Source organism: Calypte anna, chromosome 9 (genome assembly GCF_003957555.1).
Source record: "Calypte anna isolate BGI_N300 chromosome 9, bCalAnn1_v1.p, whole genome shotgun sequence".
NCBI lineage: Eukaryota > Metazoa > Chordata > Aves > Apodiformes > Trochilidae > Calypte > Calypte anna.
Window position 1 is genome coordinate 25,537,534 of NC_044255.1, and position 140,279 is coordinate 25,677,812.

Below are 140,279 nucleotides of genomic sequence, written 5' to 3' on the forward strand. Positions count from 1 at the left end.
TTTGGGGTTTTTTTCCTTTTTTTTAAGCTGTGAAATTTTATTGTGTTTACTAGTGTGACTAGAGCTAGGTAACTATTAATCTGCTCTATAAAAAACTTGCTTGCTTCTGTTTCTCCTTCAGATTTGAAGTCAGCTACCATGCAGTTTTTAGGCCCAGAGGGAAATTTACTAGAACACCATTTATTTCAGAGATATATCATGTGGATTTAGTGGTTTGTTTTGTTTTTCTAAAGGCATGGAAGTCATCCAGTTTGAATGCAAAAGACTGGGTTGTTCTATAAAAACACAAGAGCTTCAACCTCAGGGTTTGTTACAAAACTTTTTTTCCAATCAGCAAAATAAAATTCTAATCTTTTTCACATATGCCTTTCCTCTTAAAGCGATAATGTAGCATGTCTTACAATAGTTTAGGTACCTAGACTTGATTCGTTAAACTTTTATTTTAAAACTGGTCAGAGTTGACTCACCTTGAGTAAATTGGTTATCACTTGTGTTAATATTTAATGCTACGGTACCAGGCTGTACCCTGTTACTTTCAGAGCACTCCCATATTGTTTTGAGAGATAACGCCTCTTCTGCCTTAATACCAGGTATCTGGGACAGGGCATGCTGTGTGGCCTCAAAGGCCCAGTGCTCCTGTTGCATTTGTCTTATATAAAGTCTGTGGTAGATCCTAACAGTGCGAACATTTAGATTCTGAGACCCTGATTCTGGTCTTGCTCGTGGTGATTACAAAAAAGTTAGAAATAAATTAGTTCAGGAAAAAACCCAAACAAAACCAAAACCAAATCATTCTAGTTAGTTATTTGTATCTCATTGTGAAAAAATATGCTGACTCTTGAAGCTAGCCTGCGGTGGAAGATTATTGGAGCCCTTACATTTCATATTTAACTTTTTCTCATGCCTGCCTGTTCAGCTGTCATTTCCCTACCTCTCCTCCTGTCACCAGTGCCCAGGACAGCTGCGGCTCCACACTCAGCAGAACACATCAGGATCTTTGTGCAGGGGTGAGCCATTGGTAAGTACACACCAAGGCGCCTCTGTGCTGTGAAAACAGGGACCTGAGAAAAACACCACAGTAGTTTATAGACTTCCATCCTCTTTGGCAGTTAGCTAAGCTCCTTCAGTCTCTCCCCCTTCTCCCTTTGTTATGTTTTTCTGGTTTTTTAAATCCCAGCACCAGACTAGCTTTCATCCACAGTAGTTCTCCCATGTAGTCCAAGGAAGACCACAGGAATGCCAGGACCACTGCTGGGGAAGTAGCAGAAATACATAGCTACAAGTAGAAAATGGGACTGAATCTCCAGCAACTGTTTGTTGTCCAGTGAGTTTAAGTCAGCTGTTAAATTGCACCTTGAGACTGTGAAGCTACCATTTTGAGATACTGGGCCTCTCCATGAGGTAACATTAGTTGGTGGTCAGTAACATTGAAGGTTTATGCATGGCTATTTTAATTAAAGTAACTTTTTCCAATCATACTCAGTCTTCGTGAGTTTCAGATAAAACAAAGCATTGTTGGCTGCAGCTTCTTCTACACAGGAGGCCTAAATCGGGCCTTGTTAAGAAGATGCTTTGTCAGGAGGATGTTGCTGACCTTGATGAAATTCATCTCCTTTACGAATGTGAATGGGAGCTGGGTAGACATGGGAAGGTTGCTGTGCACCTCTGCAGCCCAGAGGCTCCCTCAAGTGCTCCCAGTTCTTGCTTACAAGAGAAATCCCTGGGCACCTTTAGCCAAATCGTTCCACTGCTGTTCTGCAGGTGGGAGTAAAACGCCAGTGCCGATGCTGGGGAGATGTGTTGTTCCCCAGGTGCTCTCTCTGCTGTCCCAGGTGTCCCTGCCTGCTGCACGGTGGGCACAAGGCAGCAATCCATGAGCAGGCCATGTTGCCTTCACTGCACAGCTGCTAGGCCATCATGGAGAAAATAAGGCCAAGGCAGGCCTGTGTTCATGCCAGGGTAAAGGCTGGGGTGTGGTGGTCAGACAGTGTGGTGGCTGCCTACCCTGGAAATGGGTCTTCCCAAAGCGTTGTCCGATGTTTCCTGCCCTGTGAAAGGAAAGCCTCAAGCCATGGATCAGATGGGTCATGCCTGGGCTTGGGTTCCACAGACAGGTTTGCTCATGGCTAAAATATGTATCAGCATTAAGTTTAATAACATTTGCATGAGATTTGGGTTAGCAGCAGGATAGTGCTTTCAGAAATGGCAAAAACTTGCTGTGATGGAATCTCCTGCCTTGGTTTGGCTAAAGTAGTCTTCCAGTTTTCATTCTTTTTGAGATATCTGTGTTTCTGTTTTCCCTCCTGGACTACTAACAGTCTGGGGCAATTTTTAGGATTTACATGTGTGGTACTAAGGGTTTGTTTTAATGTTTTCATGTTCCCTGCGTGTGAATTGATTTTATTGTTGTTTGGTTGTTCACTTGTTGGTAGATAATCCGTACATCTCTTAGAGCATCTTAGAATGACTATATTCAACTTTAACCAGATCTCTTCTTTTCTTTGAGGAGGGTAATTAAAATATTTTTTTAAATTGTGATTGTATTTCAAAGTTTCAGTAAACATCATAGCTCAGTTGTATCAAAGGAAGTTCTTTTATATCATCACCAGAATGTGTCATAATACCACACCAACTTGTGCTTAATGGACCTGACATGGGATTCTCCTTGGCTCCTCTGTCTGATTTCTAGATGACCTCATGCAGGTGATTCAGCTGCTGTCACGCCCTTGCCTTTTGGGTAAAAGTATTATATACTCTTGTAACATAATTATTTGTAATAACTTGAAGCTACATGACCTGCCATACTAAGTGTCATCTTATTACAGCAAAGTCTTTATATCCATATTCATCTTTGTATTCTGATGGGTTTACTGACTTACCAGCCTCTTTGATCTGAGTGTAGGGCTCACCCTATAAATTTGACCCTATAAATTCAACAGCATTGAAATGTGCTAAGCCCTGTCGTTTTTGTATGTGCATGGGATACAGCTGCCATTTCTCCAGCACTGGAGAGCTCTGGTTGCATAGCTGGCTTTCTCAGAGCCACACTTGTGCTCTCAGGTAGAGCTAGGTGCTTGCAGACACAGCATATCTGCACTTTGACAACACTTTTGGGTTTAAATGGCACACTTTTCTTATTTTTTTGTCTGTCTTTAAATGGAAGTCACTGATGTTCATTCTTTTTCGTCAGGGTTTTAAGAAACCATTTCTCTTCACAGACTGTCACAAACTAGTGTAAACATTAAAACTCCCCACCTTTCTCTGATATAGACTGCATTCCTTCTTTATAACCCTGTACAGTTTAAGGATAATGCTGTCAAACTTGGATTTAGTCACCTGTGATTTCTCTTTAGGCAACAGGGTAAGTGACCTAAATTTCAAGGTGTTGAATATGCCAATACCCTAATTGAAATTTTGGGGGTTTGGTATATAAGCTGCAACCTGTTTTTACTGAAGGCAGCAACTGGAGCAGTTACACATTTTTTCAAGACACACTTTTGGCCCTCATGCAGAAATCCTTCCCTTGTCCCCGCTACCTCTGCAGTTATATGTTAGTAACTTCTTGGTATGTAATCTGGCTCTGTATTCCTTCATCATTTCTGTGCAGGGACTGTGCTGTGCTGTTCATGTGAGCATTCCACTCCCTTCTGAGAACTCTGCTGCTTTCACCTGATCGTAAAGACCCACCTTTAAGGTTAAAGCTAAGGGAGAAGTTACATGAGCTCATAAGAGGAAGCCCTACTGCTCTTCAGGGGCAAGCTCAGGTGATGACTTTCTGTCTGAAGCTTTAACTTGCCAGATGATATTGCATATCTGCCCAGACTTCTGCATTGTGGAGGCCACAGAACTCACTGAGGGATTCTTGTGATTGTTCAGTCGTGTTATGCTGACAGCAGTCACTAAGAATGCACTAGGGCTTGGTTTCTAGAATCAAATTATGTGAAATCTGCTGCCAGTATTGATGGTCTGTACTCAGTGGTTATTTTCTTCCTGTTCTGCTTGAAAAAGAGATCTTTTTAATACAGCTGATAGACTGTAGAAATGTTACTTCCTTAATGATGGTACACTTTGGTTATACCTGTAATGATGTGGAGACATTTTAAGACCTGTTGTTAGTCTTTGAAAAGTAAAAGATATGGGACAATTAAGACAAAGAATTTTTAAAAGTAATCTTTATTTTCTTGGCTGTCCCAATCATTATGCCTGACAACATGCATTTCTCTCACATGTACAGCAATCACTACAAAGTAGTGACAGTAATGAAAAAACCCCAAAAGATTAGACAATAATATGTTAAATTCTTTAGTTCTGCATAATGTCTTAGGGCATATGACACAAAGGGTTTGCTCCTAAGTTATTTTTCCATCTGTCTGCTTGTACTCAAAAGATACAGATATGCTTATATGTATCCGTATACCCTGTCAATATTATGCAAAAAAAAAGCAAAGTAGCATTTTTAATTTCTTGCTGATTAGGTACTTGAGCATTGCCCAGTTATGCTTCCTATTCCTCACACTTCAGAAAACTTTGTAGTTCTGTTTTATACTGAGACAATAAAATGATTGTTGGGTTGCAAAATGTGGGAAAATAGGGAAGATTCATATTCTTGGAATACGACTACTATTCTCAGCAGGTAGTCCAGCACGCTCTGCACACCCTGCTTAACACAGTATCTTCTACCATAATGCTGCTTACTCCAAGAGCTAGAATTCCTTCTGATCCAGAGCTTAGAAGAAAAAAAATTCAGTCATTCATTCAGTGGCACACCCATTGCCTATTGAGAAATATTTTTAGAAAGAAGCACAAGTCCACAGCATGGCTCTCAGAAACTGTTTTGAAATACCTGGCTACATGCACACTCATGCCTGTAGACTTTACTTAAGGAAACTTTTTAAGTACATCAGCGGGAATTGCGTCCAAGTTGAGCAACAGACAGACTCAGGGCTAATGGGCTATCTATTGAGCTGGCAAATTTCCTATTTTCAAAGCAGGAAAGTCTATGTCCTGAGTAATACTGAAACCAAAACATTCAGGTACGTAGCAGCTTTGGGAGCAGACATAAAACTTACGGAAATTTTTGTAGAGTTAGCAAGATAGTTCAGGTTATCTCAGTGCTAAGAGAAATGTTTGTGTTAGTGCTGCTGGGACGCTGGACCTGTGGAAGGAATTCTTCCCACAGGGATGGATTTTGCAGTAGCTGGTGGCTGCAAAGCTGGCTGCTGGAATGTACTGGCCTGGAGGAGGAGGAGTGGGTCATGCCTTGATCCTCTCAAAGGGAACTGGGATTTCTTCCCTTTGCAGAATCCTGTGGAAAATCCATGTGCAGAGGCACATTTTAAAAGTGGAGCAAACACCACTGCTTTCGGAGCACAGCCCCAGAAGAAGTTGGGCTGCCCAGTTCTTAACAACGGGTCATTAAAATGCCTCCCCAAGACGAGGAAAGTCGCAGGCCTGAGGACATTTTAAACCATGTCTCTTACTCCATGTGAAACATCCTATCAGCAGGCTGGGAGTGCAGCCTCCTGTCTGACGTGCAACGCTGAGTAACAAAGGGTTCAAAAGACAGGAGGCTGACAGTAGAGCAGCAGCTACCCCAGGCAGCTGTGTCCTGGTGACCAGGACTAGGTAACAGTTGTCTGACAAGCATATTGAGCAGGACTGACATGGCATCTTGCTTCTGCTAAGACCTGCAGTGTAAGCATTTTTTCTTTGACAGGTAGTTCACAGATCCTGTGCCAAAGACAAAAGTGGGCTTTTCATTAATTTTAAGTCTTTTTCACAAACGTTTTGACTGGCATATTTCTGCTTCTTACAGGTTTGGAGCATTTTTGCTTTGGGGAATACTAGGCAAAACCAAAGACCACTATCTTATCCTGAATGTAAAAAGTATTAAGTAACCTTTAGGTGATTATGAAAAATGTGTATCTGTAACTAATCTGCAGTTAAGATTATTCTGTGTGTAGACTCGAGATTTCCCCCCATAATAATCATAGTATGAGCACTTTCTTACACTGGATTGGACTGCAGATTGGGTTATAGCTGCAGAGCATTGTTCTGATTTATAATGCTTATATCTTATTCTACAAAATTGGTTTGGAGAAGTGTGGAAAGCCACTACTTTGCTGTTGGGAGTTGTGTTTATGTTATGAAGAAATACCTTCCCTCTATGATGCTTTTAGTATAGATTTCTAATAATGCTCTTTTTGTTGTTGCTTGAAACATGGGAGAAAAGCTTTGTGTGAATGTTTGGGAAATGTGTCCGAGTGGAGAAGAATCACAGCTGTAACCCTAGACACTCTGTAGTATTCTAATGATAAAAGTATGCCTTTGGAGAGGCATATGTTTGTTTTTCAGGTCTGGCCAACTCTGAAAGTATGGTTTAGGCACAGAAGAATTAATCTGTAAAAATTTTTATTTATAGTTCAAGAAAAGTATTCACTGAGGCCTGGTCAGAAGACCTGACTTCAAGTAAACTGTACAATGAATAGTTTGCTACTACTAAATAAAATGTGATTTTTATTGGAGAGGTTCTTAGTATGAAACTATTATCATTTTTATGTTGAAAGTATTATGTTTTGCAAGCTGCAATGCAAACTTCAAAGAAAAAATCTTCAATATGATTTAGCCGATATTATAAACAACTTTATACCATGTCAGAATTCCTCAGTGCTAACTACTGCACAATGGTGTGAACAATGTGATTAAATGAATACCTTAACTTCTATGAATGATGCCTCTATACACAGAGCTCTTTATGAGGCAGTAACACTGGACATTGTAAAATGTGTGGTCAAACTAATGCAATGGTACTTGTGTTGTTGCTGCTCTCTGACATGGGTCACAGTACAGCTGACTCTCTGCACGTGCAGGCTGAGGATGTGAAACTCAGCTCCACTGATGCATTCTCAATCTGTGCTTACTCCAACAAAGCTCTGATACTTAGAAAAAAAGCCTGTCCACATCCAATGCTAAGGAGCATTCTCAAGTAATTAGCTTTAAAAAGGATTTTTTCTTCTCTTGTGTTTAGGGATTAGGCATGAAAGTATACTCTGTAGGATGAGGAGGATCTCTGTTACTGTAGGTTTTCATCTGCCTCTGTACATATGGTCATAACACTTCCCTCAGAATTATATGAAGTATGCTTTTTAAATAATTTGGCTCAAAAATGTTGTTTTGGGTTTTTTTAATAATATTAGTCCTTGTATACTTGTACTAAAAAATGAAAGACTGTAGAAAAAGGACACATAATTGATTAAGTACAGTAAAGACTTATCAGAAACAATTGGTCTGAGGATTTTAAATAAACTAAATATAAAAATGGAAGAGGTGCACTGATGTCTGAATTTTAAGTGAAATGCTTTAAGATTTTGAATTTTAAAGATAACTACATAAAGACTACATGATATACTCCTGAGAAAAACACTAAAAATTTGCTTGGATGGTCAGGGAAAAAAAAAATGAGAAAAAATTAGCTGAAACTTTACATCTTGGTTGCTGTGATGAGAGGACCATAGGGATGCAGTGGCACACCCCAGATTTATTAAGCTGTGGTGTATTTGTAAGTGTCCGTGCCTCTTGACAGCTGGTTTCTTCAGTATTGGCTTCCCCTAGGTCAGGGCCAGGAGAGAACCTGCCTGCAGTTGCAGATGACTTCATCTCTCCTGAGAGCTCTGATGCTTTCTTTGGCCAGAGCTCAGGGTTGGTGGCAGTACAGAAAGTGGAAGGTGAACCCAGGAGCAGGGAAGCTGTGCAGCAGAACTCTGCAAGCAGGCCCTGAGAGCCAGCTTCAGCACTCTCCTTTCTTCTGAATGATTTTGTTTCATTAGTGTGTTTAAAGGGCAGAAATTAAACACTGGAGGCCAATGGGGTTTGCAGTCTGGTCAAATTCAGTGAGGTCTGTGCTTAGCAAGGTCTTGTAGCTGGAAGTCACCTTAGTATTTGTGTGACAGCGGCCTTGCTGACTGAGGATGAAGAAAGTCCTGTGAGCACAGTGATTACTTATGCAGGGATAGACATTCCCATGCCTGTAAGTACCAGGCTGTGTCAGTCTGTTTTTATGTACTTTAAGATAGGCGTGTTTACTTTATTTATTGGCAGGAATGGGGTTGAACTTAACCAAATATTAGTTATAAAGTTGAAATGCCTTATTGATATAGACATTACTTAGCTGTAAGAGGACTTTGACTCCATCCATACTTTGTATGATAACATCTATCATCTCAAAGCATACATCTGAAGCCTTGTGTGTCATGTTTGTTTCAAATTATGGTTTATACTAGCAATTTGGAGTTACTCTCTGTAAATTTTCTCCAGTTCTGTACTAGTGTAAGGAGTCCAGACTAATCTGTCCTTTTGGTTTAATTAAGCAAGTATAGATTAGGATTGTATTTTGTTGTTTGCCTGTATCAATATATCCTCTGATTCCAGCAGGACAATTCACAAGAGAGGTGTAGTGGTTTATTTTTAACAGAGCCAGATTTTTTGTGTGTGCTAAACCTGATTATTTCCTGCATTTGAAAGCAGTACAAAATCTCGTTCTGCTGAGGTGGATCCTCAAGGTAATGCCTGCTCTCTCATCTGGCGCAACTGCGTGGGCGTTGGCACAGGAATGGTTCCAGACAGCTGAGGATTTACACTGCAAGTGAGAAAACATTTCCTAACATATCTTGTTCTAGTATGTGTTAAGACTCCTTGAGAAGCTGTAAGAGTCCAAACTGTACTCTTCTTACAGGATAGAATAGTTAAGTTTCAGATATTTTGAATACATATTTTCTTTTCTTGTTAAGTTCTGTCTGACTAAAGGAACTCATTTTTGTTTTACACAAAGCAGCCTTTGTGCAGCAGGGGAGCAGAGGTGGAGTTCCAGATACTTTTGCCTGTGTTCTCATTCTGCATAGCAGATGTGAGATTCCAGGAGAGGACTGATTGACATGGGTGTTGGCTGAGTCCAGGAGGTGAGGTTGTCACACACCTCCACTGGCTGCAGCCTGTGTCCTCAGCAGGTCAGCCTTCGTCTGTGCAGAACTAGGTAAATGCAGTGTTGTTGCCGCCACGTTTGGGGTGCTGTGGACATACTTGGGCCTTATTTTTAAGGCAAGGAAAGACAGAAATGCCTTCTATGACTTCTAAGATAATTAAAAGATGATTAGAAGTCTTCAAATATAATTAATAGTAGGTTGTGTTTATTTTTTGTTTGTGTTGTTGCTTTTTTTTTAATAATCTGAAATTCAGCAAAAATAACTGCATTTAAATATCATATGCAGCAGAAATTTAATCAGTGTAGGTTTGGCATAGACAGCAAAATACTTGTGAAAGCAAAGTGCACATACAGAGCTCTAAGAACTGTGCTCTCTCAAACGGAAATTGGAGGAGGAAAGTCCTTTATAGTGATCAGTGCATGTTTTTGTTCACTTTGATTATTGCTGTGGAACGTGATAGTGATAAAAAGAAAGTTTAAGTGAGAGGAATGAGAGCAAAACGAGCCAGAGCTGTCTAAGAAACTGTATTCCTTCCTCAGTTAGACTGCCAGATGGAGTCTGTAACCACTCCTGTCACTGTTTTTGTGCTCCCTTTGGCTTGTGTCATGTCTTTTTCAGTTTAGCGTGTCCATTGTTAGTCCTTGCTGATGGAAGATGGGAACTAACGCAGGCTTGAAAACAGTTTAAAAAAATACATAGCCAAAGCAGATATGGGGAAGAGTTGGATTAAGCTTAGTTTGCTTTTTGTACATCTGTTTTATTCACTACAGTAATCCTCTTCCTGTTTCCTTCTCTTTGTGATGCTCTTTAAGTGCTGCAGCACCACCTTTATTCTTCTACAGTCCTTGTTGTGTCATACATAAATACATACCTTCCCTAAGAATGTGGAGATGTGTTTTTATATGTGATAGAGGCGCAATAATAGGGCAATACAGGACATGTAAGCAAATTTTTGCCTCTTCAGCCCATTACCAGTTATGGACAAGCTCTAGACTTTTCTAGCATCAAGGTATCTGCATTCAACTTCTACATAGAAAAGTAATTGGGCATTTGAAGTTGAATTTAAAAGAATTACCACAAAGGCAGCTTATGTGCAAACAGCAGTGTTCCTCTGAAGTGTCAGAAAATGTTTAGTGAGATTTGTTGCATTGTATGCACTCTGCCCAACTGTAGACCTTTGCTTATTCTTTCTAAAGGTTCTACTAAAAATATTAAAAGTTTGGGCTTAATCCTCAGCAAGCCTTAGCTGAAGCCTGGCTTCACTTGAACTCTTCCAAGAGAGGTATATTCTTAATTAAATGCTTGAAAAATAAACTGGTAAACCAGGAGTTTCAGATATACTGGCAGGACTACGTAACCAGCAGTTCCCAGAACTTTGTAGCAGAGAAGTTGTGGTGCTGTCCTGACATACCTGCGTGCAGTTCTCAGGCCTATTGGTAAAAGAGTATTTTGATTGCTTATCACATATTCTGAAATAAAAGACATTTGCTGTGAGGTGGTATTGAAACTCATTCTGCTTGTGATATCTTTTTATATTCATTGCACATTAATCATGAGCTGGATTAATCAACAATCCACTTAAAAAGTCTCCATATGAAGAACTGCTGAATAACTTTGTAATTGTAATGGTTCCACAGGGCAAATTTTGATTTTCCTTCAGCCTTTTGTATATCCCTGGGTAGCACTCAATTAATAAGCCCTTTGACTTCAGCTTAGGGCAGAATGTAATTGATCAAGATTCTAGGAGTCAGTGGAGAGTGATAGAAGAAAAACCCTGAGGTGTTTTGCCTGACGGGCAAGTGCTCTTGTGGCTGCAGTTTCCTCACAGTTAGTGCCTGTGGATTTGGAGGAAAGTGTGATCCAGCTCAGCTCCGATACCTGGCAAGGGCTGAGTGGGGTCTCTTTGTTTGTTTGGGGTTTTTTTTCTCACCTTTAGAGGAAACTTCCAGTGTTTGTATTTGTTTACTTCATGCTCGTGAAGGGCAAAAGCAGTACTACTTGTCTGCTGTGAGGATCTGTAAAAAGAGAAAGCTGATTTACTTCTGTTATTAACTTACCATGTGGTAGTGCTCTTCCTGAAAGAACTCTCTTTTGGAACTAGCACCTGAACAAATTCCATTCCTACTGAAGCTTTCAGGATTTTACTCAGGGGGTATGCACAGTTCTTACTGCAGAGCGCCTGACTCAAGCCATCAGCAGCTGCACTCAGCGTTGTCCTCTTACACAGAAGGCAAATGGTGTCTGCTGCTTGAAGATGGTAATTCCTGAGCTGTTGAACAAGTCTTGAGAGCCAGAGGCCCGTGAGTGCGCATCTGTGCTCATAGCCTGATTATCACTAGAGGGAGCTGGTGGAAATTTTCCAAGCACTTACAGTTAGTCCTGTGGGTGGGATCTGATCCCTAAGGAGATGGCTGTGCAAGGGAATACTGCTCTGGAATGAATGTGTGCAATCCTGCAGCATTAACTTCCATGTTTTGGTGCACTGATGACATGGATGCTTTTAGCTGTAATTATAGTTCAAAGGAACATAAAACTCCTAATTCAGGAACTTAGTCTTTCCCCATCCTCCAAACCCAATTGCAGTTCATTAGAATGGCACCATACATGACGTAGAAGGATCTGGTGTATGGAGCAGCCACGGTGAAGTGCTGTATGTAGTACAGGCACTATATAGAACATACATCTTCAGTATGTGTACACAGAGTACAGTCTCAGTTGTATTGTTCCTGTATGTTTTCTTAAAAAAAACCCCTAAGAATTAATTGAAACATAATCAGCATCAAGTGCTATTTTCTTACACTTTCGTCTACTAAATGTTGCTCAGATTAAAAGGGATCTTCTGTAGTCTGACCTAGTAATAGTAATTTTAAATTTTTTTGTTCTTCTGGGTTTTTTTAAACAACATTTGGCTATTAAAAACTTATGGTACATTTGTATATAGTTTTTGAAGTCTTGATGGCCCAGTGGAGGAACATGACCATGAAATAGTTGGCTATACGATTAGCAGTTGTCTTAAGCACCAGCTGGTAGCAAAAACTCTGTGCACTGACTGTATATTGTTAAATGAATGTCAGAGTTCCAGTTTTAATGACAGCAAAGATTTGTGGAACGGTGGGACCATGGTTTAGGAAGCCATCTTGTGGCTAGGTCTGATGTGCTCTTTTGATTGTGATGTATGTGGTCCAGTTACTACTAAAGCTGAAAGATGTGCAAGCAAATACAGCTTGTTGCATCATCAGTCACGATAACAGAAAAGACAAATTAGTTTTAAACACTGAATTTCCCATTTTACTGCTGTGGAATTAATGCATAGACTGTTCCTAGCCCAGCAGTAGTTATGAGATCAGCAAGATTAACTTTTAAAGTTTTTAACTGGCATGAACTTACTAATGGCTGGTTCCAGAGACAAGACTACATGAACAGTGCATGAAGTGTATGCTAATGACACAAAATGGGCAATGAAATTTGTTGCTCTTCGTTTTTTTTTTCTTTTCTTTTTTCAAGCCTAGAGACCTAAAATATATGATACGATAGAGGTAATCTTTTTTGCCAGTTGAGAGGTAGAGTAGAAAACTACTCATGGGATCACTATATGAGAAACACAATGCTTTATGATTTACTTTTGCACCACAAGAGCCAAAGACATAATTATGATATTTTTTTGTTCCATGTTCTCTGAAGTGTCAGAGTTGGGTGTCTTACTGGATGTTTGCTTTATGGAGATTGCTACAAGGAAGGGGAGTCATAAAAGTGCCACACTTGAAGCCTGAAATCAGTCCGTTCATCATGCTGTGCTATGCAGACATGCATATGCTAAGGTATTCACAAAATTCTGGTGCACACAGCCATTGCATACACACAGTACTGAACAAAGTATGCTTACAGTACAGTGATGATAATGCTTCATGCTTGTTTGACTGTTGCAAGAATGTCACAGTTTTAGAGATTGACTAGAAATGTAGAATGCAAACCTGTGTATAAATACTGCAGTCCAAAAGAAACAAGCTTCTGTTTGTCATTTTGCATGGCCAAAGCTTCACTCACAGGCAATGGCAGAAATAGAATTTGTCTTATGCCCTACTTCTATCATAATAACATTGTTGCAAGAATTAATAAATGCAGGCAGCATCATAGGGTTTATATGTCACCAGAAAACAGTTTTTTGAAGTGGTTTATTTGATTGTGGAATGATGTTAAAGTAGAATTGCAAGTCTAGGGTCAGTAATAGTTGTTCTTAAGTAAGGTTTATGGGCTCTTCTTCATAGAAAGGAATTTCTATACACTCATTTAGTGGTAGCTCTGCCCTGATTTTAAGCTTTTGAGTCTCACAGCTGGTTGGTTAAGTGTCAAAACTACTTTTGTTGCATCATGGCTGACTCCTTAGGTCAGCATTGTTACACCCTTATGCTCCGTGGGCTTGATAATGTATGGAATAGTATTTAAACATAGAAGTTCTTGATAATGCAAAATTTTATTTCAGATCAAGTGTTTGGAAGCCAATTATACAGGTTATAAATAGAACAGATTTTAAATTACTTCCCAGTGGCCATATGTATGGTGTGTGATTTAGGGAGGGAGGGTGTTGGGTGGTATTTTGGGGGGGTGGAGTGTTTTTTTTTTGTGTGTTTTTTTTTTATCATAACACAATAAAGGGAGTTTTCAGTTGAGCACCCATCTCCTACTGCAGAGGAAACTTGCAGGATGGCGTTTATGCTCATGTTAGTCATCAGAGATGAAGTGCACAATAATGGTAAGCCTGTGTTTCCACAATTGGAGGATATTTCTCATAATGAAGGAAGTCTCCAAGGTCAACAGCTACAATACCCGGAGAAGTTACATCACAAAACTACATTTGCACAGGACTACTCTTTTTTTTTTTTTTTTTTTTAAATTCCTCCCCTTTTTCTTTTTGCAGGCTCTCTCAGCCTAAATGTTGCTCACTTCACTTGGAGGAGTGCCATGGATTTTATTTGGACTTCTATTTACAGTTAATTAGCTGTTAAAAAAGCCAATATGCACACCCCGAACAAAAAAACCTGAATGAGTGTTTTCCCCTAAATAATTGAAGAAGCCTTATTATATTCTGCTAACATCCTGTGCATTTCCAACCTTATTTTGTCTAGCTACTGTTTTTACAATGAAAATTGCATTGTATTATGTTGATGACACCAGCAAACCTGGCCTGGGACAGTGTATTTCCTAGTTATCTTCTGTCTTGGGGTAGTAGTGGGTATGGCAGCTCACAGCTCTGGGTTGATCTGTATTCCGGTGGAGAAGGAAGCTTTTGAGTATTTTAGCAAAATTTGCATGAGGGAAAGAGAGAAGGCTAGATTTTAATTTTTCCTGGTCACTCTGTCTCCATTTACTTTGCATATTAATGTTACTGGTAAATGTAACACAGTTTGGAAACAGTTGACATAATACATTTCTCTGGGCGTTTTCTTTTTTGTGTTTCTGTACATGAAATTTCAGTACAAAACCTGTATTTTATAATCTTCTTTTTGAAGTAGTCTTTTCAACAGTGCTTGCTTAGTTTACCTTTAACAAATCCCTGTTAATTCAGCCTGTCTTATAATGGCACGAACACGGGCACCCCTTAGAAGCCTACCTGTCCATTTTATTTGTTTTGCAACTCTGGATGAGGAGGCTCTTATTTCACCAACAGGATAGCAAAGTGAGAGGTTGTTCTACATACTCCTCATTGCTGTAGATCTTACTCTACTTATACCCAAAACTGTGACTCAGTACTGTTGGAGCCAGCTGAGTCTTTCCCTGGCTTCAGGTTGTTCTGAATGAGTCTATAAACATAAAAGTCAAATCTTCTAACAAAGAAAACAAAACCTTCTTCCTTCAGCTCCTAACAGATCTTGTGTTGTGGTTTAAGCCTGTTGCTCATGCCTAATCATGTTGACTGGTGATTTTTCCAAGCAGTATATATTAATTAGAGGGAAATTACATAGTATTCAGTATTTCCTTGATGCATTTGGTTTGTCAACAATGGTTGCATTTTAAAAGTGGTTCTGCCATCCCTGTTTCCTCACTCTACAATTGGGAATGGTAGTTATGAAGAGGTGTAAACGTCATCCAGGTAGCCAGGTAACACGGACTACTTAAGGAGGGGAGAATAAAGACCGAGCTTCTTTTAGGTGTGGACAGGTATGAGAGAGGTTGGATTGGACTACTGAAAGAAGGACTTGCAAAATTGAGGACATGTGTTTTGGAAGGTGTGCTAGATGTGTTGGTTATAAGTTGCTCATCCTTGCCTTGCTCAGCATCGTGGCCAACATTTTACTTTATTTCCCCAATGGTGAAACAAGATATGCTTCAGAGCATCATCTCGGCAGATATGTGGAGTGTCTTCATGGCATTCTAGGTGGAGGCTTTTTGGTAAGTAATGAGCCAGTCACTTCTACAAGCTTATTTTGGAGATGTGTGGGATGACTTTCTTTACCAGTTACATTATGTTTTTGTTCAAATATCTTATCATTAGAAACCTCTGGACTTACATCAAAAGAAATTAGCTATGTAACCCCATAGATATTATTAATTAGTATCAGTTCTCTTATTTTTAAAGTTGTGCCACTTTACAGGATAGAAAATCATAGGGTCTAGGTTGCAGAATCCAAATGCAATGCTGGAACCAGGCCTCTTAGCAGGTGATAAGTTCATGTAAAGTGTTAAATCTTACTTTTTTTTCCTTCTTTTTTTTTTTCTTTTCTTTTCTTTCTTTTTTTTTTTTCTTTTTTTTTTTTTTTTGGGGGGGGGTTGTTGGTTTTGTTTTTAATATTGTTGACCTCTTCTCCTTTTAATTGTCCCTAGATAACTTACATTTAGCTACAATTCCTTATTTGCTGTTACCTGAGATGCTGGCTGTTACTTCTCTGCCTTAGCTCTTTATTCAGGGGAATCAGATGGCAGCCATCAAAGCTCTGCATTTGAGTAACAGCAAAGGGTGAAGAGTTGTGTTCATTATAGGGCATTGTTAATCTGAAGCTATTATTTTCTACCTTTTCTATTTTGTGGACCACATTGTAACTTGTTTAAGTTCTTTGACTTGAGACACCCTTTTCCATTTGCTTTTAAACGTCCTCTTAGAAATAGGCTACAGTTCTCAAGGTGTCTGGCAAATCGCAGGTTGAAAATGATAGCGTGATCTTGTGAGGTGCTTACAGCTGTGTTATAGCCCCATTGGAACCTAGACTGAGATTTGCAAAGTCTGGGCTTTACGAATAGAAGAATACAAGTGAAATCAATGGAACTACTGCTGGAACGCACTCATACAACCTCTTCTGGACCTGCAGCATTGGGACTCTGCAATAGGTTTGAGTAAGGGCTGAAAAATGTATGAGTGTTCAACTAAATAGTTTTTATTTTATTGCCTTGTTAAGTAAGCCTGTGCAGTTTTCTATGCACTTTGCCTCTTTCTTTATGGGTTTCTGAGGTACTCCTGGGTGTAGAGTCTATGTAAGTGCTGTTATTAAGCCTTGTTAGTGCTGGGAGGATACTCTGTTTAATCAACTCTGCCGTTTCTTGGTTTTATGCTAAAAGCTCTGGAGGATGGATGATTTATGTTTCTTACAGATATATTCTGCTTTGTTACTTTGCATTTCTGTTGCTGGAAACTGGTTGTGAAAAACATGAAAAAGCTAGCTGTCTGTAATGAGATGTTTTCCTGAATTGGGCAAAATAGTCCTAGACCAGTCAAACTGGTTTGTCACACAGGTGGTGATGACTACTCTTCAGCAACTAGTATGTTAGTACTCGTTTGTTTATTTTCACAAATAATTATGAGACATTACCTTGTAGTACTCATTTGGCAGAAAGTGAATGCATCTTTTTGCAAAGCATTTTATTTGCAGGACACAAAACTATTTAAAGTTGAGTACTTTGATTTGTAGTGGTAACACTGCAGGCTCTGTCATCGGCCTCTTTATGCATTTAAGTGCTGTGTATACACAAAACAGAAATAGAAATATGCTTACCCTGGTAAACTGAATAATCTACACAGGCTGCCCCCCCACTCTCCTGCCAGTAAGCGATATAAATGAATGAAGTGTGAGGACTGTGTTTTATCTGCCTTGTCTGTGCAGGAAAATGTATCAGCGTATTTTGTTTGGTCTGTACCTAGGTACTGATTCCAGCTGTGGTACTCATTGGGCGTCACAAAGACAACTGCTGTGGGTGCTTTGGCTGTGAGGGCTGTGGGAAGGGCTGCGTGGTAAGTGAGCCTTGGTGCTCCAGTCCCAAGTAAACCCAAAGACAAGGTGATGGCTGTGTAGAAAATTCATCTCTATGTTTGCTATGCAGATGTTTTCCTCAGTTCTGGCTGCCTTTGTTGGGATCCTTGGTTCTGGCTACTGTATAGTCATTTCAGCACTGGCCTTGTCTCATGGACCATACTGTTTTACTCGCCGAGAAAGAAACTGGATCTATCCTTTCACTGAATCCTCTGGAGGGTAAGTGGTCTGTTCGTGGGGTTGTTGTATCTTCTCCCATGTACATGTGGGTTTTATTCTAGTACCTTTTAACAATGTCATGTAACCATATACCTAGATCCAATTATAAGTTTACAGTTCTCATTCACCAAGAACTGAACAAATGTGTCAGTTACCTACTCTGATAGTTTAAAACCAAAGCAAGAAAATTTCTGCATGCTACAGAAAGAGCCCTGAAACATATATATATGTAGTAATTGTGTATCACATACTGTTCATGCCCATGAACACCTCTAACATAAAGTTTTAGGACTTTGAGGGATTTACAAATGATAGTGGTCATTAAGAAAATTGTTTTATCATTTGTGTTAGAATCTGTTCTATGAAGCTTGCTTCTGAAGTTGCTTCATGTAAGTGTGAACTGACATAATGCCTTCATTAGTGACAATGGCACAGAACTTTTGTAAATGAAACTAGAAAAGGTTCATAAGAATCTTTGTTCACTGCAGGGTGGGGAGGGCCAGAAGCTGTTAATTATTCCTAATTAGAGCCTATGTAGCTGGTTTGTGTGCTGCTCCCCATTAGTCCTCAGCAATTCTGTAGGTTGGAAAGGACTTGGTTTGGATCGTGGCATGCTTTTACAGTGTCTGTATGGTTGGCAACAGTTGCTGTCTTTGGAATAAAGTTGCTGTCTTTTGGAATAAAGTCCTGAAAAGCTCTGTGACTGTTTTGAGATATAGCATTGATCTTTCAGCTTTTTTGAACTTGTTTCTTGCTTTAATCAGTAATTGAAGATTCTGTCTTTATAGCTTGTATTTTTTGAAAAGAAATAAAGACTTAACAAAAAAACATTGCTGATAGTTTGACATGTTCTTAAACAAAGCAAACTTTGCATGGAATAAACCACAGCATTTTCTTTTCCCACTTTGAGGGGAATTATCCTCAATGCAGATACAGGCCAAGTGTAATTTGGTTCTAGTGCATGATAAGCATCCCCCTCCATCACAATGTTAAAATATTCTTCTCATTGGTATGTACAGGTACTTGTTTGAGTATAACAAGTGGGCTGCATGTCAAGAGCCTCACAACATTGTGCAGTGGAATGTCACCCTCTTTTCCATCCTCCTTGTCCTGGGAGGAATAGAGTTCATTCTGTGCTTCATACAGATGATCCGTGGCATTCTTGGCGGACTGTGTGGGTTGTGCAGCAGTCACGAGGAGGTAAGCCCTTTCTAGTTATAACCATGCTTCTCAGACGAACATGAATCACTACTGGGACTTATGCTGCTGTGGAGTCTTACTCTGCAGCTGTTTTTTAGGCATTCTTAAGCAACAATGTAAAGTGTACAACTTTTTTATGGCCCTGTCGTGGTTGGCATTTTCACATAGTGTTTGCCCACATTCTTTCAGCTGATTCCTCAGCTGTCACAGTGAAATTAGTCTGTGTAGGAGCCAGAGGGCTTCTTTTTCCCCCTGTAGCACGTGGTGATCAGGACTATACAGGATATATAACTGAAATACGAATCTCCTGGTGATGGTGGTCTTTCCCATAGACCAGATCTTTTTTGCAGAGTGTGGTGGAGTTCTGTGCTAGGCTGCTTGTTCTAGCTGTAGCCTTGTATTTTGCTCACAGCAAAAATAGTGAAAATATGCCATGTGTGATGAAAACTGCAGCATCCTGGCCTTGCTTAGTAAATGTAGGATAAGAGAAGGAATCTAATCACACATAGCTGACAAAACCTGCAGACAGATCTGAAGGATTTTTTGAAGGTGTTTTTTTTTTTTGCATGAGGAGGAGGGGGAATTCCCTTTAAGTTCCTGAATTTCCTCTGGAGTCTTGTTAAACAGTATAAGCATGTTGTTAAGATCAGTATCATAGTGATATAGTGTTGGAATTGCAGTCGCTTAAGGTATGAAACTGATACGGTTTTTATCACACACATATTACGACTAAGAATGTATTTCACATTTTAAATTGACATAGTTGAATGTCAACTGCAGTGTAAAAGAGCCCTGGCTATGGTTGTCTAAATGTTGTCAGGTTAATTTTAGCATTTATAGTTGGATACATTATTACCATTCTTCCCTTTAATATGTGTTCCTTTCTTTTTGTTCCCCCCACAGACATACGTTTGCTAGAAACCTGACGATGGATTGACATTGGTGCATGTGTGTAGTGTATTGAGTATTCTCTGGGGTTTTTTTTTGTATTCCATGCATACTAAAATGCACATTGTTGTCAAACTGTGCTGTTACCATTAATCTAACTGACTTGGGGCCAGCCTTTGTTGTTGAAGTCATACATGGGTTTTCCACTAACATGCCTGTATCTGAAGGCAAAACGTATCCTGAATTTCTTTGGTTCATTTCATCTTAGTACAGGCAATTGCCTGAACATATGTCACTAAAGAGGCTTCTTCCCCCCCTTTGTACTGACATAACAGCTCTCTACTTCATGCTGCTTTCCCAATAAAGTTGCACTTTCATTCTGATCTTGGAATGAAAACGAACCAAATCCAGTCTGGCCTAGAATACTCACTTGGACCAAAACCAAAGCAGCATTAAGTGTGGATAATCATGGGCAGACACATGCACCTCACGTCTTCAGGATTTTTTCTGAACATCCGTATTTCACAAATAAAGATTTATACTAATACCCAGTAGGTGACACTGATTCTTTCCCTGCCCATGCTGAAACACTGCTTTCACAAAGAGCAGGCATGAGGACATGGATATGAAGCAGTTGGGTTATAGCCTCCAGCAGACTCTGTCAGAGTGGGAGCTGCTTCACGCTGTGGTGTAGATCACTTAGCTGAGCCAGACAATCGAACATCAGCAAGGGTATGATAGTTCAGTGGTAGCTCTGTCACAGAGGCAACTGTCACATATGTGGAGTTTTAGTCCTAGATCTGGGCTGACAGTTCATTGCTGATGCCTCTCCAAGCATCCAGAGCAGGTTCCCACACAGCTGAGCCCAGCTCTGTGTCCTTTCTACTGCTCTCCTGAGGAGGATTTACTCCTGACTGCTTATCCAGAGTCTTGAAACCAAGCAATATGTGAACCTGGGTTCTGGGTTTTTTGCATCACTCAGCAGACCCCCAGGCATAGCACTGTTCAGAAAATACAGTGCAAATTCAAGTCAGTAGTGAGAGATTAATATGAAATATTTCACTTCACCAGTAAGCAGCCTGAAGGAAATACCGTAAAATCCTGTGAAAGAACCTCTGGAGCGTAGCTTGCAACATATCCCAATCAAAGTTTTATCACAAGTTAAAGTAAACCTGAATGATAAACTGCCAGCAACCTTGCTGGCAAAGTTATCAGTATGCTACTGGCAGTGGCATTTTTCAAGTGAAAACCAAAATGTGACTTGCCATTTATTTCAGAGAAATGAGGCCAATTACCATTATTGCTCAGTTTTGGGATGTAGTAATTTTTGTATTTCAAATAGGCAAGTTAGTTTCAATTAAATGTGTGGTGAGCAGAGGAGGAAAAGAAAGTCTCAATAGAATAGGGTGTAACTTCCATGCAAGTTAAAGATTTTTGCCTTTATGCATAATCACTTGTTTTTCTGGTACAAACAACTAACTAACTAACTGAAACAACTTTAGAAATTCCAATGGACAGAATAATTAGGCTGGAGTTTGGAATTAGAACTATTTCAGATCCATGCAGCAGTAGTACACAGCATTACTGCTCACTGTTCATGCGGTCATATAAAAACAGGCCAGTTGAATTCCTTTGTTTCCTGATGCATAAGACATTATTTGGGGAGTTTTATCAGTTAAGTTGTGGAGAAGTGGTTGTTTTTATATTAAATTCATTTCAGTTAGCAGAGAAGTCACTCATCCAACTAAATGTGGCTTTTTGGTAATGGCCTCAGCACCAACTCATGGATATTAACAGCAACAGGAAAACAGTTCTTGCAACACTTGGTTAAATGTTTGAGAAACAGGTTTCCAGGTTTGCCTAATACTTAATATAAAATATTTGCTTCCTGCTCCAGCAGTATTGCATGACAGCAAAAAAAAAACCCAAACCAAAACAACCCCCATATTGACTTGGTATTTGCAGAGCTCCGTTTAAGTACAGAATAAGCTGTGATACAGACTGCTGTACTGCAGAATGAATGCTGTTCCTGGTGTTGTTTTCCAAGTCAGTTTCTTCTAATCAGAATAGATCACTATGGGAAGTAGCAGCAAATTTTATTATAAACTAAGCTGCTTGCTGATAATTTTGGCTTTTGCTTTTAGAAAAAAAGATTTCGGCTAATTACATGATCTCTGAGTTCTGTAATAAAAGATCAGACCTTGCAATGTGATGCTCCAGCTTTTAATTCATCTGTTTTCTCTCATCAGTAAGGCACAGTGTTGATGGCATGAGTTTCCTATGAACTTGCAAAGGGGCATATATTTAAATTAGAGGGAATCTTGAAAAGTGTCTGTACTGATTAGGGAGTAAAACAGGAAATGGAGTGAAGTCTGAGGGCTTAAAAATAGTCATCTACAAAAAGAAAGGAGGAGGAGAGCAGAGGGGAGTCACAGCAGAGAATGGGTAGAAAAATGGTATAACTGCGTAAGTGCCACCATGCCCATTTCCTTGTGTGATCTCATTCAAAGTAATAGGAAGGAGTTGGCTACAACATGCAACCCAAACAGCTTTTATGAGATCACGATAGAAGCCTCATATGTGCAGGGCCCAAAACATCCCATGAGGAAACAGCAGGAAAATAAGCCATGACATAATGGTTTCTAAAATCAGACTTCTTGCTTTTGATAGAGAACCATTTTGTTGCTGTTGTTCTCTGACCATGGCTTTCCTATTGAATACACCCAAAGCTCTTTCTTGATTATTTTTCTGATGACTCATAGGTCATGGAAAGAAGGCTTGGGTTGTGCTGTGAGCACTCAAACAGCTGTCTCTGTGTTACAGGGATGGATGTTTAGTTGCTTAGGGTTTAGTGAGTGATGACACATAAAAATGGGGAAAATGTCTGGCTTTGGCTTTGCACAGTGCAGAACCACAAGCATTTGAAAAAACAGGCAGACCTTTTGTTTTGTACAAGAAGTCATGTGTACTTAGGTCAGATCTGTGGCTGCGCATACTCAGTTGAAAGCAGAGTTAAACAACCGGAGAAATAGCAGGATTTAATTTATGAAACAATTCAGCTCCATAATCCCATGGAAAAGAGCAGTTAATGAAAGTGTGGTAGTAAGTCTGCCTGGCAGTTTCTAACCAGTGTTATTTGATGTTCTGTGCTCTCTGCAGGGTGGCTGAGACTCAGCGTTAGGTTTTTGTGAGGTTGCCCCAGGTCAGTAGTAAGAGTTTGTTCACCCTTAGGGCCGTATCTGCCAAGCTCTGGCTTTAATTCTCTGCAGTGTGAGGCAATGTGTGGCCCTCTGTACAGAGTCTAGACATATTTGTCATTTGGCAGCCCCCTCCCTCACGGAAGGTAAAAAAAGCGTTGAGCTGCAGTAAGGCTGAGCACCCTGCCTCATGGCACAGTGAGTGCATTGGAGTCTGTGTTCTCGGGAGGAGTGCGTTTCTAAGTGGTCACTAGGAAATGAGATTTTTGAAGTTCCTTCCTGAGTCTGACTTCTAGACATACTTCATTTGGAAGATCACAAAGGAGGATCTTTTAGAAGGGAAACTGCTACTTAAAGGCACATGCTTAGCAAGGACAATGAGTTTAGGTGGATAATGATCTATTGTTCTGCTAGCTGTTCTGCTCTTGACTGAATCACACCCCACTCCCCTCATTTCTGGTGAATATTAAATTACTAGATCAAACTGAGGAGGTCCACACACTTTTCATATTTAAAAAGAGACAAGACTTGTAAAGAACAAAACTCGTCAAGTTCTTGAGACATGGCTTTAGAGTCGTGGGGAAGCTGTTTGAGTTGTCTGCTAATACCTCTTGCACTTTGGAGTATTGTTGTTAACATCCTATTGTACTTCCCTAATGGGAAAGCTTCACATGCTGCCAGTTACCAGCTTCCCAACTACGTGTGGTATTTCGAAGGGATTTGTTTCTCAGGTGTCATGGTAAGTGTTGTTTCTATGGATTTTTAATGAATGGCATTCTGCTGCAAATAATACTGGGTTGGTGTGCGGCAACACAATTGTGCTAATTGTGCTTTTAAAGACAATATAGGTTACTTTGGCAGAAACTGCAGGCAGAAAAACTATTGAACTGAAAAATGCAAATATACTGAGTTACATGCTGTATATACTATTTGAGTTCATGTAAGTGATTTTGCAGGGTTGGTTATGGGTTTTTTTCTTTTGGCTTTTTGTTCATATTTAACTTAAGCTTGTATTGTAGAAGCAGAGCATTATATTGATTTAATCCTCTATGGAAGCTGAATTAGAGCTCTTAGCAAAACAAAATGAAACCTAAAAATGGTTCTCATAACTGTTCAGATGTTTTTAAGAGCTGTATGCAGCCCAGTGTTTAGGGAGAAGGTACAATTCAGAGTGCATTGAGTGCTACTGTTGTTAGGCTAAATACTGAAGATTGTCCACTGTGACTGGCACAGTAGGATTTTCTCCATTACATTTGTAACATGCTCATTTGCAGTAATAAGCTAAAACAGAGCTGCCCACTGCTCATACTGTTCGCTGTGTGAATCAAGAACTGGATCCTCAGGGGCAGAATGCAGTTATGCACACAATCAGTATTTTAAAAGGTTTCATCTGCCTAAGTAAGGTGTTTTTACGAAGGTGCTGAACTGGGAGAGTTATTAAACATTCTTTTCAGATTGTGTATTCTTTCTAAAGCAGAAAACCCTAATCTTTTCTTGTGAAGTAAAAAATTATCAGGCAGAGAATTTGAACAGAAAAGCATAGCTGAAAATTGTGAAGAAGTTAGATGACATTCATATTTTGAAATATTTTTAGCTTTAAGATCATTACCAATTCATTAAACATGTATATATTATCCTGTTGCAGGCAGGACAGCAGAGAGGGTAGTGCTGTGACTCAGGAACATGCCCTTTTCATATTTTCCCTTCAGAACCTCTCTGTGCCTCTCTGAGTGGAAGTCTGTGGCTCCTGGAGTCCATATCTCATTTATTGAAAAATTCTTCTATCAGTTTTAAATGATTCAACAATCTGAGGAAATAGGGAGGTTACTTGACAGAGAACGGAAGTGAAAGTCTGGGTGAATCTTATGTAAAGCTCGTACCACTGACTTTTTAAGCAGAACTGTATTTGTAAGGAAGGTGATAACCCTAATCTGTAACTGTGTCAGCAAGAAGCTGTTGAACCGATGTGATTGTATCAATAAAACATCCTTTCCTGCATTGGTATTGATGTGATGATGTGATTCAGCTTCACTGGTATTGTGTGGCCGTGCTGGACAATGCTTTTCTGTGACAGGAGACGCTGTACTCTTGTCCTTCAATTACAAGGAACAAGTACAGTGGCAGAGAGCATAATAAACATAATCCAGTTCCATGGTGGGCTTTGAGTAGTTCTGGTTTCTACTGAGCAGCTTTAAATCTCAGCAGACAAAACAGATGCGGTCCCTACCTCCTAGAAGTGGACTTCAGCTTAATATCTACAGCCATTTCACTGACCTTATAATGTCCCCTTATAGATCCTTCTGTTGGCAGTAATTCTGATCATACTGGAGTGGAATGTGTTCTACCGGTGCTGCCAGAGTGAGAGCTGTAACAAAACCTACCGGGTGAGTCCGTGTTTTATTTTTGCTCATCTCTTTAGCATTTGTTCTGAGCCTTCCTGTTCCTGTGTTTCCAGCACATCCTTCTGCACTCTCAGCTGCTGTTTCTGCTTTCTTTCAAGGAGAAGGATTCTGTATTGGATTGAGAGGTCACAAAGTGTAGCTCCTTCATTCTGATGCAGGATGAAAAAACAAACAAACAAACAAACAACCACCAAAAATCCTTGTAAAACTAAATAAGAACATAGAAGGCCTGAGAGTTTCATTTAAGTGCCCCAACTAATTAGCTTTATCCACTTGCTTGTATTATTTGGAAATAAATTTTTTCAAGTAATAACTCAATATACACTATCTCTGGAATGCAAATGCATTTAACAGGTGGTTGTGTTCCTTTTGCATTTTGCTAAACACATCTGCAAAAAATAAAAGGTTAAAAAAAAATAATGCCCCAAAAATATTTAACTAATAGCTGTGAAACTGTCTAAACTTGGACTTAATCTTTATATATTACGTGTATGCTTACTGTTCTATACCAAGTATTTTTCTTTCTGAATTTTAAAGATTACACACTCAAATGTGAAATTCACCCCGAAGGAAGTAGCTAGCTCAGCTGAATGACTGTATTTGCTGTGGATACTGTCCCCACACTCATCTTTTCCTCTGTTTACTTCAGAGTTTTATTTCAATAGTGCTAGCCCTGCTTGGAGTTGCGTTCTCTGGATACAGCTGCATCATTTTTACTTTGGGGTTGATCCAAGGCCCCTTCTGCAATTCATCGAATGGATGGGATTACATCTTTAAAGACACTGCTGGATGGTAAGAATCATCAGTCTAACTCTTCTGGAAGAAACTGTTCATCAAAGCAATAGACAGACAAATGCTTTCAGAGTTTTACACAAAATAATCTTGAACACAATACTTAATATAAGTTTTTTCACCTTCTTGAATGAGCACCAGAAACCTCAAAGAAAGATATTTGCCTCCTTGTAAAGAAAGGTTAAATTTCAAGGAGCTTTGTACTGATCAGACATGGAGGTCCATCTAGCTAAGTGTTCTTTATCTGGTGGTGGTCATAGTTACATGTGCAGTACAGGACATAGATTGAGTGTAGATGGATACTTTGTCAGAGTAGTCTCTAGAGTTGCTCAAGTTTTTGGTTAAAGTTTATACATAACATTTTTATACTTAATAATTCAGTAGGTTTCTCTTTAACTTCTAGGGATCAGTGAACTCTGTGGTTTGATCACTGGTAGGTTTTGCATATAGCTGCTGTATCTCATAAAACACCTGAGCAAGACAAAATGTTGCCTGCATCCCAGCCTCCTAGAAGCATGGGACAGATCTGTAACCTGAGGCTACTTTTGCAAGACTTTGTGTTCTCCCTTTAAAGGATATTTTATAAGACTTGAATATTTCAAGTCATATAATGCCAACCTCTTCCAGCTGCACTTGAATGCACTGAGGATTAAATTTGTCAGAGGTTCTTTCAGCATCCAACAGAAATAGTTCCTCAACTATAGCCTCCTCTGACTTGTCAACTTTATTTTAAAACACTGGAGAGCATCCTGCAATCTCTGCTCTCTATTACCAGCATTACCATCCTAGTTGGAAATACAAAAAAGAGAGCTTGAGTTCAAATTAAAGGGCTAGATGCTGAAAAATACACTCCAGCTTTGGCTCAAAGCATTTCACTTATGAATGTTTAGGAAAAAAGCAACTGCCACTGAGAAAGTGAGTCTGACAAAGAATCTTGCAATTACCCTCCAGGATATAGCCTGTTCATAACTATTTCACAGTTAAAAGGAGACAGCTGGCAACGTCAGTTTGTGCACATTAAGAGCCTCAAGGATGTACAGTATGGTCCTAGAGCAGCTGGAAACTGCAGTGACACTGACCTCAGCTCTGCCATTTGGGCTACATGCACTGATTAGATTGATAGCACTGACCTGTTCCTGTTCTGCATGGTACAGATGTCAGCTGGACTTAACCTATAGCTGAAATTAAATCAATAAAAGGCAAATGCCCATTTTAAACTTGGCTGTGATTAGAAAAAATGGCAGTTGGTTTCCAATACTTGGGTGTCTAACAGGGAAACTAATGAAACATGTATTTGAGGAAAATAAGTCTCTTCTCATCTAAGTTTGACAAACTGACAAGCTGAGTTATGCTGGTGTAATGAAAGACTGGAGTCTGGCTCCTAACCTTGTAACATATGTAAAAGAATGTATAATTAAATTGAATTGCACCTACTGCATTTTATTTACTTCACATTGCTATTTCTATAACAGGTACCTCACAGATTATTCTTCTTGGTCTCGGTGCACTGAACCTGCAAACATTGTGGAGTGGAACATCATTTTACTCTCAATTCTGATAGCTCTTAGTGGACTGCAGTTCATCATCTGTTTCCTCAAAGTGGCTGCTGAGCTGAAACGGACACTTTGTGGGACCTACTCTGTTTTTGTCCAGGTAACATAATATCAAAGGTAATTTCTTTAGCATCCCCAACCAGTTTAGCTTCAGGAATTCCTCTCAGATGAGGACTTACCCTTTGGTTTATGTATTCTCTCTCCTACTGTGTTTTTATTACCAGAGGATATGTACTGGTAATAAAACCATTGTGTTTGGTTCATCCACTAATTCCATGTGGAATGCAGGGCTTGGTGACTGCTCACTCTGACCTTTAAGGCTAGGATTGAGAACAAAAAAATGGGAATTCAGCACCAATGCTGAGTCTGTTACTCCTCTGTCAGCAGAGGCTTCTGAGCACCTTTCTTCAAGCATTAGATTTCAAGCCATTCTTAGCAATGTGTGGGTCTCACAGCAAACAGAAGATGCAAGAGGCAATATGTGATCTAGGCATCAGTTCTTACTATCTTTTGAGTGGGTTATTTAAACAATATCTGACAGGGCTCTGCATTGGGAAGAAGAATTAGTTGGAACTCCAGAGCTCAGGTGACTGGTGCTGGTGTGAAGTGCTGTGGTTTAGTGGCACTGGCATTTCCCCAGCTTTGGAAGTAGGGTGAAATTAGACATGCATGTCCCTCCCTATCTGCACTAGGACCAAGGAGCCCTCAGGGGTTTATGTCATCAGCAGTCTCAGTGGTGACGGCATGTTCAAGAAAGATTTCTAATTAGGAGAAGCTCAACCCCCAAAAGCATGCATGCACCCCACACATACACACAGAAATATATGTACACCCATGCGCACTCACAGCATAGGGTTAGTTCTGTCAGGTAGGTGGGAATTGTGAGTGCAGTTTGTTGGGTTTTTATTTTTAAAGAGGGCAATTATTTCCTTCCTTTTTTATTTACAGGCCAGGATTCTCTGAAAATGGCAATGAAATTTTCACTGCTTCTCCCTCACCTCCTAGAGGAAGAGAGAAATGGCTTCTCCAACATTGATGATGGTAGATTTGGGTGCTGCAAGTCAAACGAAACCCGGTCTTAAATCTTGACCTCTCAAGCCTCTCTATTTTGGATGAAGTTATTTGAACTATTTGACATCTACATTTTTCTATTTGTTTTCTCACGTGTTCAGTTGTCCCTGGCAGTGACTCTTCAGTATTTTACCATCCAGCTTTTTCTGACAATAAGGAGGTTTGAATACTATGGAACTGCTTTTGTATTCACATTTTTTTTTGTTTTTTTAAATAAACTGCTCTAAAACTGCTATAGAACTGCTTTTATATTCCCTTGTCCTGTTTTTGTCCCTTCTCTTTGTTTAGAACATAGAAATATTTCTTGTTACAAAAGAACCTGATTCAAAGCCCAGTGTGTCAGGAGGGGTTATTCCCTTGAGAACTAGTGCCCTGGATGGTGCCCTAATTTTTAAATTAATGTATTTTACTTACAGCCCATGACAGTCATGAGAGGCAGCACCCTGTCCTGCTCATTTTATTTTGGAAGTTCTTAAATGCAGGAAGCATTTACTGTAAAGTCTGTTAAGCCTTCCTGAGTAAGGCTTTTAGAGAGGCATCCAGGCCTGATTGAAAGATTAGATACACAGCTCTGAAGTCAGGCATGCTAGTTAGTATACATGAATAGCTGCACTGAGTTTCTTTTTTTTATATTATGAGACACACTTTATTTATCAAGTAGTATGTGACTTGAGGGGATATGTTTGGGAAGCTTGTAAGCACCCAGTGCTAGCTTATAAATACTCAACTAGCTTCCTGTACCTTTCTGCAATGGAAGGCTGATGTTCTTGGCAATAATAATCTGACAAAATAGAATTATGTGTTTTAAATCAGCAACTGCAAAGTATGTTTAATTTCTCAAATAATTATTATTTCATTCCCAGAATTCAAGGATTCACAATAAAGTGGACATATGGCTCCTTGGCAATTGTATGGGCAGCATTTGGATGTATTCAGCACTGGTTTTGAGGGAGTCAATACCCAGAGGAAAGTGAAATATGTACTTCAGACCTGCAGTAAGGCACATATCACTATTTCATCTAATAATAAACAGTTAGAACTGCAACAGTGTAGTAAGTGGAGGCTATGGGTAAGATATTTAGAAAGATTTTTGAAAAAATAGAGTATATCGGTCAATTAATTCTGTTTAGAGATGGTATTGAGATCTCTAGTCTTTATATTCCTTTCTCAGATTGTTTTGAAAAGCTGATTTCTTACTGTAGGATTGTATTTGAAGAATACACTTCAAGTTCTAATTGCTTAATTTCTATTAAGTTGCAATAAGTAATAAAGAAATTAATGATGTTTAAAAATGGGGATAGTCTTTTGGAAGATGGTTCAAGGTGGCGTGGATGTTCAGAGGTGCATGATGAAAATGCATTAGTACAAAATGCATCTGTACTATTTGCAACTGCTCATTTTTTTTTCCCTAGTGTTAAATGTATATCATTTTGTATATATACTTAAGTGATAATACCACATTCTTTTGTATTTGTGGATATTGTTTGCAGAAAGAAGGAAGAGAAAAAAATCTTAACAATCAATCAGTACTCCTACCAAACATAGTGGAAAATCTTGCTGATTTCATGCATGCCAGACATGGATCTGTTTATTTGAAAATGCTAGAAATATTTGAAAAAAGGTTTTGGTTATTTGGATGAAAAAGTATATGTGTGGGGCAGACATTCTGAGCAGAAAACACCTGGAACTGCTAAATATCCCTAAAGTGAATGGTGGCATTTCACTGAGACCAAACAGGGTATTCTATTCAGAGTCTAGCTTGACCATGGGGAAAATACAGGCTAATCTTTAGGCAAACAAGGTCTTTCAGCATAGATTTTGCTATGCTGGATGAGAGCAATGAGATACCTTAAAGTTACACCTGGAAGTCTTGACCCTTTATCTTGCTTAGAGGAGTCAACAGATTAAGGCAAAGAAATGCTTATGTTTTTACAGTAACTGTGGAGATTTCAGGGCTACTGTTTCTGTGATTTTTTTTTTTCTTCTTAAGCCTGATGAAAATATGAACAAAAATAAGCCAAGTAGTCCACATATATATGAAAAAGTGCTAGCTCCAAGTATTAAGGAATGACTTCGAATTTAAGCAGGAGGTAAATATTTTCTCATTTTTACCTCAGTTAATCTATGGAATGGGGCATTTGAAACCTCTACTAGGTGATCTTTCTGCTGAACCATTGACCTTCTAATTTCTAGCATGTGATGCCAACCTGGGAAGCTCCAGAATTTCATCATAGATTTGGTCAGATTTCAAAAACTTGGTTTTGGCAACAGCTACTTAGGTGGAAGTAGAAGTCTCCAGTTAATGCAGATGTGTAGAAGGTTCCAAGAGGTGAGGTTATAAACTTCACTATTCTGACAGTGTCTGAAATTTTTTATAAGAATAGTGATTAAAATTAGTAATTTATCTGTATACAACAGTCCTAGTAAATAAGGTTTAGATTTGTATGTCATTAAAGGAAGTCTGTCATACTTTAGTTATGTTCTGAATCTTAGTCTTCTATGCAGAATAATGGTAGTATTTCTGACGACTAAGAAAATAGCTTCAAAGAGGATTGAGTTTATTACAAATATTTTAAAGTTGCTATACAATGAAAACTGTAATTTAGAATGTGTCACCCTGTCAATGCTCAGAGAAGATGTTTTTAAGAATTTCCAAGTCACTGAAGGTTCATATTTTTAATATAAATCTTTACAATTTGCAATTTTGCAGTTTCAGACATAGCCGTGATGTAATGGATGCATGCTTGAAAAAAACAAACCACAATTGGAAATTTTAATTAGGTGGTTTTTCAATGTCCCATGTTTAAGATCCAATTTTGTAATTATTTTTTCAGTGGGACTAACAGATACAAAATGTTTACAGAACTTGAATATTGCAAAAGTATAGCCTTTTGCACTGAGTAGTACCTTTAGGTAATTGTAGCAATTAAGATTATCTGGAGCTTTGTACATCTGTTATGCTTTTAATCACTGAAGAATGTGGTTTATCCTGTGTGGTGAGAGACCAGGAGGAAGATAACACAGGGAGGTCATTTTGCGGAATTTCTGAGCCTCATTTCCATTTGGGAGATAGTGAAACTGCTTGGAAATGAGATGCCAAAATCCTTTCCTCCGTCCACCCTGAAGGTCCTGGTCCTTTTCTTCTCTAGCCAGGTATGCCACACATTGTGCTGAATTTACAATTCCAAGGGAGCTGCGGTGGGTTTTTGGTGCTGATGCAGTCTCTGCTCTGGTACTAGTGACCTCCATCCTCCCTTCCCTGTCTGTGTCAGTTGAGTGGCTGCTGGCAAAGGAGGGTAAGCAGCAATCTGTGTGGAGTGAGGATGGGGAAAGGAAGCCGGCAGCAGAATGTGTGGACCAACGGGTCCAGCCCTGCATCCCACTCCATCACCCCAAGGAATGCCTGTCATGTACAGCTTCTCACAGCACACTGAAACAGTTGTGTTCTTGTGCTGCTCATGATAGAGCATTGTTTTCTCAGTAGTATACGAGCTATAGAGAGAATGATGAAAATAGTGAAGAAAATGTAATTAAGGTTACGTCTGTAATCCTTTTAAATCTGCAGTAGTTTTGATGCTACAGGACTTGCAGTATAACAGTCTAAATGGTAATTTCTGTGATTGTAGGTTGGCAGAAAAACTGAAACCAAAAAAATTTCTTTGATAATTATCTGAAATTACAAGCTTACCAGAATCCTTTGTTTACTCTTGACACACAGAGGCATTGTGCAACATTTTATTGTATTCACCAAAGCAAACAGGAGGGGGGGGGGAAGTAGGGAGGGGGAGGTGGGAGAGACAAGAACATATAAAGGGATATTGCATGTGCCTGTCCTGTGGTTTTGTTTCACATTTTCCACAAGGTTCATGATTACAAAATGAAGCTATTCTTACTGAATTGCTTGCTGGTTTCTTGCTGCTGCCAAGCTGGAGCAGAGAGGAGAGAGTACTACATTGGCATTGTAGAGACAATGTGGAACTATGCACCCGGCAATACCAGTGTCATATCTGGGCAACTTCTTGAAGAAGAAGCGTAAGTAAAACAGTTTACACTGGTTGAGTTTGATTTTAGAGCACTCTCTGCTAACAGCACTAGGGCCAGACTGAAAACCTGCTGGAGGAAGTGAAATGAAACATGTTGGTGTCAGTGGATTTTCTGCCAGATGTGTGTAAGGGAATTTTGATCTTTTTCTGGGCTTGGTTGAGAATACATTCCAGTGCTCTGCTAATCAAAATCATTGGAATATGTAGGTTTCTTGCGAATTTGTTGCAATTAAATGTTTACTAAGTAGAGACTAGAAGAAAACCCTGAATGCCTTAATGATGTTCAATTTTGATGCTGGTGCTGAAGAGATGACTTTTGCTGTTATGTTTTTAAACACAGCAGTTTGACAAATGTAAAACATTCCTATTTGGCACAGATTTTCTGTTCAGCTGTGTTGTATGCAGTGGTCCTCCTATCCTGCTTGTCACAGGGTGAGGAGGGTCCTGTGCAGAGTGAGATCAGTGAGTAGGGTGAGGATAAATATGGTGAGGAGAAGGGGAGCACCCTGAAGTCATGACTAATTAATAAAGAAAACTCAGATATAAAAGGCTTCAGAGAAAATCATTCCTTCTGTTTTTTTTCCAGTGCCTTTAAAATGAAGGAGGACTATATTAGAATAAAAACAATAAGACAGAAAATCAGAAATTAGAAAAATCTTGAAAAATAGGTTCTCAGTCTGTAGGTGAGGAATTAGATTTCCTATGGTTTGTTTTCTCTGGTGACAGCCAACACTATCTCAGCTAAAATCTTCCACTTCATCAGACATAAGACAAAGCAGTCAACTTTTAAATTCTTTTTTAACTTATAAACTGAGTGATGTGTAAGACACTGCCAGTGATTCAGCGGTAATTCTTATAAATAGTGGAAGCAGGGTATCTTGTCTGAAAACTACAAAGCAGTTATAATACAACAAGTCACTACCATTCACTGCCCTTTCACTGCTTTGCTCTGTTGTGTCAACTTGCAGCATGATAAATTAATTCCAGTTTTTCAATGGTTGCATGCCAGCTATGGAACTGGTCCCTTTTATTGCATTTTTTATGTTTAGCTTCTCTGATGCTGCTTCTGCTGAACCCTTCACCTGTGAGGCTGTGCTTGTGCAGAGGTTGGCATTTACAGAGTCAGGGAAGAGCAGGGGCAGGGGAGAGTGTGCTGTACCTGCTGGAAGGAATATTTTACAATTAAGTGGTAACTTTAAACAGTCCAAGAAGAGCCATAACATAACATGTAGCTTCATGAACTCAGACTTCCACTAAGTAAGCCTTAGCAACTAAGTTTATGCTCTTCAAGTTTCATGGAGCTGTGAACTGGCATTTTAATTACACTTCAGATCTGTGCTTGCCAAGGTACAAACAATTCCTTCCCCACAGTCACCAACAATGCTCACCCTGTGGGAAATACTGTGCATTTTGGGGCAGTTTTAACTTGCTTTCCAGTACAGTTTGCTGGGAAGACAAACCTGAGTTGCCTTGGTTTGTCCTCAGGTAAGATGAGGAATTGGGAGGCTGCTGAGCTTCAGGCAGTCTTGCCCTGTCTCCCAGGATTGCCTCAGCCTCAAGCAAGTTTATTTCTACAGCTTGTGTCCCTGAAATGTGCAGCGGAATGTGCAGGAGGGTTTGTTGCTAAAGAGACTGGAGTTTGGGCTAACCAGCACTGCTGGGTAGAGCAACCAGGACTGGCAGTTTCTCTCACCATTGTAGTTGGGGAATTTAAGCACTTTTTCCACACAGCTGGCTCTTCTCAGAGACTAAAAATAGTTACCGAAAGGTACCTGACCCTCGGCATGGGCAAAGGTTGGCTCCAAGGCCGTTGACAGTTTGTCAGATGCATGTTGACCCTCTCGCCTGCATCTGATGGTGCTTGTGCAGCATTTTCACATTAGTCTGGAGAAGAGGAGGTTCTCATCGCTCTCTACAACTCCCTGAAAGGAGGTTGGAGCCAGGGGCAGTCGGTCTCTTCTCCCAGGCCGGTATCAGTAGGACAAGTGTGCATGGGCTTAAGCTCTGCCAGGGGAGGTTTAGGTTGGATATTAGGAAGAAATTCTTTCCAGAGAGGGTGATCAGGCATTGAAATGGGCTGCCAGGAGGTGTGGAACCTCTGTCGCTGGAGGTTTTTAAAAAAGAGACTGAATGTGGCACTCGGCACCATGGTCTGGGAACCACAGTGGTCAAGGGTTTGGACTTGATGATCTCAGAGGTTCTTTCCAACCCGGATGATTCAAAATTCAAATTAAAATTCTAATCCATGGTGGATACAGAGCTCAGAGGTCTTGGTACCACATGTAGGATGTGTCATCTCCCATCAGTCTTGTTTTACCTTGTGGGTTAGGGTTTCCTCACTAACTGAGCTCTCTTTTTAAATCTATGTGTTTCATTAGTTGAGAGGAGCAATGGTTGAGTAGTAAAGGCACTTAGTGATTGAGGAGGTCATTGTGAGTTCCCTGCTCTCATCTAACCTGTTTGTGTATTTTGGGCCGAATCAATTATAATGAGACTTTATTAGGGTAGATCATATAAAGCTCTGGGGCTGCAATTCTTCTTTATCTATGACTGGTGGGCAAGATGCAGGCTGGTCTCATTCCATCACTCTGCATGCCCCTCTTCTCACATGCACACACTGATGTTCGCAGCACTTGCACTTTTGCCAATGTCCAGACACCTACATGTATTTTACAGCTGAAAATCCGGTCTGTATTGCACTGGAGCAGGGACTATGCAGTAAACATAATAGCGTGATGGTGGAAATTATTATTTTTAAACAGACCATGGAAATTCAAGTATGCAAGTGCAGACGTTTGAGCAATAAGAAATATTATTTGCTGTTGTCCACATGGTCTCAAATTTTGCCCAATATTGTGTCAAATACCCTTATCTTCAGTATACAAAGTAGGTAGAAAACCAGTCAAGTGCATAATATTTAATCTCTGTATGGGTGCCTAACTCTTCAAGACGAGCTGTATTTGTCCCTGAACACACCTTTAGTTGTACAAAGCAACAGGGAGACCTGATCTTTATTTGAGACCCTTCTAAATAACACTAATCAAATATAAAATGAGTACCCGACACTACATGCATGTTTATTTTCTTTACAGTCAGGCTGAAGTCTTTCTCAGAAGAGGACCACATAGGATAGGAAGCACTTACAAGAAGGCTGTCTACACTCAGTACACCAATCATTTATATGATGTGAAAATTGACAAACCTTCCTGGCTAGGTTTCTTGGGCCCTATCATTAAGGGAGAAGTTGGAGATTCCATTATTATTCACTTGAAAAACTTTGCTTCCAGAAGCTACACGCTGCATCCACATGGTGTAACATACACAAAGGAAAATGAAGGTAAGGTTGAGTCCATTCGCTGCCAGAATTTAGCAAAAGTTAATCATGCCTCTGAGTATAAGCGGTATTCTCTCATCAAGGAGAAGACTTGTAAACTAAATAAAGATTTTAAATGGGGCGAAATCGATTTAGAGCAATATTTGTGATAATTTTTCAAGACCAAAATACAAAGCCAAAATGGTATTCCCAAAGAAGACATTTTAGATCAGCATTTCACCTGACATAAGAGTATTTAAATTTCACCTGAACTAATGATATAAAGGTATATGAGATGCAGGTATTAAGATACGTAAGAGAAAAGTTGATGCTTTTGTGAAGATCGTTAACAGTGATAGCTTAAAGTTTCAAATTCCTAACACTAAATTTGTATATATTCTATGTAAGATACACAAGAATTTCTTAAAATGGAGAAACATCTACTGTTTAGTAATAAATTAATTAGATAAAAGTCTGATGCAGTTTAAGATGCATTGTAGGGGTGCTATTGAGATTAGTGATGATTTGCCCTTACAATAGTTGGTCTTGCCACACTTGGGTGATGGCAGGTTCTGCACCAGACAGCACCAGAATGTGGCTGTCGAGTGCTCTTTTAGTGGGCCTTAAAAACTGTGTGAATTTTTGAAAATATGATGTTGTCTCAAAAGTAGTCTTCAAAAATTCTTCATTAGAAGATTTTGTGATGTACCAGCTTAACTTCTAATATTTCATAAAGTTTTTCTTTATAAATAATATGTGGCTGATACAGATGCATTCTCTGAGAGCATGTACTTTTTGGAGCAGTGCTTGATTTATTTTTTTGCTGTTTCTCCCATCAGAAAAGTTTCCAACATTAACAAATGTTTTAAAGATATTTGAATTATCTTCTTAGCAGAGGTGTTAGCTCGCCTAATAAATTAAGAACTACATTTAATGTGCCATTAATGGAAGTGCTCACTTGGAATTCAAAGGCATATCAAGAGACTCCTTAAAAGAAGTACAGGTACCCTCCTGGTTTTTTTTAACCTGTATTCAGTTGTCTGGTCTGTATTACTGCAGCATGTAAGCACAACAGATGTTATCCTGATACCATATTGTGAATGTGTACTGTTAATGGTAGCTGTGTGGCATTTTTCAGGTGCTTTTTATCCTGACAACACTAAAGATTTGCAAAAAAGAGATGATGCTGTGGAGCCAGGAGGCCAGTACACTTACACATGGGATGTGACAGAAGATCAAGGTCCAGCTGAGGCAGATGCAGACTGCATAACCAGGGCTTACCACTCCCACATCGATGCTCCAAGAGATGTTGCCTCAGGACTTGTTGGGCCTTTGATAATTTGCAGGAAAGGTAAGCCATAAATAAGTAAGTAAATGCATGTGCAAGGTGACTTGCAATGGTTGTTGATAAATATCAGTGAAATAATTTACTTAGAATACTTTACTTGTAATTTACTTCTCCTTAGGAAAGGAGAAGATTACAGCTAATGGTGAAATGGAAGCTTTTTGCCTTCTTAGTTGGCTGCCTTTCAGTAGTATAGGAAGTAGTTTGATTTTATATGTGACAGCCAATATAATTTGCAGAATATTTTGTCCACAAATCCATGACTGAGAGGTGAGTGTGCTGGTCATGCAGAAGGATGTGTAAATTCTGATATGAGAAACAGATTTACTGTAATCTTATCTTATGCAGTATTTATTCTTAGTCAAGTTATTTTATAGTATATGTCAAAACTGATTGTTTTCTGAGTGTATCTGTAAGTTTATGTATACACTCATACTCAAGAAAAGTGGTGAAATATGAAGTAAACAAGGACCAGCCCACTTAAAGCTGAAGAAAAGATGTCAGTTGCCAAAGACTTTGAATTTACTGCTTTCTTTTTCAGGTACAATGAATACAAGCAGCAATAAACACTTTGATGCTGAATTTATCCTTATGTTTTCTGTGATGGATGAAAATCTCAGTTGGTATTTAGAGGAAAATATCAGGACATACTGTTCTGAGCCTTCCAAAGTTGACAAAGATGACAACGACTTCCAGGAAAGCAATAAAATGCACTGTGAGAAAACTTTGTATTAATGTTGCTTCTCATTGATATGGTGATACAATATTTTTATGTGTTGTCTCTTTTAAGATAAACCATAGATAATTTTTTTTTTAAGCAGGGCTTTTTCTTGGGGGATTAAAAATGGTTATTTTAAATAATAATTTTTAAAAGTAATTAAAACTGGTGGCAAGTATTGTATAATCAGACCTTTGGAGCTGTGATATAAAATTCTCAGGGCCAGAACTTCTTTGTTCGTATAGTCTAAACAGAGTTGTGTCACTCTGTTCTGTTTCTTAGTCCTGAACTCTATCCTGTAATATTACAGTACAGAAAAACAGTTTTTACCATTAGTGTCAGCAGAGAAAGGTATCTGTGGCTCTAGCATGGATTCCTGAGTCCATGCCATTCCTGAGTCCAGCAGGAACTGCTGGTTGTGCAAGTGAAGTGTGTGTGTACTGTCTCACTTTCAGAGGTGTGGGGTTTCCTTTTGAGCCTTTCTAATTTCAAGAATAGAGCAATGATTGTATGACACTTGCTTCTGACGAAGAGATCCTAAGTCTGTGAAACTAACTTCAGTAAATCACGTTTCTTTTAGCAATCAATGGGTACATGTATGGATACCTCCCAAACCTGACAATGTGTGTGGAAGATAAGGTAAAATGGCATCTCTTTGGTATGGGAAACGAAGCTGATATCCATTCAGCCTACTTTCATGGGCAGACCTTAGTAGAAAGGCATCATCGAGTTGACACCATCAACCTCTTCCCAGCTACATTTATTGATGCTGTCATGATACCAAGGAGTCCTGGGGAATGGCTGCTCAGCTGCCAGGTGAATGACCACATCGAAGGTATGAATTAAATTCCAGTGATTGTATATTTTTTAGCTTGAGAAAGCATTTTGGTGAGTCTCTTTACCAGCACTGACTTGATTATATGCCCGATGATATTCTCCTCTAGGTAACAAAACTCTCATAGAAGCTGAAACGTATAGAAGTGTATTAGATGGGCTTGAGCGTGTAGCTGTGGAAGTTAGGGAAATTCCTGTCTGTAAAGGAAATTGTTATCAGTTGGCAGCAATTGACACAGTGCATTTTTGCAGGCCTCAACTGTAGACAAACAATAGCTTGGATCTTTCTGAGGGTACTTCATTACAATTTTCTGTTTGTTAACAAAAATGTTGGGGCTCATGCCACATTTGGGCAAGGGGCGCAGGACAGACTAACTTGCCTGCTGACAAAGACATGTTCTGGCAAATGCATTGGCTAAAAAGCAGAGAGGATCTGCATTTCTCTCCCCTGTATCTTCCTGTATTTCCATTGTTGCTAGCTATATGATACATAGCAGCTAATGCCACACTTTTTCATGATCTATGTCCCTATACGTGAATTAGAGAAGTAATTTTCCACAAAAGTGGAAGGTAATACAGAATTCAAAATCATTCTCCAGGATATGAAAGTTCTGATATAAAAAGGAGTACATTTAACTTCCAGATTTACAGTATTTTGAAATAGCTATCACACTGAACAGCATCTTGGTGTGGTTGGAGCATCCTAGGCAATACTTAAATCCTACAGATTGGGCTAATTCGTAGCTTCTCCTTAGTTTCCTATACCTCCTCATTTTGTTTTTCCAGGTGGTATGCAGGCCCTTTTTAAAGTACAAGATTGTAGGAAATCTGCAACAGAACACAATGAGAGTACAAAGATAAGACAGTATTTCATTGCCGCAGAAGAGATAATCTGGAATTATGGCCCATCTGCAATTAACCATTTTACAGGACAGGAATTAATCTCTGACAGGTAAATGCTTCTAATTAAAGAAGTTTTACTTTCCAAGCAGAATTAATACAAACATGCTGAATAAGGTAGGACATGGTAGGACTGACTTTTAAGCAGAATTTCTCATTAGCCCTGCTTCTACTTAAATATGAATGCCAGGATAAATATCAGACTAGATTAGGTCTGTTGTTTTCCTTGCATTCTTATTAAAAATTTTGCTGTAGTGTTAGTAATTTCACTGTGATGAAGAAAAATTGTAATGTCATATGTAGTCAGTGACCTCTGATGATTCAAGGTGGTTGATTATTCTGAGTTAGAGAGCAAAGACAGGAATTCAGTGTCATCTCATCAGCTGAAAAATGAGCATGTACTCAGCCAGTACATGGCTTGCACAAGGTAGGTTTGCCCTTTGGTCTGTGTTTACATATTTAAGACCTAGATCAGTTCATTGCATACGTTGATTCCTCAGAATTTTCATCTGTGAGTTAAAGAATATTTACCTGCTCCACAAAGGACAAGGCACAGTTCATTGTTTAAGTAGTTCTTCTAAAGCTCTGAAAGGTCACTTATTGAAAAGCCTAGACTAAATCTTCTCACTTTCTATTTAGATGTTACATATTCTTAGTGTTTTTATCTACTGTTGTGGAACTATTTCTAACTTTTAATAGAAAGTAAGTTTAGTAAAAAGTTTAGTAAAAGTAAACTTTAGGTTATTAAATGCTGACTGGAAATCATTGTTGGTGAATCTCTAAGCATACTGACTTTGTAAGGGCAACACAACAGAGAGTCTTTTTCTTAAAGACAAGTTAGTGAGGAATGGTGGATTCCTGCAGTCTTATATGGGACTGTGTATAAGTGTGTGTGTATAGAGCACTGAAAGGGAGACCCAAAAGACAAATTCAGCACGTCATACTTCAGAAAACAGCACTGAAGTCCTGACTGCCTTTGAAAAGCTGAATGTTACAATTTGAGCTGTTAGCATCTATTGCATTTTCTTTTAAATAGTGAATCTCACGTATTTTTTGAGCAAAATGAAGCAAGAATTGGTGGTTCTTATAAAAAAGCCATTTACAAAGAATACACAGACGGATCTTTCACTGAACATAAAAAAAGGCCCACAGAGGAAGAGCACCTTGGACTATTAGGTAAGATATCTAAAATTATTTCATGTCAAAGATATACAACAGTCTACTGTCACTTCCACTAGCTGGTCAACAGTGCCACTCTACCTCCAAGGTAGGGGTCCCCAGCTCTCTCTGAATCCTGCTGATGCTGGTGCCCAGGGCTTCCTCCAAAAGCCACCCCAGGGTGTAAGAAAGCTCTAGAAGGCAATGCTTTGGCAGTCCCCAACTTGCCTGTGGAAATATGCCACAGACGTCTCCAGAGGTCAGGCTCTGAATTACGAGGCCAGGCAGGTCCAGCCCTATCTGTAACCTGGCTGCTTCTGTCATGGCTCTGGACTGAATTTGAGGTTGGCATTGTTGGTCCCTCTCCAAAGTGAGGAACTGTACTGCATGTCAGTGGGCCTCCATGAGGAGCTGGGAATAGAGCAGGCCAATTGCTGCTGGGCTGCTGTGTGATTCAGGTCAGCCTGAGCCACGAGGGCACAGGGGCATCTTCCTGTGCAACAGGAGAAGCAGCCAGCCATTGATTGCTGCAAGCTCCTGGTGATCTGTACATTGCCTGATAGGACTTAGAAATTAATTAGACCATGTGCTCTTTTTTAGGGCCTGTTATCAAGGCTGAAGTGGGTGAGACCATCAGGGTGACCTTCCGAAACAATGCCAGCCGCCCGTTCAGCATCCATCCCCATGGCGTCAGCTACCTCAAGAGCGAGGAGGGGGCCTGGTACGGCACTGCCAGAGGTGGGACCACAGGTGGGGACCCCATGCCCCAGGGAACATGCTGTCCTACACCTTCATCCTCTAATAGAGATAAAATCAGCAATGTTCATGAGGTAATTCCTGATGCTGTTTTCTGTGATAGGTTCTGGATCTGCAGCCTCTCACGTGAGTCCTGGTGCTACCTTTACATACGAGTGGAATGTGCCGGGAAGTGTGGGCCCTACAGACCAAGATCCAGACTGCTTAACCTGGCTTTATTATTCAGCTGTGGATGCAGTCAGAGACACAAGTTCTGGCCTTGTGGGTCCTCTCTTGGTGTGCAGGAAAGGAGCTCTGCTTTCCTCTGGGAAACAGGTCAGTCAAAATATAGAAAAATGGAAGCATTTGTATTCACTGTAGCTTAATCTGCTTTGTCTTCCTAAATTGTAGCCTCAGAGCCTGCCACAGTAAGGACCACTCAGCACCACCCCCATTCCACATCACAGTCTCACCCATATGCTGAGGGCAAAACATAAAATTAAGAAAGTGAGTTTAGTGTTCTTTTTTCTTTTAGGAAAAAACCAGAAAATAAATCTCTGTCCAGATAAGCCAGACACTGTGTTGTGAAAACACACTGCAAAGAGCAAACACCGGCATTCAAGTCTCAGCTGAGTCTGACTAGAAATATTGTAGACACTTTAAAGATCAAAACACACGTTAATTTCCAGAGGTGGTTCCTGATGGTAGGAAGAGCATTAGCAACACATACATAGTCAACAGATACAGCAACTAGAGAGCTTTGAGATTACTGGAATGAAATATCAGTGTCCTACTTTGTCAATTACACTCATAAATTATGTGCATACAGTTTTCTTCCCTGACACTTGTTGTTCACTCATTTCTGTTTTGCTTCATGCTATTTCCTTTCAACAGAAAAATGTGAACATGGAGTTTTTTCTACTTGCCACGGTATTTGATGAGAATCTGAGCTGGTACTTGGATGACAATATTTTGATGTTTGCACTAAATCCTAATGAAATTGACAAAGATGATGAGGACTTCCAGGAATCAAACAAAATGCACTGTAAGAAAGTTACTAGTCAGACAAATATTCATTTCTACAATAAGCTTTTTACTTTCGTAATCTCATGTTGGGGACTGGGGAACTGTGTAGTAGCAGAGACCTTTCGTTCCTCCCCATTGGAAACTAAACCTTGTTGGAATGTAATTCAATTTGAGTTCAATGTGGTAGTTGAAAATACGGAGACAGCTGTTCAAAGCCTTGCATGGTAATCAAGCAGTTAGTTCTGTTGGGTATTGGCTGAAGCAGACAGAAGGAGAACTTAGGTCTGTAGCCCATGTGCAACCCCTATGAATGAAACCAGGCAGGAAGAGAACAACAACTTCTGCCCTACAGATGGTGCAGCTGAAGGAGGATTTTCCCAGAATGACAGACTGTGTGAGCTTGGCAGGGTCCTCAGGGGTCCCATCTGGTCCAACACCCCTGCTCAGGCAGGGTCACTCACCTGGTTACCTAGGACCATGTCCAGGTGGCTTCTAAATACCTCCAACAAGGACAGAGACTCCACCTCCTCCCTGGGCAACCTGTGCCAGTCTTCAGTCACCCTCACAATGAGAATTGTTTCCTGATGGAACAATCAGGAAAGGGAACCTCCAGTGTGTGAATTTGTGCCCATTGCCTCTGGTCCTGTCACTGGGCATCACTGGGAAGGACCTGGCTCCATCTTCTTGATGTCCTCCCTGCAAGTATTTATAATATGATCCTCCTGAGGCTTCTCATTTGCAGGCTGAGCAGCCCCAGCTCAGCTCTCTCAGCCTTTCCTCACAGGAGGAGATGTTTTCTTGTCCCTTCATCATCATTGTGGCCCTGGCCCTTTGGGCTCTCCCCAGTCTGAGCAGAGTGGAGGGATCTCCTCCCTCAACCTGCTGGCCATGCTCTGCCTTAGGCAGGCCAGGACACCATGCACCTCTTTGACTCGAGGGCACATTGCTCGCTCTTGTTCCACTTGGTGTTTACCAGGACCTCCAGGTCTTTTGCTGCCAAGCTGCTTTGCAGCTCAGTTTGTCTGAAGCATTTCTCCACTGGCAGCTGCAGTCTGACCTTCATAATCTGACCTGCTGGCAACCCTCCTCCAAATACAACCTTAGATAGCACTAGGGCACACTGTTGGCTCATTCTGTGTCCTGGCTGAGTCTGGAGACCTTTATTAACACTGTAGCCCCCTTAAAGTGAAGGTCTTTTGTTCCAGAGCAGAGTCTTATACTGATTGCATTCTGGTACAGTAGAATTGTCTTCAAGTTTTGTGGGAAAGAATGCTTTTATCTTCAATAGGCAGCCCTGCAAATAGATCCTAATCTTTAAACATGTTTGCTTGTGCTCTTTCTTACATTTTGCCCTTGGGGGCATTGCCATTACTTACAGACCCTTGATACTGAGCATTCAGTGGTAGCTGTGAAGCATAGGCTTTGAAAGTTTTGCACAGGAGTAGATAGAAAGGATTAGGTCTTGCAGGGTGTAAATCATGATGCTTTATGCATCCTGCATACTTGGCAGGTATATAGCAATGGGAGTTCCAGTCAGTCAAGTCAGCACTTCAGCCAGGGAAAAAGAGAAGAGTTAAAATTTTTTTCAAACCATGTTTATTAAAAGTTGTTTTCCTTGAATTGATTCTCTGTCTTCACCAATGTAAGAAAGTATTTTATTCATTATTGATATTTCTGTCATTGTAAGACATCACATTATATATGAAGTGTGTATTATTTAATCTGTATTGTAGAATTAAGTAATGTGTCAATCATAGTGTGTTTTGCTTCCTCAAACCTTCTACAGCCATTAATGGTTATATGTATGGAAATCAGCCTGGTCTTGAGATGTGTAAAGGAGATGTGGTTTCCTGGCATTTGATGGGCTTGGGGTCAGAAGTCGATGTCCATGGGATATACTTTTCAGAAAACACGTTCATGACTAAAGGAACAAGAAGAGATACAGCGAATCTGTTTCCACATACATTTCTTACAGTTATTATGAAGCCTGATTCTGAAGGTAAATGTCTTAAAATCCTGTTATTATTTTAGAAACTGTTTACCTTTAATATCTTATGCTTAGCTTCAAGCTTTAAGCAGATGATCTTTTGATCTTTTGGGTGCCACAGCTGTGTACAGCTGTGTTTAATGGGCAGCAAACTTGTGTTCACAAGACATAAGCTCTTAATGCTAAAGCCTTGATTTTTCTAGTTGCTATGTATGAATTTTATTACAAGTAGCCATACCACACCAAGAATTTGCATCTTATATGAGCAGTAGCTTTCTGCAAACCCTATTGACCACAGGTAATACAATTTCAAGGCTTACTCAAAACAGACTTTTGTCCTCAAATGTCGGTCTTGTTACAACCCCTAGGAATTTTTGAAGTGTCCTGCCTGACAACAGATCACTACACAGGGGGCATGAAACAGAATTACAAAGTGAAACAATGCCATTGGTGGAATGTAGATCTATCTATGAGTTTGCATGAGAAGACTTATTATATTGCTGCAGTGGAAGTTGAATGGGACTATTCTCCTAACAGGACTTGGGAATTTGAGAGGCATCAATACCACATGGAAAGGTACCTTGAAATATGCACAAGGAAAAAAATGCGAAAGAGCAAAGGAGCAACTAATTTCTCCATTAAACCTTTTCCTTCTGTAGGCATTTCTAGACGTGTTTTCTTTACATACTTATTTTTAGGGCTCAATAGAATTTGTGATCCTTCCCCACTGATGTTGCCATGTAACTGTAAGCCAGGCAGTGTCATGTTCATAAAGTGGTTCAGCACAAATCTTCTGTGGGGCTTCTACAGATTTTTGTGAATCCCGGATACAGGATTTATTATTTACTGTTGTTGGTAGTCCTTGATGTGCAATGCTGAAAATGTTCATTAAGTTGTAGATACAATGACTACTTTGTCTTGATATTGAGTAACTTACAATATACAACATGTCTTTGTCTCATGTTTACTTGTACTCTGAGTAAGGTTATTTTTCACTCCTCTCTATTTCATCAGCTTACCCAAGTTAAGTTCAAGGCTGAATCCATTAACTGTGAAGCTTTGTCACCTTGGTGTTTTATTTCCAGTATTTGAATCTCAGTGAAAGGGAAGTGGTTGGCTCAAAAATTAATACGAGTTAGCAGAAGAGGCTAAACAATAAACTAATTAATTTCTATGTGTTCCATCTGTATAACATCATATGAGGTTAAAGTAGATAAAGTAGATAATAACTGCCTATAATTTTTATCAACAATTGTATTTTCTTCTTTTTCCTGAGCTTGATAGCACATTTTCTTGCTCTGCATACCACAGCAGAGCAAGTTGAACTCTCATAGTTCTAAGAACAAGTAATATGGACTATGCTGCCATCAGACTTTTTCTTCCCCACTGTCTGCAGCTCTCATGATCTTAGCTGAGAACCAGTCTCTCACTTTTTATTTCAGCAAGGCACTTGAGCTTCACAAGTTTTTGGCTTCTTCTTAGATCCACAGAAGTCACTGAGTGCTGTTTTGCAAGTCGGATGAGTTCTTGTAATTTGAAATATCACCTAGGAAAAGCACTCAGCATTCTCTCAAATACTATATAGACTTGGTATATTTATAGTGGGTTTTTAACCTTCCAAGTTAAGATAAACCTTCCAGCTTAAGAAGAATGTCTTCATGTTGTAGATACCAGTGAGACCTGTGTTTTGTTTAATGGGTAATTGACATACCTGCAAAAGATGTTTTAAAATTAATGAAAAAATGTACAGCATATTTTAATTTCTTTTTCTTTTCAGCCCTGGCAATCCATTTTTAAATAAAGAAGACAAATTCATTGGCTCAAAATACCAGAAGGTAGTGTATCGTGAGTACACTGACCAGACATTCAGCACTCCCAAAAACAGAGCAGAGGAGCATCAACACCTGGAAATTCAAGGTAAAGTAATTTTGAAGTTCAGCATTGAAATTGGGAAGAAGGCAGTGAAACAAAATGAGAAGATACTATTGAAATAACACTCAATATTGTTCTACCATCACCAAGTACCTAAAATTACATGGCATTGCTACTTCTATTATGGTGCTTTCCTGGCAAGATTTCATGGGTTGTTTTGCAAGAAAAGAAAAACCCCTCTGGTTTGCTGCCTGATCAAAAGTCAGTGTTTTCAAAGGCAACATAAAACTGGGCAGCAACATCCCAACTGATTAAAATAAACACGAGGTGTTTGGGGCTTTTGAAACTTCAGCATCTACATAGGTAGCTAACTCCAGCTACTCAATTTGATGTATCATAGTGATGACATTATCCACATACAGTTTATGTGAATTACAACCCAATGTTACTATGTATTTGAACAAAGCAAACTTTGTTCTGACCTTTTGTAAAACCAAATTAATGTTTCTTTTAAATCCAACAGGGCCACTGCTTATGTCAAATATTGGAGATAAAATTGTAATAGTTTTTAAGAACTTGGCATCAAGACCTTATTCTATACATGCCCATGGAGTGAAAACAGACAGTTCCATTGTTGCTGTAACTAACCCAGGTATCAAAGCATCCTTGTTTGCTTCTGGAAGGTAACATCAGGCCATCTAGTAAGGTTTAGCAAGGTTTTAATGTAAGATAGAAGGATATACTTCATTTTAGTTTATTTGTTTCTACCTCAGGTTCTTGATGCTGCTTATGATAAATCTTTCTACAATTAAAACAGCTCTCCAAATTATTGCTATGAATTCTAGCCCTTGACAGATCAGTAATTTTTTGACAAAGGCTGCACCTTTCATGAAAGCAAACAGATTTGGCTACATAGGGAGCACGTAGTTTATGCGAGCTATTATTTTTGAGGTTTCTCTGTGATCTTTACAAAGGATAAAATTGTTTTTATTAAGTATGATAAACTGCACAGTGGAGTTGCATAAAAACCAAAACAAAATAAAACAAACCCAAAACATTGGCAAGAAGGATCAGGGATCTGGAGGAAGGACATAATAATAAGCTCATCAGTGCAGTAATTGGGAAGAGGGAATTCAGGACAAATACAAGCTGTAAATGGAGATAAGATCTGTTTCAGGATGACCTATTACAGGTCAGCACATGGAAAACTTCTAAAACTTATCAATACTTACTTAATTCAGGTGAAACAAAAATCTATATCTGGAAAATCCCAGAGAGATCTAGTTCTGGGGGAGGAGATCCAGATTGTATTGCATGGGCGTATCATTCAACGGTGGACATCATTAAGGTAGATTATCAGTATCATTTTAAATGTGTTTTTTTAATTATTGCAACACAGATATAATCACAGGAAAAGGGAGATGAGTTTGAAACTGTTTTGTTTTGTTTTGTTTTCTGGTCAAGTCATTCCCCCCAGTAATGTGCCTTTGAATTCAACTTTGGAGCTGCCATGTTTGTACAAGCACCCATTAACTTAATGTGACTAATAATTTTTAAGTGGAAATGAATGTATCAAAATCCTAGAACCTGAAGAAAGGAAAGGAAAGGAAAGGAAAGGAAAGGAAAGGAAAGGAAAGGAAAGGAAAGGAAAGGAAAGGAAAGGAAAGGAAAGGAAAGGAAAGGAAAGGAAAGGAAAGGAAAGGAAAGAGGAAAGGAAAGGAAAGGAAAGGAAAGGAAAGGAAAGGAAAGGAAAGGAAAGGAAAGGAAAGGAAAGGAAAGGAAAGGAAAGGAAAGGAAAGGAAAGGAAAGAGGAAAGGAAAGGAAAGGAAAGGAAAGGAAAGGAAAGGAAAGGAAAGGAAAGGAAAGGAAAGGAAAGGAAAGGAAAGGAAAGGAAAGGAAAGGAAAGGAAAGGAAAGGAAAGGGAAAGGAGAAAGCAAAGAGTTAAAACAGAACAAATATTTATTTCCAGGAAGAGATGAAAAAGAGGCAGTTACTCTTCACAGTCCATTGAACTTGATCCATGGGTGCTGAGTAACAGTGGTGAAATAACCCTGTTTGTGAGACACTGGCTACCTTTATTTCCAGATACTGACAGCTGTAAAAATAATAAGAGGCAGCATGTAATGCCTGGCATTAAAAATGCTCCTGCTTAGTCTCATTGGGTAATTCTATGATTTTTCATTTGTCATTTCAGGACACTTACAGTGGATTAATAGGCACACTTGTTGTGTGTCGTAGACATTATTTGCCATCATTTCATGCTAAAAAGAAGATTCAATTTGCTCTTCTCTTTATGGTTTTTGATGAAAATGAGTCATGGTACTTGGATGAAAACATTAAAACCTATTCTACCAACCCACACCTTGTTGACAAAGAGAATGAGGAATTCCTAGAAAGTAATAAAATGCACGGTATGTTTCCCAGTTTATTTGATGTAGCTCTATACAATTCTGCATTTGGGAGTGCTGCCTATAAGTTTGACTTTCTCATCCCCTGTGAATTTCCAGTTCCATGGCAAAAGGCCTGAAAAAATTCATTAAATCTACTTGAAAACACTGTTAATGCCACTGAATGACCTTTTTTAAAAAAATAAAACAAACCTATGGAAAAAATGCTCCTATGTTGAAATGTTGCGGAGAGAAAGAGTAAAATCTAAATTTGAAATATTTTTTATCGGTGAACAACTGTTCTGTATCAGTTGGAAAGGCAACCTGCATCCTAAAACCATGTCCTGTAGAAGCATACACAAACACTGCAGGAAACCCTGATCTTTAAGAACTGCAGTGTTGGTGTGTTGTGAAGAACTGCTAACTATGTCTTATTTTCTAGTTGAATCTGAAATACAATCAGAACCATTCATGATAAGCAGTTCAACTGTTTTGCTTGTATATAGCTCTCAAATACACCATATTGCTGACTAGCACTGGCTTTCAAATCTTGTATTCTGTTGAAGTTTAGAGACCAACAATACATGAAATCTTGTATGTTTTCTCTGTCTTGTTCTTTCCCTCATTTTAGCCATCAATGGCAAGGTGTTTGGAAATTTACATGGTCTGACTATGCATGTTGGAGATAATGTAAGCTGGTACTTGGTGGGAATGGGCAATGAAATAGACATTCACACAGCACACTTCCATGGACACAGCTTTGATTATAAGGTAACAGGTCCTTAACACCAATTTCTTGCTATGTTAAGAATGAGAGGTAGATCAGATACCAAGGACTCTAATGTCTGGTGAAAAGTCAAAGATTACTATATTAAGCAAGACTTGTAATTTGAAATTTGTACACCCCAAACCTGTATTTGATCAACCTACAAAAGCCAGAGAATATCTGCCAGTAGCATTTGCTGATTGGTAACCTCCCAAGTTGCTTTGATCAAGGTAGCTGTTAATCTTTATGGCTGTGGTAACATAAGAGCTGTGGCTTTCCTTCGTTTCCACATAGTTCCTAGCTCATCAATCTTTGAAGTGTGAAGCAGATGTACAAAGTGATGCTTCTGTAGAAATGATGTATTTCACTTCACTCAACTGTGATTAAAAATTTTGATGAAAATATCCTAAAAGATAGCTTTAATTACTGCCATCTGGTAATGCCATGTGTTTAACCATTTTTTCCCTTTGTCCTAAAGCAAACAGGGGTTTACCGGGCAGATGTCTTTGATCTGTTCCCTGGGACATTTCAGACTGTGGAAATGACCCCACAGAACCCAGGAACCTGGCTACTGCACTGTCATGTTACTGACCACGTCCATGCTGGCATGGAAGCAACCTACACAGTGCTCCCGAGGGAAGGTAGGAGCATAATGAGGCTCACAGGCAGACCAGTGCACTCAGAACCAGTTCAGCCTTTGGCAGTATTTCACGGCTTAATATTGTCTGGAGGCCAGCCACCCAATCATACTTTCCTCAGCTCTGCTGCTCAGAAAAAAGGAGCTGAAGGACTAGATACTACCTGACTTCAGCTGTCCATAAATGAAATTTAAGTGAAAAAATTATTTAAATTCTTATTTAAAACGAATTCTTTGTGAGACTGTTTTCTGTACTCCTAACAGTTACAGTACCAAAATACTAAAATAATGTTTTCTTTCTAAAGGACATGTTGTAGTTTTACAGACACTATTACCTCACTTCAGCAATATTACCTGTGAAAATACTTGTATCTTGAAGTATTCTAAAAACTCGTTTCTACAAAGTTAATACAGTTTTAAAAGCAAATGTTTCATGTACTCAGAAGACACAGGTAGTGTGTGCTGTGGTTAACTGACAGAAAGGGACCAGCAGGAGCACTTCAAAGTATGTGCAGCTGCGCATATATATAGATATACAACTGTATAAGGTATCTATACTAAAAACACAGAGCAGAATGCTAAGCATGATACAGTTATATTTTATAAACCATTCTAATTTACAGACTACATTATGCCAAACTTGCACATATAATTAAAAAAGGTGACTTAAGGCTACATGGAAGGAGATGTAGAAAGACTAACTTGTAGAACCAGAATGTTGGATTTTTCATTATCAGCCATCTAAAGTGCATTAAAATATACCCTTCTAAAGCTGTTTTTAAATCTAACTCACAATGTCTAGAAGGTACTGGGATCCGCTGGTCTCATTTTGGAAGCTTTTGTCCATATTCTTTTGATGAAATGTGAGTAATAAACGTTATTTTCCCCCTCACAGACACACCATCTTTGTTCCCAAGATTATTCAATCAGTTCAAGTGTAAAGGTAAAGCAGACACACAAGAATGATGAAAACATTTTACCAAAGTCTGCCTTCACTGAAGCATTTCTTGGGAATTATTATATCCTGGATAGCTGATCTTCACATGTCTTTTGGAAGATTTTATTTTGCGGTCCACAGCTAACAAAAGGGACTGAATGGATGCAACAGCTTATAAATACCTTTTTCTCTAAATAAAAATACTATCCTGCAAACTAAACATTCTAGGTGATGGCTAATGCATGGTATTTTACTGCTGAGGAACGTGGAAGAGACAAATGAAATGTACTTTACTTTTTTTTTTTTTTACATTTGCAAAGAACCTTGAGTAACCGCAAAGTTTGTTGTCACATTCTACTAGCCAGTTATGTTAGTATTTATTATTTGGAAAATAGGAATTTGATTATCAGTTTACCCATAGGTTCACACTTAAAATATAGATGCTATTGGATAATTGAACAGGTAACAAAATAGTTCTATTATTCCTGCTGAATTATTTATAAAGATCTAGTAACATCTTTCAAAATGGTAAATTTATGTTATGCAATGGCTGAAGGATCACACTTGCACAGGATGTTTTTGTTTTGCTGTTATGCAGAAAACTCTGATGAAATTCAGACAGTGAAGGGCAAACTTTGAGGACGGTGATACCCAAGAGCTTCCATCAGTGGCATCTTTGTGCTGTTAATTAGGTAATGCAGGCAACTTAAGCATTCCTTGACAGGTGGAAGCAGCACTATTAGTGCACAACTGACGCAGGTCACAAACGAAGGCAGTTAGAGCAGGTATCATTGAGCCACCCAGTTGGGTTTTAACAGCCCAACTGCAGGTATGTTAGACCTGTGTCAAAGAACAGGGAAGGATGCATGGGACAGGTAAAGCAAAACATTTGGGCTTTACAAAGACCAGAACAAAGGAATTTGCTTGTCTGCAGAACATCTAAATCCCTTTGACCCTTTTTTTAATGTAGATTCTACTGAAACTAGCATTATCTCTATTAATAAATTAGATCATTGACTTCGGCTGTATCAGGAATGCTACAAAGGTAAGATTTTTTCCGTTTTTTTTTTTTTTTTAAATCTATTTTGTTTCCAATGTGGATGCTCTCTTCTGACCTACTTTTACATATGTGTGAAGTAACATTACACCTTCAGTGAAAATGGATTTCATAGAGTCAGTATCAGCTAATTAGGCCTTTAGAAGGTTATGGGGATCATGGAGTTTGTTGTTTTATTTGTGGTAGATGCTCAATAAACCCAAACAGCATTTATAAGGACGGCATAAACATTGTGACAATTTATTATGACTGAAATCCAGCTGAAGGAACAGAAGGATGTTTTCAGCCCCCCCCCCCCCCCGCCAAAAAAAAGACAAGCATCAGTACATAAATGCACAAGTACCAAAAACCTTAGAAGAAATAAGAGTTTTCAGCTGGATCTGTGACCTAGTGATACTTCAAATACTTGTCTGATGACTGAGTACAACAGGAGAAGAAAGAAAAGAAAAATGGCAAGCAAGATGTAATTCATATATTCCACTCCTCTTGGGAACACGTTCGTTTCTCTTTGATTTATGGCCTTTTTTGTGAGTTGCTAAATGAAACCACTTCAGTGTTACACAGCCATGGATGTGTAGCTAGGATGACAGAGCAGCTGACTAATTTTGCCAGTGGACTTCAAGGGAATGTGTATGTTGCAAAACAAAATAATTCACCTGAAAGAGTAAGGCACTTACTTTTACTCATACAGGTAAGATATGAGCCTGAGCTTCAACTCTTCCCTAGTTGAGTAATCCAAAGTAACACAGAATTAAGACTCACCCCCTACTTTACTTTCAGTGACCACCGCACGTCCAACTGTAATGTATTTTCTAGATGCTTTGGTCGTAAATTCACCCTCATTGAGAAAGATCCATGATCCCACTTAGCAGCTGAATAATTATGTTTCTATCAGTCAGCTCTACCTGGCAGGAATTCTGGTTTGCTGGTGTTTGTAAAGGTAAAACAGTATTACCTTTAAAACAAATGCTTTGCCTCACACAATAGCTGTCCCTCAACAGCTGTCATAAGGTTTCAACAGAGAATTAAGGTGATTTATGAGAGGGGAGTCCCTCAATAGCTTAGAAGTAGTTCTATTTCTTTAATTCACTTTTTTGTCCCAGTATATTCTTTGTATTTGGGTGCATAAGACTTCTGTTGTTTTAGGTCAGCAGCTTCCTCTGGCTGCAGTGGAGAAGATATGGCAGGAAGAAAGCTGCAGTTCCATCTTCTGGTAGAAGACTGAGAAAATCCCTTAGTTCCAGTTCCATTGCAACAACTGATAAAGTTTCTGCTCAGAGAAGGTGAGAAAACCTTTTTTTTAGGCTTTTTTGTTTTAGAACAAAGAACAAAACAACATTAACAATGTAATTACTAACTGAAGTAATCAAATTATCTAAGTACTGCAACTGGAATGAAATTTGAGACACACTCACTTAGGAGAAAATATAACTACAGGAAATCTCAAAAGCAAACTAAAATCATGTCTTATGAAGAATCCTATAATAGTGACCAGAAAGCCTGCTGAGTTATATTAGCTAGCACTATAGAAAAATGTCCTCTATTTTTTTTTTAAATTATCACATCAGTAGTCCATAGCCTGAACAGCATTTAGAACATCAGATGACATAAAAAAGCTTATGAAGTAAATTTGCATTCAATTGATTTACCTTTCAGTGATGAAATAAGAACAGGACAATCATTTCCAGTAAGTCTGGTTCTCTTGCAAAGCTCAGGAAGCAGCTTGTTCCACCACACAGGCTAATTCACAAAAACCCACAAAAGTTAAGTTAATGTGTGTACACATACAGGTTGGTTACAATGAACTCGGTAATTAGTCTGCATAATGCTTTGGAATGCAGCGGTTTTGTCCATGCTGTATTTTCACTTTTCGTTGTCTTTTTATGCTCTACAATTTTTACACAGTGCCCCCTAGTGCCTCTAGGGATAAATGTTCATAAGAGAAAAATCACACCAAGGCTGATGCAGTCAGTAAAGTGAAGTGTTTCCCTCTAAACAGGTCCATGCAAAGTGGTGAATAGCCTTACTAAAAGAACACTGCTCTGTCTCATGACCTAGTCTATGTCCAACAGCTGTAGTAGTGCAGTAAGTTTTGTGTATAATTTTGATGATAATGGAGAGAGGAAGGATCTTCCTTCTATTTTAAATTTGTTTCTTTCACCTGTGTTCAGATTTAGTAGTGCAGCCTTATATTCAACTCTATAATTAATGGGAAACAAAGACAGAAACTATTTTCAGATCTGAATAAAAAGAACAGATCTGGTTTTGAACAGAACTCTAGTACATCCATCTGGTACAGCCAGCACAATTGTATACACTGAACTGAATAGCTATAATGGGCGATGGAAATGAACTCCTGTAACCCTGAAACACTGGAATAAAATTAGTTCCAAAATTAAAACTATAAAGGTGCCTGAGAGGAAAATGGGACATAAAGACCATAAACTTTCTACTAGTGCATCTGTACCATTCTGATGTTTTGAGATCTGAAGATGTCACTAGGAGATAAGAACATTTTTAAGTGTGATTTATTTGAAGGACCATTATCTCTTATCAGCTAACTTATCAGTAAAATTTGACATTATACAACACTGTCAATTTAAAGCACTTATTAGTGAGGATCTACCTAGTTTTTAATTTATACTGGAAAATGAAAATACTACTCTCCCTTTCCTGAGGCACTCTGACATGTGAAAAGACTATGCTATAAATTTACCAGAATGAATACAGAAAGTCACAGAAGAAACTCAGGATCCCAGTCAGTATCCCCCTCAGATTAGTGGGGACTGAGTTATGGAATTTAAATACCAAGGAAGAGACTCAAAGCAAGCTAAGCAGTTGATTTTGTCTGAAAGCTGGGCTATTTGATCCATCCAGAGCCTGTACATCTGGCCACAGCAGTATTTTAGTTAGGAAAAAAACCAACAAAACCAAACCAAAGATACAGAACAACTTTAAAGAAAGTAGCTCACCCGACTGTCACCTTTCAGCTCGTGCTGAGCATACTGTACAGCTGCATCGGGACACCTTTGGAGCAGCTGGTCAATGGCTTCCTCATGCTTGCCTAGACTGGTACTGCAGAGAACATGGATGGTGAGGCCGATGTTGCCAGCCTCACTCAGAGGCTCCAGGACAGGCAGAGCTGAAGCTATATTGATTGAATGACTACATAAAAGAGACTGAAGACAAGAAGAAAACATATTGTTTGGGTTTAAGACAAAGTAGCAAAAAAATCATAACCACAACCTTAGAACAGGAACCCTTACTTATCCAAATAATTTTTAAAATAGTATTTCCTTTAATAAGGATTACTGAAAATTGAGAAAGCAAGTCTGGAGTAGACTGCAAATGTAAATCTCATTGTTACTGACACAGCTCTTTAGTATTATTTCTTTCATCATTTCAGTGGGGTTTGTTAGTTCAACATGGATAGCCTGGGGGGGAAGAAGGGGAGTCTGCTAAAGGAAGTCGTTCATGCATACATGAACATGTGTAGAATCAATCTAAGCTGTAAAAAGTAAATTCAAGGGTTTCATACCTGTAGTTTTGAGATATCTTCATGGTAATCTTCATCTGATGGAGAGCCTGCTGACATTATTGAAGTTACCCATGGGAAAATCAACCCAAAATGATTACAGGAGTTTATCTATACAAGAGAATCAAGTTGCAATAAAAGAAACATTTCTGTTAGTGACATTTTTCATGTGAAACCCACCACAAGCAAAGAAAATTCTACTCACAAATACCATGATCTAGCATGGCAGCTAGTCCTGGGTCATACAGTTTAGCAACAAAAAAACTGGAAACTTCTATTTAATTCTGTATTTCAGACACCCCATTCAGAAGCCTTTAAAATTCTGAATTTAAAGAATTCAGAATTTTAAATTGCACATTTTTTTCGTTGAGTCAGCTTTGTACAATTGCAAACACTCCACCTGACAAACTCCCATTGTTTCATTTCAGCCCTTTTTCCTGTCCAGAGACAGCAATACCTATTTTATAACTGCACACTACCTTACTTGCTTTCTGTTTTGCTTCTTCTAGGAGCTGTCCAGAATTAAAATACTACAGATAGCATTTAGATAGATTTTGGAGGGACATGCAGTAATAAAATTCCCTCTGAGCATTATGCTTACCAGATCTTCTGTTGTTTTCAATGGCTTAGTCTCAGGATGTTGTTTCTTTGATATTCTCCAAACATACTGAGAAGTAATCCTCAATAAAAGCTCCTGAAGAATTTCTTCCTGAGAGCACACTACAAGAAGAGCTTCCCAGAAATCTACCAAGAGCTGAGGAATATTGTTTTCACTGTTACTACACAACATCTAAGAACAAAACATTAGAAGGCAGCAAGTTAGCACACAATCTCATAATTATTAGCAGAAATGACAAGAGAAAGGAGAAACAGTTTTTCAGTTTTACTAGAAGCAGAATTTTGCTTCCTTTCTTGGTCTTGATGTATTTCTAATTCTTATGATTATACATAATGCTGTGCTAGGCAAAGTTAAAAAGTTCATGCAATTATTTTAAGGTAAGCTATTCTAAACAACATTATTGATTTCATCTTCAAGATTTGCTCCACAGCCAGAGAGGCCGGTACGCTGTCAGCAAGTATCTACACACTGCTGATTTGGAGGATTTTATAAATGCCAACAGCCAAGCACATGTCTTCAAAAGAAGAATCTAAAGCCATGGTAAGAGATGCTGTGTAGCTCAGTTGGGTATAATGGTGTGTGTGTGTATGTGTGTGTGTTGTGGACCCACAAGGATCATGCAAGAAGAACTTTTACTTGGTATCCAACTGGCTTTAAACACCCCTTGTTCAAATTAGAGTTTCATGATTTCTTATTTCTGATACTGGTCTTTCAAAGTAACAGATATAAGAAGGGAACATACCTATGTTGAAACATACATAGTTTTAATTCAATATTATTTACTGTAGAGAAAAGAATACAGGTTTGTCAATTCCCATTCTAAACAAAGAAAATTTCAGGGACACCAGAAAAACTATTCAGTTTATCTTTCTTCTCATGAACTGCAGAGACCCACCCTTCTTTCAGAAATTTATATAGAACATCAGAACATTCGATACCTTTGTATTCAAGTCTGATTCTTTAGAAGTATATTTCAATCCTAATGATTTCTTCATATGAAGCTTATGGAAGTGATTTATCTAAATGCTGTTAAATTTCAGTAGCCTTAGAAAGCCTGATTACTATAAAACCACTGAAAGAGCCCTGAGATCAGGGCATTTTCCATTCAAACGACAGAGTCAAAACAAAGAGCTTAATGGGGTTTTTTTTTCCTTGACTTAGGCAGTGTTTCTTCCTAGTTTCTGACTCTGTAGGCATCTATCATGACTGTAATACATCCAACCCTCATGTCCCTCTTTCTGAAGAACTGCTGAATCATGAGTGGTAGAGCAACCAAGGCTGCCTTGCTTACTTGTAACAACATCACTGCAAGAAAAACAGAAGCAAAAAGTTATCACAGGCCAACCTTGAAAAAGGTATCTGCTTCTTCCAGTTCAATTTTGCTGTTCTCATGTAAAGCCACAATGGCAGCCACCAGTAAACCAGGCTGGGTCTCCTTCAGATGAACAGCAAACTCCGTTGGAATAACAACCCCTTCCTTATGCTGTCTCAAGAGTTTTGGTTGCCCAATAAAGCCACAAGTCAGAGCTGCCTACATAGTCAGATACAAATCAGGTAAAGAATTTAAATCACACATTATCATTCAATTCAGCCTACATAATATTTCCTCAGGCAATGAAGTTCAGGAAGATGAGATGAGATATGAGATGAGATGAGATGAGATGAGATGAGATGAGATGAGATGAGATGAGATGAGATGATGAAGGGAAAACGGGAAGGAAAGAAATCCTTTCTACAATTGATTGAAGGGCTCTTTAGAGACCAAGATCTGAATCACGTGCCAGAGCAGACTCCTCAGCGATAAGCCATCTGCCTGAACACTAAAGGAGCATGCTGTTGAAATCTGGAGTTACTGTGTACATCAGAAAGATAGATTTATAGATTTCCGTATGAAACCCAAGACACTCAATGTGCATGGTGTTGTGAAAAATAACTAGCAGAAATTTCAATAGACTTCTTTGCTAAATTTCAGTAGACTTCTTTGCTAAAGTATGTTTTTTATTTTGAAAATATCACTGAAACAATGATCAAGGGCTGTGCTGTGTGCAACAGTAAGTTGTTTCTGCATATCTAAATGCTTTGGAAGGTACACATGACAGGATATTATGTCCACTTTAAAGACACTGGGCAAATGATGTCTAAAAAATTAAATCAATTACACAAGAAATGTTAAAGCAGATGGAGGAGGAACATTCAGATTTCATCCCACTATGCACACAAACAATCTTTCCTTTCTTTGTTCTTCTCAAAGTGTTATTTTTAATACTTTGCTACAAAAAACTTTTTAAAGGTGAGGTGCTATGTAACATTTATTAATAGGTCAGATTAAAAAGAAAATACACATCAAAAAACAAAACCCAAACTTCAGACACCTTATTTTCTAAATAATATCCATGCAGTTTGCTCACAACAGAGCAATTTCACTTGATCATGTTGCAAGTGTGATGGGAAACTGTATAAAGAAACTTTGTGTGCACCATGCATATTTTGCTTCAGGATTAATTTTATAATGGCTGTTTGCACACAGATGGTGTTTTCGTGGGCCTATCACATATTAATTACAGGTATAATTACAGGGGTGTAAAAGTGCTACTATACAATCCTGCCATATTGGTGAAGAGCACTGGCTATGCAGAGCGTGTTACACTCCAGTAAACAGCATTTAATTTATCAAGAATTAATTAAGCTTCAAAACTTATGCTTATCTGGTTACGCTTTGCCAAGATAACATTGCCCTACCTGCAGGGTAAACAGTTCAGTCCCAGCATGTGCCAGCTCTCAATTCTACTGTTACTGCAGACCCTCAGGGGAGCCTATACAGCACAGCAGGAGGAAGAGGACTGCAAGTTCCTTTTAATGTAAAATACAACTACAAGCCAAACCTACTGACTTGAGCTTTACCAAGCGTAATTCATGCTTTCAGTACACTTTACCTCCTTATAAGAGTCCATCTCATGTTCGTACATGATCAGGTCTCCCATTTTCAGAGCCATGAAAGCTGTAGCAAGTGTTAGGACCACTGATGGCATCATCTTCTCTACTTTCTGAAGATACTCCACAGCCGTTGATGGACAAACGTTCCTCATGCAGGGACTGCAGAGGATGTGAGGCAGCTGCTCAGGGTCAGCAAGGTAGAATATTCGGAGAACTTGATTTGCTGATTCCTATGAAAATAAAAGCCATTTGACATTTAAGATTTTTCCAGATATACAGTCTTTTGTATCATATGAAAGTATTGCAGGATTTCTTAATTTTTGTTTGTTTGTTTGTTTTTTTAAACAGACAAGTACAGCTCAGCTATCAAAACACAGTGCCTTTTCTTCCTCTTTCCTCCCTACTGGTAAAAGGATTCCTAACTGATAGTGATTCAACCCATATTCTGGGGTAATAGAAGAACATCCACTACAGTGAATTGGCTTTAGTAACCTGTACAGTTTGGCAGTGTTCAAAGAACCAGGTTTTTTTATTACAGAAATAGGAGATGAAAGAAATTTGAGGCAGAGCTTTTCTAAAACAGAAGTTTTTTCGTGCAAAATTTGGAACCAGTCCTTAGGAACATGCATCATGATAGCCAAACCCACAATATGTTATCTGAAAGCAGCCTAAGGCATCACAGATGCTGCTTGCTATTTTGTCAACAAAAACTGTGTGAAAAAGAACTCTAAGCAGCTCAGCATTTTCAAAGGCTATTTAATTAAAAACTGGTACATAGTTCTTAAAATCAGAACGAAACCAATAATTTAAGAAAAAAACAAACACCTTGTTTCTACCTTGCTTAATTCTTCATTTAATTCTTCATTAAGAGAGTGAGTCAAGTAAAATAGAAATCCTTTCTCGTATGTCTGTATTTCATCACCCTCTGAAGCTAGTCTCTTTAAAACTTCAGTCATGGATAAACCTGACATTCTGTAGTATGGCAAAGCAAGGTGGTAATCCTTTGTGTCAAACCTGAGGGCAAAAGAGAGTATAAGGAGAGTATAAAGAGTAGAAGGAATAAGTCAAAAGAACACCAGCAGCACTTCTGTGATCAGTGTTTGCAGGAACTAAAATAACATATCCCAGATACAGACACACCAGTATCTACAAATATACAGCTCCTGTTCAATGCAGTGTTGTATTCTCTGTTCAGATGCAATGAAGCCAACCAGATACTGAAGAGATTACTAGATTAAGCTGCTTTCATAGAAGGTAAAGCTTTATATTGTATATGAAATATTAATGTGAAACAGCAAAGACTGATGGACTGATTAGATCCTAATTTCTAGTACTGAAACAAGAGCTCACCTACATCATTCTGACATCTGCAACATACCTGCTGTAGCAGTCTCCTAAAAGGGCACAACTTTCTCTGAATGCTCTTAGAATTTCTTCTTTCTCATCTGCTTTAAGGAAACTAGGGTCCATTATAGCTGCTCTGAGGAGTAAGTGAGCCTCACTTAGAAGATGGATGCAACTCTCTGTTTTCACATTTTCGTAAGTTCTACTGTAATCTACCTAAAAAAGGCACAGGACATACTTAGACTGATGGCAAAAATTAAGAATATACAGGAACAATTTTAATGAGGGCAGCAGTCATTTGAAATACAATTATGGACTATTAATGAGAAATACTTTATGTTGCATTCAGCAATGACCTGCATCACAGTTTAATCAACAGTACTTATTTTTAGTCACCAAATAACAAAAGCAGAAGTTGGGAAATACCATTTCTCTATAAAGCTGAATAGTTGAAACAGTGTTTATAATATATAAATTCCAACCAGGCTCTGATTCAGAATTTGTTCTTGATTTGATGCTGTCAGCCTTTCTGGAACTAGAGAAAGGTAAAGAGCTGTCAGTGCCAAATAAATATTTTGCAGCAAAACCCACACTCATTTAATCATTTAAATGCATAGATAGGTATTATATACAAATACAAAAAAAAAAATTATAAATATGGAGGCTAGCAGATGCTGATAGCTCAGTTATGAATTTAATTCATAACAGGCATGTTTATAAACCAGGAACACCATCAAAACTATCTACTACATCTTCTCCTGGGCTTAACACTAGCTAGTATCCAACTGACTTCAATAAATGTGATTTCTGAATAGCTGTCTTATGAACAGCCTTCAGAAAAGAATAGAAATAGCAGTCCTCACAGATATAGCTAAGTGACTAAGAAGTCACAAATGCCTCCGGCTGCATACACGTGACAAGAATATTTTGGGCCAAACTCCAATCCTTCATGTATTACTACAGGGATGCTCATAACTCTTCTTGGAAAATGCCCTTAACCAAATCTTAGCCTGTAGCTTTGGTAATCCTACATATTTTTGTTTCTCAATAGAAATATTTTTCTTCGCAGTAGCAGGTACAGTCTTAGCAATATTTTAACATTACTTATGAAAGTTAACTTTTTTACCGTCTTGAGTAACTCATTTTGTTGATTTTAAGCTTTTGTGACCCTCTCCTGATTTCTTCCATGTCATTCAATATAGAAAATTTGAAAAAATTAAGTGCTTGGTTTATCTTTTTATGCACTAACTAGGGAATTACTAAATTTTTTCAACAGAGGCAATGCTTTGCAACTCCATCCAACATCTAGAAATTCAGAAGTGTACAGAGCTATAAATACCAGCTCCCTAAAAGACGCAAATCCTTACAGCATCCTTCTCGAAGGCTTTCTTCTTTCAGTAATGTCTTCTGTGTCTGCCTTAGTCAGAAGAATTATATGGTTTTTGAAATGACAGATAACTCTTGGTCCTATAAAAAGTTGCATTCTTAACGCGCAGACACTTAATGCGACAGGCGGACAAGCCTGTAAAGGAAAGTGATTATTTTGTAATTTCCTTTACTATTTACTTTGAGCCTTTAAAAGAAAATTTTAAAAAAAAAATTGAAAAAATGTAACTGTGCAACGATCTAACAGTAGAAACATTCACTGGCTTTCCTAACTGAATGTGAGGAAGCTGCGTGCTACATTACCTTCACAGTTGTGTCAATATAGGGATCCTCATCACGAGCTGCTGCTGCACTGCACCGCACTGTGAAACACTGCAGCTTCTCACTAGAGGGAAAGAGAAACCACATTGATGAAAAAAAAAAAAAGAGAAGAAAAAATGCAGCAGCATAGAGAAACTATAATAATACTTTATCAGCAAAATAATAAATGTAGTACCTCGTAATGACATGCAGGAATTGTGGAGTGAGAACTGCCTGTTCTGACTTCTCTGAATATTGATAAGTAGAAATCAGCTCTATTAGCTTCCCAACAGAGTAGAGATATCCAACATGAGGTAAAGAGAAAAAGCAAAAGAGACTCAGTAGTTCTGTCTCGTTTTCAATTTCCTCATGGGCTGTCACGGAATTTCCTAGATGTAATGATAAGAAAGGCATTTTATGTATCTCATCAATCAGAAGCTGGCAATTCCTTTGCAACTCTGGTGTCTAAAAGATACTATCAAACCTGCCCAGGTTGCAGATTGGTTTTGTTAGTAGCCAATGAAGAATTACATGAAGATCAGTGCACATGTCAAAAATCTGCATGTCATGTTATCTCACTTGGAAGCATTTTTAACAAAAGTGTGGCTGTACTGCTGACTGAAGGGATTCTACCGATGTAGCAGCACCTGAGAGCCCTGGCAGATTCATCACAACAAAGTGATTATGGATTGAAATACCAGCCTGATCTTTGTCAACTACTTGTGAGCTGCACTGCACAAAATGCAGGTCTTTACTTAAAGGAACAAAAGGCTGGGAATGACATGATTTATTTCTAAAGCCACTTTGGCAGGGAAATGCTGTTTTCATCTTGCAGAGCCTCTTGTCAAAGACTGTATGTCACCAGAGAATGTAGGAGAGCTGAAGTTGAGTGGGAAGTAACTGATTCTTAGGTCAGCTGCAACTAAAGTGAGGCCTTCCTAAGACAAAAACCACAGACCGCCAGTGAGCATAACATACAGCACTAATTTTTTATCATGGATCTGCTGGGGCTTGAGTTATTAGAGAACCCCTAAAACCTGCATTCATCCCTTGCAGTTTTAATTAAATTCCATCAGAAAGGTAACCTGTATGTTAATGATTATTAAGGTTATTACTTCGATTTCCACTACTGACCAGTAAGAGGCAGCCTAGTATCTTGAGGATAATTTTATTAATGCAGTGTAAAGAGACATTGTTTTGTGATACAAAACTAATCAGTAGAGAACTGATAAAGGCTCATTTAGTCTTCTTCTTTTGGTGTTGTGAATTGATATTTTACTTCAAGGTGTAAGCAGAACTTGGAGAAACTTAAACACTTTTGTTAGTAGAAGTTCAGTGTAAATTGTTGGAAAAGAAAGACCTTAATTTAAAAATTAATCATACAAATATAGTGTACAAAACAGAATATAGAAAGAAGCTCCACCCTTTCTCGGGTCTTCCGTGGTACAGGCCATAATGCAGCCATGCATATTCATATACCTGTCTGGTATACAGGAAGCAGCTGAAGAGAGTGCAACTTGGTCTCTTCACAAAACCCAAAAGGGGACTGGTCCGGTGTAAAACGCCTGGAGAATAAAAAACCAAAACAAGAATATGGGACCTCAGTGAGAAATTCTCATTAGCTAGTTTGGACAAGTAAACAGTGCCAACAGGCACAGCTGATGTCTTAATACTCAACAGCAATGTGCTTTACTAATGTCATTAGCATGTGGCACAGCTAGAGACAGCTACCTTGAGTTCTCACAACCAGAAATGCTCTTTGCTTGTCTAAGAGATGTGCGTCAAAGCCTGGGGTCAGTGGAAGACATACTGCAATTTACTTGAGTATCAGTTTAAATCCCCCCTTTTAATTCAACTGAGCTATATGTAACATGGTGCCATTTCCAACCTGACTCTTCTTTCTTATTATGTTTTATCCCTTTTTCTAGTTTGCTAAACTGTGACATTGATTCTTCCTCAGCTTTGGATAAAAGTTTAATGGCTTTGATAAAAAAATGTGTTAATTTATTAGTGCTTAAGTTATTTGCAAGATTCCCTTTGCTAGATGAAGGAGAAAAGGCAAAATAGTTTTAGAGGTACTCAATTAAGTGTCACTCCAGCTGGAGCTGATGCAAGGTGCAGAAAAATGAACAGAACATAGTGCCTGATTATGGTCACACAGACAGGACTGCTGATCAGTCTCCTGTGTAATCTCTTAAAGCAGGTTTCTTTTCTTTTGTGCCAGAATTTGACACAAGCTGCTTCAGAATAAGCCATGTAAAACTTGGTTTTGCTGGTTCAACATAAGCGTGTGAAAACTGGCGGTGGTAAGACACCAGAACAGGCTCACTGGAGGTGGTGGATGCTCACAAACTGTCTCTGTTTAAAAAGCATTTGGACACTGCCCTGGATAACATGCTTTAACATTGTGTCAGTCCTGAAGTGGTCAGGCAGTTGGACAAGACGATTGCTGCAATTCTCATCCAACTCAATATTCTGCTCTACTGAAAAACAAGTTTTCTTTGGTATCACATTATTTCCTCAGTGCAAGAAAACCCAACCAGAAAACCTTACAGAAGCCCCCAAAGTCAAAATACCATTATTTTACTTTCAACAAGACATGAGCCACAACTTACTTGGTTTCTTGTAGTAAGTTAACTTGTAGTAAATTAATTCTTGTATTATCTTTAAAGGGGAAAACACATCATACCTGAAAAGCAGATAGCGCACTTGGAAGCGCTTTGTATCTTCTGTAGGTAACTCTGTGGATTCCAGTGTGATGGGTATCTCACATAGCTTACTTTCTTCCCCAAGCAGTTCCAATGGCTTCTGACATATAACAAACTCATCTACTTCAAGCTGCAAACTCTGTGTTAATGGGTCTTTGTCTGTCCCACCTTAACAGTGAAAATGCTATATTAATTATTCAAACAGTTCCACTTAACTGAAAGAAAATTATATGACATAGTATCAATTAAACATTCCAGTTACAGCTACTCAGCTAACATTGCCTTACTCATACCATGAGGTTTTGAAAACAGCTATGCTAGATGAGAACAATCCTTCATTTCAGGCTCAACGGTCTGTATATCTGTGAGTCAAAATTTCTGAAAGAGCAGGGAAACTTAACTATAAGGCAAGTCCAAGGCAACCTGTGCTGCAGATGGCTGTCAAAAATGTTTTAATTTGATTTGCGAGTTTTAAGAAGGAAAAGGCAGCTAAGACAGAAAGCTGTGTTACCTTAAACTTATTTTCAAGTTCTGTAAAGCAAATCCTAACAGCACTGAGAAAGTAATTTGAACTTTTCTGTTTAGCTTTTATTAATAAAAAAAACTAAGGGGAGGATGCCATTACCTGAGTCAAGATCCATCTTCACCCACTGAAGGACATTCCAGTTCATACTATCCCTGACAAATCTTCTTTTAATTTTTAAATTAGTTTTAATAGATATTTAATATCTACATTATAATTATCTAATAATATAATTAATATTATATTAATATTAGATGTTATATAATTAATTAGATATTATATGATTAATTAGATATTATATAATTAATATCTAATTATAATTTAATTAGATACAGTTTCCATTTATAAAAAAAGCATCTTTCTCTGTTTTAAGTTTCTTTGATCATAAATGGCTCTCCTAAGGTTTGTTGGTGTTCACCTGATGCTTTTGAAAAGGTGGGAATTAATTACATGTGGATTGATTTCTTGTAATATATGGGAATGAAATTTACTGAGTAAATCTGTTTCTGGGATTTCTACGATTCGAAGACAAACCCCTGGATAAGGCAAAGGACTGAAAAAGAGGAGTTTGCTGACACTTTGTTTATGCAGGTTTGAGCCTACTAAGTTAGAAAAATGAATAAAAGAGACAGTTATTAGTGCAGTGACATTGATGGAATAATGTTTCTGAACACAGCACACTGAACTACTTCCGCCTTGATTTGGCCCATGGTGGCACCCCTAAACAGGGACCTAATTCTGTGTCGAAAGAGGCTGCACTGTTTTGAAGGCATCTGCAGAATGATGGGAGCATTTGTTTTGTTACCTTGTACCTGCAGGAAGGGGATGGACTATGTGATCTCTAGAGGTCCCTTCCAACTTGATGATTCTGTGACTTCATACACTACACTATTTAGCTGATAGTCCTAAGATTATATGGAAGTATTTTATGAAAGGAAAAAAACCTTATTTGAGCCTATTTTGAGAGTAAAAGGAATAAGCAGACTCTTGGAAATGAATACAAAAATTATTTCTGTACTTACCTCTGTCCACAGGCTTTTCTAGTGCACTAATTCCATGTGTACATTGCTCAGTCCTGTCTGCACTTTGCTGGACCAGTTCCAGTTTCAAGATCAGAACATCCAGCTCTGTCGTTATGGCTATATGTTTGGAACAAAATGCAACTTCAGCAGGAATGAGGTTATCAATATGTAAAATTAAGGAGCGTTCAAAGTCTAACACAGTCAAATTCTGGTTTATGACCAAGTATTTCAAACAGAACATGACTAGTTTATTTTTGCAGCCAACAAGAAGATCTCCAGTTACAGGACAACATGAAATGCATAGCGGTGGATCTGAAAGTGGCATTTCCACAATCGACATCTGCTCTTTTAAGGTTTCACTGTATGACTCTTCCATCTTGTGACCAACCATCCGAACACAGACACGGGAACTCCCAGCAGACATGCATCTCCAGTTCATATACGCTCTTAGGAAAGTTGCTTTGCTTTTTTCTTCAATTGTCACCAGATAGTCTCCTTAAAAGAAAGCAATAGTACCGAGTTACTATTAACGTACAGATGACAGAATTTATGATTTGTTTACCTGCAATCTTAAAACTCAACCCTTACATAATTTAAAAAAAATAAGTTTTTGAGCTCCACTATGCAAGTTCCTTGGCTGGGTGGAACACACTTTTCATACCATTCTAAATAAACAAATAAATACATTCGGAAAAAAAAAAAAAAAAAAGAATTACAGATTTAGGTCCAGACTAACTATTAGGTGAATCCACTCTGTGAGCTGTGATTACAAACAGGGTGGCTTCCCCCCTGAACCTCTATTAACGGGAAATATTCTATTCTCTGCAGAACAGTGAAACTCACAGATGCTCGATCACCTGTGGGATCACCTGGAGGGACCAGGTGTTCTGAAATAAAGAGCGAGCAAGGGCAGGAGCACAGACTGTAGCCGGGGCGGAGAAAGACGGCAAACGGGCCGAGTGCTGACCACGCACGGCTCGGACCGGAGCGGGCCGGGTCAGGCCAGGCCAGGCCGCGACTCGTGGACCGACGGGAAGATACCGCGGTGCCCTCCTCCCGCCGAGATCCCTCCCAGGGGCCCGCAGTCCTCCCCCCGCTCCAGCTTCCCGCGGCCCGGCGGCACTGACCTGCCCGGCTGTGCGCCATGCGCAACACGGGGCCCAGCGTGGCGAAGGAGCCCAGGGGCTCGCAACGGCCCTGGTCCCGCACGGCGAATACCTCAACCCGGCAGCTGGCCGCCGTGCCGGCCACGAAGAGCACGTCGCGGCCGCAGCAGAAGTGCGCCGGTTCCTGCTTGCAGGGCACCACTCGCTGCGACCCGAATGGGTGCAGGTTGTACAGCTGTACCATGGCCCCCGGAACCCCCGCTTCGGCACCGCACGGCGCCACCGGAGGCCGAAGGGGCTGCGCTGGGTGACAGAGGACACGGACACCTCAGCTCCCGAGGCGGGCCGGGACTCGGGATGCGTCGGTACGGGCCCCGCTGGTTCGCCCCGCCCGGACTCGTGTCGCACGGAGCTGTCGCTGTTACGTCGGTGTGGGTGACGTCAGCGCCGCCTTAGCGGTTCCCGCCGGATCGCCGCAGCCCCGCGGGGGCCCTGAGGTAACTGAGTGCGAACGCGGCGCTGGACTGCGCGCGCACCGCGTAAAGCGCGACAGGAAACCTTTGACTGCCGGTGTCTTGGGCACGGAGGCCTATTTCTTCCTCGTGTTTTTATATATGTAGAGAAAGAAAAAAACCAACCAAAACCTATACAACGCCAAAATAAAAACCTTAAGTTTTTTCTGCTTTTCAAGATGCGGGGCTAAAAATATTTACAATAGTGATGCAGTTTTTACCCGAGAGCTCAGTAACTAAACTATGAGCAGCCATCTAAAAAGTAATGTTCATTTGAACGTAGTTAACAATTTTACTAGGCCAATACAGAAATGTAAAAAGTGACAATGCTCTTTTAAAGCAGGTATTGGATTTTTAATTTTTTTTCCTGATCTACTTTTATCTGAATAGAGTGCAGGGGGGATGTGCTGGCTAGAAAAATTATCTCTGCATGTCATCTCATTTTAAAAAAAAAAAAAAGTAACCTGGTAGTGCTACTTGTTCAAAAGCATATCCAAACCAGTTGGGTACCTTGCCTGAATACAGCATTAGTTAACTTTGTAGATGTTAATGTAAGCCTTCTGTGAAACCAGCCTTACTAGTAAAGTATCTTTAGGAAAGATTAGGTTCTTCTGAATTTAACTGTGCTGTTACTGCTAAAGCCAACCCAAAGCAGACTTCCGCTTCTGAGAAACCAATCACAGGGAGTATGTCTCAGAACATGTTGGGATCACAGGAAAGTTCAAGCAATTTCAATTTCCTGATTTCTTCTGTAATTTGCACGACTGGATGCTGCTGAAATGTGTGATCTCAAATCATTCTGAATATACACATAAATAGTTAAGAAGAAAACCACAGAAGATAGATATAACCTTTAAAACTTTATTTTAAAACAACCAAACAAGTGAACAAGGTTCTGCAATTCTAATTTTTTCTTCAATAAATTTTTCAGACTTTAGTTTTCTAAATATTCATCTCCTTCTTCAGCCTCTGCTTCCACTGAATCTACACCAACTTCTTCATAATCTTTCTCAAGGGCAGCCAGATCTTCCCGGGCTTCAGAAAATTCTCCTTCCTCCATTCCTTCCCCAACATACCAATGCACAAAGGCACGCTTAGCATACATGAGGTCAAATTTGTGGTCGAGGCGAGCCCAGGCTTCAGCAATAGCAGTTGTATTACTCAGCATACACACAGCTCGCTGCACTTTAGCAAGATCACCACCTGGCACCACGGTTGGAGGCTGGTAGTTAATGCCCACCTTCAAGAAAACAAATGAAAACTTTCCTTAAGAATGCTAAGAGTTAAAGACTTGTTCCATTAAGAATTCAAAATCACCACGGTTATGAACAAATAAAACAGCTTAAAAGCTATTTTGAACTTCATCAAAATATCTGACAGGGACATTACAGAATTAGTTACCTCTGAATACTACAAAATTCCTAGCAATTCAAACATCAAACACTTAAAAAGCTGCTTAAGTACCTTGAATCCAGTTGGGCACCAATCCACAAACTGAATGGTTCGCTTAGTCTTGATGGTAGCAATCGCTGCATTGACATCTTTGGGAACAACATCCCCTCTGTATAACATACAGCAGGCCATGTATTTGCCATGGCGAGGGTCGCATTTTACCATCTGGTTGGCTGGCTCAAAGCAAGCATTAGTAATTTCAGCCACAGATAACTGCTCATGGTAAGCTTTCTCAGCAGAGATGACAGGGGCATATGTCACCAGGGGGAAATGGATTCGTGGGTATGGAACAAGGTTAGTTTGAAATTCAGTCAGATCTACATTGAGGGCTCCATCAAACCGCAGTGAAGCTGTGATGGAGGAAACAATTTGCCCAATCAATCGGTTTAAATTGGTGTAAGTAGGACGCTCAATGTCAAGGTTACGACGACATATGTCGTAAATGGCTTCATTATCTACCATGAAGGCACAGTCTGAGTGCTCCAGTGTTGTGTGCGTGGTTAGAATTGAGTTATAAGGTTCCACTACAGCAGTGGAAACTTGAGGTGCTGGATAAATTGCAAACTCCAGTTTAGATTTTTTGCCATAGTCAACAGAGAGCCTTTCCATGAGCAGAGATGCAAACCCTGAACCAGTGCCTCCTCCAAAACTATGAAAGATAAGGAAACCTTGCAGCCCTGTGCACAGATCAGCCTAAAATTGGGAGAGAGGGGGGAAGGGAGGAAAAAAAAGTTATTGATGAGATTAGAGAAAGCAGTTATACAATTATCATTCAAAAGCATTCCTTGCTTAAGCTTGTTAGTTGAAATTTAAAAAACTAGCATTCTTGAAAGCTGGTTTTCTTTTTTTCTTGCATGTGTTTTACTCAAAAGTGCCAGTGCCTTTGTGTGATTTTCTCCAAACAGGAGTAGTTTAATATTTAAGACACTTTACTGTCTTTGCAATTTTTTACTTCAAGGAAGAGCAGCTGTATACCACCTTGACAAGTTACTATAAATTACAGCTTGAAAATGTGTTTATGTTCTCATTCTGGCTTTCAGCTAGTATCAATCAGATGTTGAAAGAAAGTCTGTCTTTTTATTTTTGTATTTTTAAATAGGCAATCACTATTTCACTATAAATTGTATCCTGCACATCATCCTACACATTTTTCACAAAGCAATGTCAATATGTCAAAAAAACCCACCAACAATCGGGTAAGTAATTAAAATTGTTAAGCATTCAATCAAAATCTGAGACTCAGGGTACTAGAAGTATGTTGCATCACACATAATTGCATCAATCAAAATAAAAATAACATAGTATAACAAGTTTTTTTATACTTAAGGTTTTTATAATACATTTCTGAGGTAGCCTTAAAATACTTTTAAATAATGGTATTTCAGAGCATTAAAAAAAAAAGCTTTAATGAATGAATTTTTATTTCACCTGAGGGGGACAAAGAAAAAAGTTTTCTTTGTAGAAAGTTTTCTTTTGTTTTAAACAATCAACAATGCACAAAATTCTTCGAGAAGAAACCTAACAACCCACCATTATAGACAGCTACAGAGCTGTATCAATTATTTTAATACACTGACTTGAAGTGTGAATTCTTACCAGTTTGCGAGTGCGGTCTAGGACCAGATCAATGATCTCTTTTCCAATGGTATAGTGGCCTCTGGCATAATTATTGGCTGCATCTTCTTTCCCAGTCATGAGCTGTTCAGGATGGAATAACTGCCTATATGTGCCTGTACGTACTTCGTCTACAAAGAACCAAAACACCACAACATGGATTAGATCTCTGCAGTTCTGTGTGCTGCCCAGTGACTACACACCAAGTCTATGTCAAGAGTAGACAGCATCCCTGATCATATGCTGAATGTGTGCTAGATGAAGTTGGCACTTCAGCCCCTTTGTTCCGGGGACAGTACCAGGCACTCACAAAACACTATTCGTACCTGAAAGTGTGCATGAGGTCACTCAGAAAACCACATTACAGGTAGAGACACGATTGTTACCTGTAGAGCATTGTTTCATTCCTCTCAAGTAGCAATAACCTTAAATATCAAAAGGTCATGCAGACACACATCTTTTAAAATCTGTTGTGTTCTGACAAAGGAAAAAAGATGGTAGGGAATCTGCAGGGGATCTCTGTTTTTACAGTTAAGATCTTTAATGTTGGGTACGTACCAACTACAGTTGGCTCTAGGTCCACAAACACTGCTCTGGGAACATGTTTACCAGCTCCTGTCTCACTGAAGAAAGTGTTAAATGAATCGTCTCCACCTCCAGCAGTTTTATCACTAGGCATCTGACCATCAGGCTGTATCCCATGTTCAAGGCAATACAGTTCCCAACATGCATTGCCAATCTGAACACCAGCCTGACCAACGTGGACGGATATGCACTCACGCTGAAAATTAAAAGCAGAATAATGACATACGGAACTACTTGTTTTCTAGATTATATTCTCACAGTATTTAGCTGTCTGGGGGTTGTATCCTTCCATGATCTTTCTCTGCTGTATTCCCTGGTTGCTCCTGAATGACTATTTAACTGCTCAGGTTGTCTGCTGACAAGACTGTACTTGATGTACTTGACCTAGGCTGACTTCGAGAATATCGGAACATCTTAGAGACAATATAGTATCTGTGAATGCATAGGGTGAATCTGTGAATCTCACATAAGGTGAGATTCACCACCCCTTACCATGCTGCACATTTATCTTTAATATTCTGCCTAGTCTCTTTTTAATCTTTCTTTAGTTTTGGAAGGCTTCTTTATAGAATATGCAAAAAATTCCTTTATTTGTTGCTATATCAGGCACCGGATCGTTGTTGCTAGAGTCTTTCCGTCACAGGACCCCTTGGAACGTTTTCGACTCTTTAAGCGGAGAGACCTCCAGGCCCTGGCCGTTCAGGGCTGGGCCCCGCTCAGGGATCAGCTCCGACGGTTCCCGCGCGCGCCGCCTCTCGCGCCCAGGCGCACGCTGTATGTCAGCGGGAGGCGGCGCGCGCTCGCCGGCCGGGCTTTCCCGCCCTCTCGGCCCCGAACCGGCGGCCGCGGCGTATCTGCTCAACCCAGCCGCCATCATCTCTCACACCAATGTCTCCCCTTCTCCCTGACCCTTCTGCGTTACTGCTACCCCGGCGGCATCAGACAGAGGCTGCCCGCAAGTCCTGCAGCAGCACACGCACTCATAAGCTCCCCATGCTGCCGCAGCAGAAGCACTCGCTAGATCACCCCTCCCTCTCTTCCTGCCTCCCCCCCATCCTCCAGAGCCGCGAGGTCCCCGCTGCCCACCATGATGCCCAGCTAGCTGCGGAGCTCTGGCCGCGCCCCCGCTGTCGCCTCCACCGCCGACCGAACAACCGCACCAACCGCCACCTAACACCCTCGAGACCCGCCACCCGCGCGTCGCCTCCTCATTGGCTGTTAGCGGTGGTCAACGCAGACCTCTGATTAGCCGACAGCACCCACGTGGGACGACCGTTGGCACGTGTTATCCGGGAGCGCGCGAACACGGCTGTCTCCGCAGGGGGCGAGGCTGGTGCGGCTCGCGGGGCCCCTCAGGGGCTGCGGCTGCGGCTGCCCGGGATGCGGCGGGGCCGACCTGCCTGGGGCCTCTCAGCCGCCCGGGGGCTGCTCGGGGCCAGCGGCTGGTGGGCGGCAGGGCCGGGAAGCGCCGGCCTGGCTGTGGGCTGCGTTTAAAGCCGCGACAAGGCTGCAGCCTGCCCGGGGTCCCCGCTCGAGATCCCTCGGAGCGGTGCAGCCGTTCTGTGGGTGAACTCCACGTCCGCAGTTGGAGAAGACGCGCTCACTGGCTTTCTGGAGTAGCAGCCACGCCACAGGTTCTCTTTTTCCTCCTTTCTTTTGTTTCTCCCAGAATTTACTTTTTCTTCCGTAGTAAGCACATTGCTGTAGCACTGTCCGAGTAGCATTCCCGCATGAGGGCTTTCTCCAGCTCGTGTGTGAGGTTACTGGAGACCTGATTGTTCCAATAAAGGCAGCAAATGCGCTATGTTACATTAAATATTATATATTAAAATACATTAAATACACTACTAGCAGCGGAGAAGATTATTTTTCTGTAGTACTACACCTTCCCTAACAGGCCAACAGAAATACCACAAAAATAAACCCAGCTAATTTTAATGTAATGTATTTTAATCGAGATTGGACGGGGGGGCAACACAATCAAGTAGTCCCTCAGTCTGCTAGCCGCATTGCTCAAGAGTTAGGAAGCAAATGACAATCAGTCCAGTTTGCAGAAGAGCTTCTGTTCGGAAGTTACTGAAAATTAACTCAGTCACTTTTGGGTTTGGTGAATGTGCAAGTCCTTATGGGAGAATGTTTTTTTTTCTCTCCAAAAAAAAGCGTAATAGTTTCCTAGAATCCTGATGGATTGTAGTTTTTCTTGTTAAATATCTAGCTCTGATTTTAGAAGCTATAATAGACGTTTCATTTTGATTCTGGTAGAAGTTTCATTTGGTATGCGACTTGCAAATTTGTACCAACCAAACCAGGTACACAAGCAGATTTTAAACATCTTGAACCACTGAATCTGTGAGATTATGTGAGTAATGTAGTGAGAAACAGGGTCTTGCCTAGGAAAGCTACACTTCTGCTTGAAAGATCTTAAATTAAAGATGGTTTCTAAAAAATGAAGTCTTAAAACTTCCTAGGACCGTGGCAGTATCTGTATAAATCTAAGAAGTAAATTGTGTATTCACATAGAAGAAAATTCTGTCAAAAATCAGTGTAACACTGCATTTTCTTTTACTGCCTTAATGTCTAACAAAGTTAGTCTTGCAAAGGTATTATAAGCCAAATAATTTATACATCAGATACATTAGATGTTAATGATGGGACAGTTTTTGCTGATGTTAATCTTTAAAAGTTGTTCACAAAGTTTTAAGGATAGAAAATTGGAAAAGCTGGGATTTGGCTTCTTTTTGTTGTGGTTCTTTTTTTTATATATATATATATTAACCTGCACCTTTACATAAAACAATGTAATTTTATTTCACCTAGCATCTAGGTTTATCTGAGATGACTGCTTCACTAATCCCTTTTTGTCAAAACATTTATTTCAGTGCATAGCAGTGGCTGCCTCAGTGACTCAGAGTAGAAGTATTTATTACGTTATTTCATGGAATGGAACAGAACCCTGGAACAGTGGCTTCAAGTACAGTTTTAGCAAGGGAAGCTCTTAAAACTTGTATATTTTTTTTTTTAACAATAAACCATTAAAAAATTTGGTTTCCCCATCTGTTGTGCATTACAGTAAGTACCTATATGACTGAAATTACAGCTCATTCCGCTACAATTTTGGGGAGGAAAACCTCAGAGTGGTTTCACCTGAGTAACAGGAAGCTCTTTCTCCGCAGGCTGCCCCGCAGCGGTACAGGCGCTGTTACCACCACTGACCATGGCAGGAGCTGGGGAGCTCGCAGTGATGGTGACACCGTTATCCACAACGTGCAGTTTCTGCACTGGGTAATAATGTACCGTGTATTTTTATTCTGTTCAGTCTGTTAGGGATACTCCCTTCTCAATCGGATTGCTACTACAAGATCCGTTTTCAGAGAGCCCCGCTCTGCAGTCTCTTTCCTTTCCCAGCTCCTCAGCACGCTTTTGTCCGGAACTTCCTCCCCTTTGCGCACGTTCCCTGCTCCTGCCGAGGGGTTGTGCGGACACTCCGCATGAAGTGCCGCAAGGGCCGGTGGACCGGATCGGACCGCTCTGAGCGGCGCCACCGGAAGTCTGCGGCGTGGGGGCGGGCTCTTCCCGCCGTGTCCTCATTCGCCAGTGCCAGCCCCGCCTCTGCCTCGACGGGGGTTGGTGGGCGCGAGCACGGAACTGTGGCGGGCAGAGGGGTGCGGGTCTCGTCGCTATGTCGCGGAGGTTTCGCAAGTGAGACGGGGCGGCGGCGGGCGCCCGGCATTTCTGGCCTTCCCCTTCCTTCTCTTCCTCCCCTGCTCTCGCCTCCCCTACCGTGTACTCGGCCTCTTCGCGCCGCTTTCTGCGAGCTGCTGCCGGGAGTGGCGGCGGCGGGGCCAGTTGCGGTGGCTGCTGGAGGAACGCTGAGCTTCCGCCGCCCTGCCCGCGTCGAGGCCTTCATGTGGGTCCTCCGCCTCGGCCGGGCTCCTGGGGAGGTCCCCGTAGGGCAGGGGCCAAATGGCTGTTGGCGACCCCCGGGCTGGCCTCCCCGCTGCTGGCCCCCAGCAAAGCCTGCTGCTTTTTTTTCTGTCAGAGTGGAAAGCCTATTATTTAGGAGCTTTAAATAGCGTTTGCGAAAGTCTGCTATGCCAAACTCGGAATAACTAGTTCATGGAAAGTAGTTACTTTAATTTGCAGTGCTATTAAATTATTCCATCAAGGCAGGAGGGTGGTTTGGGTTTATACCAAAGGTCGTGATTATCATGCATCAGTATGGTATTTTATTTTGGATTGGTATTTTATTTTTATGTACGACTTGGTTGAAAGGATTGTTAGTATATCACTTTGCTGAAATATGCACTGAAGGCACGGCCAGAGATATTTTCATCTCCCGTGTGCAGCAACATGAGTTAGGCCTGCATCTTTTCACCATGAGGGGAACCTAGCTGATGGAAGTTTGTGTTAAGAGATGGGTAGTGTAGTTAGCTGGGCTAGGTTGGAGCAGCTGATTATCTCTAACGTCATTAAAAGGCATTAATTATACCTATCAGGTGTGAAGGTAAGCTTAATAAATATTTGTGGAGCCGTTGTTTTAACATTTCTACATTTGTGGATATAGGAATGAGGTTACTGCCCAGAGCTGGTCAGTTTCAAAAAGATTTTTTTAGCCTTTTTTCTTAGATAGGAAATCTGATGATAGGAGAATACGTGGAAATTTTGCAGTGACAGGTATAATTAGAGATGTAACTAAATCTGGAGAATTCTTAATATAGTTGACAAACATAACCCATGAGGGGGAAAGGTAGGGCAGAATGCTCAGATACCATATTTCAGTCAGTCAGGTTGTAGCTGCCTTAAACAGTTTTATTTGGGATTTAAAAAGTGGCAAAGTTTTCTCCAAATACAGAATATTTTTTTAACGTTTTTAGGGAAATATTACCTGAATCAAGCTGTAAAACTGGGCTTTATAGGTAGTGCTGTGTAAAGGGGTAAAATTGATTACAGGGAAATAATAATTCTACTATTACTGTTGGTACTACTAAAGACATTATTTAGTATTTCACACTTTATTTTTCTGCAGAGGTTCTACAAGAGGATGCTCTCAATATAACATCTGCAGAGGAGAGAAAAACTATGCCTGTTTTTCCTCCTCTCACTTTGACTCCTATCTTGAGTTGGAAGACCTCTCTGTAGGTGACACTTCTGGAGCAGAGGAGGACACAGATTCAGCTATTTTATATGGAACTTTGCGAGGAAGTGTTGTTGGATTACGATACTACACAGGGATTGTAAGTGTGTGATAAAACATAAAGCAGAAGAACAATTGTTATCAGCTTCAGAAAAAATACATTTAATGTCAAAAATTCCCAGAATTTTTGCCAAGTATAATTTTAAGACATTTTTTCCTAACTTGTCTTCAACATTCTTCTCCAGAATTGCTGAATCTAAAACTTTAATTCAAAATTTGATTGAGGTAGCAAGTTTTGAAATCTGGTTTTGTTATTTAGTATTTCTGCTCACCCATGAGACAAATGAACGTGAATGTAAACATTAAATTAGATAGATCTTTGAACTGTTTACAGGGACAAAAAGATTTATTCCTTTACAAAATGTGCTAGCAGTTGAAGTTGAAGTTTCTTGCTCTTAAGAATGCTTTTGAAATTGTTGGCACCTGAAAACTAGCTCTTCTGTAATGCTTTTGGTATTTTGATAGGTAAGTTGTTTGAACAGAACGCTTTATTGAATTAATATTTAAGCTTCACAGTACTTAAGCAAATGTATATTAGGTATTTCTGCAAATAAATTGCAATTTAATTAATGTGTTCTGGCATTTGTTTGTTTTGCTTTGTTAGGTTAATAACAATGAAATGGTTGCACTTCAGAGGGAGCCCAGTAATCCTTATGATAAAAATGCAGTGAAAGTAAATAATGTTAATGGAGATCAGGTAGGCCATATAAAAAAAGAGCTAGCAGCAGCATTGGCAGGCATTATGGACAACAATCTAGCATCAGTTGAAGGGTAAGTGTGAAGATTTTGCTTTTGGTTCCATGAATGTAAGTAATGGAGACTTTTTTTTTCCCCCCTCGCTACAGTAGGAAATTGTGAAAGCTATTTGCAAGCGTTCTCTTTAAATAGAAACAATAGCTCTTAGTAATATGATTAGATCTCCATGTTTTCATATTCTTGGGTTGAACTACTTGCATACAGATTATTATTTCCCTCATATATTAAAATGAAGACTAGTGACAGCAAATTCCTTAGGCATTGTTGTGGAACTCTTAAGTTAATGGAATGTGGTGGTTTGTATAAAAGGTTCATGCAGTATGAGTACCAACACCTGTCTGGAACATTCTGTGTTTTGATGAAAATAAGCACGTCGTGAAGTACCTCTTGCTGAAGAAGGTTTATTAAAAAAAAACAACAATAAAAATATTATTGCTGTGGTGTGTTATGTTTTAGTTTTTTCCTGCTTTTTTTCAGAGTTGTCCCTCATGGAGCAAAAAATGCCTTTACCATGCCTTTACAAATGAGTTTTTGGGGAAGAGAAGAAAACAAGGAAGCAGTGCTAGATCAGCTTAAAAAGCATGGATTTAAACTGGCTCCTCCTCTGAAAGGTAAGTTGTGAAGTTTTGTGTTTTTATCCTTTTTAAAATATTCAGATTGAGCTTGCCATTTGTTTGAAGAAATGTTTAATGGCTTACTCCTTGTCATGGTCTTGCCATTCACAAAATTTTTTTTTTTTTTTTTTCCAATCTAAGTTGAGGAATAATGCAGAGCCCATAGCTATTAATTTTAAACTTAATAGGAAGTATACTGCTGTGTCCTGTCTCTGTTACGTGCCAGCCACTGGAGAGGCATTTGAGCAACCTAGAAATACATGTATTCCATAAGTTCCTTAACTGTCCGTAGTGATTCCCTCCAGACTTAAAAAAATTTTTTTCAAGCAGATTAGACCCTTTTATAGGGTGGGGTTTTCAGGGACAGTGCTGCTTTTCAGCAGAGTGCTAGGACATGTATCCTTCTATTGAGGTGTGAGCAAATAGAGATATGTCTGAGCTACAAATAACCCTACTAGACATGCTTTGCAGAGCTAGCCTCACACAAGAAGTGTCTGTACTCCTGGAGACAGGCATTGTGGAAGCAATGCTAGTCAGCAGCAAGTATGCATGCAGAAGTAAACAGTTGGTAAGAGGTGGATCTGGTTTACCTACAGCACGATTCCAGGTTTTATCATCTAGATTCTGTTGCACAGAGTTGACAGTTTAGAGTAAAAAAGCATTTTGCATGATCATCATACCAAGTCAATTTTCATGTAACAACACAATTTTTAATAAATATGGTTGCCATTTTAAAGAATCGAAACCTATTGCTCATTGCCTGTCAGTCTTAAGAAGCTTTGTGGAAAGCCTTTGTAGCCCATTGAAAATAAAGGATAAAAACAGGCTAAAAGACATGGTGAAAGATACTGTCTTATCACAGCCCCCAGTCTGATCAGCATCATTAATTACAAGGCAGTGAAGAGTGAGATTGGGAATTCATCATACTGTTGCATTTCGAAATTCTACCTTTTTAAGGACAGATAGGTTCAGAATGGGACTTTGGAACACAGTGGATTTCTGGGAGAGCTGGTCCAAGTTACAGAGCTCCAGTTCATGCTGCTGTACAGTTGACAACTGAACAGGTTTGTGTTTCATACTTGTAACACCTGGAAGCTGGAATTTTAAGTGGAGGGCCTTTTAACTTTGTCTTTATTAAAGTGCCTGTGAAGTGGAAGTCTTATTGCTTTTAGGTTTTGGGTTTTTTTCCTTTTCTGGATCAAAGATTTGCTTTGAAATCATCTTGAACCTTTGAGTTTTTTAATTTTTATACTGCAAGCAGATGTTTTGGCTGTAACAGCCTTGAGTTCTACGTAATGTTGGGAGGCTTTGGTTGTAGTTTTTTTCACATTGGTGTGATTGTTGTGTTTTGTTTTGTTTTTTCCCCCCTGTCCTAATGCTTTACCAGGTAACAAGTATCTTAAGATCTCAAACAAAAGAAAGTCTGGAAGACTTGATTTTATTCTTGTCAGATTTGAACCAGGGTGATCAGTGAAGGGTTGGGTGGTGGTTTGATTCTGGTTTTGCTTTTTGCTTGCTCTTTTAAATTGGAGTGAAGTAGTTAAGTTTTGTGAGAGTTGTGTAAGTGTGTGAATATATTTAGCTGTCCCTTCCCAAGCTTTTTCTTGAATTGGCATGTGTTTGTATTGGAGAAGCTGAAATTAATTTTTATATAGCAGTAGTTTACAGATACATTCCAGCATATCATGTCTAAAGTCATAGACCTATCTATACTGATGACTACAGACAGGTAATTGCAGTTTAATAGTAATTAATAATGTAGTGGAGTTAATTTTAAATACAATCATTGTAATTTTTGTGTTTACTTATGCAGCTTAAAAGTGAATTTGACAAACTGTTTGAGGATCTGAAGGAAGATGATAAAACTGGTGAAATGGAAGCAGCAGAGGTATTTCTTAAACTTGCAATGGTTTTCTATAAAAACATAAATACTTAAACATCTAGTTGCACATTTAGCTTTTTTGGTCTGGACACAGGAGATGCTTGAATCACACACAAAAAAATGTAGATAAAAAGGATTTTATAACAAATTTTTCTTCCCAAACCAGAATGTGGTTTTTACTATGTGAATAGTGCATATTGTATCTCCTTAATTTACAGACTGTTGGCACCCTCTTGCTTCCACATCAGAAGCAGGCCTTAGCTTGGATGGTTTCACGAGAGAACAGTAGTGATTTGCCACCATTTTGGGAACAGAGAAGTAACTTCTATTACAATATACTTACAAATTTCACAGAAAAGAAGCGTCCTGAAAATGTTCTTGGAGGAATACTAGCTGATGATATGGGACTGGTAATAATACTTGCCAAACTTGATTTCTTCCCCCCTCCCCCCCCTAGATTGTGTGTGCATATTTTCTGATTGTTTTGTCATTTGGTTGATTTTAATTTGTGGAAAATACAACATTCTTTTCTGTTACGCAGGGTAAAACACTTACTACTATTGCACTGATTCTCACAAATTTTCAAGATGGCAAACCTCTTCCAGTTGAAAAGAACAGGAGTGATAAGTTTTATGAGGTGAGATGGTAAGATTGTTTTAATGGAGTTAAATATCAGTTAATAAAAGCCCTGTGCCTAGTAACTTTCTGTGTGGTGAACTTTGTATACATTCTGTAGAAAAAGTTCTTCAGGTACATCAGATAAAAGGAAGAATAGGGTAGATAGGCACATAAACCAGTAACTCTTGATTCATATTTTTGCCAAGTACTTGAACCAAAGAGGGGAGAGAAGCTACAGTTAGTGAGCTAAAAATGTGCAGTCTCTTCTTAGGTAGTGTAATTGAAGTGGTTTTTGCTTTTATTATTATGCAGTTTTTCAAGATGATGTAATATTTAAATGCTAGGATTAGATGATTTAGCACGCAGTCTTCCCTGACAATAATGAAGAGGAGGATTTGGTACTTTTTACTCAGCTTGTCGAAATTCAAAATAATAGTACTTTGCCAGCTAACATTCTCTGGTCAAACAAGTGCTATTAGTGTGTTTTCTTTCTAGGGCAACTGTGTAGACTGACTTTCCCTCCTCTTTCTCTCTGAAATGTCATTTAAACTCTGTGGTTACTAAAAAAAGAGTATAGCTTTTTCAGCACCTTTATCTGCCTTCCTTGTCACTGAGCAAATCTTTCGTGTTTCAGAGCAGTAATTAATCATTGGTCAGATTAGTGTAATAATTTTATTGGCATTTTTTGCTGTTGCAACATTTAAGAATAAAACTTTCCTTATAGGAATCCAATACTAAGGCCATGTGCAACGTTGGACACAAACCGTGTAAAGGTGATAACAAATTATGAAAAGTTCAGTAATGTTTGCATGATAGTTTATGTTAATACCTGGAGTATTCTTAGGCTGTATTTAGTGCTAGTGTTCACAAGCACTTGAAGTTTGTTGCAGTATGGTTTGTTCTAACAGCAAACGGGTAGTTAAATTGTAATTAGGCTCTATAAAGTCACTTTTATTTTTTTGAAATCTTTTAAAAAATTTTTAAAGTGAGCACAGGAGTAATGAAAGGGATGGATAAGGAGAGTACTGCCTCTGGTGGAAGTTATTTTTATCAGTACTATGGAAGGGAGAAAATGAAGCCTTTCATGGAGGTCATTATGGATGTCACCACAAAATCAGAACTTTACCGAAGCTGAAATGCCAAGCAGCATCCAAGATATTTATTTAAGAGGCTCAAGCAGTTTAACGAGATACTGTTTACAGCAGTGAGGTGGGAGCCTGTTTCTACTATTTCTTAACCTAAAAAGCAATGATAATGGCTTTCAAACCCTTACAGCCTCCCACCCCACCATTTCTTGTTCTCTTGTACATTAAATTGATTCCTATTTAATGAGTCTTTGCAGGTTTTGTCATCTTCAGGATTAAACCTCTTTTAAATAATTTTTTCTAAAATTTAGATCCTGCATAAACTTATGTGTGAGTTTAAAATTCTTTCTATGAGCACAGTTACTTCCAGTTTTGATATCAACTCTGTCATAACGTGTTTTCTTTTTTGCATTTGCTTCTGATATGCTATTATTGGCAGAGTGCAGAGTTGATGTTTTGTTCACTACCTGGTAGAAGTCCTTTAAAAAAACAAAAAAACAAAACACCACTCCCTGCAGTCTCCTCCTGCAGTCACCTTCACAAATTGGTAGTGTTACCACTTTTTTCTGTTTTAGATAATGTGGAAATCATTAATTAGTAAGTTTTGGCAAGTTTATCATTTAGCATTATTTAAAACAGTACGATGCTTACATTTGCTTTTTCCTCTTTTTTTTTTGAAGTTTTTCACCTCCTAAAAATCCGGTCCATATTTTATGACTTTGTAAATATCTAAGATTGTTTTAAGAGTATTTTTATTTTTCCTTTGTGATTGCAGTATCAGTAGTGCTTGTCCCATGCAAAAGTATGGTTGTTTTTAAGGAAGTTTGTACTGTTGTTGATGAAGTTATGCTAATATTGCTTTGATAACCAAGCTAAAAACTACATTTTTCATAAATACCAATTTCTTTGTGAAGACTTGAGCAGTGTGATGGAGCCTGGTGTTTCTAACGTAGAAAAGTTTGAAACTTTGTTGAGATACTCAAGTTGTCTTCCAAAAAGGTAGGTAACTGAAATGATTTATTTTTTCTTTCTTACTGTTTGTTTGCTAGATAGATTTTAAATAAAAATAAAGTGGTACTTGGTTATGATTAAGTGTATCTTAAAATGTGTCCCTGCTCTCTCCTCTGTTTCTATATGTCATACTTCTGCTCACGTTTATTGTTCTGTGTCTGTGTTGCACTTTGGAGTATATTAAGAAAACACATTGACTCATTCTATGTGGATTGTGTGACTGCATGCTTGCACATCTCCTTCAGGATTAAGTGTCCAGTAATATTAGTGTGTGGCATCTAAAGAACTGGGTGACTTCCAGTGTCATCTGGGTTTTTAAGTAGTTAAATGCTTAGCAGGCAATCTTCTGACACAAGTTTTGAGTTGATGAAGTTGCAAAGTTTACTAATGTGTTGGAACCTTACCACCAACACTAGCCTCTTCTGAACATTGCTGTGAACTTCAGTAATAATCTGTTCCAAGTCTTGCAAGCATCATTCACTCTGCCGTTCTGTGCTTCCCTTTTTCTAACCCTTCTAAAAATAAAAGTTTCAGGTATCCTAATTGTGATACCCTAAAAATTGAAGTAGTAGTAGAAGTGTGCAATACGGCTTTTTTTTTCTTAACTATTGGTCATATCTTAGAGATAAAGCTAAGAAACCCAGATATTCAGGGAGCAGTAACCTTGAAGAGTCTGAAGAATGTTTACTGCAACAAACAGAATGTAAGTTGTGAGGAATTTTTTTTATTGATTAGTATAATACCTGATGTCTTCCTTTCTGAAGCCAAACCAAATAGACTTTTGGATTAACTGGAAAATGAATTAGCTAAACTACATGTATGCTTTTTGTTTTGTTTTATTCAACCAAAATTTTAAGCATAACGTTTTAGAAATTGGTAAATGGGAAAGCTTTCAGTCCTAAGTGCTGTAGTTTGTTTCTGTAGCTGAACAAGTGGTGGTATAACAAGCTGTGAGCTAAGTCAAATGGATGGTGAAAAACAATTTTTAGAATTTGACATAGGCCTTTTGTGAGGGCACGAGGGCTGGAAAAAAAATTGAAAATTCATCTTTTATGGTAAAAACTTGAAATGTGAACACAAAGAGGCAAGAATGTGTGTTGGTTATTGAACTAAGTATTTTACATTCAGAAAAAAACATGAAGGCCTACAGGTACTCTGGAGTAATCAGTTAGGTTCAGTCTTAAAGAACTTGGAGTGAAACCTGTTGGAGTGGTGGGGTTTTTTTTGTGTGTTCTTTTCTTTAAGACTGGTAAACTGCATTCCTGTGAGGATTCATAATCTGAACTAGGTGTATAAGATACTGTGTTTCTGCACACAAGCCTGTGAGGGTTGAAGAAGTGTCTAGGTAATGCTCTTAGCCATATGGTTTAGTTTTGGGTAGTGGAATTCAGTGGTTCTTAGGGGTCCTTTCCAGCTTTGGATATTCTTCAGTATTGTAGTGGAGAGGAGAAGTAATTTAGTTGTTTGACCTTCATAAAGCGTGTCATAAAAATAAATGCACGTATATCCTCTGCATGATAATGTAGAAAATGCACATTCGTCTCCTTTTTGCAGCAGCTTCCTGTGCTATCCAAGAAGATACAAGCTTTGCATCTGCTCTTCTACCTTCATCTACTTGTTTAAAAAGGAAAACAAAGAGAAAAGGTAATGAAGAGATAAACAGGAAATACTTGGATTATTTTTTTGTGAAGCTGATGTGTTATACATATTGAACTTAATAAATGAAGGTTATGTCTTTATAAATTGCTTTGATGCTGCTCTGGTGAAAAACTCCAGAAAATACTTCAGGGAACCATAAGTTACTTGAACTTCTACTTTGCTTTTAAGTGAACTGTTACACAGCTAAATAACCCTTTTGCACACTCAGGTATGGCTAGTGGCCAGGCAGCTGAGAGGAAATACTCTGATGATCTCTCCAGAGCAACACTGATTGTATGCCCGCTGTCTGTCCTAAGCAACTGGATTGTAAGTGCTAATCTATATTAATGTGTAAATGGGATACACATTTATTATGATGCTGTAGAAGCAGTACTCCCTGTGGTCTCTCAGGCTTGTAAAGGTCATGGTTTTCCTTTCCTTTTATGAAATAGAGCTGCTTTCATGAGGGAGGTTTGCTTGATCAAAATTTTAAAACTGGAGTAGTACTGTAACCAGAGTGCAGTTCCATGAGTTCACCACTATCAGAGTGAGCTCATGCATTTGCTGCCTTTACTGAGGCAGATTCACTTTGGCACTCTGGAATGTGTGTGATTTCACTCCTTAAGCCAGGTGAGGAACGTGGAGGACATGGGTCCTTCCTGCATGTTCAGAATGTAATCTTATTGTAATTTAATATATGTGACATTTCATGTAGTAGAGATGTTCATTAATTTGCCAGTCCTATTGGTGATTTGTAGGAGTTAGGTCTGCTAGGGTCTTTTTTTTCTTTTTTCCTTCTTTTTTCCTTCTTTTTGCCTTCTTTTTGCCTTCTTTTTGCCTTCTTTTTGCCTTCTTTTTGCCTTCTTTTTGCCTTCTTTTTGCCTTCTTTTTGCCTTCTTTTTGCCTTCCTTCTGCCTTCCTTCTGCCTTCCTTCTGCCTTCCTTCTGCCTTCCTTCTGCCTTCCTTCTGCCTTCCTTCTGCCTTCCTTCTGCCTTCCTTCTGCCTTCCTTCTGCCTTCCTTCTGCCTTCCTTCTGCCTTCCTTCTGCCTTCCTTCTGCCTTCCTTCTGCCTTCCTTCTGCCTTCCTTCTGCCTTCCTTCTGCCTTCCTTCTGCCTTCCTTCTGCCTTCCTTCTGCCTTCCTTCTGCCTTCCTTCTGCCTTCCTTCTGCCTTCCTTCTGCCTTCCTTCTGCCTTCCTTCTGCCTTCCTTCTGCCTTCCTTCTGCCGCCTTTTCCTTTATTCCAACAGTCCTATAGTAACACAGTATCTTTTGGATTACTTTTATACCTTTTCTTTCAGGACCAGTTTGAACAACATATCCACCAGGATTTTCATGTTAATATTTATGTTTATTATGGTTCTGACCGTATCAGAGACCCATCAGTTCTTTCAGAACAAGACGTTGTACTGACAACATACAACATTTTGGCTAGTGATTATGGAGTAAGTAAATGAGAAGAAGTGTGGGTTGAAGATCTCTTACTGTTTTAAGTTTGCTGGTGTTTTTGCTAATGATAGCAGTATATTTGAGTACTATTCTGGTAGATTATCAAAAGGTTATAGTTGTAGTTTTGCTTTATGTGCTTTATTAGATGTTTGCTGTGATAGTTTTTTGTTGATTGCTATCACAGAGAAAATTGATTGGCTGCAATTATGGCAGCTTAATAAAAAGACATTTTAAGAATAGAAAAGGATGGCAAGTATATAAATGCCCTCAAATATCAGTGGCATGAGGCTACTATGCCTTACCCTGCCAAATTCAAAGAATGTAGAGCATATAAAAATGTAATTCCATAGCTCTTGTCGCACATGGGATGCAACCAAGTAGCTCATTGCATGAGATGAGATGTATTTGTAAAATGTTTTCATAGAAATTCCAGCCATTTCTATGGCTGAAGACTGAAATTTCTAAGACTGAAATTTACATCTTAAAGTATAATATACATTTCAAATTTGCTTTCTGTTCTGTATTTCATATTTCTGTGTTTTTTAAAGCTTCCTTCTTCTCAGACTTAGCTTCTCAGACTTAGCTCATTCCTCATCTTCAAGTATGAGAAAACTGGTTATAATTCCCAGGAATCAGTAAATCTAAAAGAAGGAATGCATCATTCATAGTTTTACTTTTCTGTGAAGATAAACATTTGCTTAATCCACATTGCAAGATTAGAAAAATACTGTGTTTCAGATCAGAGGTGACAGCCCTTTACACAAAGTCAAGTGGCTGAGAATTGTATTGGATGAGGGGCACACTATACGAAATCCAAATGCTCAACAAACTAAAGCTGCTTTAAGTCTGGAGGGACTCAGAAGATGGGTGCTGACAGGTAACATATTTGACGCCAGAGGAAATGCAAAGCGAGTCATTTTAGTGTAACACCTGTTTCAAATATGATATTCCCACTTTGGCTTTTTCTGGGAGATGATTAAAGTCTGTCTGCATCAGATTAATTTGAAATGCCTTTAGACTTGTCTTTGAGCAGCGATTTTGGTGTGTCTTCTTCTATTTGTCTTTTGTTTGCTTGGGTTTATGGTTTGGTGTTTTTTTATTTGGTTCCCAGGCACAGATTTTAAAGTTATTTTTTATATATGGCTGGGGGGAAGTACAAGTATAGGGACTTATGAACAGGAATGTTATGTCTGGTTAGAAGCCTGCACTGTTATGAACTTGAACATCAGTAGCTTTTTGAAATGCAACAGTCATCCTTGAAACTGCTAGGGACCATGCAACCATATGGTAATTAAATGTAATTTAAAGAAGATCATGATGTAACCACTGCTAGTGAAGTCAAAATGGAAAGGCTGACATCCCAAGTCTTCCTAGCACTGAAAGCTGCAATTTTCTTACTCTTACATGTTATTTACTTAATTAAAATATTACAAAACACATCAATATATATTACACCCAATGACATGTCACCCTAGGTAAGAGAGTCCTTGTCTATGATGTGTGGTTTGGTGAAAGCACAGAGCTTTCACTGTTAGTAAAATCTGTATTTCTTTAGATTCTTCGAGGTATTGCAGTCTGTCTTTGTTTTCTTTTTAGGCACTCCTATTCAGAATTCTGTAAAGGATTTATGGTCTCTTATTTCCTTCATAAAACTGAAACCTTTTACTGACCGAGAGTGGTGGCACAGAACAATTCAACGTCCGGTCACAATGGGAACTTCAGGAGGACTTGGGTATGAAGTGTTTCCAAAGGTTTTGTGAACAAATATAACTGGAAGTCCTTGGGCTGATGTGACAAATTAGCATTGCCCATTTAAATTTGGAATGCATGTGTCAAGAGTTCTTACCTCAATTTTTTAGTTCTAGTTAATAAATATTAAATATTTAAAATTATTTAATATTTCAGATTAATCATTTGTACATTTGTACAGAACATCACATCTCTTTATGCAGTTCCTGAAAAAAATCAACCTCAGCTCAGTTATATATTGCCTGTATATGTATTTTTAGGCGTTTACAGTCTCTGATTAGGAGTATCACTCTGAGAAGAACTAAAACAAGTAAAGTGAAAGGAAAACCCGTTCTGGAGCTACCAGAACGTAAAGTACTGATTCAGCATGTTACGCTTACAGAGGAAGAGAGACAGCTCTATCAGTCTGTGAAGACGGAGGGCAGAGCTGCTATTAGCAGGTAGAGGTTTTCTTAAATCCTGAAGGTTGAAGTTTGATATTACAAACTTCTGTTTCAGAAGTTTTGATTGTGTTCTAGTAGCCAAGTGTGTCAGTTTGTATACTGTAAGCTATTGATTGCAAATTAGCAGAGCATCCCTTCAGTTCTGAAGAGTGAAGAAGAGATTATTGCAGAACTATGTACGGGAAGCTGTCTCGCAAGAATATGAAAGGGATACCAAATACATAAACAATGTCCTTAATTTTTTCACCACCAGTTCGTGTTTCTCCTGGTAGAATGTGTGACTGGTGACATTTTATACCTTATTTCAAAAGAGGATTTGTCAAAATATATTTAAACAGGAAAGTTAAAAATCAGGCCATTATTCTAAGAGCAAAACTTGATCACTTTACAACAGATGACAGTGTCTTACTTCAGACTGTAACATTTCACACTAACCATAGAACTCTTGTTCAGATGTTTCAATGAAGGGACTGTTCTGACTCACTATGCTGACATCCTTGGTATCCTGCTCAGATTGAGGCAGCTTTGTTGTCATCCTCATCTTTGTATAAATACATCATCTCCTAGTTTTTCAGCTGGTGAGTGAATGGTTTTGGTTTCTGCATTTTTGAGAATGGGACTTGCCCTTTGTGTTTAAAACCAAAAACACATTGGTGTTTTTTCTGAACTCTCTAGCTTCAGCCTTCCTCTTTCAACTTGGATTATTGAACTTTTATCTTTGTTATTTTTTTCATACCACAGATGGAATAGATTTAAGAAGTAGATACTCAAGCAGCTACTGAAATATGAACGAAAGAATGAAGTATGAGTAGTTCCAGAGCCTAGAAGCAGGAGCTGATAAGCTTTGACATCCTTTGCAGAAATGACCAAAGAGGACTTATGCAGAGACAAATGCTGAAAGCTTGTTAAAAAGCAGCATATCTGTTGTTGTAATAATTTACAGAAGTACTTTTCCAGCAACGCTTTTTTTGCCTCAAGAGAAGATGTAGAGATTTACATAATAGCTTTTAGATTGGTTGTCATGTTAGCAGAAAACAGCCTCTTTAGCAGAAGAGGAAACTGTTGACTTTTTTGCAGCTGTAAGGAAGGGTGAACACAGAGGACTGAGAGTGAAGTTTTGGTTTTGACAAGCGAGACATGTACAGCTGCATAGTGCTAAAAATCATATGAGAAGAAAGAATAGTCTATTTGAAATACTCTATATTGAAGAAATACCAAATTTCATATTTCAAAAAATTCTATTTTGAGATGCCATTGCTGTAGGTGGCACTTCTCAGGAAACTGAAAGACCAGTGAGACACAGTCAGAACCTTTTTTTGGAAGGTTATCGTTTATCCTCCTGAAAAATACAGAAAGAAGAAATGATTGGGTAATTGTTCAATAATTACTTAAAAATTCCTTAGTAACTAGTAAGGATGGTTTGAATTTATTTACATAAAAAGTAAAGCAGTCTTAAGTGTAGTTTCATCTCTGTAGTATTATTATTACTTGAACACCTGCCATGTGGAAATTGCTTGTTCCCGTTAGGCATTGTGTCACATGTTGCTACCACTGAGCACGCAGTCAAGGTTCTTTGAATTCTAATTACCATTTACCATTTTTCCAAGTTAGATTACTCCTAATGCCTTTTAAAAATATCAGGTCAGGATTTTCTGTAGCATTTGCCGACTTGAGCTTTTATACATTGTTGGCTGTATCCTCAGTGTGTATGAGCTGTTCTGTCTGTGTTTTGATCAGTGGGACTGTGTTGATGTGTGCAAGCTCAGTGTTTCCTGTATGGAAATCTGGTTTCTAAGTATCTTTTTATACTTACAGATAATAAAACTCCTGGAGAACTGCGTGAGACATTAGTGAGTAAAATGAAGTTGGTTCTCAGCTCAGGTTCAGATGAAGAGTGTGCAGTTTGCTTGGAATCACTGACTCTTCCTGTGATAACACACTGTGCACATGTGTTTTGTAAGCCATGTATCTCTGAAGTCATCAGAAGTGAACAGGTTGGTTGTTCTATGATTACAGTTAATGGTAATACTATTAAAAAGCAATGAACTGATACCACAAGAAGGCCCTCTAACTATTGATTTTTTAAATCATAAATGATGAAGAGTGTAAGCCTGGTTATCAGGTGGATTATAAAAGCTATTGGGCTGAAGTCAGACTATGGAGAGAGTAGCTGTCAAATGGAACAGCATTAAGGTCCATCAGTAGTTTCAAAGATCTTTTCCCTAGTTCTCACCTTACTTTGTCCCTAGGTTAGATGTGATGGCATCCGTTAGAGCATTGTCTACTTCCATATGGCTGTATGCTTGTTCATTGATTGTACACGATGCAATGCATGTATATATTGTTATGCTTAAAAGAGACCAAAACTGTGTATTGGAACTTGACTGTTGACTTAAAATCACATTTACTCTCCTTATTCCAAGCTATTAATCCTCTATGGTCAAATAGCTGCCTTGCCATGGTCATCTTCAGGGCCCTTCTCTGGACTCCAGAGTGAAGTTGTGGATGAGCATCCTTTGACTGCTTTCTTGAAAAACATAGTATTTCTTTTGTGTTTCTAAGTTACCCTTTTCCTTCCTGTTTGCCCTGTCCTTTCTAGTGCAGTTTGGTGGTGTGGTGGTCTCACCATCTGTGGAATCGTTGTCTCCTTCTCAGCCACAGCAGAGCTGTGAGTGACAGACTAAACCTAGGTCGTGTTCTTTATAGGAGGCAGCAAGGGACAAATTAGGTCCTGCTTGTGCACAGTAAGTCAAGATAACAAGACAAAGGTAGAAGTGCCTGTCTGGTGTTTAGATTAACTTGTTTCATTGTCAGACATTCAAGGTTCTGAAGCAGATATCCCAGTCAAGAGTTTCAGGCAATTCTGAGGGGAAACAAGCCATGTGAAATTATTCTCTAAGTGAAAGCACTTCCAGAGGCTTTTTTCCAGTTCAGAGGTTCTTGATGTGTGTAGCAGTAAGTTCCCCGTCTCAGCCTTTAGGTGTATTTAAGTAAATATGCAGATAAATACATTGGGTTATGACATAATGGAACCTGTATTCCTTGACTGTACAGTCAAGTTACTTGCTATGCTTTGCCTAGAAATTGCCTTGTAATCTGCAAAACCTCAAGCCCTTGTCTAATCCCATATTGTTCCACAGATGGCTTTCAAAGTAGTGAAGTCTGAACAGAGCTGGCTGTGGGGTCCACTCTTTTAAAGTTGAGTTTGTAAAGTTAAAGTGAGTTTGTAAAGCACTGAGAGATTATTCTTATGATCAAAATGATTCCTGATATAAATAAATTCCCAGTGAAGTTTTTGCAGCTTCCAGACAAAACACATACAGGCATCCAAGTTCCAGTGTGAGTAAATAGCTCAGTAAAGTACTTACCACCTTAAAAAGAAAGCAAACCCAAGAAACACATACCTCCTCTCCCAAAACAGCTTAGGTTCAAACAAGAACCTAACAACAAGAACCTAGCGACTCGATATGGCACTCAGTGCCATAGTCTAGTGACTGTGGCGGTAGTTGATCAAGGGTTGGACTCGATGATCTCTGAGGTCCCTTCCAACCCAGCCTATTCTATGATTCTAAGATTCTTCCAGACAAGATGCCTGTTGTTTCCCTAATTAATATAAAGGAGAGCATTAAGCCACCAGTGAGGAATGGGATCTTAAGCTGCCAACACAGAACTGATGAGTGAAAAGTATGGTCCTTCATTGTACTGCAAGCTTGAAGACCATTTTATAATGTTAACTCTAAAGTATTTATTGAAATTGGAAAAACTCCTTAGTAGTTGACAGCTTGAGAGTTAACAGCTTCGTTTCAGTCTTACATTGAGGCTGTCTTCAGAATTCTATGAGTAAAGTCCTATGCAGAAATCCCAATAGAACTTTACAAACTCTACAACAATCTAATCTAATCTTTATGTATAAACTGTGTTAATGTAAAAGCTTGCCAGGTAAGCATTAAAATGTTTTTCTTCTAACTACTGATTGCAAGACACTTTTTGTCACTTTCATATCTGTGTTGGCTTTGTTTAGCTGTGTTTTGGGTTTTCTGTAATTTTTTTAATTACAGTATTAAATTGGAAAAGGGAGGCAGAAAGATGTATGCCTGTTATTTTAATAAATAAAAAGTGTCTATAAGCACTGAGAGGATTTTTTTCATTCCAGAAAATGTTTCATATTATTAGAATTAATTTTTTTTATGTCGTTTGGACTGCTGACAAATCAGGAATAGTTCATTTATAACTAAATTTTTGGAGACTTATTTCAGATTCTTTTATGTGAGTCTATCTCTTGAAAGGATATATTTATTGCTACAATAAGTGCATGTATGCAGACCATGACTACCAGTATTTTCAAGTGGCTAAAGTGGTGTTCCAACCCCCAGTATTCATCTGCTTTGTGAGATCTGCTTTGCATCCTGTCTAAAGATGCCTTGGTTCTGTGGCCAGATTGCTAGATAAATGGAATTAGCTAATTTTGAAGGGATACTCTGTTAAGCAGAAGTTTTTAATGTCTGTCATTTTTGTTTCCTAAATATGTGTATTTGTATAATGCATACTTTTTTTTTTTTGTTAACTTCTGTAAGTAGTCCTTCAGAAGTGCTCTTGTATAAATTCTAAAGTTCACCTAACATAGAATGTGCTTCAGAGAAAAAAGCTTTTGGTGTTAAATGATGTCTCATTTCTCATGCCTGTTGGGGGAAAGCAGAAGATACCCTGTGTCTGGCCCTGACAAAACATATTTCATCAGACTGCTATTATTTCTGTGCAGGGCTTTGAAGGGAAAAAGGTCATTCTGTGTAAGTAAGGAAGGTCTTGTCTTTGAAAGATGGCTTATTTTTCTGGTATTGTAAAATCTTCCCATAGCAGGAATATTTGCTTACTTGAAATAAGTAAGCTCTAGACTTAAAAGCATAAATATGCTCAGAAAGACCTTTAAGGATGGCTGAGCGTTCTTAAAACATGTAGCATTTATGCCACCTTAATGTTTTCACAAAATATTTTGATTCTTATGTCAAAAATGACAAAGCAGTGTGTTACAAGAATGAAGGTGCTCCTTGATTTTTTTAACACCAATGTAACAATTTCATTGAAGGTGCTTTTTAAAGGTGATCTTTAGTCCTTGTAATTCGTTTGTTTCTTCTTATGTTATTTGGACTTTTTCGTAGCCAAATGCCAAATGCCCGCTCTGCAGGAATGAGCTTCAAGCGCAGCACTTGGTGGAATGTTCCCTAGAAGAGGAAGTAGACTCCAGTAGTGGGAAGAAGTCTGATCAGGAGTGGATATCCAGTTCAAAGGTACATTCCATTGTATTAGACTTGGCTTTCATTATGTTTTTATACAGCACTCTAGAATTTTTACGTAAATATGCTGAATGTATTTCCATAAGCATAACATACTTTAAATTACCATTTTCAAGTCTGCACAAGCAAATTTTGAAGCAGGAAAACGGGACAAAAGGAGGACCAGATGTAATTATGCAGTACATAGATGTGTACATAGTACATAGATGTGTATTGATTCAGTAAAACTGGGTAAAAGAGTTGTTGCTTGGTGCTTTATTTTTCTGAATGTAGAGTAGTTCTATAACCAGTGAAACTATTCAGCTCTTAATTTTACTTTTGGAAACTAGAAATCTAAATAACTTCTTTCTTAAAACTTGTCTAAAGAATGTATATTGTGCTTTAGAGGGGAAAAACCAAATGAACAAGATACATTCAATTTAAAACTTGTCAGATAAACGAGTGAGATTTTTATTTTACTTGCAGATTAGTTTCTCAAGGTTTGATACATCTATTTTTGCATCACTTTCATTGTGCATTCACTATTAGAAATTAAATATTCCTACTTGTGCTTTGATCTTTTTGTTTTGAGATTGCTTTTCTGAAACATTATTTTTTTTAGTTTGGTTTTTTACTTAAGTTACTCTTCTTTCAGAAGATTATAAGCACCATCAGTCACCAGCCACGTAGCTTGTGACCATTAGTGTTCAACCCTTAGTTTCCTTTGGAAATCCAACAGGCAGAATTATTACTGAACCGTGGTTTTCAGTGTTACTGAACAGTGATTAAGTGTGAGCTTTATCAAGGGACCTATATGAGTGACCAAGTCAGAATGAGATGCATGTCTTATTTGATTTCAGATAAATGCCCTCATGCATGCGCTGATAGAACTACGGAGGGATAATCCAGCTGCTAAGTGCCTGGTTGTTTCTCAGTTCACAACTTTCTTATCGCTGATAGAAAATCCCTTGAAGTAAGTAGAACTACTGTTACTTTTAACAAATGTGCCTTCATGGCGTTTTAGAAAGATCTCACAAAAATATAGTATCCTTTTGATTTTTAGAACTTGAAGAGGAACAAATTAAATACTTTTTTTGCTGGAATAAAGCCAAGAATCTTAGTCTTGGGTTTTTTTGTTTTTGTTTTTTAATGTAGCGCCTGTTAAAAGTAGAATTTTAAATAAGCATCTCAAAATAAAGGTCAGGACTTTTAATGTACTTGCTTCCTGTTGTCACAGAAAATGGATTGTTAAATTTGACATTTTTACTCTCTCATCAGAGAATCTGGGTTTGCCTTTACTCGTTTGGATGGGTCAGTGACGCAGAAGAAAAGAGTAGAAGCGATTCAGTGTTTCCAAGGCAGCCAAGCAGGATCCCCAACTGTAATGCTTTTGTCTCTGAAAGCAGGTGGAGTTGGATTAAATCTGACAGCAGCTTCCCGAGTGTTTTTAATGGATCCTGTGAGTAATGGGTTATTCATAATCTCTTAATCTAGGCGAAGCTCCTGTAGTGTTTTCCCAAGAGGGAGAGGGAAAGCACCGCTGAGAATGAACAGTGCTGATGAGTATCTGTTAAAGGGAAAATAGGGCTTTTCTTCATTTGTTTCTCTAGCACATTTTTGTTTTAACACGTTTGAGTGCTGTCTACTGTGACTGTAAAACACACTAGTAGTACTGTTAACAGAATGGTGTGACACCTTACACTGTAGCATTTAATCTCCATTCCTTCATTCTTTCTCTTTATTTCTGATATTTTGAATATGGTTTTATGTTTGTTCCATTGCTAATTTCAAAAGCCATAAAGTGGAATTTCAGGAACAGTGTATTGGTTTTCTGGCGATTTCTAAATTTAGGATTTTTTTTCCCTTTTGTTAAAGCACTCATGCCAAAAGTACTTGGAAGGAATAGAAAGTAAATTGCAATTATTATAGCAAAATGTTATTCTTTACAGAATTGGTTCATGTCTCATTGGGTTATACAAAATCAAATTTTTTCTGTTCAATTCCTGTCTTTCCCACTCTTTGATCTTCCGCTCTGATGTCTTGCTGTTGGAAGCTGAGACAAATTCTGCAGTTCATGCTCTTGAAAACAAAACCAAAATGAATGAAAATAATAGTGTAGCTTTGGACTTGGGCATCTGGAAACACCAATGGTAAAGGAAAAGTAATTAGCTTGGGATCAGGTTAGTGACAATAACAGAATGAAAGCAAAAGCTATTTGTTTAATAAACTAGAGGAGGTAAATATGACTGACAGCTTGGAAAAATTGCCTTGTGAAACAGTTTTTCATTAATTGTGATACATACTCACCAGTATTGTTGTTGTTTGGTTTGCACCGAATAGTTTGGTTGGTATTACTCCATCTAGTCCAACAGCCTTTTTTGTTTGGTTTGTTCTCTAAGAAAACTTGTGAGATGTCCCAAGAGGACTTTAATTTTTTGTGAAGATAGTTGAGGTGTAATACATACACTGTCCTGCAGCAAGCAATTGTAAGAAAATGAGCTAAGCATTGTTAAAACTGAGTAATCTACAGTATACAGTTCACAAACCAAAGCCAAATTGCAGTCTTAATACAGCACTAAACAACTTCTCATCCTGGCAGCAGCCATCCTGTGATGGTAACCATCCCAAGCAGCATTGTGTGACTGCTGGTACTGGATGAAGGGGCGGTGGGACCACCACAACCCTTTGTCATCTCACTTTTCGAGGCTCAGTGCTGAATGAGATTCAGCCATGCACTAGCATTCCTTATAGTGAATTAGCAACAATAGGATTTAAGAAGCAGAAATATTTCTGGAGTCAGTGGAGTAGCCTGTTTTTCTGCTCAAATTCTGTGGATTTGTTGTAGAATTTTAGCTTAAGAGGCCTTCATTTTTATTCCAGGAGGTGTTATGCCACAGTGCAAGGCAAGAACTATTTTCTTCCAGTTTTTGTTGGCTTGTTTTGCTTTTGTTTGCTTTTTTTGTTGCTTGCTTGTTTTTTGTGTTTTGTGGTTTTCTTGGGGTTTTTTTTTTTTTTGCTTGTTTAAGTACAATCATCTGCTGAATTCCCACCTTCAGAAAGAAATGGGAACCTTTAACGCACATGATTACAGCAAAGATAGAATGGAACATAAGTTATATTAGTTTTAGAACAGTGTGCTGTACATAGCTTGCCAAGAGTGTTCATCTTGCAGTGTACTGTTGCAGTACACAACATCATCTGTTGTACTTTAGCTTACCAAGTCTGGAAAAACAAGGCTTGTTTGGCTTTTATCTTGCAACATGATGTCTTCAGTGTGTTTAGGCATCAGAGGTTCTTAGAATCTAAAATGAATTTTTTGTGCTAGTGTAGTGCTGTTTTTTCTCACCTTCTATAGCAATGAGTCATTAAGAAGTGTTCCTAGATAGAATTATCAGTGTGTGGGTGACAGGGCAAGGGGTGCCTCTTGCACAACACTTTCGTATCATGGTATTACATTTTAGGTAGATCTAAATGTCCATTCTGTGAGAGCTAATGAGAACTAGTACTAGTGCCTTTTAGCTAGAGAAAACATGCTCTGCAGAGACTTGGCATTTCACACATCCTTGTATGTAGTGTTATATCCTAAGTGCAAGTAAGAACAGCTACACTACCAATTTGTGTTCAGCAAGTTTCTTGCTTGTCTAACTTGGTATTATTGCATGTACTAATGGAAGTACACATGGGCTTTCTTAACAGCCGGGGGACTTGATCTACTGATAAATAACTGCCTGTGTTCCACAGGCTTAGATTTTGCTATCAGGAAATAGGTACTAGGGCAGTTAGTAAATACAGTGTTTATTTTGGAATTAAAATGGTAACAAGATTGCTTTGATGGCACCTAGACTCCTAACAAACTTAGTTTTTATAGCATTTACCTAGAGATCCTGATTGTTATGAATAATATATAACCAGATGTTCTGAAAGCTCTCTTAATAGCAGGATACTTAAAGACTGAGACATTTGTTTAAGAGTAATTAATCTGCAAGTAGTGTTTTCTTTGTGATTCCATATGTGACTTGTTAGGTATTTTGGAGGGAGGTTATTTAACATGTTTATTGCTGATACTGACAGGCTTGGAATCCTGCTGCAGAAGACCAGTGTTTTGACAGGTGTCACAGGCTGGGTCAGAAAAATAACGTTGTTATTACTAAGGTGAGTGGAAAGGTAATCTGTTTGAACAGTGTTTGAACAGTTTCTTACGAAAGAATAATTTTTCCAAAAAACTTTACTGTATTTTTAAAAGAATTGTGATGTGATATGTCACACCAGTAGGCTTAAATTATGGTTTGATTTTTAAAGTATGGGCTTTTTTAACATTTTATTAAATGTGACCTATTTCCTGTGAAATACTAATTTTAAAAATTAGATGTCCATGTTGAGCTATTTGGAGTGACAGAGATAGGGTGGTATTCCAGATGCTAGCCTGGGTATTACAGTTTATTGTCTTGGAGGTATGTAGAACCCCCTTACTATTGTCACAGCAGTTTGTTAGCTGCAGAAGAGCAGGTGATCTGTATTGGTAAAACTCAGTTACAAAAATATTATTTGGGAAATTGAAGACAGGTTTTCTTCTGATATAAGTAGCAAAGAAGAGAGATACTTTTCCAGTAAGTATCTTTTTAAAATGGCAAAAAAAAAAGAAAATAGCAGACCTTTTCCTCCATCTGCTCTATAGCCCTTCCCTCTTGTTTTCTTTACAAAGTAATAAAGAAATAATGTAGTAATGTAATAGTGCTTTGGCATACTCAGCTCTTTATTTTTTGAAGTACCTACATTTCTCATCCTAAACTTTTAATTAAATAAAAAAAAAAAAATAATCCATTTCAGTAGAGCTCTTTTTTTGTATTTCAGTTCATTGTGAAGGATTCAGTTGAAGAAAGTATGCTGAAAATTCAGAACAAGAAGAGGGAACTTGCAGCAGGAGCCTTTGCTACCAAAAAGCCTTCAGCAAGTGAAGTAAAACAAGCCAAAATTGATGAAATTAAAGCTCTAATTGATTTATAGCTTGAAATGGTAGTATTTTGAGTAAATAATATATTTTATCTTATATTACTCTTCAAGTTGCATGTCCCATGCTGACTTTTAGTTTTGCTATCTCTATGGTCAAAACATACATGCTTCAAATTTCTAAAAAATAAGTTATTTCTGAATACTAATTTAGAAACACACAGACTTGTTTTGCACTCGTGAAATCCTTCCGGCATTCATTTCTTCAGAATGCTTCTTATTATGTACAATGCCTAAGAACACATAAAAATCTCTTGGAACAGAAATGTTTATTTGTGCATTCTAATTTGGAAGGATTTAATCTCTTTTTAGAGGTGAAAAGATAAAAAAAGGTAAATAATGTGTGTTTTGTTCTTCAGATAAAACCCTTAAGAAATTAATTATCTTCATATTTTAATCTCAGGTGTTTCCTGATAGTCAGACAGGGCAACTGGATTGTTTTCTGCAGGACTATGATTCTTTTGAAAAATGATGCTTTGAGTATGTAGTGCTTTAATTCAGTTACTAATGTGAGTACCTTCAGACAAGGAATAAAAGGGGATCTCTGTTGTTCTCCAAATGCTGTTCTTCAATAATTTAATAATGGCAGATAATGACATACAGGTCATTGTCTTAAAAACATGCTGCACAGAGTTCGCTATAGATGTCATACCTTTTGCTTTCCTGAGTCTGTGGGTAAGCACTTGACCACAGTGTGAATCACGGAGGCCAGGACAGAATACTTTTATAGGTTTTTCTTTCTTTACTAACTATATTGGTTAACCCAAAACATGCAGGTTTTCATCTCATTCAGTACCTGTCTTTACCTTCCTGTATTAGTGTAACAAAATTTACAAGCTAAACCAGATTTTCAAGTTGGTATAGTCTCACGTTTTTACTGCTTGTGTTCTTTTCAGCTAAGCTTAAAAAGAAGTAACTTACATGTTCTCTAGTACAAATACAGACAAGAGGAGCAAAACTAGGACTGTTTGGCTGTCTTTTCAAGAGAGTATTTAACCATTTTCCATAGAGTATTTTGTGAGCATGCAGAAGTCAAACATTTCTACTTGTTGGATAAAGTATACTTTTGTCACTATGGATTGTAACTAGTAAGCCCTACTGTTTTCACACAACGTCAAATTTACCTGTTTAAAAACCCCCATACAGCAAAAGAAAAACCCGCACGGGAAAGGGCTTGTTACAACTTGGAGTTGGAGGATGCTATTTACTATTACATAGCTACAAACCACTTCGGTTTGCATCTCTTCATAGCATTTTTGCTAAATGGTGACCAAGGAATCCTGGAGCAATTAAGTAGCAAAAACAAGGTAAAACGCCGTAACTCTCATACCCAGATCACATCTTCTGCTTTACCAGCAAACGGTGAGAATTTGTTAATCGTTAATTTTACCTCTACGCTAAAAATTTAGCACCCTCACTAGTATAATAAGAAATAATATTTTCTTGTTTCTGAACTTATTCAAGTCCAGAGTATTGCTGTCAAAGAACACTTAAGTAATTTGGTTCTGTTTAGACTTTGGCTAAAGGATGGATCTGAAACAGTACAGATAAGGGGCAATCTGTCTGTCCTCTGCAGTGTTTCTTTTTTATTTTTACTGCTTTTCCACTTGTCTTATTGATACAGTGTGCAGCCTGTATAGCAAAAAAGCACTGTCTTTTAGTCTCTGCACATAGAAAAGGTAGTTTCCTTAATCAGGGTAGGTGCAGTAACGTAAGCATTTATTTAGTCTTTCTTTGTCAAAGTAGCATCAGCCTTATCTTGAAGAACAAGTTCACAGTGTACAGGGCTCATGTTAGAGACATCGTTTCTTCAGTCACTGAAAAAAAGATTCCCTCTTCCCAAGCTCCCTGTTGCTGCTCATGCGTGCAGCCTCAGCTGGGGTTTTCTACACTGTGCTGTCCTGTACTTGAGGCAAGCTAATAAGGGGGTTAGCCCTAAACAGCTCCCAGGCACATGCCTATACACTCTGTAAATAATTTAGTACTAAAAGGTGGTATTTTGCTAATGGTAGTTAGAGTAGCATTAGCAAAGGTCAATTTACCTGTTGAATATTTTAGACTGCTTCAGAGCTCCCTTTTCTTAAAAAAAAAAAAAGTAATTGCTCAAGAGTTTAGGGAAGCCAGAAATGCATGACAACTTTTTATTTTTGTATCAAGTGCAACATTGCAAGTAACAGATAAAACTCAGTTTACTAGTCCCATAGTATACAGAGCTGAAAGATGGATTCTGTCATGCTGTAGGCACTGTGCGTAAGAACCTGGTCAAAACTTCAGTGCAATTGTGACTGGAAGAGCAAAGCAGTGCTATTACTGTTACATCTGTGTGTGTCCCAGTGTCATTAATACATTTATGGTAAAGCAGAATGGCTACCACTCTAGTGTATGAGCAATCCCATGAATTAGATTTTACTTCTAAACAGCAAGCAAAGGAATCAATGCTAATCACCTTGATGAGGTGAGGTAACAAACCCAGTTTCAAGGAATATGTTGAGCCAATTAATCACAACAGAATAAAATTTAGGCTGACAATACCTGGTTTTATCTAGTAGGGAGAATTGGAAGTTGGGCAGTTATAGGTGGCCCAAGGAATTCTGCTTCCTAGCTTTTCCTGTCTTCATCTGTAGCACTGCAGAGGCCTTCAGCCAAGAAGTTTTTCATCAAGCTACTAGCAAGTGTAACTGACCACCATCTACACCTTTCTATCTGTTAGTTCTGGAACAAGTCCTTGCATCACCACTGTTTGAGACAGGCATTTCTACTGAAGGTAGGTATCGAGTTTCTTCTTGATGTTGTCAAAGGAATCCACTCCCAGATAGTCAGCTTGGCCCTGTTCCCACCGTTGCTTGCGTTCTTCTGAAGATACAGTTGGTAATACTGGGGATGCTGCTGATATTGATATGTGGGATACTGCCTCTGTAACCTCTGCCTAAAAGGAAAGGCAGAGTGAAAATACAGAAATACTTTGCATAGCAAAAGTGAGCAACAGGCCATAGAATGAGGACAATGAAGTAGATGTTCTCATGCGCAGCAGCAAGCATTGCCAATGGGCAGGGACTGCAGCTTTCCTAGCAAAATAACAAAGCAGAGTTACAGAAGTTAGCAGGGTGGGGCTTGGGGGAGGAAAGAAAAAGAAATGTTTAAGTTCTTCATACCTCTCTACAGAAGCCACAAGAGAAAGCCAGAGTATAGGCCAAGCCCGATAGCTGCAAATAGTTTGTTAGAAAGATGTAAGATTAACAAGAGAAAGCACACCTCAAGAGATCAGTAACTTTGGTCATAGAAAGGTGGAGAACTTAAACTGGCCCATATACTAAGCTAAGGATATAATCTCTGCAGTCAGATGCAAGCTACTAAACTCTCTGAATGAGGACTAGAGTCTAGAGAACTTTGACTTTGGTAAGTACTTAGATTTGATACTGCCAGTCATAAAGTATCCATTCTTGAGTTAACCTAGGCTTACCTAGATTTGTTTCATCATGCAAGATCTGTATGTACACAATGCATGCTGAACTGGGGTTCTTCTGCTCAAGAACCTCATTAGCTGCAACACATTAAGGGTTAGGGCCCTTCTCTCTATCTATTACAGATGTTACTAAAGTATAATTCCTGGTGTGCTGTTACACAGTTTGTTTTAGGCAAGCTGGTATCTAGGTTCAAGACCACTACTGCATGCTTCTTGTATGTGGTAGTATTTATTCCAAGCTTAAAACCCTGCATAACATAAACTAAACTGCACTCATGCTTTGAGTTGGACAGAGGGAAGGGACGTCAGGGGAATGGTAGAGAGCTTGTCATCCATACTCAAGTAGTTTCTACAATAATTTTAAAGCACGTACCATGTTTACACCTGTAGTATTTTCTTGAACAATTCCATGCTGTTCTAGTAATGGTAAAACATTAGCTATATAGGTATCCCACCACATGTTGAGGAATTCTGGGTGAACTATTTTAGGGTCGTCCACATTGCTTTTTATGCTTTTTGTTCTGGAGTCATATGTATAGTTCCATGGCTTTATGCTTCCCAGAAAATGCACCACTTTAGTATTTGCACCAAACCTGTTGGACAGAAAAAGTTAGAACCCACAGTTTGTGCGGGTGTCTGAGAGTTTTGACTGGCAGACACTTTTTTTTCACCTGCAGTTTCTTCTGTAGGTGTCCAGAAAACAGAGATATGATATATTTAGAAGACTAAAGACTAAATAATCAAACTACCGGTGCCTACAGGGTCTGAAAGCATTGCTATACAATGGAAAATTGCAACCAGAATTCTACATTACACTAGTCAGAATAGAACAAAAACCTAATGGTCTGGACTATTCAGGTACTTACAGCCAACTCAAGTCTTTAGGTAGAGTGATGTCCATAGCTCAGGGAGAGCAAGCTCAAGCAGCCGTTGCAATCAGAACTGGTTTTAAAAGTGAAAAAGATTCTACTCCAAAGTCAGTGATCCAGATAGTTAGGCATTATAAGCATTATGTAGAGAAGGGTCAGTGTTAGAGCCACCCTTTTAGTTCACAGCCGTATAGAAAAGGATCAGTGGAAGGTCCTGCTGCAGGAAGACTGTGTCCCCACAAAGTAATAGCTCTGTATGCCCTACGCATTTCAGAAGCTGCCTGATCTTGGGGCAGCAGGGTCTTGCTAGACAACCAGCTTACTTTCTGAATAACCTTGGTTAGCCATGGGGTGGGTTTTGTGTAGTGGTGGTAGTGGTTTGGGTTTGATTTTTTTTTTTTTAATTTTATTCTTTTAAAAAAACTACTTTAACATCATTCTCAAGATGAACTTCTAGCTTTGTCCCAAATGTTACCCATATGTTCTTTTGCATTAAGATTACAGGTGAGAATAACACTAAAAAAGACCGCATTATTCCATTCTTTGGTCCCTGAACTGGAGTTCAGCTTATCAGCTTTGTGACCACTGTCTCACCTAGTTCACTTTGCATCACACATTAGGATTTCTTCTCAACCTACCATTAAAATAGATAATCATGCTGAACTAGTTTGTCTAACAATTTGTTAAGAACACTCTGAACACTTTCACCATGACTTGGATGTTCTGCATTTTACATATGGAGAATATGCAGGTGCTGAAAAATATTTGCAATACTCAAAACAAGGCAGTATGCATTTAGTTGGGGGGCTTTGTACTATTTTTAAGATCCTAGGGTGTATTTCAATATTCACATTCATTATTCTAATACAACTGTTCTTATTGCAGAATGAAAACCTACATATGTGTGAAACAAGGTCAAGCATTTGTATCAATTGCAAGACAAAAATACCTGTCTTAAAGGGGTCAGCTGCTGGGCTTTAAACTCTTCATAAAGTCCGTATGTCAAAATTTGATGTTAGAGGATTACCTTAAATTTATTATCTGTCAGCACTAACTTAACAGCCTGAGTTTTCCTCATCTTAGATTGCTGCTGTTCAGAGGAAACTTGTCATTGTTTAAAAACCAAGGCTATTTAGCTAGAGAATGGCTAAGAAGTGTTGTTACACTTGCTGCAAATAGAGAAGTGTATTCTGTCTACTTAAGACAACAGTTGAAAGACTCCAGGCTTCTATGATGTTTTCGGTATCTGCTTTCTTAAATACTTTCTAGATCCAGTCTTTTCTTTTGACATTTAAGCTCAACAGTTAGGAAGCTTTACGTCCACACTGGCCTCAGCAACTAATCTGTCTTTCGCCATCTCCCAAAAAAAAGTCCATCAGTGTTTTGAAGTTGGAGACCATTTGTCATGAACTGGCATTTTCCTTTGGAAAAAGGATTACTGAGACTGCTGTGAAATCTAGTCTCACTGTACAAAGCTGCGAAAAACTTATCTATTGATGTCAGTAGGTTTAAATTTCACTTTATGCTGATTTATGGAATTTTTCTCAGAAGCTCCTGATCCAACTAGTCTTTTGTAGAAACTAGGTAATTTGTAAATTTAAAGTTATGTGACTAATGACCAGCCAGCCCTGGAAAGACAACATACTTCACAATAGATGTTAGCTTATGAAATGCTATCCAACTACTTAGTCATTCTTAGGCTTGCATGTATTTCTTTAAATAAGTGTTCTACTTTTAGCACGACAGGATTTCAAATGGTATTCTGATCACAAGACAGTTTGATCTTGAGCCAGCAACAGTCCTGCTTATGCTAGCTGCTGCTTTAGACACTAGTAACCTGATGTCATTCAGAGATCAGATTGGTTTTATGCAATTGGTACTTTTCCCTGCACCTCCCTGAACTTTTGCAGCTCTTAATGAGCAAGAACATTGTGTAACATCTCAGCTTCCCATGCTTCCCCCCTGCCTTGCTCCTGTGTTGATTATAACACACTGAGTGACCCTGACATACAGTTTACTCACATACCAAATCTAATACTGCTAGCTAGGAGTGATGCAGTTGGGTTTCCTTACACAGGAAACATGCAATGGTATGGTGGTTGCTGTAGTCTTTGTGCCATCCTGCTATTACTTAAGGAAGTGTCAGATCTAGAAAGACTTGGGATAGAATTATAGCTTTATACAAAGTCTTTGTTCAGAATGTATTTGAATGGTACAGGTTGCTTAGATGAACTGTAACTACTGCTTGTTCAGTACCTTAAGTAATCTGAGTGAGAAGAGGCCAAGTTATCTAGGTGGAAACAGTAACATCTACCAGTGGAGCCGATTCAAAAGTCCAGTGCGTTTAGTTAGAGCTCTAACAGACAAAATCCCATACTGGAGTACTGGTTCTTCCTTTTGCAAGTGACCTGTCAAATGTGCTTGCTATAAATCTACTCATGTTACCACCAGAGATGAGAGGTTTAAGCTTCAGATAAAGCTTTCTCTCCATATTTCTCATATGATTAATTTAACTAGCATCAATCCAACTTTCATTTTTAAGACTGGAAACTATTATACCTTCTTTTAGTGACAACAGTGGTCTTTCTTTAGAAAATCTAAATTCATATTGTGCCAGTTCATTCTGTTGCAAGCAGTTTGTTTATATAAGCTCTGAAAGTCTTAGAATTTTGAACTTACACTTTAAATGCTGGAAGGTAGGAATATACAGAAGTGCTGCTCAAATTATAAATAAATGGTAGATGTTTGCTCATGTCTGTTGCCCAGCTGCTGAAGAAGGTGTTTAATAGCCCCTGATCTGCACCTGAAAGAGAAAGTATTAATAGGCTACAGGCATCATATAGTTGTTTTAGGATTTTTTTTATCCCTTCACTAGTAGAGCATTGGTAATGCATTTGTCACATCCAGTAGAAGTTTAGCATAAAGCACTAGAATTCTACTTGTGAATTACCCTATAAACCTTGCAGCCTTTGAAAATAAATAAATTTTAAAAAGCAGATAAGGAAAAAGGTATTATGTGTGGGGTTACTTTTGCTAAAGGATAGCAAGCTGCTCACAAACTGCCATTCAGTTTCTTTTGCAGTTTAAGTTCAAGCTATATAACGGAGCAAAAAACAGTTTTTAATAGTTGAAGTGAACAGTTTTTATTCAGCTTCAGGTAGGCTGTAGCTCAGATCACGTGCCAACAATTAGTGTATCAGTGGTCTTAGATTTGCAGCCCTGGATGCTTCTACCTATTCTGTGATATGGTAAGGAAAGTCTTGGGATAAGTTCAGTCTTGGTGACAACTCCAGTAAAACTTTATCAAATCCTTTAACAGACAATAGGCATTCCTAGTTTTGTGCTAAAAAGCTGCTGACTAACCCCCAAGTGAGGATAACAATCTAAGTTAATGGCCAGACTTGCTGTGCTGGGAGGGGTCACTTCTTATTTTGCAAGTAGGGGTTGTAATGAAGTCAAATGAGTCTGAAGTTTTTTGGTATGTCAGTAGCAGAGTACCTTCTGCCCCAAAGCAGACCAGTTTATAAGCATCTACATGGAATTAAGAACTTTTGAGATCCATTCTTTATTGCAGTGAACATGCTTAGATTTAGGACAGTACTAAGGTTTACACCCTTGCTGCTGTTTAAGCAGAATTTGCTTTTTGTAACTGAAGTATCTAGACGCTGGGCATAGACTTAGATGTACAGGCAGTACACTGACAAATATAAGTTCTGAAGTATCCTGTTACAGCTGTCAGCATACATGCAGATTGCAGAGTGAGAAATTGCCTAGAGACTTAGTCTAGTAATTTCAAACCTCTGACTTGCCTCTCACCCCTTAAGGGAAGGAAAACACTTTTGAAGAAGTTGTGCCTATCACAAGATTCAAAGAAACCAGACAAGTCTGCTGGTCTTTACTCAGCTATGTTTCACTTTAACGTGCATTCTTGGCTCAGCATGAAGTTACATGTGCAAACAGTAAGATCACCTAAAAGAGAAGTCAAAACAGGTAGCTCATAACTGAAGGGGCAACAACAATGTAGTTAACTTATTCTCTCTCACTCAGCTTGGGCTTTTTTAATTGCATGCCCTTGTGCCAAAGCAGCCACTGAAAGTGCTCTTTAGTTGTCCTAGTTCAGACTTCCAACAGTAATCTTGTATAAACTGGACCTGAGACATAAGGTGAAAGAGGCAGTAGTTACATTAGCTACATATCTACAGATAGTCTTGCTGCAGTATATCTTTATATGTAAAAGAAACTATTTTAGATCCCACGCTAAAGTGCCAGAGAATTGTCAAAGCAATAGCAACATTCTTAAGGTATCAGTACTGCTAGATTTCTTCTAAAACCAGGTTTCTTTTAAAACTAAACATTTTTTCCCAATCCACTATTTTCAGGCAGTATCCAGAGTTACTGCATAACATATTGCTCAGTATCTAGAAAGGTAAGTTCAAATACACAAAGTAGTTGTCTACATAAGTAGCCATCACTATCATTTCTGTACCGTGCTATCACATGCAAGGTATCTGCTATTATAAAAATTAAATACTTTGGGACATCTTGCAGTGCATAGTCACTATTACTGTAGATGGGGTGCTTAGAGCTTCATTTAAATTATGCACCGTTTGGTGGCTTATTGAGTTTGCATCCCTGTGTCTGATTAAGGGCAGTAATAATCCTTAACAGACATTTCTTCTATAAAACGTTTCCTCTGAACTTTCATTACTGTCTGGATCAATTTAAGTTATGACTCCCTTTTCCCAACAAAGTTCATGAGCTAAACAGCAGCTTATGCAGGTCAGGTAAATTTCTGTAGTCTCATTTCTCTGAGCACTGCTACCATTTCATAAAAACAGAACAAATTTTAAAGCTAAAGTACGGATTACAGTTCTAGAAATTTGGTACCTAAACCATTAATCTGCCATTTTATTTGTTAAGAGCTGCAACAACTGCTTCATGTTTAGTACACTGAGAGTTTCACTACAGTGTGGCTTTAGCTTTCAAGTCAGAAACTATTTTGTGGATTTAGTCCTACTATTTTAAAGGACAAGAGCCTTGGACTGAGAAAGTGGGGTCTGCTAGCAGTCAAGCTCAAAGCTCAGAGGAGACAATCACCAAGTTTCACATGTTCCTGGAGCTACTTAACAGTCAGTTTGCACAAAGGTACGTTTGTTTGGGGTTTGTTGGCTAGGGGGGGAGGAGGTGTGGAGGTTGTTGGATTTTTGTTTGGTTTTGTTTTTTTAGTGCAACAGTTTAATATTGTGGTACAGCTTTTACTATAGATGGTGATCAGTTTACACCCAACACTTGAGAACACTTCCAGAGCTACCAGCTCCTAACTTGTCAGTAGCAAGGTAGAGACATTACATTGCAGTACTCATTTTCACTAGAACTTATTCATATGAATGCCACCATCGTACGGTGCCATGCAGCATCCAACTGCAACTAACGTTCTTTAGATGCCACACAGTAACAAGGATTATTCTGCAGACTAGAAGTGACATCTAGGATTCTTACTTTTTACAAAATACTAAGTTGACAGGCTGGCTAATTACTTTCTATTAAGTGTTCTCTTTTATGGTTTTATTTACCTAGTTTTCTGTGAACTTTTCAGCTGGATGTTGTTTTGTACTACAGTAGTTTATACATAAAGACATTTAGTGACGCGAGACAGCAGTAGTCAGAAGCCTTTCACTATGGCAGTCCTCAAGCAACGTGTGTTTACTGCAATGGTAATAGATTACAGGACAGCAGAATTTACTTGGCCTCTCAAGCTTAATCTGGCACAGTGGCCAACCTCACATGATCTACAGTGAGAAGCTGCCAAGGCCACATGCACTTAATATTGGGGAAAAAGGCAGTCCCCACCCTATAATGACAGGAAGCTATCATGTGGTATAAGAAGAGATAATTGCATCTTCCAGTGTTTGTTTCTCTAAAGCTGCACACAAGTTGATCAGTGTTAATTTTTCTACAGCAACTTGAGTTGGCTTAGAACATTCAAGCCTTTAGTGTTAGGAATGCATGAAGCATAGTACTGCAATTTTATTTGTTAATGCATGCACTATGCTTCCTACATCTTGAAGATCTCTTGCTAGATGATTCTACATTGCTAATTCTTACAGCTGCTAGTTTGGAGGCCAGACTCATAGGTTTTCTGTTTCATGAAATCTGAAAAAAGTAGTTTTGATACATACTGCCATGATAGCCTCTGTTTTGTGAAGAATAATTTTTGTGCAGTTACATAGTTCATAATTTTATCATACAGAGTACCCCTGTTACATATGTAATTACTGAACCATCCCAACCACTACCATTATTCTGGTCCAATTTATGCTGAAATACAAATAATTACATACCATCAAAGCTGCCTTTCTCTGCAGCAAACTGTAACAGCTGATTGTATGTTTCAATGGAAGGTCGGTAAACAAAAACTCCAGAATTAAAACAGTCAGGCCAGCCTGGATCTGGTGCTGCAGACAGCTCTTCTCTCTCAAAAAGCTCATCAATATTTGACAAAACCTAGTTGCAAAGGGGGTAAAAATTTTTTTGCTTTTCAGGTTAGGAATTGAGGTATTATGTTTTAATGGGTTATGAAATCCACCTTCACACATTAAAAAATTTCTTTATCAATGCTCTCTTGTTTTATGAAAGACAGGACTTAATGGGGATAGCCACAGAATCAGTGGTTTGGGTTGGAAATGACCTTAAAGATCCTAGTTCCAACCTCCCTGCATGGGCAGGGGCACCTTGTACCAACTCAGGCTGCTCCAAGCCCCAACCAACCTGGCCTTGAACACTTCCATGGAGGGGGCAGCCACAGCTTCTCTGGGCAACCAGGGTCAGGGGTTCACCACCCTCACAGTGAAGATTTCTTCCTAATGTCTAACTTAAATTTGCCCTCTTCCAGTTTAAGGCCATTACCCCTTGTCCCCACAGACACCATTACAATTAATTAGGTAAGAGGCACATATACTTTTAGAGTTACTTGTTAATTAACAAAAAGGTCCTATTACCCCTCCTCTCAAAAAAACCCAACAAACCACTAACCCCCACTTCCCTCCCCAACAACAAAAGCAACCCAAACAAAAAAAACCAAAAGACCCAACCAACCAAACAAAAAAAACACAGTCCAACAACACCCATTTCAGATCATTAAGAGGTACCAGGAGACAGGGAAACTCACCATTGTGTCTGCGTCCATGAAAACACATTTTGAAAACTGTGTCAGTTCCCAGCAGTGAAGCTTTGTTAGTGTGACACCCAGCTCAGGTCTCTTCATTAATGCCAAGTGTGCTGAATCCCCACTATCCAAAACATCTACTAATATGACTTCATCAAAGACTTTTTCCAGCACTCTCCTGGGGAAAGAGTCAATTGCCAAGATGTGGTTCTGTTACTCCAACACCAGACCAGGTTATAGATTCCATAAAAAGAAGTGGAATAACAGGGAACCTGCTAGTACTTCTTACGCCATGGGTAAGAGTTTGTGTGTGTTGGAATGTTTAAGTTTACCTGTCTGCCCAAAGATTTCTAGTTTGTAATGGGCACATTTTGGGGAACAAAGCAGTTTGAATTTTACTTCCACAAACAGGTCCTTTGTTGGCATTGCTGCCAAGTCCAGTAGTTCATGGCTGTGTAGTACAAACTTTGGTCACAGCCTTTCTTCAGCCTAACTCTGATTTTTGGAAAGTAAACAGTCTACTTTGAGCAACCAGTTAAGAAATAGGAAGCCATTGGAGTAGCTTGAGCAGGACAGTAGCTGAATCCTAAACAGGTGAAACAAGCTTATGCAGTAATTAGACAACACTGTTCTGGATTTGTGACTGTTAGGGACATCAGACCAAACCCAGTTGCTAAAACTTTCTTTATCCCATAAAGCAGAGTTTTGACCCAGTGTCATCTTTACCTAGGGGTGACAAGTTTTCAGACAGTGTAGTGAAATTAAGTGGTTGATATCCACCCTTGGCTTTATCCTCAGTAAACCATTACCCTTAGTTCAAGAGAAGTTTAAGTTGCTTAAAATACAAAGTATCTATCTCAGTGTTCTACAGAGTATCTTGAATGCTCAGCAATAATCAGTACAATTTGAGCCACAGAGTTTGAAAATTAGTTTTGTAACTCAGCCTTGTTAGGCTGTCATTATACTGACAGTTTGGGATGGACAGTGCTTCTTAACCTAAGGCATACTTTGATAGCATAGAGAGAGTGGGAAATGCTCATAAACTAAAAAGCTAGAATGGATGTTCTCGTATGTAAGATCTTTGTATTGATAAGGCTATTAAGCTGCCAGGAGACTGCAGGGAGAGCCACTCTATTTATTATTGAACCACCTTCTATTGTCTCTATAAATGGAAAGATCTTTCAGAAGAACTTCCTCAAGTAGAGAATCTGGACCTACCATTTGTAGTTCACGTAGCTATTAAGTCAATTGTGATTTCTTTTTTTTTTTTCCACTCTCCTCTTAAATGTGGAAAGAGCACTCAGTCCACTCCATACTGACACTATTCTAGAGAGGCTGCAGGAAGCAGTTGTCTCAATTTCATTTGTCGTACTGTGGTGACCTTATTAGATGCCCCTGTTGATCTGCTGACTTGAGATACTTGATGTTACTTTAGTACTGTTCATTTTCTTCTCTTGTGCTAAAATCTGATTGAAGTGTCTGCTAAATTTCAGGAGAGCTCGTGTTACATTATCTTAATCTGGAATGCTTCTCAAGACACAAAAAAGAAATCTCAGTCCCCTACTCCCATCTCCACAGGCATACACACAGCACTAATGAACCTACAGGCAGTATGGTGTTATTAGACAGTTCTTAGTAGGATTATGAAAGAGAAAAGATCCAGTGGAAATACTGGTAGCAAATCACAGTTTAGCGCTCTTAACTACAGAGTATTTGTTAACACATCATATGGAACAAAGGAAAAAAACAAAATACAGAACAGTTTCATGTTTGAAGAGCTTACAGAATTTCTGATACTGTAAGTTGAGTTCTGGTAAACTTAGTTGTTAAGCGTCCAGAGATTTTGAAGGGTACTATTAAAGAATTTCACTTCTGTTTTTCAACCTTCACAACCGAAGGAACTGTGACAGTTTCAAGTATGTAAGTAACCTTACCTCATAAGCTCCGAGACCTGAGGAGTTATGAGTGCAGTCAGCTTCCTTGTTGTTCTGTACTGTTGCAAAGATGAACCAAGTACCAGTGCTCCTTTGACATAGGAGTCATTTGTGGCTAGAGTCACAAAAGACTGGTCTGGAAGAAATTAACTCGGTCAAGTTAGCATGATCCAATACTTTATTCTGAGACAGCTATATTAGAAACATAGTATTGTTAGGTAATTGTGCTGCAAGGACCTGTAAGATATGCCCTTTAACTCTGTGCATTGGGCCTACCTACTACTACTAGTTGGTTATACTACTTGCATAGCTATACTTGTTAGTAATAACTTGACACATAGCAAAATACAGTAAAAAAATAAAATCAAGACTGTTGCAGAAGTAACCCAGTTCCAGTTTGCCCACAGTTTAAATAAGTCACGCTAAATGCTAGAGATAATCTAAAAAGGTCCAAAGAGCCTAATTTTGGTCATTAATATACTGCTTTTAAGCTAAAAGTATTAGGAGTTGGTGAACTTGCATTTGGTCTAAAGTTAGTAGAGCTTTGCAGAGTTACTCTGTGTTCAGCCCTGAACCCAGGACAGTATAAAGTTTTCAAATTGAGTTTGAATTGAATTAGATCTTGGACAACGGTACCAAGTTTTGCTAAGTCAGGATTTTGTAGTTGAGTTGTTCTGCAACCCACGGTTGTAGCTTTATCACAGAGATGCAAAAATTGAATGGAAAGTAACCAGTAATATGATCAGCGATTTGAGATTTGCAGCAACAGTTTTTGATCTTCATGCAAAAAGAGGTAAGGTTGTTACTGTAAAGTATAATCTTCTGCTCCCGCTGTTATCTTAAAAATAGAATACGATGGGTCACTTTGCCATTCACTGCTCATTGAGGCCATGTAATACAAGCTTTGCATTCTTTCAGTTGTTACGTTGTTTTAAACTGCCAGGGTGGGACTGACAAAAGCAAACAAGTAACTTCTAAAACTTCTTCAGTTCGCAGTTGACTATCATCATATAGTACTCCTTTCCAAGCTACAGCACTTTATGAAGGGAACGTGTTTTCTGCCAAATAATTTTGACACTCTCAACCAAATAACTTCTTCCTTAAAATTTCAAGAGTAGATTTTCACATTCAAATTTATTTTAGCAACTGTGATTTCGTCAAAGTTGTTAGGTTAGATCAAGATTGGGAGTGAGGGTTCTGGGCACTCAGAGGCTTATTATCAAGTCTAGTGAGAATATTAAAATAGTGACTGCTCTCCTTTCAGAGATTGTTGTTTGGTACAACTCAGCCCACCAGACAGCCATCATCAGTTATCTTTTTAACTTAATACCATCTTAACAGTGGGCAACAGAAAGTCATGTACCGTAATAGTCTATAAGCTCTGCAAACATAGTTTGCAAGCTCTACAGACCAGCTACAAAACCTTCTATTTTGCTTAGCAGCAAAACCAACTAGTCCCAAGGGATTTACATTATAGTAGTCAATTACAAAGTTCAAAAAGCTTGTACAATGCCAGGAATAAAGATTCTTTTTTTCAATTCACTTTAGCTTCCAATTTGTAATAGTTTATATAATACAGTACCCCTAAATTTTGTATTTCTCTGAAGTTTTCTAAAAGGCACTTTAAATGGTGTGACCATCCTCCTAATAGAGTAGCATTTTACATTACTTAATTTGCATATTGCTCCTCAGCTACTCAACAAATAGAAGTCTGCCACTCTGTGCTGACAGACAACTCACTAAAAATCCAGTGTAGGCAAAGTGAGATTGTACCAAACATTCATCTGAACATTGATTTTTTTTTTTTTTTTTTTTTTTTTTTTTAAGGGTGTTTTGTTTTTTTCTTCTCACCTTTTAAGACTGATTCTTGAAGTGGCCTTGCCTCTGAACAACTATTGTCTCATTGAACTGTTAGCTATATTTCTACCATGTCTCCTCATCTTACTGAAACTGAGTATTTGCACACGCAGGTCTTGGAAAAATAAATTTAATAATGGAGTAAAGGCAAGAAGCCCCCTATTACATCCCAGATGCAGTAGAAAATTCTGTCTGCCTGACTGGAGGGGGACACTGACAACTTCTAGAGCATCTGAGTCAGTACATCTTTGTAAAGTTTTCAAAAAATTAAGTTCTTCATACCTGCTCCAAAATACCTGCACAAGTACATTTAGACATGTTTGTATTGGTCCTTACTACAGTTTGGGCAAGAGCAGTTGCTGCTAGTATCTTCTTCCTAAACTACGAGTATTGTGTCACTTTTGTGGGTCTCACATCTCCTTCTCTATTCTCTGTTAACATTCCTCCACAGTAGGTTATGTTCACACAGCACCTTAAGCCTGAAACACGCTGAACTATTAGTAACATTGTAACACCGTGCAGAAACACAGGATCAGAGCTTTATCTCTGATTTATTCAGGCAAAACTGAGATACCGCAAAACATTTTTGGCTGCCTAGTTAATAGGCTCCAGTATCTGTGCCAAGCGTCTGCACGAGTCCTTACACATCTAGGAGAGTCCTGGAAGGACCTGAACTAGGAGCAGTTTTTCCTGGAAGAGGTACAGGAGAGGACTGGAGTGCACGCACCAGGTGCTTCAAAACTCCTCCCGGAAGCATTTTCATAGGCACAGCCTGAGTTCACAGGTGTTTCCCTACTCCTCTGTGCCTTGAGTTGGGCACAGCTACACCCGTTTTTTTTCTTTGAGTGCAGGATTCCTGAAGGGACGGGAACATGCAACCACCGCTTGTGCGGGTGGGCAGAGCCCCAGCCTGCTGCGAAACCGAGTCCCCGGCAGCCAACTGGGCAGGCCAGGTAAGGACCGGGGAAAAAAGTCCGGGAAGAAAAAGCCGGGTATGCTTGAAGGGATGAGGGACTATTCGTTGTGAAGTACCGAGACGGTCTCTCCAGGCTGTCAGGAGAGGGTTGGGCTTTCTCCTGAGAGTCGCTACGGCCCCACAGTGGCCTCTGCGGGCCCTCGGCCACATCCCCCCCGCCCCCCTCCCGCCAGGGCCAGGAGCGCTGGAGCGGGCAGCAGCGCGCATCGTGGGCTGCCTGCCCGCTGTGCCCTGGCGCTGCCCGGTCCCGGTCCCTGAGCGCGGCCCGGCCCGGCCTCCCCACCCCCTGCCCCGTGTTGGCCGCTGCCCGGGGCTGCATGCCCGCCCCGCCCCTCCTCCGCCAGGCCCGAGCGCGGCCGCGGCGCGGCGGCACCGCAAGCGCGGCTCTCGCGAGCCCCGGCGCGTGCGCCGGTCGCCCGCGGGGAGGTGCGTCCGCGCGCACTGACCTGCCATGGTGCCGGCTCCGCGCGAAGGCTGCAGCGGCCGCGCTGGGGCTGCGCGCGCGACTGAGCTTATATAGGGGCGGGGCCACGCTCCACACGTCTTTGGCCGCGGGCGGAGTCCCCGCCCGAAGGAGTCCCCCGCGTCGCCCGGGGGCGGGGTCTCCGCCATGGCGTCCCGCGGAGGTGGCACGTCATCCGCCTTCGGCCCAGCCGGCTCGTGCCCGGGCCAGGGCCGCTGCGAGCCGCCGAACGAGAGGTTCCCTCCCCGGGTCCCTTGCTGCGGCTGGCAGCGCCTTCCCTGTACGTGCACACGGGGGACAGCCCCAGCTCCGTGGCACGGCCCGCCTTGTGCTGCTGCGTAATGGCAGCTGAGGGTGGTGATTCCGTGAAGATCGCCTTGGGCCAGGCGCAGGCAGCTGCGCGCAGGGCTGGGGGCACAGCTCTCAGGCTTTGGAATGCAGCTGTTGGCACATCGGGGGTGGTTTAGTGGTGGTCACTGCGGGGAGCTGTAGAGTGGCAGCAGAGGCCCTAGAAAAGGCCCGGGGCAAGTGCTTTAGTTTGCAGGCTTCGACTCTCATGCGTGAAGATCAAATAATTGCTACTGTTGGCACCCTGGGAAGTGTGTGTCAACAGGTGAGATGAGGAGATATGACCGTCCTTAGATATTTTCTTAATGACTTGATTTGTCCTTGAAGAAATTAAAGTGGACCTGTGTCAGAAGTAGAGGAAGGGTGCTAATAAGTTTCTTGGTTTTTCGTTTACATTCTTGGAAGCATGAGTATTAAGACTCTAATTTTTTCAGTTTTGACTAGAGATAGAGAGTCCTGTCAATAACAAAGGACCAGTTCTAAAGATGACAAATATAGAGGGGTATAGATACTCAAGATACCCTGACTGAAGACATGAGTTATTCCAAAGCATCCTAGAATGACAAACTGGGTGAGCTTGGCAGGGTCCTCAAGGGTCCATCTGGTACTACACCCCTGCTCAGGCAGGGTCACTCAGCTGGTTACTTAGGACCATGTCCAGGTGGCATCTAAATACCTTCTCAATACCTCTGTCCCTCTCTGGAGAGGGAGACTCCACCTTGATGAGATCCTCCTGAGGCTTCTCATTTGCAGGCTGAGCAGCCCCAGCTCAGCTCTCTCAGCCTTTCCTCACAGGAGATGTTTTCTTGTCCCTTCATCATCATTGTGGCCCTGGCCCTTTGGGCTCTCCCCAGTCTGAACAGAGTGGAGGGATCCCCTCCCTCGACCTGCTGGCCATGCTCTGCCTTAGGCAGGCCAGGACACCATGCACCTCTTTGACCCATTGCTGGCTCTTTGGCACATTGCTCCCTCTTGTTCCACTTGGTGTTTACCAGGACCTCCAGTTTTTTTGCTGCAATCCATTATGTTCCTCAAGACAATGACCTACATCTGCTTTTTCACCAGAATAAATCAAGGAAAGTCTGTTAGGAAGAGAATTCCTTTCTAACCTGAAATGGCAAATGATTTTGTCATGAAAGGATTTAAAAACTAAACAAACCCTGAAATGTAAACTGAACACAGAACGTTCTGTCTCCAAATTTCCTCAATAGGGGAAATTATGATTGAGCTGAGACAATTTTTGTAGACCTGTTTTAAAATCTAATTGCTTACTTTTAAAATTACCAGTATCAGGGAAATGCTTCTTCAACAACAACAAAAGCTTTCAGGGCATACCAGTAATTTATAAAATAATGTTCATGGAAATGCAAAATCATAATTGTAGGCAATGCTGGTAATGGTGTAAGTAGGGTTTACTTATATTTTCTGGTCTGCAACTCTTTTTCAGGTATCCAGGGCTTTGACAAACTTTTTCTGTGATGGTGTTGGGCATGGTTTGTATCTGTCTCAGATGAAAGTTTTGAGAAATTTTTAGCCAGCACATTTCAGCTGTGTCTAGCTTGTTGCTTTGCCAAGTTTTCAAGAGAAAACAATAGCCACTGCTGGTGATCACCCTACCCCCACACATTGCCACCCCGCCCCGGATGCTTTGTATTATGCTAGAGTGGAGCAAAAGAGTACCATTCCTTCTGGTTTCCGTGTTAAAAACAAACAAAACAAACAAACAAAAACCCCCAAAAAACCCACAACAACCCAAACCCTAGGTTTTTTCACAGTTAAGCCTGAAAGTGTGACAGAGAAATGATCCCTATGCACACAGCTCTTTGCACATGCTTGTTAGAAGTTTTTTGGTTGTTCTGGTTGAACAGGCTGTAAGTGTTATGATACCCGTGCGTGACTGGATTGCACATACATCCGTGCCCCTGTACTGGCTGGTTACACTCCTTTCCCCAAAATCTGAATTAGAAAAGCCACAGGAAGAACCCGAGAGCCAGGTCAGGACTCCTGTGCTTCCAAATCAAGAGGAATCGAAGATCATGTGACATGAGCATTGGAGGAAAAGGGCTGAAAAACAGAGGAATGCTTGGGAGAAGCTCTCATGATGTGAGGGCTAAGATGTGAGAGCAGCTGAGCCTAGGACAAGCTGAGAAAAAAAACATAGGAAGAGGAAGAGGGTAACTTTAAGGGTATGAGGATAGAAACTAGTCAGAGAAACTGTTGCTTGTCAGCACACTGTAGGACTTGATAAAAATCTGGTGAGGAGAAAGAAGGAATAGATTTTCCTAGATAAAGAAGCAGGCAGAATTCAGAAATGCATAGCAGCTCATTAGGAGAATATTGGTGCACTGAATGAAGTGCAAGTCCTATAGAAAATGAGCCTGTGATAATGCAATTTAACAGTTCCATCATGATGCTTGTCACAGAAGTCAAATTACCATTGCACATTATAGAGCTTTTAATGATTGAGTGATAATGTTATTTTAGTAAGAGCTTGTCAATAACTCAAGTAAAAAGACATTCAAAACAACAACACTAAGAAATACCTTTGAAATATAGTTAGCATTTACACAGCAGTAACAGAAATTGCTACCCATGTAACTAGACAGTACTATGTATAAACTTATAAAACACTTAGCCATTTATACTTAAGCTATATAATTTCCCAGATGTGCACAGTGAGTTCAGCCCTTAAATTAATAAAGCATTGTAAAGAAAGTGTTGGCATAAAAAATTATTTCTGCCTCTACAAAATCTGGAAAAGAAAAAAGTTTGACTCCATGCATTCAGTATGAGTTTAAAGTACTAGAATTCAGTTTTTACATCACTGCAATGGAAACGGCAACCTATCTGATTAAGAAAGAGAATTCCATGGTGTGAAGTGGCTGAATGGATGAATAGGTAGGTAGATAGATAGATAGATAGATAGATAGATAGATAGATAAAAAGAATATAGCCTGATTTAAGATTGTAATGAGAGGTTTGATTCCATTTTTGTACTGCCATCTCTGTCTCACCCTGTCATTAATTTCCATGATGACAGAAGCTGTTCTGTGTCATCATTTCTGCTTTTTGAAGCACTTCTCACCCTGACCTTACTGTGAAGGTAGACTGAACATTTGTTATTTGAGAACTTTAAAACAGTGTGCATAAAATTTGGCATGATGTTTTCCTTGTGTTAGGACTTCAATATAATGTAACTTTCCAATAGGTCTGAAAAGGCTTTGGTATTTCTATTTGAATAGTTTAAATATTATGCTGTGACTCCAGCTTATTTCATCTTTCCACTTTCTCCTTTCCTAATGGGCATTCTATTTGCCTGTCCCAGAGCCAGTTATAGTTTTGGCCTTGCTGACTTAAAAAAATCCACCTGTTACATAAATGTGGTTAGTCTTCTGAAGAGGTAGGCTCTATCTTGTGAATCTTGCATTTGCTTGGTGTGTGTTGCTTAACACATGGCAATGAGCACACGTTTATCAGATTAAAGAACTCTTACAATATCTTCTAGCTAGTTTTATAAAATAAATACTCTTACAAGCAGTGAAGCAAGTAGGTCTCAGTTTCTTTTGATTTATATATTATTTTGGGTTTATTTTCATGGTACATAATGCAAGCTACAATCAAAACTTTTTTTCTGGTTGCGTGAATAGTGTGACTTCTATTAAGAAGTAAACTGATGCTGAGCCTTTTTTCTTGTTGGAGAAATAGTTACCTCTCTCATCAGTCTTTACAAAACTGTTCAAAAGAAGTGATGCTGAGACCTTTCTCTGCTTCTTTAAACTTACTGAAAATGTTTAAATGCTATCAAGAACATAGAACCATGTACAAATTATTTCACAAGCATCTTCTCCTTTAAATAGGCTAAAGAAGGCACATGTATACGTCTCTTCTAGCCTGCTTTCTGCTCCATCTCTGCTCCCATTTGCTGATGATTCGTGTAGGATGAGGGACCACAAGACCTACTTTTTAGGACACGTGGCTGGGGGCACAAAGCAAGGGTTTCTTACTGGTTCCACTCCGCATTTGCCATGGCACTAAGGACAAGCTATGTAGTTACATTTTTTTTTCCTTTTTCTGTTTCTCTTTTGTTCTTTTTTTCCCCCCTGCTATTTAATAGTTGACTTGAAACAGTATTTCAGTCTTTTGCTCTGTATTTGTACAAGGTAGTCTCAGTCATGTATGTGGTTATCAGTAGCAGGCTGTAGGTACTATTGCCTCAGGAGGTGACAATCTTACAGTTTCTTACTTGCACAGATGGCTGACCAGAATCTTAAACTCTATCAAAACAGAAAACTTTTAGTACCTTCTTTTACCATGCATTTCATCCCATACTGCAAGAAGCACTAAAACTTTTCATACTTGAAACAAACAAGCAGATGATAATTCCTACAGATGCAAAGTTCTCCAGATGTATAGATTCTAGCAGGGTTTCAAGATGCAGCAGAGGCAATATTTCCACCAAGATACTCAGACTTGCGAAAGTGCTGTAGTTCTAAGCTAGAGTTGTGCTGAATTTCAAGCCAATATTTGCTCCAGTTTAGGACATGTAATTAACTTCAGTCTCGTGTGAAAATAATAACAAAAATAATTAGGATGATATAGTGAGAATTATATTTCTGACTGAATTGAATTATTCCCTTTTGAAAAACCTTAGCCATCATTAAGTTCAGGTGCTTCAACCCCTTTCATAACTAAAGAAGTGTAATATCATCAATATTGGAATGGAATGGAATAGAAAATGGAGTAGAGTAGAGTAGAGTAGAGTAGAGCAAAGTAGAAAAATGGAATGGAATGGAATGGAATGGAATGGAATGGAATGGAATGGAATGAGAGGAGAGGGAGAGGAGAGGAGTAGAGAGGAGAGAGAGAGGGAGAGTTGGTTGGAAGGGACCAATAGTGATCATGTAGCCAAACTGCTTGGCCACTTCTGGAGTGATGCAATGTGAAAACATGTTATTAAGGGCTTTTCCAAATGCCTCTTAAACACTGACAGACTGGAAGCATTGACCGCCTCTCCAGGGAGCCTGTTCCAGTGTCTGACCACCCTTTTGGTAAAGAAAGTTTGCTAATGTTGAACCGTTCTCAGACATCCCAGGGTTGAACTTCCCCTCTCCATGTCTCCTCCTCAGGAAGCTGTAGAGAGCAAGGAGGTTGCCCCTCGGCCTCCTTCTCTCTGAACTAGAAAAATCCAGAGTCCTTGTCTAGAAGTAGAATGTTATTAGCAAAGTGTTATGTTAACAATAATGCTCAACAATTATAATTGTCAAAAAAATGTATAAGCATTAATCCTGTGTCTGAGCAGTTACCTGTTATCACATCCACTTTTACTGAAGGAGGTTGTAGAGCTCATTTAGATTTAATGGGAAGATAGTCTGCAGTTTATGCTAGCAAAAAGCAACAGCAGTTTTGCTCAGGAGGTAATTTTAATTGACCTTAAAGGAGTTGTTTCAGTACTGTCAGTTCTGACAACACTGGTCTTTCTCACAGGACTTGTTCAGGACTGCACAGAACATCATCAAAAGAGTTCCGTGGTGTAACATCTTCCACACCTGACCTCACTGGCAAGGTCCTGTACTCATCAGGGCAGAATGATGTGAGCCTAGAGGGTCACATTCCTGGCTTCTTGACCTAAGTGTGCTTAAGGGCTAATTAATAAGGTCGTCTTTAAGTGGAATTTTATCTTAGGATGTTCAGGCTTGTGAAAGAAAAAGTTAATCAGTCCAGGTTACAAGGTATTAATCAGAAATCCTTGTTATCAAAAGTATTGCAGTGCAAAATGGTCCATAGATGTTAAACTGCATAAACTAGTGTCACAAATACTGAAGGACAGGTCTTGTCACAGCACTGAAAAATACTTAGGCTAGATACAAACAGAAACGTATCTAGTATACAGTTACAGGAGTGCTAACTGAGTCAGTCTGATTCATTAACTCTGGTTGATGTGTGCTGTAAATTCCACTTAAGAGATGAGTGTTTTTCTGTTAAAAGTCAAACTTCTTGCTGTGTAATATTTACAGTATCCATGTTGTCTGTGCTGGATACACTTGCTATCTTGGGTGTCTCATTCCAAGTAAATATCCTCATGTTAAAAGGTTGATACTTCAGTTTACTCTCTATCATATTTACAAGAGTTGTCAAATGTAGTTACCTTGAAGTATATGCAGTGGGTTTCTTAAAAATCATCTGAGGCTGTAGTAGGAAGCTGGGCATAATCAGTTTGGCAATGCCTTCTCTTATGAATTGGTCCCCATATATCAGGCATGGCTGAGTGATGATTTTCTAGCTGCATAGTTCACACAGACTGTAGCATTAATTATCCTGTACAAACACTGAAACAACATCTCATGCTTTTCTCACTGTACAGTCTGGTTATTTTTTCATTGTCTTTTATCAGGATTTTCATCAATGTTTCCCCACAGCTTCCAGATTGTTCACAATGCAGATGCAGCAGTTCTGTTCACCGGGCTGGGCAACAGCAATCACGTTACCCATGCCCTGCATTCTTTACATTAGTTGTTCATAGGAAGACAAATTTAATTATAACCAGTACTAATTAGGGATGAATAGACACTTGGTTTGTTTTAAAAGCCAGGACTGACATAATCAGAAGGCCTATGCTCCATTTGATTCTTTCTGATCCTTTTGCTAGTGACTGTATTTTGATGCAGCCCATTGCCTGTGAAGGACAGTTTGTTAAAGCAGTTTACACTGACATAGCCGTTGTGGCTGGCACCTGGGATCTGAAGCAGGTGGGTTTGAGTGGGTTTTGAACCTTAAGAAGTTTTCTGTACTATTTCTGTGGCTGTATTTTTATTTTCCATAAATTTGTAAAACACTGCTGTGCTTCTGACTATGACATCCTATGAAATGAACACCACTGGTTAACTTAAACATTTTGTCAGCACTAAACACTAACCCTATAGACCATTCCCATTCTGTGTTGCCCTGTATCTTATGGAGAAGCCCCGCTTAATGTGGTGGATCTAGTGTTTCAAGGAAGGCAAGGCATCTTGTTTGGTTGGTTGTGTTTTTTTTTTCATTTAAGGCATCTTGCATGTTCTTCTAATAATAATTATTTATAAAGGATTAATATTTTAAATCACAAAGTGCTACAAAGTTTCTGGATTTTGTTGCTATATTCTCTGCTACAAGAGGCACGAAACTTTTGTAGGTATGAATTCCGAGCCATTATTTTTCATATATATATATATATTTTATAGCTTTTGCAAAAGCTGTAGTACAGGGTTACTTGTGATATGATTTTTGCTTAAAAAAAATAAAACCACCCCACTTGTACATAAGTAGAAAATTGTTTTATTTAAATGTTTAATGGCTATAATAGCCCAGCTAAGAGATCATAGGATTTAGCCAGTAGTTATTAAGCACTTAACATTGATATGGCTTATGTTCCAGAGGCCCATTTGGATAAAGCACAGTATCACTTATGTGGATACATGTTGAGGAAATGTCTTTCATTCACGAAAAGGTAAGATGAGAGCAAACATCTCTTTATGAAGCCAGTAACATTTATGAAAAATGTAGTAAAAAATATTTTGGTTTCATTGTCTTCTTCAGCCTCATCATATTTAATGTCCATAGGTTCACTTAAATTAATGTGCTTTTTTCTTCTGGCATTTTAGATATTTTTAGAGCCAGTGGTAGACATGAAATATTACACGAAGATCTTGAAGGAGACCCTTTTGTGATTAGTTGTATTAGAGATGACATGGTTATATTCTGTAGTAAGGGAAATGAAGGAGAGGGGGCTGCATTTTCCTAATGATTACTATTTATACACTGTTTTCCTGTTCAGTTTTGTATTGCTTTGTAACTGAACATGGAGAATTAAGACAGATCAAAGCTGTACACTGGCTCAGAAGAATTGAAAAAAGGTCAAGAAGTGAGACAGCAACAGGAGTAGTGATTTGGAGTATGTATGATAGGAGAAAAGATTGGGAGATACCAGATAATTGGTAGGAGACTTATGCACTGCAGTCATGCTGGGGAATGTGGTCATTAAACTATAAAGATCATAAAGAGAGATGGACAGGACCAGAAGTTAATAGATTATGGTAGGCTTCTTTAAAATTTAATCTAGCTTTTTAAAAGCTGTTCATATTAAACAACACTGATAGGGAAATGTGTATAATATTTGTCTTGTAACTGCTTGTCTCTTCTTTTAAAGACCTCAGTGTCCAAATCTGCCTTCGAAACTAATCATGGCTGGTACAAAGAGAGGGTTAGGGCTGGTTTCAGTTTAATGGAGAGTGATCTGTGGAATTCTGCTTGCTTTGATGTATGTGATGGTGAAACATGACCATGGGCCACAGAGTAGAATGGACAACAGGAAACAGAATTTGTAGGCACAGGTCTTACTAGACCAACTGATTTAGTCAGGGAAAGTAGACAAGCTTTTGAACACATGAGCCCTTCTTCAGTCTCAAATAAAACTGTGGACTCAATAGCCTTTCTGGTTTTGTGGCATATCATACTAACCTCTCTGTTCTGTCACCAATAAACTGCTTGTTTCTCTTCCCTAACACTGTCTCCTCTCTTACCCCTTAATAACATCTGTTTCAAAGACAATCTAACTGATACGCTCCTAGCCAAATTCTGGGCAATTGCGTTCTAGTTGTATTTAGCTCACCTAATTTTATTTAGGCCTGCACATCTATTTTGGACATGATGAAGGCCTTTGAGTGTTCAAAAGCCTGTCTGTTTTGTTTTGGGTTTTTTGTTTGTTTGTTTGTTTTTTGTGTTTTCTTTTTACACCAATTACCAATTGCTATAGCAATTTAATGCAGGCTAATACCTCTGTCTCCAAATCTAATGATTAATTTTTGAGGGATAGGAAAATAAATGAAGAAAAACTTGTACATATACCAGATTCACCAGACTGATAACAGCAGTATCAGGAGTTTTAGTAATTTAAGAACTATGACATTTTACCTTTGTCTTTAAGCTTTGCAATCGTACTGGTTGCCATATAAGGAATTAGTCATACCGATTGTCATAATTACTAATATAAATATCTCTTTCTCTGATCATCGTGAAGGAAAAAAATGTTTCCAGGGTCATGTAACATTTGTGACAGATCTTGATTTCAGTTTCTGGTCTAAGTGCATTTCTTACCCTTGTCTCCATAGGCATTATTGGTACTTAGACCTTTGGCTGTACTGTGGTGAGCTTAGTGGGGCAGAAACTTGTTTTTATTGCCTTCCAGCACTCAGTCTTCTGAAATGTGCTGGACTATAGCAGGAGCAATTAGCACAACAATGTGCAGCAACAAAGTTATTAACCATCTCAGCTTCTCTAAAGCTAAGTGCTGAATATTCACACCATTTATAGGAGTAAACCTCCTGTAAAACAGCACTATTATCTCAGCCAAATGGGCGAGCTCGCAGTATTTGTATAGATCATCTGGTACCACTTCCTGGCACCACCAGGTGACCCTACTTCACTTCTCAAGTAGATTAGGAATAAAAGTGGACAAGCAATCATGCACGCTCGTGCATGGCAACCACGCCATCCCTTCCCATCCCTTCTGTGTTGCCAGACATTCAGTATCAGATCAAACCAGTAAAATAACGCCCCCAGTCCCCTGGGGGAGAGTCTTCAAAGGGCATAAGTCATGCATGTTTTGAATGTTGTTTTTCCTCTATCTGCTTTTTCCAATTTTCTGTTGGGACTCCACTGCAGCATTTCTAATTCTTTGAAAATACATTTCACATGGCAGATTTTGCTAAGAATACATTCATTGACAAACACTTCATGATAAATGTGTCCATTTTAACATCAAACCGCATGCATTGGAATATTTTGTGCCTTCTCAGCATCTGTTATGTTGCTATGTTGCAGCCTTTGAATGATCCAGGATGTTGGGACATAGGAACGTTATTCAGCAGGAATATTTTCGTTCTTGATTTCAGAATTGTCCAGGAGTGTGTGCCAGTTTTTTTCACATTGCTTCTGCTGTCACCTCAGGCACCCAAAAGCAACCTGCCAGCCAGGTGCCGCACCCATACACACTCTGATGTGCAACCCGACTGGCTGTTACGACAGGCGCTTGAGGTGGGGCAGTCTGAAGCTGCTGTCACCATCTGTCTCCTATGTCAGTGCAGTCTGCCACTACAGCATTGTTTCCAGTGCCCAGGTCGAGTTACCTTACACTGTGGCTTGATTCATGCTTGTGATGCTGGCTTCAAGCCCTGTTTCCTGATGGATCTGTCTTTAGCCAAACTAATATGTTCCTTGCATCAGTATCTCCTGCTCTTCTTCTGCCTGTGGGCAGCAGGAACCTGGACCTGACTCTGCTCTCTGGCACACTGTTCTGTCACTAGGACTTACCAGCAGGGTGTTTGACTTGGGTCACTTGTGTTGTCTTGTCCCTCAAGAAGAGATGCAAAGCCCTGTTTGTGTCACTTTCTTGGTTAGTCTTTTTCCTTGCCGCTGAGTTTCTCCTCCCGTGTTTAGTATTTTTAAGGCCCTGTCTTTGCTGAATGCTGCTTTCTGAGCAGTCTGAAGATGACCTTTGCTTGATGTGCCTCGTACTGCAAATGTTTATCATGTCAATAATAAGCTGGAGACCCCAGTCAGTTTTTCATAAATATATGGTATTTTCACAGCTGCAGTGTTTAACCCTTGTTCTGGCAACTCTGTGAGTTTAGGCCAGTCTTTGATGTGGGATTTACTGGACAGAGGAAAAGGCTTTTGAAGTGGTATTAGCGACTGCAGGAATGTTGTTATCAGTTGCCACAAACACATCTGTCAGCAGGTACCACTTCTCTTAAGGAAAGATTGGTTGGTGGTTACATGTGTCACTAGCTCTGGCTATTTGCCCACAGAGCGGAGATGACCATAAATATTATTGTAATTGTCTGTAATGGAGATATAGTGTTCACTGTGTTGCAAGTATATTCTGTGGAAGTGTGGTTTAGTACAGTGGATCAAACTATGGATTCATTCTTACATACGGTCACAATGCAGTTCAAGTCTGTCAGAAGGTTCTGTTAACATCTTGGTCTTCAGAGCTTTTACAGGATTTTCTTGTACGGACTGATTCTACTCAGCCTTTTGCTGTCAGACAAGAGTATTCATCCAGAACCTGCTGCTTCAGTGTAAGATAAAGAGAAATACATGTAAGCAGTGACAAGTGAAACTGCCTGCAGGCTTCTTTGTCACAATTAGTCAGGTAAGTCTATACTGTGACTATGATGCATGTGCAGCCAAACACATGCCTAAAGGCCAAGCTATAGATGTACCTAGCACAGCAGGGGCATGTGCCTTCTCAGGTTAACTCCTATGTCCATCACTAACTCCTCAGCTGTACATTAGTCTGCTGGTTAGGATCATTGCAGTAACCTTCCCCTGTGCCAGCCAGTGCTCCTTTCTGTGGTCTCAGGTCTGAGGTGTTGGTTTGAAACTGTGCTGGCATGACACATTGCCACTGTTTAGATGGTGGGGTACTTGAGAGCTGATGGTTTTCTGCAGGGCACTAGTCTAGGTGTAGGGCAGAAGTACAGGCAGGTGAGATCAGGGCTTTTCTTCAAATAACAGCAACGAATCTATCAGTAAAGGAAAAAGCAGGCTGATAGTTAAACCTCTTTTTGAACTTAATGAGGTCCGTGTCAGTCTGTCTCGATAGCCTGTTAAAGTCCCTCTAGATGGCAGCATGGTACTCGGGCTTATCAGTCGCTCCTCCGGTTTTGTGTCAGCTGCAGACTTGCTGAACAGACTCTGCCTCATCATCACTGCTTTTTGGTGTGCTTTCACAATGCAGCGGGGTCTCTGTCGGTGCCATCTCCTCCCTTTCTCTTTGCCTCTCCCACCTCGGGCCGCGCTGGGCAGCGCTCGCGGCTGCCGCCCGCCGGCCCCAAGCTGGTACCGAGGTGGAAACGTGCTCCGTGGTGCCGTCCGTCGGTACCCGACAGTTGGTGCCTCCGGGCTGCCGCCTCCCGTCAGGGAAACACCGCAAGTGCAGGCAAAGCGTGTAACAGCAGCCCGGTGGGCGGGCCCCGGGTCTGGCCCCTTCAGCGCGCCCGGCAGCGGCACCGGTGCGCGTGTCTCCAGGCAGCCTGCAGGCCGGTGGGGCTTTAAGCCGCCCGCTGCGGCAGAGGCCTGTACCCGGGGTCAGGGCAGCCCCGGGCAGTCACTCGGCAAAAGGGGCGAAGGGAAGGAGCCGGACACCCCCAGGCGCTGGGCATCTCCCTTTCTGTCCGGAGCTCCTCCCGGCTCTGCCCCGGCCCTGGTCGCTCCGTGCAGCTGCCCCCAGACCTTCCCCTGCGGCCTGTGCCCCAGGCCCTGCCCCGGGGATCTCAATGAGTGTCCAGAAGCCGCTGTGGAAGGAGAGGCTGGGGCCAGGGAGAGCTGTAGTGAGAACGGTCAGGACTGCTGCTTCACCTCTGCCAGGGGCCGCGCTCATCCCCTCCCTCTCCCGGGAATGTCCTTGAAAGCACTGCCTCAGGCAGGTAGGGGTTATCTGCCCGGCTTTGTGTGGAGGAATCCTGTTTCCTAGGAGCCCTGAAACTCCCACATGTTCTCGTAGATTGGGGACAGCTATGGCAGGGAGGAAGGAGGAAGAAGCTGGCAAATTCTCTCAGCTGCACTAAGAGCAAGAGCTGCCATGAATCCTGGCTCTTGCTGGAGCCCTGGCACCTCTTGTGTGTTCCAGGCCCTCCCAACCTCTCCCCCAACCCCCTCTCTTTCTCATGCCACTGTGATTTTAGGGCACCTCCAATATGTTTGCCCCCCAGGGTCTGGCATATCTTTTCCACGTGCAATATGATGCACAACATTGCCCTCCACTGCTGCATCCAACTGCCCGAGGCGTTCCCTGAGTCCCCAACCTCTGTGCAGACTGTAATTGTCCAGCAGGTCTGGGGAGGGGCCTCAGCTAAGACATCCCACCCCAATCCAGGGGTTTCTGAGTCTTTGGAGTGTTCTCTGACCATATTGGAGGCTTTTGCTCTGTGTGTGTGGGGGCTCTAAGCCATTTAGGAGGGGGGGAAGTGGGGCTCTGAGCCCTGTTGAGGATGCCCTGTCCCTTTGTGGGGACTTCCTCTTGGGTGTGTGAGACCCATTTTGGGAGTGGCTTTATCCCTTCTGGAGGGGCTCTGTGGGCTCAGTCCCTTTTGAGGGGCCCCTGACCCCTTTTTGGAGGGAGGACTTCTTTTTTTAGGGGTTTTCCCCCACCCCCAACAAGAGCAGGACCCATAGCCCCAGACAAGGACAAGGTGTGTGGGGGGTACCAGACCTCTCCCATGTGCCACCATGGCCCCCATCCTCCATGGTGCTCATTTTGGGGTGAGTAAATATTTCTTTTCCAGTTGTTGCCATTTATTAGGGCATTGGTATTGGCTGGGGGGTGCAGCAGAGGTCCCATGGCCTCCTCAGAGCCCCACGCAGCGCCTCTGCCCGCCGGCACTGCTGCAGCCAGTAAAGCATCTCCACGATATCTCTCCGGGCGTGGGGGGCATAGGGACGTCCCTGCAGTGTCACCGTGTCCCCATATCCCTCCTGCAGCTGCCGCAGCGTCACCCGAAGCCGCGCCTCAACATTGGCCAAGGCAGCCCAAAGGCGCTGGCGACTGCTGGCCTCAATGGTGCGACGCTGTGCCAACACCGTGCCAGTGCGGAACAGGCGCGAAGGGTCAGAGCCCCCTTCTTCCAGTCTCTCCAGTTGTGCCAAGAGATGCTCCCGCTGCAGGATGTCACTGGTTGCCACTTCCCAAACTTCCAGTGCCGCTGGTAACTGTTGCCAGGCTGTCCCAGTGCTGTATTTCACTGCCATCGCCAGCTGGTCCCAAACCGGGACCCTCAGTGCCATCCACAGACGGTGCAAACGCTGCTGAAGCCCCATTGGCACTGGCTGTGGGATTACTGGCTTCCACAACCCCCTCTCGTATGGTTCTGCTGGTGCTGGTGCTGGTTTCGGTGCCGGTGCTGCTTCTGGTCTTGGTGCCAGTGCTGGCTCCTGATGATGTTCCAGCACTGGCTTCTCTGTGTTGGTGTTGAGATGGAAAATGGCACCGAGGAAGTCAGAGCTAGTTGCTGCTACGTACTGTAGGTAATCAGCAAAGAGGCTTTGCTGCTGCCATGGTGATGGCTGCACCCTGGCGTTTTGGTGTCCCAGGGGGAGCAGATCAGCTGTGGGAGCAGCCGGCTCCAGCAGGGTGTCTGGGGGGAACTGCAGCCCCTCGGTGTGAAGCTCCGGGCTCAGTTCCTGGTACAGTTCCAGTAGTTCTGAGGGCTCTTGCTCAACATCTTCATAAGCATCCCAGCACAGTGCCGGGTACGGCCGCAGGGTCAGTCCCATGGCAGAGGCTCCGGTGGGGGGTTTGGCAGTGCCATACTGCGGAACGGGGTGGGAAAACAACGGGACCTCTCGGCATGGCATTGCCGGACAGTTACCGGCAAGCTGCAGCCGGTGGTGCCTGGTGCTCCGGCCCTCACCAGCGGCGTGCTGCCGCGCACCTGCCATCACCAGAGGAATTTCGTGGTCTGGTATCACCAGAGAGAAGCAGCAGGGGGGGAGCAGGACCCCTGCCCCCCCTGGTAGTTGGCATGAGCGGTGCATCCTGGTGCTGGGTAAGGCCCAGGGCTCCGTGCTGGGGGTGCTGGTCACTCCAGGGGGTTCTGGGCTGTTAGGAAAGTGAAAGGGGGGGGGGGGGAGGTAGATCAACCTAGCATGCTGTAGCCCCCTTCAACAACCCTCATGGGGCACTTGGGGGGCTGGGGAGTGTGTAATATGAGCACCCATCCAAGTGTCCTGAAAGACCCCCATGGTGTTTTGGAGGGTAATGGGGGGCATCAAGGGAAGAGGAACGCCACACCCCCCTCGAAAATGCCCTGCAGCCCCGCCCTCCGGGATTTCGAGGCTTTGGAGATACGGAATTGGTTATCTCTCCACAAGCACCCTCCAGTCTCCCCGCGAGATTAGAGTTTGAAGGAGGGAATGCGCCCCCTCCCCCTCTCAATCGTCCTGTAGCTCCCCATGGTGTGTCCCCCTTTCTCGGACGCCTGCGCCCTCCATTCCCGGCCTCTTGGGTCCCCTCTCCCAGGCGTCTGGATCCTTAATTTTCCTTGTTATGGTTTTTTTTTGGGGTTTGGGTTTTTTCCCCGGCGCTTACTGCCCTGCGCGGTGGCGACAGCTCCACCTGTAGCTCGGTGCCCGGCTGCTGGCACCCGGGCTGGACGCATGCGCAGTACGATCAGAAGCCGATACCCGGGAACTGGCAGACAGCTCCGGGCAGCCGTGCATCCGCAGCAACGCTTTCTGAACCGAAGGCATCACTTCCGCCTACGGGAAGCCGCGCCCCTTCCGGTGTCGTGGCGGCTCCCGAGCAGTTGCCTGTCATCCGGTATGAATCCGCGGTGTCCGTTTTTGCTGCCTCTGCCGCCCTTGGCGGAGCCGGCGGGCAGAGCGCGGAACGCCAGCCCGGCGGGGCGGCGGTGCCGGCTGTGGTCGCTCCGCCGCGCCGCCCGCCTTCGGGGCGAGGAGAGGGCCGGGAGCGGCGGGGGGGTGGGGGGGGGAGCCGGCGGGGAGTGCCCTGGCTGGGGGGAACAGAACCGTCCTGTCACGGGTTCCCGCTCGCCGGTTTTGTCTGCTTTTGGCTGTGAATTTCTGCTGATGTGAAGGAATTCTAGAGCTGTTTTAAAACGCACTTCAGTGTCAGCTGGGGAGGCAAAAAGTCTTTTAATGATTGATAGAGTTTAGGGGGCACTGTAAAATCTGTGCTGGTGCATTTTGGCACTGAAGTGTATTTCGACATGAAGCTTCTTCCCCCTGAACAATTCATCTTTTGCTACACAGGTGACCTTGCCCGAGCTCTTGCTACATCTGCTCCTGCCCCACTGCTATGCTGGCAGTTTGGGAATGAGGATTGCCTACATCAGACTATCAAGTTAAAAGCAAAAGAAGTAAATAAGATTTTTTAAATCAAGTGGGTTGACACGAGCTACTTCTGTCAACAGGTTTTCTGTTTCTAAATATTCTCAATCCTAATTTTCCTACTGAAACACTTGAACCATCATGATTTGTTTTGTCTGGTGATGTCCAGTGCTTTAGCTATGTTGCAAGTTTTTAAGCAGGACAAACAATGAGCTGGTTTTTTCCATGGATTGCTTCTCAATTGTTTCTGGTATTAAGTAGAGAATCAGAAGGTAAGAATTATTTCTAAAGGTGTAGTTTTCTTCTGCAGTGTTTGGAATGTGCTTGCGTTTGAAGGCCCTGTTAGCACAGTTGGGGACACTGGGACATTTCAGAGCTTGCTCTTTCAGAGCAGTAAGCCTAACTGTTCATACTGCTGACTTTATAAAAATAATCCTGTAATAAATCCCAGCAGAACGGATGACCTTGTGTTGGGCTTCCTGGCTGTGGGGCAGGGAGGCGCCTGCAGGAGAGGGCGAAGGCTGCTAGGGAAGAGCCCAGCGTGAGGGGTGGGGAGGAGAAGGGACGCCCCCACCCCACCCCCCACGTCAGTGGCTGAGAGCAGGTGGGATATAACCTCTGCCGTGGCTTCAGGCACCTCTTACCTGACCTGTTGGAGAAAAATCAGTGATGTGTTTTCATCTTTGCCTAAAAACATATCTGTCTTCCAAATAATGCCACTCTCCTTAGGAGCTTGCCTTCCAGGGGATTGTGGTTTTGGGGGGTTGAGGTCATGTTTTCCCAGCACCTGGTGTACAGTAATTTTTTCAGCAGCCAGGTTCATCGGGGGTCTCTTAGAGATGCCCTAAAGTAAAGTTCTCCTTCGTATCCCGACTGAGGCAGGACCCTCCAGGTGTATTGCATTTTCCTCCCAAGTTTCTGGGGTTTCCCATTCAAGAGGGAACAGTTCTTTTAGGTCTGAAATTGTAAGCCAACCCCATTCTTCAGGGAGGTTAACAATGTAGGGATTCACTACTACAGGTGGCAAAGCAGGAGTGTTGTATTTGGACTCGCCTTCTACTAGTAACTTATATTTGAGAAAATTTTGTATTATTAGAGCCAATCCAGTTTTTGCTTTTAAGTTTAGAGGAGCATGTTTAATTACCAATGATGATCCTGGTTCTAGGTCAAATGGTTTACCTCTTTTGGATTTCCTTGGAAATACAGAAATTGAGGAGTGACCCACTGCTTTCCCAGTTGCATTGTCAGAGGCTTAGGGAAAGGACTGCTTTCTTCCTGTCACATTGATAACATTTACATTTTCTGAGCTAGGTTCTCCTCCCAGGATATTTAAAACTGAGTATGTTGCCCTGGGATCTCCTAAGAACTCAATTTTACTTTATGCCAGCCTAGTTGTAACCAGAGGTTCTGCTTGGAGAGATTCCTCTTATTCTAGTCAGATGTCACTAATCTCTGTAAGTAATTTTGGATCATATCCTGAGCCATACAGCTCAGGACAGTCTTGTTTCCAGTGTCCTTCCAAAAGGCACCCTAGTTATCTCCTTGTGAGAACCAAGTCTATACAATGTGTACTGGTAGGCACTGGTCAGGAGCTGCCGCTGTGTCAGGACCTGGTGGAGAAGCTGCCGGTGGTGGAATTACAGCCACGGCTGAACTGGGGTGACCCCATAGTGCTGGGGGGGCACTTGTGGAAGGTGCTCTGGGGCAAGGGCAGATGCCTCACTGGTGGCTGTGGGGCTCTAGGGGGCAGGGGCGGACCCTAAAATGCAGGGCAGTCGATCAGGGGCACCTAGGGGCTGCTGGGGGGCACGATAAACCCCTGACTTGTTCATCGTGTCCTTAATAACAGGCAGGAAAGGGGCGAACTTTCTTCAAAAAGGAGGAAGGTGCCTGAGTCCTTTAATCAAGGGAAGGGCGCCCTCTGCCCAGCCCCCTTTTTGTTCCTTTTGTTGTGTGTTTTCTCAGCGACCAATGAGCGGGCGCTGGTGGTGTCCCTCCAATTGGCCAATGGCAGAGCGGCCTCAGTGCCCCTGGCCAATCAGCATCCCGGGAGGATGGAGACGGAGGGAGCGTGTGCGAGCAGCAGGGTTGGGAAAGCAGTGACCAATCAGCGTGTGTATCGCCTCAGGAAGTGGGTTGGGCACACTAGCGGCTGAGCCAATGGAAGCCTTTCCCCCCCGGTCTGGCGGCCAATCAGCAAGCCGCGAAACTTTGCAGCTGTGGTGACCTCCCTGTGTGAGGGAGCGACAGTGCTGACGAGGAGACGAAATAGCGGCAGGGAGCGGCGGGTCGGGAAATGGCGGACGGGGAGGGGGGCATGGGGGGCAGCGCAGGGCTTGGGGGGGGCGGGCCAGGAACAGCCGGAGGGGATCCGCGGACATGGGGGTCCCGGAGGGGGGTGCGGGGGTGGCAGAGGTGAAAAAAGTTGGGAAGAGCTCGGAGAGGGAAAATGGCATCCAGAGAGAAAATGGCGTCTCCCGGCACAGTGGCGACGACGAGTTGGACGGGGATTTCTCGTCACCGGAGACGCAGCAGCACGGGCATGGGTGAGTTGTGCGGGGATGGGGGTGGTTATGAGGCTGGGGTGGGGAACAAGGACAAGGACAGAAGGCCCCAGCATCGGCGTCCAAGAGCAGGAAATGAGGTGTGTGTGTGTGTGTGTGTGAAGGCAAGCAAGGGGTGGAAGAAGTGCAGTAAAGGGGGAGTGGGGGGAGAGATGAGCACGGGGTGGAAAAAGTGCAGTAAGAGTAAGGGGTGGGGGAGGTGTCCACATGGTGTACAAAGAGTGCATTAAGGGGAGAGGGAGGTGAGCACATGGGAGGGCTCCATCCCTCGTGGTGATTCCCAACTGATCCATAGCATCTCTCCCACAGGGACTCCTAGTGCCCTACAGACACCTCAGACCGACTCAATATGGTGTCCTAGCCCCTCTTCAGCGCCCTCCACCTGTCCCATAGGAACCCCCAACTGTCCTATAATGCCTCATAACGCCCCATAGCACTCTCTCTTTGCCCCAGATGTGCTGTTCTCAAGTGCCTTACTGGGGCCCCACTGCCCCACAGGGTACCCTAAATACCCAACAGGGCTCCCCACCTGCCCTGTAAGTCCCCCAGTGCCCCATGGGGCCTCCTTATTGCCCCCTGTGGGCCCCCTGATACCTCATGGAGACTCTCAGCTCCCCATTGGGCGCCTCCCAGGGCCAATAGGGTCCTCACTGGCCTCATAGGGCCCCCAGGTGCCTTATAGGGCCCCCAGTGCCCCATGGGGCTCCAAACAGCCCCCCATAGGCATCTGCTGTTGCCCCATAGAACCCCCCACATGCCCCATACTACTACTGGATGCACCTTGATGAACCCCTGTGCCCTATAGGGCCTCCGGACTACTCCACAGAGCCACCCACCTGTCCCATGTGGATTCCATTTCATAAGGACATGCATTGCCCCATAGACAACTCTAATTCCCTATAGGGCGTCTTGACTGCACAGTAGAGCCCCTAAGTGTCCTATAGCATCCCTCAGCTACTCCATAGCAACCCATAATTACCTTGAAGGCCCTCTGACAGCCCCATAGGGACTCTTAATTCCCCACTGAGCTCTCCAGCTGGCTGTGGTGACCCCCTTGTTGTCCCACAGGGCTTTTTAGCTGGCCCACAGGGTCCCACCAGTGCCTTATAGAGCCCTTGGTGCCCCACAGTGCCTCCTAACTGCCCCCAAAGGAACACCCAACAAACCCATAGGGAGCCTCAGTGCCACACAGGGCCACTGTGACCTTCCCCTCCAAGTGCCCTTAGAACCTCTAATCACCCCATAGGGCCACCGAAGTTTTCTGTGTGGTTCTCATTGCCCCATAGTGCTCCGCACCTGCCCCACAGGGGACTGCAGTGCCCTATGAGGGCCCCGAACAGCCCTATAGCAACTACTAAATACCCCAGTTGCCCACCCAGTTGCCCTATGGGGATCCTAGTGCCCTATAGAGCGCTCAGTGCCATAGAGAGCCTCATGTTGCCCCATATGGTCACCTACCTGTCCCACAGAGACCTGAGTGGCCCAAAGGGCATCCTGACTGCCCCATAAGGACCTTAATACCTGTTGTGCTGTCTACCTGTTCCATAGGGACCCTTAATTACCCTGTGGGGGCCTTCTCAGTGCCTTGTAGGAACTCCAGTGCCCCATAGGGCCTCCCTACTGCTCCAGAGACCCCTAGTTACCCCATACTACACCCCAGATCCTCATAGGGATGCCCACGTGCCCCACGATGATCTGCAGTGACCCATAGGGACTGCCAGCTACCCCACAGTGCTCTCCACTTGCTCCATGTGGACTCCCAGTGCTCCATGGGTCCCCCTGACCTGCCCCATCCCATTTCCAGTCTATTTTGCAGTCCCATCCAGTTTCCCCTCAGTCTCTCCCCACCTTTCCCAGTCCCTCCCAATTCCCTCAGTTTGGCACTTCTTTCCAGCTATCTTCCAGGGTTAGTGAGGGCCCTGTGTGTTTTAGTTCTTCCCAGTCCCTCCCAATTTCCTTCAGTTTTCTCCTTTTCCCCCTCTACCTTTCCTAGTTCTTCTTGCTAATAGGTTGTACTGGGAGAGGGGTGGGGTAGTGGGAGGGGCTAAAGTGGCACTATGAGATACTGGTTTATACTGGAGGACACTGTGAAGGACCCTCAAGTGTGTGTGTGGGAAAAGGTACTTGGGAGGTGCTGTGGGGCAGGGAAAGACCCCTGGCTGGTAGTTGTGGGGTGCTTCAGGGAATGGGTAGTCTGTGGGGCACTAGGGAGGGAGGGGCCCTAAAATGATGGAGGGTTGAGGTGGGGCACTTGGGGGTTACTGTTGGGCCGGAGGTGACCCTTAGGTAGTGTGGGGAGTGACTATGGTGCAGCGTGGAGCTGGGGCCTACTTGGGGGTCTCTGTGAGGTGAGACACAGGCTGAGGGACACTTAGGCTCTATGGGGTTCTGGGGCTGGGGGGCACTTGTGAGGCTGTGTCAGGGTCATTTTGGATCACCGTGGGACAGAGGGAGATCCCTGACTGTTTTCTGTCCCCCAGAACTGGGGTTAGATTTGTGGGGCTGCTGCCCCACAGCTTTCAAGGGGGCCTGGCCTGCTTGACCACTGGCTACTCCAGGCTCCAGTGAGCGTGACCCACAACTGCCTGCGTGCCCCATAGATTTCATCATGTACAGTTGTTGACTCCTTTCTATGGCATGATCACTTTATGCCTGGTGACATCACTGCCCTTTTCCCAGGGCAAGGCTACGTCGTCCAGGTTTTGTACTACGCAGTGGATTTTGAAGGATAAATCTAAGTAGAAATATCTTTAACATATACAAAAAATAAACTTATCTGTGTGTCCTTGAAGGAGAACAGCAGAGTAGCAGGCCTGCGTGGGATAGAGGAGTGCTGCAGATTCCCAGGCACTCACTGACCCTGAAGAAGAGCAAAGAGTTGTAAATAACTTTGGGAATTTGCCATCTGGACAATGTTATGTCCTGGTACCCGTTGCCTGCGGTGGGAACGGGTAGATAAGGTTTTATGTTAAAAGAAAGAGCGTTTTGAGGTGTAAATTGTAGATCAATCAATAGATATTGGAATACTATATAAGTCTTGCGAGCCACACAATAAACAATTCTGTTTGTGCACAGCAGTTGGGGTCCGTGCCTTCATGTCTTCCATCATGTCCTAATTAAAAAAGACTTGAAAACGCTATGAAGGAAAACCTTGTGTCGTAGAGGAAGAAATGTAAAAGAGAAAGAAAATAAAAAATAAAACCAGATGTGAGTCCAATATCCGTGTGGGTATGTAAATGCGAAATAGGACAGAGGAGTTCACTGGAGATTGGAGATGTGTAAGATGAGAAGTGAATATATTTGTGTTTCAACAGTATCAAAGTAATTTAGTTCTCCCTCCCCAGCCTCCATGCGATGCACTACCCCAGCTGCATCGTGTCCCCACGCCCTCTCTAGTCTTGTCCCCGTCCCCCATGCGTGTCTCTGCGCCTCTGCCTGTGTTGTGTCTTGGTCCTGGGCTCCTTGTACTTGTCCTGTGCGCTCCCGAGTGTCTCCACCCCCTGGGGTGCAGTGGCTCTGCCCCCCTGATCTGGGCCACACTCCTGGGCGTGGCTCTGCCTGCCCTGTGTGTGGCCACGCCTCTGAGCTTGACCACATCCCTGTGTGTGGCTCCGCCCCCTGCTCTCAGAGGTGCCTCTGAGACTGACCATGCCCCCATGCATCTCTCAGCGCACCTCATGCTCGTCACAGCCCCCTGAGTGTGGCCCCGCCCTCCCACACGTATCTCCACCCCTTCGCCTTTGCCCTGCCTCATCTGTGATTCCACCCCCTCCATGCTTTGCCCCGCCCTCCCATTTGGGGTTGCACCCCCCTCTCTTCGTTTGCCCACTCTTCAGGGTTGGCTCTGCCCAAGCCGTGCTTGGCCTCGCCATGGGGGTGGGGCTCAGCACGTGCTGTGGGGAGGGGGAGGTGACAGGGGGACAAGAGTGGTGGGGGGTGGGGCCTCGGTTCATGCTGCAGGGAGTTAGGGGGTAAGAGACCTACCCGGAGTGGCCCCGCTCCTGGTTCCTGATTGCAGGGGGTGGGCGGCGGTGCTGGGCTGGGAGGTGGGCTGGGAGGTCCCTGCCTCCCCGGGGTGATGTGCTGTGCAAGGCTGGTGGTTGCACCCCAACCTGTCTCGGACCCACCCTCTTTCTCTGGGTGGGTCTTTCTCTGCCTCCTCTGGGCCCTACGCTGCATTTTTAGCCTTACTCTTGGTGGGTGCTCCCCTCCCACGTGTGGTCCCAGCCCTCCAAGCAGGGCTCTGCTCCAGGGCGGTGAAGCTCCTTGCCCACGAGCGGGCTGTGCAGATGGAGCAGTATTCAGCCAGGTTGGTGCCAAGGGAAAGTACCTTGTGGCAACTCAGTGCAGCTCTTTCCAGTTGTTTTTGTAGGTGCTGTGCGGTTGGAATTGGATGGGCATTTGGGGTGAGCTGGGATGGTAGCCAGGAGGGTCAGGGGGCAGGTGACTTCTCACAAACACAATAGGAATTTTGTGTCTTGCTGGTATCTTACGTGCCTCAAGAAATTATGGCCACAGCATCAGATTCTGGAATGAGCAGATGAGCAGAACACCATGGGGCAGCTGAGAAGTCCGGTGCTGATGAGGGTGGTAGTGACTGGTGTGATGCTCATTGGCAGCACTGATTGTGGCTTGGTTTCCTGCCCCCTTCTTCTCAATGTGGCGCTGTTGTTCTACTCCTCCCCCCATGGGTGTGGCCTTGCCCTTCTTTCCTACCCCTCCTCCTTTCTCTCGCCCTCATTCTGTTTTTCTGTTCCCCTTTCTCCCTTTTTCTGGCTCAGTGTGGTTCTGAGCCTTATTCCCAACTCTGCTGGGATTTCTGAGGACTCTAAATGAACATTTTCCTGCCTTCAAAGTGCCTCGGGGGGTGTTGGCAGCCCCTGAGGACTGAACCACCAGCTGTGGCAGGAGCAGGGGATGATGTTCTCTGAAGGGCTCCAGCTGGGGCTGGGGTAGCCCAGGTGTGGACAGTCAGGTTGATGAGGGGACTTTCCCAAAGGACTGTGGGAAGGTCAGTGGGGTGGGGCTCAGGGTATATAAGCCTCCACCTCTAGATCGGGGCTCAGTCTGCTTGGGGGCTGTGTTGTGCTTGGGGTTCTGCTGGGCGAGAGGACTAGGCCTGGGGGGCCTCTGGTCAGTGCAGCGGTTGTTTGCTCTGTCTTGGTATTCTTTGGGTCCCCAAATGGCAACAGCTGCAGTAATCAACTCTGGAATGAAAGAGTAAGTGGAACAACAGGGGCTATTTGGAGGGGCTCGACCACACCACACTGGGCTGTCTGTTGTTCGAGGCGTTTTCTCTGTACATGCTTTTCCTTTGACTTTTGAAGGTGCCGTGCAGTGTTGGAGGGACAAAGGCACGTACTTAGGAGTAGTCGGAGAAGGTGAGATGGTTGTGGGCTCGCTCAGCCAGGTATTTTAGGTTGACTTCGTTAAGTGTTTCCCTCTTTTTGCAGGTGCTACCCCTGCCACCTTTGGAGCCGGGAGAGTGCTGGAGGCAAGGAAGGATGGTAAATGAGGAGGTTGGCTCTTGCAAGCAGAACAGTAATGTTATGTCTCTTGGTATTTTAAGGTGCCAGAAGCGATGGTGGCCATAATGTGTGTGGAAGGAGAAGGTGAGAAGGGCAAGATGGGGTTATGAGGAGCTTGTGGAAGAGGTTGGTATTTAGCTGATGTCCTGTTCCTGGAGGCACTGTCGTTTGTTATTGCGGATGATGAGGAACTTGGTGATTTTGGGAAGATTCCTGTCAGCCGATGTGGGTTTCTTTTCTGTCTGGTGCTTCAGAGCCCCAGCCGTTTGAAAGGTAAGTGAAAAGGACGATGGCTGGGGGGAGGGTCTGTGTAAATGGGTCAAAGTTAGGAATCGCAGAGTCAGGTTTCAAGGTTACTGTAGGGGACCAGGCTGTCTAGAAGGCCTTCGGGTGGTTGATGGGAGCCTGTCCCTCCCTGGCACGATGCTAACAATTTCCAGAAACTGAATGAGTGCTTCAGGTGAGGTGGTAGTGAGGGGCTCATGGAGCTGGTGTCTTCTCCCAAGCACCACAATAGTTATGTGCCTTTTGGGTGCCCTGAATGATGATGCCTACAGCGTCCCACTCTGGAAAACGTGGGTGAGCGGGACCCCGCAGGGCTCTTCTGTGATGCTGGGTCACAT

The 140,279-nt window shown here is 40.8% G+C and overlaps 8 protein-coding genes and 2 long non-coding RNA genes across 13 annotated transcripts; 6 read left to right on the forward strand and 4 right to left on the reverse strand.

Moving 5' to 3' along the window:
• Positions 1 to 852: 852 nt before the first annotated feature.
• LOC115598729 lies at positions 853 to 3,949 on the forward strand. The gene is made up of 3 exons (XR_003987867.1): positions 853 to 1,018; positions 2,610 to 2,703; positions 3,608 to 3,949. It is a non-coding gene; the product is annotated as an uncharacterized LOC115598729 (long non-coding RNA).
• An 11,179-nt stretch (positions 3,950 to 15,128) lies between these two features.
• On the forward strand, positions 15,129 to 25,059 carry TM4SF1 (transmembrane 4 L six family member 1). The gene is made up of 6 exons (XM_030455791.1): positions 15,129 to 15,365; positions 17,107 to 17,196; positions 17,286 to 17,434; positions 18,454 to 18,634; positions 19,538 to 19,582; positions 25,014 to 25,059. Exons 1-5 carry the CDS (start codon positions 15,189 to 15,191, stop codon positions 19,550 to 19,552), a joined length of 612 nt encoding a protein of 203 aa, XP_030311651.1. The 5' UTR covers positions 15,129 to 15,188; the 3' UTR covers positions 19,553 to 19,582; positions 25,014 to 25,059.
• Positions 22,722 to 28,789, forward strand: TM4SF18 (transmembrane 4 L six family member 18). The gene is made up of 5 exons (XM_030455792.1): positions 22,722 to 23,458; positions 25,014 to 25,103; positions 25,771 to 25,913; positions 27,386 to 27,566; positions 28,415 to 28,789. Exons 1-5 carry the CDS (start codon positions 23,282 to 23,284, stop codon positions 28,427 to 28,429), a joined length of 606 nt encoding a protein of 201 aa, XP_030311652.1. The 5' UTR covers positions 22,722 to 23,281; the 3' UTR covers positions 28,430 to 28,789.
• A 2,825-nt stretch (positions 28,790 to 31,614) lies between these two features.
• On the forward strand, positions 31,615 to 51,410 carry CP (ceruloplasmin). 2 transcript variants are annotated; one of them, XM_030455789.1, is made up of 20 exons: positions 31,615 to 31,690; positions 32,400 to 32,569; positions 35,673 to 35,917; positions 37,032 to 37,244; positions 37,780 to 37,953; positions 38,537 to 38,791; positions 39,577 to 39,742; positions 40,727 to 40,866; positions 41,449 to 41,586; positions 41,708 to 41,919; positions 42,478 to 42,628; positions 44,396 to 44,608; positions 44,965 to 45,172; positions 46,374 to 46,513; positions 46,992 to 47,120; positions 47,710 to 47,816; positions 48,663 to 48,879; positions 49,487 to 49,626; positions 50,100 to 50,262; positions 51,154 to 51,410. In XM_030455789.1, exons 1-20 carry the CDS (start codon positions 31,631 to 31,633, stop codon positions 51,222 to 51,224), a joined length of 3,312 nt encoding a protein of 1,103 aa, XP_030311649.1. In that variant the 5' UTR covers positions 31,615 to 31,630; the 3' UTR covers positions 51,225 to 51,410. The 2 variants fall into 2 exon arrangements, with proteins under 2 accessions (XP_030311649.1, XP_030311648.1); XM_030455788.1 differs by having other exon boundaries at positions 31,616 to 31,690; positions 41,449 to 41,598.
• Positions 51,411 to 52,866: 1,456 nt separating this feature from the next.
• Positions 52,867 to 68,216, reverse strand: HPS3 (HPS3 biogenesis of lysosomal organelles complex 2 subunit 1). Its single transcript, XM_030455790.1, has 17 exons — positions 67,751 to 68,216; positions 66,624 to 67,118; positions 65,060 to 65,246; positions 63,850 to 63,935; positions 62,567 to 62,759; positions 62,374 to 62,455; positions 62,052 to 62,206; positions 61,111 to 61,219; positions 60,719 to 60,900; positions 60,177 to 60,354; positions 59,340 to 59,570; positions 57,752 to 57,937; positions 56,389 to 56,577; positions 55,791 to 55,898; positions 55,225 to 55,431; positions 53,902 to 53,992; positions 52,867 to 53,522 (listed from the first exon to the last, which is right to left on the reverse strand). Exons 1-17 carry the CDS (start codon positions 67,971 to 67,973, stop codon positions 53,395 to 53,397), a joined length of 3,030 nt encoding a protein of 1,009 aa, XP_030311650.1. The 5' UTR covers positions 67,974 to 68,216; the 3' UTR covers positions 52,867 to 53,394.
• Positions 68,217 to 69,051: 835 nt separating this feature from the next.
• Positions 69,052 to 72,001, reverse strand: LOC103534250 (tubulin alpha-3 chain). Its single transcript, XM_030455797.1, has 4 exons — positions 71,866 to 72,001; positions 71,290 to 71,438; positions 69,706 to 70,386; positions 69,052 to 69,481 (listed from the first exon to the last, which is right to left on the reverse strand). Exons 1-4 carry the CDS (start codon positions 71,984 to 71,986, stop codon positions 69,176 to 69,178), a joined length of 1,257 nt encoding a protein of 418 aa, XP_030311657.1. The 5' UTR covers positions 71,987 to 72,001; the 3' UTR covers positions 69,052 to 69,175.
• Positions 72,002 to 75,495: 3,494 nt separating this feature from the next.
• Positions 75,496 to 99,674, forward strand: HLTF (helicase like transcription factor). Its single transcript, XM_030455794.1, has 24 exons — positions 75,496 to 75,591; positions 76,919 to 77,126; positions 77,691 to 77,857; positions 78,320 to 78,453; positions 79,414 to 79,520; positions 80,270 to 80,344; positions 80,557 to 80,748; positions 80,880 to 80,975; positions 81,681 to 81,729; positions 82,956 to 83,040; positions 83,676 to 83,755; positions 84,607 to 84,696; positions 84,920 to 85,017; positions 85,988 to 86,131; positions 86,874 to 87,012; positions 87,732 to 87,867; positions 88,145 to 88,324; positions 88,781 to 88,905; positions 90,143 to 90,321; positions 93,484 to 93,612; positions 94,458 to 94,570; positions 94,876 to 95,056; positions 97,669 to 97,749; positions 98,449 to 99,674. The coding sequence occupies exons 1-24, from the start codon at positions 75,572 to 75,574 to the stop codon at positions 98,599 to 98,601; spliced, it is 2,961 nt and encodes a 986-aa protein (XP_030311654.1). The 5' UTR covers positions 75,496 to 75,571; the 3' UTR covers positions 98,602 to 99,674.
• A 1,040-nt stretch (positions 99,675 to 100,714) lies between these two features.
• GYG1 (glycogenin 1) lies at positions 100,715 to 115,403 on the reverse strand. Of its 2 annotated transcripts, XM_030455795.1 has the most exons (8): positions 115,315 to 115,403; positions 112,036 to 112,171; positions 110,105 to 110,279; positions 109,278 to 109,440; positions 105,616 to 105,739; positions 102,441 to 102,660; positions 101,757 to 101,807; positions 100,715 to 101,530 (listed from the first exon to the last, which is right to left on the reverse strand). In XM_030455795.1, exons 1-8 carry the CDS (start codon positions 115,319 to 115,321, stop codon positions 101,360 to 101,362), a joined length of 1,047 nt encoding a protein of 348 aa, XP_030311655.1. In that variant the 5' UTR covers positions 115,322 to 115,403; the 3' UTR covers positions 100,715 to 101,359. The 2 variants fall into 2 exon arrangements, with proteins under 2 accessions (XP_030311655.1, XP_030311656.1); XM_030455796.1 differs by lacking the exon at positions 101,757 to 101,807 and having other exon boundaries at positions 100,732 to 101,530; positions 115,315 to 115,399.
• A 13,611-nt stretch (positions 115,404 to 129,014) lies between these two features.
• CCDC87 (coiled-coil domain containing 87) lies at positions 129,015 to 130,892 on the reverse strand. The gene is made up of 2 exons (XM_030455813.1): positions 130,804 to 130,892; positions 129,015 to 130,314 (listed from the first exon to the last, which is right to left on the reverse strand). The coding sequence occupies exon 2, from the start codon at positions 130,248 to 130,250 to the stop codon at positions 129,015 to 129,017; it is 1,236 nt and encodes a 411-aa protein (XP_030311673.1). The 5' UTR covers positions 130,251 to 130,314; positions 130,804 to 130,892.
• Positions 130,893 to 130,904: 12 nt separating this feature from the next.
• On the forward strand, positions 130,905 to 137,205 carry LOC115598730. 2 transcript variants are annotated; one of them, XR_003987869.1, is made up of 3 exons: positions 130,905 to 131,034; positions 131,487 to 131,593; positions 136,921 to 137,205. It is a non-coding gene; the product is annotated as an uncharacterized LOC115598730 (long non-coding RNA). The 2 variants fall into 2 exon arrangements; XR_003987868.1 differs by lacking the exon at positions 136,921 to 137,205 and having other exon boundaries at positions 130,907 to 131,034; positions 131,487 to 131,794.
• Positions 137,206 to 140,279: the final 3,074 nt, after the last annotated feature.

Excerpts from the sequence above, each read along its gene's own strand:
- LOC103534250 (XM_030455797.1), bottom strand. The coding sequence starts at position 71,986 with ATGCCTAGTGATAAAACTGCTGGAGGTGGAGACGATTCATTTAACACT. Across the intron at positions 71,439-71,865 it reads CCTAGAGCCAACTGTAGTTG|ACGAAGTACGTACAGGCACA; the intron begins GTACGTACCCAA and ends GGTTCTTTGTAG. Across the intron at positions 70,387-71,289 it reads TAGACCGCACTCGCAAACTG|GCTGATCTGTGCACAGGGCT; the intron begins GTAAGAATTCAC and ends TCCCAATTTTAG.
- GYG1 (XM_030455795.1), bottom strand. Across the intron at positions 102,661-105,615 it reads TACCTTCCAGCATTTAAAGT|GTTTGGTGCAAATACTAAAG; the intron begins GTAAGTTCAAAA and ends TCTGTCCAACAG. Across the intron at positions 101,808-102,440 it reads ATACTACAGGTGTAAACATG|CTATCGGGCTTGGCCTATAC; the intron begins GTACGTGCTTTA and ends AACTATTTGCAG.
- TM4SF18 (XM_030455792.1), top strand. The coding sequence starts at position 23,282 with ATGGCTTTAGAGTCGTGGGGAAGCTGTTTGAGTTGTCTGCTAATACCT. Across the intron at positions 25,104-25,770 it reads GCTGTAACAAAACCTACCGG|AGTTTTATTTCAATAGTGCT; the intron begins GTGAGTCCGTGT and ends TGTTTACTTCAG. Across the intron at positions 25,914-27,385 it reads TTTAAAGACACTGCTGGATG|GTACCTCACAGATTATTCTT; the intron begins GTAAGAATCATC and ends TTTCTATAACAG.
- HPS3 (XM_030455790.1), bottom strand. The coding sequence starts at position 67,973 with ATGGTACAGCTGTACAACCTGCACCCATTCGGGTCGCAGCGAGTGGTG. Across the intron at positions 65,247-66,623 it reads AGAAAAGCCTGTGGACAGAG|GTGGGACAGACAAAGACCCA; the intron begins GTAAGTACAGAA and ends TTCACTGTTAAG. Across the intron at positions 63,936-65,059 it reads GTGCGCTATCTGCTTTTCAG|GCGTTTTACACCGGACCAGT; the intron begins GTATGATGTGTT and ends TTTATTCTCCAG.
- TM4SF1 (XM_030455791.1), top strand. The coding sequence starts at position 15,189 with ATGTGTTTTGGAAGGTGTGCTAGATGTGTTGGTTATAAGTTGCTCATC. Across the intron at positions 15,366-17,106 it reads TTCTAGGTGGAGGCTTTTTG|GTACTGATTCCAGCTGTGGT; the intron begins GTAAGTAATGAG and ends GTCTGTACCTAG. Across the intron at positions 17,435-18,453 it reads TTCACTGAATCCTCTGGAGG|GTACTTGTTTGAGTATAACA; the intron begins GTAAGTGGTCTG and ends TGGTATGTACAG.
- CCDC87 (XM_030455813.1), bottom strand. The coding sequence starts at position 130,250 with ATGCACCGCTCATGCCAACTACCAGGGGGGGCAGGGGTCCTGCTCCCC.
- HLTF (XM_030455794.1), top strand. The coding sequence starts at position 75,572 with ATGTCGCGGAGGTTTCGCAA. Across the intron at positions 83,756-84,606 it reads TTTACTGCAACAAACAGAAT|CAGCTTCCTGTGCTATCCAA; the intron begins GTAAGTTGTGAG and ends TCCTTTTTGCAG. Across the intron at positions 88,325-88,780 it reads GGCAGAGCTGCTATTAGCAG|ATGTTTCAATGAAGGGACTG; the intron begins GTAGAGGTTTTC and ends ACTCTTGTTCAG.
- CP (XM_030455788.1), top strand. The coding sequence starts at position 31,631 with ATGCCAAAATCCTTTCCTCCGTCCACCCTGAAGGTCCTGGTCCTTTTC. Across the intron at positions 37,245-37,779 it reads TTTGATAATTTGCAGGAAAG|GTACAATGAATACAAGCAGC; the intron begins GTAAGCCATAAA and ends TTTCTTTTTCAG. Across the intron at positions 45,173-46,373 it reads CATCAATACCACATGGAAAG|CCCTGGCAATCCATTTTTAA; the intron begins GTACCTTGAAAT and ends TTTTCTTTTCAG.